We start from the raw sequence: 143,947 nt of genomic DNA on the forward strand, positions 1-143,947 counted from the left end.
ACGATTGGCCCTCTTGAATGTACCACCGGGGTTGCCGGCTGTCCTACATGACCCACCGGGCGTTATGTCTAACCGCCACAGTGACCCGACGACCGCGACCACTGCTTCCCCCCAAATGATAACCCAACACCTTAACCCCTGTTGGGAAGGGTCGTAGCACGGGATAGTGAAAATCCTAATACCGCATGCTCATATATGACAATAGTATGATTGCATAGTGCCTCCGTGTCCCATTCCACGGGCCACCAATGCACTCGTTTCCAAGCCGACTATGGCATCTAGTCTATCAATGCATCATGCACCATGATGTCCACATTAAACATATAAACATCTCATTCAATTGGCATTTAGAAAGTAAACATAGCACATATGCATAACAATGTGAGGAATGACTAATCTACATAGCATATTCATGATGGCATGACTAGACTAGATATAATTAAGTGAATGCCAAACAATGCCTTGAAACAAGGCCAAACATCCTCTCCCCACTTACTTGTAGTGCACAAGGATTCCCGTTCGGTACGGGTGAGATCCGATGCGAATCGGGTAGGATTTGGTAAACCTAACATAATTGAGCGGGGTTAGTACTTCACCATTTTAGAATCAAATTTAACACAATCCGATGACAAAATCATGTTTAGAACCTTAAAATAAGGTCACATGTCCGATTTGGGTTCAATCGGACATAAGGATCACCTTCGGGGCCACACGGTTGGGTCAGACAGGTGGGTTGTCTGGCCCACCGGTCCTACCCACCGGTTTGGACCGACGGGTAGGGGCCCGCCGGTCTAGCCCACCGGTTGGGCCAGGGGCCCCTGCTAGGACCGGCAGGTAGGGTGGCCCACCGATTGGCCCGCCGGTTGGGCCCGCCGGTTGTGCCCGAAGGCCCCTGCCCTCTCAGGTGGGTGCCCACAGGCGGGTAGGGGCCCACCGGTTGCACCCACCGGTCTTGGCGGGAAAGACACTGTTTCTTCCCAACTTCCTCCATTCTTTGGGGGTTCAAATGGGACTTTTCCCAACCCATTCTTCACACCTTCAAGGTCTTATAGGATGGTTCTAACCTAGATCTAGGTTAGATTCAAGGGATGGGAAACCATCTTACCTTCTTTGCTCAAGAACAACTTCAAACCCTCCAAATCGCTTCAAACTCACAATGCTTCTTCCACCTTTTCATATCTCTTCAAATCCTTCAAGATCAACACATAAATCATCTATTAAACCTTAGATTCATCATTTCAAAGGGGATTTACAAGATCTCAAGAAACCCTACTCGAATCAAGGGTTTTAAGCTTGGGTATGGTGAATGTTCAAAGAACCCAACTTTGCTTACCTCTATATGTAGATCTAGAGTTGAAGATCACTCTTCCGGCACCGAAATGGGAAGATCAAGCTTCGGCACCGCTGAAATCCTTCTCTTCTTCCTCTTCCTTCTCTTCCCTTCTTCTTCCCTTTCTTTTCTCTCTCCTCTTTACTCTTCTCACCAACGTACAGGTGTCATAAATGAAAGAAAAGAAAATCATAATGCTATATATATAATTCCTAAATAAGTGAATAGTGCACATGGATGGGTCACTCAGGTGGGTGGGTGCACCCACCTGTCCACCCACCTGAGGGCCAAAACTTGGGATTTTGACAGGGTTCAGGCCTCGGCGCGAACCCCACCCCTGACATACGATGTAGCATACGTATATACCTTAAAATATGGCTATAATACCTGCTTTATCCGTACATGGCCTTATGGTAGGTGCATGTACACGGCTTGGACACTCCCGTCTCTTCTGGCACTGGCTCAGACTTGTCAGGCCAGCCAGTGTTTAAGGTCACCCTTGCCATCATAGCCCATAAGGAACCCGCTCTAACTCCCTCTGGTTTGGTCCCTGCACGGTTAACCGGTTCAACCGTGAAATCAGACCAGGTTTAAGAAGTAGGGTATTACATTACCCCCCTTCTGAAAAATTTCGTCCTCAAAATTGCATACCTTGTTGATCAAAAAGATGAGGGTACTTGGCTTGCATTTCATCCTCTACCTCCCAAGATGCTTCTTCAAGTGAATGATCAGCCCATCGCACCTTCACATAGGAAATGGAGCGGTTGCGAAGGGTTTTCACCTTCCGGTCCAAAATTTCAGCTGGCTGTTCTGTATAGGTCATGTCAGCTTCAAGGTATTCTGGCTCCATAGGTAGCACATGAGATGGATCATGCATGTATCTCTTCAGCATGGATACATGGAATACATTGTGAACATCCCTAAGTGAAGGTGGCAGAACAAGCATGTAGGCTACTGAGCCAACCCGGGATAAGATCTCAAATGGTCCAATGTATCTTGGGCTCAACTTCCCCTTTCTGTGAAACCTTTGCAACCCTTTAGTAGGAGAGATCTTGAGAAATACCTTTTATCCTGGCTGAAATTCAATATCTTTTCTGCGGGTGTCCGCATAGCTCTTTTGACGGGACTGAGCTGTTTAATCCGTTCTCTAATAACGTCGACTTTGTCACAAGTCATCTGTATCATCTCAGGTCCTAACATTCAACGTTCACCTACCTCATCCCAATACAAAGGAGTTCTGCACTTTTTGCCATATAACGCCTCATATGGAGCCATCCCAATTGTACCTTGGTAACTGTTGTTATATGCAAACTCCATAAGAGGTATATATTCTTCCCAACTGCCACTCATCTCCATTGTACATGCCCTGAGCATGTCCTCTAATATCTGTATGGTTCGCTCCGACTGACCATCAGTCTGTGGATGAAAAGCAGTACTCAAATTCAATTGTGATCCCAAGGTGCGCTGTAAGCTTTTCCAAAATCTGGAAGTGAACCTTGGGTCCCTATCTAAAACAATGCTCACTGGCACTCCATGTAAACGCACTATGTTGTCCATGTAAATTTGTGCTAGTTTGGCCACGAAAACTTGGTCTTGATGGGAATGAAATGAGCAGTCTTGGTAAGCCGATCCATGATCACCCATATCGCGTCCATTCCCTTAGGTGTACTTGGTAGTCCGGTGACAAAATCCATTGTGATCCTTTCCCACTTGTATTCTGGTACTGGGAGTGGCTGAAGAGTACCATAAGGTCGATGCCTCTCAGCTTTTACTTTCTGGCAGGTAAGACAAGTCGCCACATACAAAGCTATGGTGACTTTCATGTTTGGCCACCAGTAACTTTGTTTGAGGTCTTTGTACATCTTGGTACTTCCTGGGTGAAGTGAGTACTCGGAGCTATGTGCTTCTCGCACTATCTTGTCTTGTATATCCAAGTCATCGGGTACACACAATCTGTCTCGAAACATCAATGCCCCATCACTGGCTAAAGCAAAATCTGGGTCGTTCATTGTTTGATCTTGAACCTTAACTCTAATCCTCTGCAATTCAGGATCCAAAGGTTGCTTCATTATTACCTCTTGTCTAATTGCAGGATGCACCTGTAGAGCCGTCAAGGATACAGTCAACCATTTAAGGTTTTCTGGTTGAGGTTCAAGCTCTAAGGTTGCCCCTTCATATAAAAGGGTTTCATCCATTAGCATAGCCTCCTGCACGAGTGGTGGGCTGACTGCTAAGTATGAGAGCGACACAATCTGTGTCTTCTGACTCAATGCATCTGCCACTACATTTGCCTTATCGGGATGATACTGAATGTCGCAGTCATAATCCTTCTGAGTTCAAGCCATCTCCTCTGTCTCATGTTTAGATCCTTCTGGGTGAAGAAGTACTTCAGGCTTTTGTGATCGTTGTATATCTCACACTTCTCCCCATACAAATAATGTCGCTAGATCTTAAGGGCAAAAATGACTGCATCTAGTTCCAAGTCATGAGTGGGGTAATTCTTCTCATACTCCTTTAGTTGTCGGGATGCATACGCTATTACCTTACCGCGTTACATGAGAACACAACCCAAACCAACTTTGGAAGCATCGGTATAGACTGTCATTCCACCTGTGCCCTCAAGAATAGTCAGCACAGGGGCAGTCACCAACCTTTCTTTCAATTCCTGGAAGCTCTTCTCACATTCCTCTGCCCAGTCGAATTTCACACCCTTTTTAGTCAACTTGGTCATTGGTGCTGAGATCCGAGCAAAATTCTCAATGAAGCACCGGTAATATCCAGCCAAACCCAAGAAGCTTCTAATTTCAGTAACATTCTTGGGGCTTTCCCATTCCACTACTGCTTTCACCTTTGTAGGATCTACCTCGATTCCGGCTTTAGACACTACGTGCCCCAGGAATCCAACTTACTCAAGTCAGAATTCACACTTGCTGTACTTGGCAAACAACTGTTGATCTCTCAACCTCTGTAATACCATTCTCAAGTGTTGAGTGTGCTCCTCTTCGGTCTTGGAGTAGATCAAGATGTCGTCAATAAAAACAATTACCCATTTATCGAGCACATCCTGAAATACTCGATTCATTAGATCCATGAATGCTGCCGGTGCATTGGTTAACCCGAAAGATAACACTAGGAACTCATAGTGACCGTATCGAGTCCTAAATGCTATTTTGGGTATATCACTGCTCTTTATCTTGAGCTGATAATAGCCTAACCGAAGGTCTATCTTTGAAAATACTCTGGCTCCCTGCAACTGGTCAAATAGATCATCAATGCGTGGCAATGGATACCAGTTCTTAATGGTTAGCTTATTTAACTCCCGGTAATCTATGCACATATGCAAACTGCCATCTTTCTTCTTGACAAACAACACTGGGGCACCCCAAGGTGAAACACTTGGGCGAATAGACCCCTTTTCCAATAGTTGCTGCAACTGCATCTGCAACTCCTTCAATTCAGCTGGTGCCATCCTGTATGGAGCCTTAGATACTAGAGCTGCTCCAGGAGTCAAATCTATGGCAAACTCCAACTCTCTATCAGGTGGTAAATGCATCAGATCATCCGGGAAAACGTCGGGAAACTCTTTAACCACCTTTACCTCTTCTAGAGGTGTAATCCTTGCATCAACATCAAGTACCGATGCCAAGTAACCCTGACATCCACTTTCTAGCAATTTTACCACTTGAAGAGCAGAGACAAGGACCTTCCTCACCCTTTTCATTGTATCTGCTCGATATACCAATTCTTTCCCTTCGTCATCTGCCACCCTAATCAACTTTTCAGCACAGATCACATTAGCTCGATGAGCCGACAACCAATCCATACCCAATATAACATCAAAATTCTGCATATTAAACTTAATGAGTTGTGCATCAAGGTTCTTCCCATTAATTTCCACTGGGCATGGCCCATACACTTCCTTCAACTGTGCAACTTTACCAGTAGGCATACTAACAATCATTCCATGATCTAGGATCCTGGGTGACATCCCAAGTTTCTCTGCGAATCTCTTAGATGCGAATGAATGAGTAGCTCCTGAATCGAATAAAACATAGGCAGGTATGTCTAATATGGGTAGGATACCTAGTGTAACAATGCATATAATTTCAGCAGGTCATCAATATTAATCATAATAAATTTCTTAATTTAAAATGTACCTGCCACTACTTCTGTACTGGCCTCAGCTTCCTCAGCTGACAGAGCATACATCCTTCCCTGCGGTTGATTCCCCTGAGCTAAGGGAGGTCGGTACGCAGAGGGCTGACTGGAGGGCAAGGCTGGTCTGGCCTGACAGTCTTTCGCATAATGTCCATATGAATGGCAGTTGAAGCAACGAATCTGAGATGTCGGAACTGGGGCGGGGCCCCTCTGCACTTGACCCGTTGCAGATGGAGGTCGAGGTGGCCTTGGAGCTGTAGGTGCCACACTAGTGTTCGGGCGAAAAGAGGTGGAACCCGAACCACCAACTGGTCTAGGAGGGTAGCCAGATGGCCTATAGGGCTGCCTATACATAGGCCCAGAACTGTATGATCCGCGGTATGCCTTGGAGGAATTTCCCATATCCGGAAATGGGTTTGTTCTCTTCCACAGTCCAGGGGTGAGGGACTGTTCTCCCTTTTGCTTGTCCTCCATGGTCTTGGCCTTCTGCACAATCTGGCCATATTCGGTCAAATCCAAGACCTCAAGTACAGACCCAATAGATGCTTTTAGGCCTTTTAGGAACCTTGCTGCCTTCTCTTCAGCTGTCCTCATATGCCTTGGGGCAAAATGGAACAAACTCTCGAATTGTTGTTGGTACTCAAGGATAGTCTTACCTCCTTGAGTTAAGGCCATGAACTCAGTCTCTTTGCGATCTCTGAAACTATGCGGATAATGGTTGTCTAAGAACAACTCCTTGAACTGCTCCCAAGTGGGTTCTGGATGGGCAGCCAGCAATATGGGCTTGGAGGCTTGCCACCAAGAATTTGCCTCCTTTTTAAGTTGCAACCCAGCACAAATGATTTTCTGTGCGTCTGTGCACTCAAGCACCTCAAATATCTTCTCTAATTCTTGGATCCATTGGTCCGGTTCCAGAGGATCACTCCCCACCTTAGAGAATACAGGTGGTAAGTTCCTCTTGAATGACTCCACTACCTTTGACGTATTATTCGTCGGTGGGAAGTTAGGAGCATAAGCCGGATAGTAGGAGTATGGAGGAGGCATCCCATACTGAGGAACACCGAATGGTGGGATTGGAGGTGTACCCCCCACTTGTGGTCCCGTTCCCGACCCTACAGGCGGGTCCTGTGGAGTGAGTACCCAAGGAGGTTGACCCGGTTGAGAAAAGTCCAACTGTTGCTGAATAGCAGTCATAAATGCTTGCTGTTGCTGAAGCATTTGTTGCTGAAAAGCCTGTTGTGACTACTGAATTATAGTAGCAACATCTCCCGGTGTGATAACCGGTGGAGGGTCCGGGAGTGTAGTCATAGGTGGGTCCCCATGTGCCCCACCCTGACCAAGGGTCTCTGGAGGTAGTGGAGGTGAGGTATGCCCCACAGAGCGGGACCTCCTGGGATTTTGTGGTCGACCGACCGGACAAGGACCCCGCGAGGTACCTCGGGCATTACTACCGGATCTAGTACGTACCATCGTATTCCTGTACCTGGAACATATCACACACCATATTGGTTAAACACCATAGAATTGATTTCGGCATACAAATATATGCCATCACATAAGGTGCTGTAGTGTATGACAACCTGCAATTTACCGCAACTTAATTTCCGAGATACAGGGCCAATGCCCCAACAAGTGTGTCAATGCTCCCATTTGACCACAAAAACATTAATATAGGAATAATATCAATGATAAGAAGCAATATAATTATGTTAGAAGGAGGAAATGAAAGAAAAAAAAATTTCAAAATTTTTCCCCAATTTTCACAACCGGTGGGCTACACCGGCGGGTAGGGGCCCGCCGGTCGAGCCCGCCGGTCCCAGTACCTCAAACCGACGGGTGGCACCAGCGGGTAGGGGCCCACCAGTCTGGCCCGCCGGTCCTACCCGTGTAAAAACACGAACAGGGCCCTACAGACCCTGTTCTGTCTTGTCTCTTTCCCCAACCTTTTTCTCTTTCTTCCTCTCTTCCTTGGGCGACCTTGGAGGTCTCGTCGGCGCTTCTACTCGCGAGTCTACTTATCAACTCGGCGCTTTTGAGAAGGTTTAACTCTCCCTTTTCCTCAAGTAAGTTTCTTCTTCTCTTTTCTCAGAATTTTCCTTTTGGGGTAAAATGCATGTGTAGGCTTTAATCTAGGCTTTCCTTCCACCTTTCTTTCCATAGAATAGCATTTCCATGTGATTGTGATGTTTCTACTATGGTCATTTGTAGTTTATTAGGATTTTATCTCCTCATTTGGAGAAAACCCCAAATCGTGCCCTAGGTTTCCAAATTTGGGGATTTCTTAAATTTTCGATCCTTTTCTCCAATTGATGATTCCTTTATGATGCATTCCACTTGATTTATGCTTAGCATGCCATAGATTTCATAAAATATCCATTGTGCTTGGAATCCCCATGTATTCCCATGAAAAACCCCTCTTTTGTATTGGTTTCCTTGGTTTTCATCACATACTTGCATCTATGGACCTCCATTGTCTATTTGGGTATGTTCTTGTACATTCATGATCCCGCTACCATGGCATTTTGTTCTAGACCTAGGGTTTCAAGCTTTTTACTCCATTGTGAATGAGTTTGCGCATTGCAATTGAATCCTCCCATGTCATCCTTGCTGTTATTTTACTGTTTTAGCATGTTTCCCCTTTGTCGCTTACCGTGCATCATGTCTATTAGCTCCCTATCATTTCTAGCTTGTCGTCATTCCCATTTTGCGAGTATTTGGGTTTTGGGCTTCCCTTTTTCTGCTGTCATTTTCTTTTCTTTACTTACCCCACTTTCTTTTCTTCTTGCCAGGATGTCATCTCGCACCAGCAAAGGACCATCTTCCTCTGGCATACGACGTAAGATCACCGCTACTAAGCGGAAGAGTGCGGAGACCAGCTCTTCAGCCCCCCGCACAGGGAGACCCGGACCTACCCGGTCTGACCCTACAGATTATGATGAGGAGCACTTCCTTAGTGCAGAGGCAGCAGCCAACTGGCCGATTTTCCTGAAGAGGTCGGTGATGATGGAGAAGACCGTGGTAGTCGACGACTTCCACAAGGCTCGGCTTCAGGAGAGGTTCTCAGCACTGGGCTGGGATTTTATCCTTCACGTAGACCGACCATGCTACGAGCAGCTAGTCCGTCGGTTCTACTGCAACTTGGAGGTGTCTTATCCATACGGGGAGTTCACCATAAGCAGCTTGGTGAAGGGGGTAGACATCCAGTTGACGGTGGGTACCTTGGCCAGCATCCTGGGCATATCAGCAGCTGGACACCGACACTACAGTCCTCCCAGGAGTAAGCCTCTGGGACCATTCATGAGTTTGGAGACGCCGGACTTCATTTACGAGACTATCTACGGCAACAGCACCCGTCCGGAGTCCAAGACATCCTTCTACCCCGAGGTTCGTTTATTTGCTCAGTTGGTCCAGTTCAACCTGCTCCCCAGAGGAGGTCATCGGAACCAGGAGGGTTTCATAGCGGCCTTCATCGCTTTCTGCATCTTCACAACCGCAGAGGGACGCAGCGAGCACTTATGCCTTCCGTACATCATCCTCAGGACGATGGAGCACCACACTTCCCACCCTAAGGATGGAGGATTCCCCTATGGCAGGATCCTCACTGGGATCTTCGAGTTCTTCGGGGTGGAGCTGAGCGGCGAGGAGGGGAAGACTCCGGCTGATAGGTTCGACAGGAGTAACCTCCTGAGGATGGGTCTCCATACCCTCATGGATACACCCCCGAGATCAGGAGCTCAGAGAGGTAGGGGTAAGAGGGCTGCCCCTATGGAGGATGTCCCAATGGAGGAGGAGCCCAGTGGGGAGGATGAGGACTACATTCTTCAAGACGAGGAGGAGGATCTAGTGGGTGGATCCCTGAGGAGGCGCCTCAGGAGTCGAGAGGCCCTGGTCCTAGTTCCTCCAGAGTTGCAGCCTCACCACATAGAGCCCCACCACCTGGGAGTGGTGCATACGACTTCGAGGGCATGATGTCCTCCATGCGGGCCTTGCAGGATGGCCAGGTTCAGCTACTGAGATTGTTGGACAAGAGTGCCTCCAGGGAGGAACGCATTCTGGAGAGGTAGGCCACTTTGGAGAACTCCTTTCTCCAGCTGGGCCAGGACTTGAGCACCACGGCTAACGCCATGTCCGCCGACTTTGGCTGACTATGGAGGGCAGTACAGCTAGTGAACGCGAGGTTCGATTACTACGACCACCGCCTCAACGTTAACTCTAGGCCTCCGGCGAACGTGGTGATCATCGATGACGACGACGATGACCAGTGAGGGCTTAGCTCGCCCACACCAGTTGTTTATCCATTTTCTCTTTTTTTGCAGACCTTATTGTATACTTCATTTATTCTCATTCCTTGGATTTGTACTGTAACTGGAATCATTTGTGGAATAATATATTTTGATAGTGATCATTTTGTGGTGGAATCAGATGTTGAACACTTGTGTAGTTTAGTTATGTATTTTGCTACTTGATCATTGTTATATCATATCATCTGTTGTTTATCAGGTGTTTGTGTGTAAAATTTTTGGAAATCCCATTTTACGCCGTTATGCTGCCAAAATTTCGTCAAACTAGTATTCTATAGGTTACAACATCAATTTAATTACCTTTTATCTACACTCACGTATGCCATGAATGCAATCCCTAAATGCAACTCTTTTTATACTTTCTTTCTTTGGCTTTTAACTCCTTAAAGCTTTTACATTAACCCAACCCCATTTCCCTATTATAGAGTCTACGGGATTCTAATGGTATGCTGTGAGTGGAGCAGAGCAACACGCTCTGATACCACCGTTGTCACACCCCATTCTCACAGAACCGGGCCAGTGACCGGGTTAACACCGGTTAACCCAAACCTGCCAGGATCATCAGATACTGTATTCCACCACAGCATACACACAACTAATATAAGCTCATCAGATCAGCGGAAGACTAAGTTTTACCTGTGAATAATCCCATAGTACTTGATACCCGAATTGTGATACAATAATTATATACATGTGGGCCCGAAGGTATGATAATTACACAATAAAAGTACAATTCATATATCAAGTATGTAAAGGAAATCATCAAAATAATCAAAGTACATAGCTCGGTTCGGCAACAAGGCTAGAGCTCAGCTCGGCATCAAAGGTTGAGCCCAGCTCGGCATCAAAGGTTGAGCCCAGCTCGGCATCACATAGTAGAGCTCAGCTCGGCCTCAGAAGTGGAGCTCAGTATGGCCTCAAAGGTGGAGCTCAGCTCGGCCTCAGAACTGCTGTCCCACAGCACAACTCTCACATGAGAAGTCAGTGTCGTGCTCTAACTCCTCAGGGGTCCACCAGTCCTCTTCAGGAAACTCGACTGTGGGACCCACCCCTTGCTCCTAAAATGTATGACCTGCAAAATCATCTAAAAAGGGGTGTACACGTGGGATGAGCTCACTAGCTCAGTAAGTGGTAAGATGGACCACACAGCAGTCCACACATCAAAACACAATCATATGCACTACATGCCATGCTATACATTTTAAATCACATCCACCTAAGCAACATTACTAAGTCCTTGGTTTTAGTGCTACTACAGCCACAGTGCACGTATACTCCGAGTACGAGCCGCGAACTCCCTCCCGCGATACGCCCATAGGGCTATCGGAGAAGGCCCACCTAAAGTACTCGAAAAAGTAAAGACAATGCCGTCCACCGGCTCTCAACAGAAATGTAAATGACTGAAAATAAAGGTGCTGACTTCAGCAATTTAAAAGCAGTACGATTGGCCCTCTTGATTGTACCACCAGGGTTGCCGGCTGTCCTACATGACCCGCCGGGCGTTATGTCTAACCGCCACAGTGACCCGACGACCGCGACCACTGCTTCCCCCCAAATGATAACCCAACACCTTAACCCCTGTTGGGAAGGGTCGTAGCACGGGATGGTGAAAATCCTAATACCGCATGCTCCTATATGACAATAGTACGATTGCATAGTGCCTCCGTGTCCCATTCCACGGGCCACCAATGCACTCGTTTCCAAGCCGACTACGGCATCTAATCTATCAATGCATCATGCACCATGATGTCCATATTCAACATATAAACATGTCATTCAATTGGCATTTAGAAAGTAAACATAGAACATATGCATAACAATGTGAGGAATGACTAATCTACATAGCATATTCATGATGGCATGACTAGACTAGATATAATTAAATGAATGCCAAACAATACCTTGAAACAAGGCCAAACGTCCTCTCCCTACTTACTTGTAGTGCACAAGGATTCCCGTTCGGTACGGGTGAGATCCGATGCTAATCGGGTAGGATTTGGTGAACCTAACATAATTAAGCGGGGTTAGTACTTCACCATTTTAGAATCAAAATTAACACGATCCGATGAAAAAATCATGTTTAGAACCTTAAAAGAAGGTCACATGTCCGATTTGGGTTCAATCGGACATAAGGATCACCTTCGGGGCCACACGGGTGGGTCAGACAGGTGGGCTGTCTGGCCCACCGGTCCTACCCACCGGTTTGGACCGGCGGGTAGGGGCCCACTGGTAGGGCCCACCGGTTGTGCCCGAAGGCCCCTGCCCTCTCAGGTGGGTGCCCACAGGCGGGTAGGGGCCCACTGGTTGCACCCACTGGTCTTGGCGGGAAAGACACTGTTTCTTCCCAACTTCCTCCATTCTTTGGGGGTTCAAATGGGGCTTTTCCCAACCCATTCTTCACACCTTCAAGGTCTTATAGGATGGTTCTAACCTAGATCTAGGTTAGATTCAAGGGATGGGAAACCATCTTACCTTCTTTGCTCAAGAACAACTTCAAACCCTCCAAATCGCTTCAAACTCACAATGCTTCTTCCACCTTGTCACTACCTCTTCAAATCCTTCAATATCAACACATAAATCATCTGTTAAACCTTAGATTCATCATTTCAAAGTGGATTTACAAGATCTCAAGAAACCCTACTCGAATCAAGGGTTTTAAGCTTGGGTATGGTGAATGTTCAAAGAACCCAACTTTGCTTACCTCTAAATGTAGATCTAGAGTTGAAGATCACTCTTCCGGTGCCGGAATGGGAAGATCAAGCTTCAGCGCCGCTGAAATCCTTCTCTTCTTCCTCTTCCTTCTCTTCCCTTCTTCTTCCCTTTCTTTTCTCTCTCCTCTTTACTCTTCTCACCAACCTACGGGTATCATAAATGAAAGAAAAGAAACTCATAATGCTATATATATAATTCCTAAATAAGTGAATAGTGCACATGGATGGGTCACTCAGGTGGGTGGGTGCACCCATCTATCCGCCCACCTGAGGGCCAAAACTTGGGATTTTGACAGGGTTCGGGCCTCGGCGCGAACCCCACCCCTGGCATACGATGTAGCATACGTATATACCTTAAAATATGGCTATAATACCTGCTTTATCCATACATGGCCTTATGGTAGGTGCATGTACACGGCTTGGGCACTCCCGTATCTTCTGGCACTGGCTCAAACTTGTCGGGCCAGCCGGTGTTTAAGGTCACCCTTGCCATCATAGCCCATAAGGAACCCGCTCTAACTCCCTCTGGTTCGGTCCTTGCACAGTTAACCGGTTGAACCACGAAATCAGACCGGGTTTAAGAAGTAGGGTATTACACCACATGTTGGATCTGGTACCAGGTCATCACTATCAATGGCAAACACTGAGTAACTTCCTAGATCCCTACGGGAATAGTACACAGATTCATCATCTTCATCCTGCTTCGATGGCCCAAGGTAGTTATCCCAGTCCGGATGAGCACTATCACTATCATTGTCATTGTCATCATTGTCAGTGTCTTCTTCCTCAGTGACTTCCTCCTCACTAGGTTCTTCAACTGATTCATCTTCTTCTATGTCACTCCCTATGTGGATTAGGGAGGCATCTTTTTCAATCTGCTTCCCCATTGCTAGTGCTATCACTGTCCTCAGGAGATCATCTAAAACTTCCTCAACTATTTCTAACTTATACTCTAGTGAGGCCATTAACTGAATCAACCCACTCCTAGATCATGGAACCATCAACATGCTGGCAACAATGGATGACTGGAAAAATTGGGATCCTCGATTCTTTGATCCATCCCATTTTATTAGAGATTCTAAGAAGTACCATGAGGAGAGGCATGTTGAGTGGAGAAAGAAGTTCTTGCTTGTGCAAAGATTGTCTCTTCCTCCGAAGATAGTAGGGCACATCAATGGTTTCATTAAAAGGAGTGCAACTCCTTCCAAAGGGTAGTTCACATGTATCAGTCAGATAAGCACTTTTGTTATCCCCTATTCTATGATCATGTGAACAACCTAGACGAAGAGGCAACAGAGTGTGATCCCACTCAGTTGATCACACCCTGAGCTCGGAAGAGTCATATGAACGCCTGTGCTTACAGGAAAGCCATAAGCTAAAGGGCTAAAGTCAGGAAGAATCCCAAAAGAGAAGAATCCCCAGACGAAGAACCAGAAGATCAGATATCTACTATCCCACCTTCATCATCAATGAGGGGATGCACTGTACCATATCTTCAACCTCTGCCATACTATCAACATTTTCCATACCACCAATTTCCTCCATATCACCGACCTTTACCATATCATTAAGGAGAAGGAACCTCCTCATCTTATCACCCCCTATCTTCATCGAAATACCCTATCTCTAATATCACATCACCTTCATATCACCCCACCCCATATCCCTCATCACCCTCATACCAGTCTCATTCTCAAGGTTCGGTAGATAATCTAAGAGAAGAATGGATAGGCGGATAGAACTGAAAGGACATGCTTGCACTACTAAATTCCCTAAAAATAACCTCATCAACAGGTTAGGTAATTGTCTTAAGAGAAAATCAAGATGGTGATCCCACTTCTGTAATTCAGACAACCATACCTTAGGAGGATAACCTGGAGAACATTGAAGAAGTCACAGATGACCTCTTCAGAGCAGTAATGGCATTGGCAGTGGGGGAACAAATCAAAGAGCACACTTCCCTAATCCACATAGGGAGTGATACAGAAGATGAGTCTGGTATGATCCAACTTCTAGCCAATGAGGTCAAGTCTGGCCCTATGGAAATCTTCCGATCCATACGCTTTGAATACTACGAGCATTTGGATGTAGGAGAATTCAATGGTCGGGAGGACTCTGATAAAGAACCAAGTGAGGGAGACATCAGTGAAGAAGAGGATGATGATGATGAAGATGAGGATGAGAGTGAAAATGAGAATGATAGGGATGACTCTAAATCACAAGGTGATAATGAATACCAGGACTAGGATGTCAGTGATTACCAGGGACTTTGGGATAATAACGAAGATGATGAATTTGGATATTATTCACCCAGAGATCCTGGAGGGTATTTTATGTATGTAATTGGCAAAGATGACCCAATGATTGACTCTACTGATGCTATCCAGTCAGCACTATGATTCACATGGAAGGAGATGAGCCGGCATCAGATTTAGAAGATAGTAAAGAATATGAGATCACTTTTGAGGGTGACGTAAATCCTATAGCAGAACACATGAGTAGTGTCTATAGTCATTTGGTTAAGCTAAAAATCGAGGCCGATGAAATTGAACAAATGTTAGGTGAAGTGGCTATCAATGAACACTACTACACCGAGCAATTGAGAAACCTTGAAAAAGTAGGGGGACATGACACACTTGTAGAGATGATAGACACAATAGTTACATGCCTTTCCAATGCAGTCAAGAAAGTGCATGCCAGGGCTCTGGATATTTGTGAAGGACCTCGACTTCCCACCCCTTGCAGGGAAGGAGAGTCCAAAGAAGAAGATGATCCTATGGTCGGGATAATTACCATAACAAACAACGATGATAAAGATTGCTATTCCACAAAGATCATTGTAAAGAAACCTGTCAGTGTGATGGAAACTCAAAGTGGAAGAGAATATAAGGGTAAGGCCCTAGCCGTAGAACAGTCAAGGACTAATGATGCAGGAACAAGCAGCTTGAAGAAAGAACTGGAGAATCCAGTCTTGGCTCAGATCAAGAAGGCCGAGGCCAATATCTCAGTTTGGGGTTATAGATAGCCTCCCCTTCACACCGTGAAGCAATTCTGAAATCCCTCACTATTGTACAATCTGATAATACCAAAATAGAAGTCCTTGGAATCCTCACGCTCACTGTGATAATTTTCCTAGTGAAGTTTGACATTGATTTTCAAGTTATTGACATACCGGCTTCTTTTAACATGCTCCTAGGAAGACCTTGGTTACATCATGCAAGGGTTGTAGCTTCTAGCCTCCATCAAAAGATGAAGTTCATTCAAAAAGGAAAAGTGATTACAATATCCGGAGATATCGAAGTGGTCAACACCCTAGCCAATGTTGAAAAGGGAGAAAAATAAGACCATGAAATCTAACTTAGTGGTTTTGAATAAAAAGTAACTTGTGTGGCCATTGCCAAGGAAGAACTAGAAGAAAAAGTCCCTACTGACTATGAAGCTATCTGGAGCCCGCCAGTGAGTCAAATGATGAAGAACATGTAATACTTTCCTAGAATGGGACTAGGGAAGTATCATCAATGTGTCTCGAGGTTACCCACTTTGGTAGTAAGCAAGGGAAGAAGTGATCTAGGGTACACTCCTCCAACCCTCGGACCAAAAAGCAACAATGTCAGAAAGGGGTAGAAGGTACTAAGAATGGCCAAGAAAATATCCACCTCTTACTACCCCACTCTCAATGGGTATTTTGTAAGGGAAGGAGAAGATTTCCCCTTTTGCAGTAATGTTGAGCCATGGTTTGATGAAATCGTCGCAAAGATGCAACCAGGATTCTTGGTCTTCTGTCAAAATGAGTTTGACTGGGTGACTCAAGAGGTTGAACAACAACAAGGCAAAGAAAGAGAATAGGACATCTACATCATAGGAATAGCAGAAGTAGCATTACTTGAAGATGGGTTCTCCTCTAACAATCCAACGGCATTGATTCGATCAAAGGAAGTACCTAGCCCCCGGGTCCTCTTAAAAAAAGAATGGAAAAAGAAGATAAGACTCATCTGGAGTTTACAACTTCCCATTGATCTAAAGAACCATATATGTTCATTCCTATGGGAACCATGAGCTTGGGAGTTACATGAGCTCAAACCCAGACCCTTTTGAGGAAGGAGTGTATATGCAAAGCAAAGAAGAGCACAAAGAATGATGGTCTGCATGCAATGTGCCTGAATCAATTGCAACAAGAAGACTCGTGATGGTGGTCAAAGGTGCGATCGAGGAGTAGGGATGGCCTCAATTAGTAGGCTTGAAAAGTTGGACTTTATAGAAAGGGGATTATGCAGTCTACAACATTCCTCACCCCTTAAGAAGTTTGGCTTTAGAGAATATGAAACAGATCAACTTGTATTTGTAAGGAAGCAAGAACCTAGACTAAGAAGATCTACACAAAGTTTGGTATCAAAAGGCACCACTCTACCCTTACAGGCCACAGACCAATGGGGCAGTAGAAGTAGCCAACAAGAACATCAAGGTCATCCTATAGAAAATGGCTGAAACACACAAGGATTGGGCAGATAAGTTGACACTTGCTTTGTGGGCATATCGGACCTCTGTACGATCCTCAACAGGGCAACTCCTTTCTTTTTGGTATACAGGGTTGAGGCAGTTCTACTTGTGGAAATCCTAGTACCATCCCTAAGGGTGCTTCTTGATAGTTAATTACCTAAAGGAGAATGGGTGAAGGCCAGACATGACGAGCTCAACTTTCTCGATAAAAGATGTATGAAGGCCATGATAATTTAAAGAAATATCAACTGAGAATTGTAAGGGCCTTCAATAAGAATGTGAAGCCCCATCACATAGAAGAGGTTGAACTTGTTCTTCGAGAACAAAGAGCCCTAATTCATGACCCAAGAGGGAAATTCAGGCCTAACTAGAGTGGCCCATTCACTCTCAATAAAATTCTACTAGGTAAGGATGTAAAACTCATAGACCACAATGGCGAAGAAATACCTAGACTGGTCAACATGGATCAACTCAAGAAATATTATGTCTAACAGGGTGAATAACGTGGACTACGCCAGACTTGATTCCTCTCAAGGAATACGTAGGCAACTTAACATATGCAAGTGCGGTCTCAACCATCTAAAGGTAATAAATTGGTTCTTAGATTAATAATCGAGATATCTAAAAGGATCATTATAGCTTGTGTCCCCCAAGAATCGCCATTTGGTATACAAGACCATTAGGTATCTGTCATTCACCTATGGTCCTCCAAATTCTTATCCAGAATTTCATCCTCCAAAAGTCACCACCCGACACTAGTATATCAAGGCTAATTCATTTCCCATCCTTGATTTGTCCAAAAAAAAAAAAAACAAAAAAAAGAGTTTGATGCAATAGAGGTAAAGGTTTGGTTGTGTGGACAGCTAATGAGTGATACTTTAGCAAATCATCATATCTCTTCTTTGCTTATGATGGTTTCAGGAAAAGTCATGGACTCTTTGGATGAGACATTAAGGAAATGGACCATGGCTTAAATATGATGGCACCAGGACTGCTGGAATCTGTGAGTATGTCAATGCTCAGCCAGATTGGGTACAAAGAGCTACATCACAACTTACTCCAACAAGTGCCTCAACATTGGGACGCCGATCTTCATGTATTTCTATTTGGGTTGGTTGAGACTTGTCCAACTCTCTAAGAATTCTGAGTTTATACGCTATCTCCACCTAAGGGCAAGTTGATTCAACCATCTTTGAAGAAAGATCACTCAGAGGAGATTCAGGACATTTTTAGATAGGAAAAAGAGGAAATGAAGTAGTTAATTAGATATGGGAAGATTGACATTTTGAAGGCGGCCAAGATCTTCATTTGATACCTACCACTGGGGGGAATCCATCAGCAAAGATCACAGGATGCTTACCTTTTGTGCATGATAGCTTGCTATGTTCTCTGAACTCCCAGATGTGGTGCACCACTTGTTCTAATAGAGGTGGTAAGGAAATTGAAGAAAGGAGGAGATATCATTCCTACGGTCCTTACAGAGACATTCAAAGGACTTGATGACATGAGCCATAGTCGTAGATTTGGACATGATCATTACCATGGAAGTCCCACTATATTCCAACTTTGGCTACTTGAGAAACTGAAGTTGATCAGGCCATTGAATGGAGGTCAACTCGGAGACCTTTATTACCAAGAAAGGAGGGAAGCCCCAAAATTCAAGCTCATTGTTGATTGGAAGGAGTACCTACAAGGAAGACCTACAAAGGATATTGTATGGAGATGCCCAAGGAAGCCACAAGAGGATTTTCTGATGAAGACCCCTGGATGCAACTACATCAGGTTGATGGGATTAACTCACACGTCCTTTTATTTGTCTATGTACATCAGCCAACAATATAGACTGAAAGCAAAAGACCCAAAGAAGTTGGTGAACGTTTACCCATCCCAAGAACTGTCCCCCTATATTGTTACCTACCTATCCTGTTTATTGTAGGAAAGTTACTTTCATGTAATTCACTTAGTAATAAAATGAATAGATATTTAGACTTTCGTGTTATCCCGATTATTCTATTGAGTTGTGAAATTGATTATGCCTAAATTTTTTTTTTCAAAACCATAAACAAAGGGATATTTTCTTTGTGCCCAAAGATACGTTTCCATTCATAAAATGCTAAGTTTGGCAAAAGAAAAAAAAATAATAACAAACAACATGGGAAGGGAAGATATGCATATGTTTGTGTCTATAGGAACTGCAGGAACAAATCCCTAGGAGTCAAAATCCTCATCTGAACCATGCTCAATGTCATCCTCATAATGGTCAAAAAGCTAGAAGGTGCTAATCCTGAACTCACCAATCTCTGTGTGAGATCCTCAATTTGTATCTGCTATTGGGCATTCTCTCGTCGATAAGAGCTGACCTTTCTCCTTAAGACGTTGTTCTGCCCTTTCTGGGAAACATAAAGAATGATCAAGAAAAGAAGTGATAAAGAAAAGGGACAAGACTAAGAACAGGATGATACCTTGTCAACCACCACCTTACATGGACTCTGGTGCATTCTCTTGATCTTGGTGTAAGCCTCCGGAGTGAGAAAGGGCATGTCAGTCAAAAGAAGTCAAGAACCAATCAAATGAGAAGTGTTTGAATACTCACAGTCATATGGAATGGGTAGTCCAAGAGAAACATCTTTGTCTAGTCTGCACTCCAGGAGTTGAGGGATGCCAGGATGGGTTGTGTTGGGATAGGACCAGCCTGGGAAACCATGGAAAGGAATGGTAGCCATCCTGAGGGATCCACTCACAACAGTAGAAGACCCAGCTTAGGATGAGGCAATAGCACCTACTTGTGATTGAGTGGGAGAGGGGTCCACATGTCATGTCCTCCATTGAAAGAACATTAATAAGAAAAAAGGAGAAGGATTTGAAATATGAAAATGATGCTCAAGAGGGGAAACATACCAATGGCCTTCTAGGACCGAAAGTAGTGCAGACCATTTCCTCCTCAAGGAAGGCCCCATAATCCCTTCCTGGATCTAAGAAGGAGTCATCCCATACTCCTTCCGCCAATCCCTCAACCTGACCCATAGGGATACTCTCAATATGATGCATAGTAGATGGAGGAAGACAAGGAGGGGACCACATGGCAGGATTGGACCACTCGGGTGTGACATGCTCTCCTAGATACCAAGCATGGCCCCAAATACCCCTAAATAGGACACAATTCTCTGTTAAGTACTTGGTTTGAGCAACTTCGTCAGGGTTAGGGAATTTGAGGTGCTGAAATGGTCTCCAATTAACCTGCAAAGTCAAGAAGAGGTAAGTACAACATAAGGAAAAAGGAAATTTGATACCAAACATGACTTACCTCTGTGCGTCCACTCAGGAGAGAGTGGGTAGTGGTCCCAAGAGGATGGGGTCGATTCCTCATTACCCAACTATCTCCCCATCTTGTAGCTATACGGAAGGGTGATCTTCAAGGATCCTTTAGTAAGGGGGCCAAAATCTCTAGGTGTTCATAACACCAAGGCTGAATTGAAAGATCAAAATAAGGAGGTACAATCAATCAAAAGAAAAAAAAAAAGAGAATAGAAGGAAAATTGTGAAGTCACCTGGAAAATGGAGCCTGCTCCCTTAAGGCCCCAATCTCTATATGATAGCAGGTTCAAGGTCCAAGGTCGGCAGAAGGTATGCCTAGGCGGCCCTACCCCAATCCCAAGAGTCTACCTCCTGAAGGATCCAGAAGAAGGTACTCATGGGAATATCCACTCCACCTTGGGGATCACTAAAGAGACACTGTGCCACAGTAAATAGAAGGAAAGAGTAGGTTATCTGCGTAAAGTTACCTGGATTCACCCTCAGGTCCATTCTCATCCAATGGGCACTGATCGCACCTAAATGAACATTTATCTGATCCTCCTTGATGTCAATACCCATCAAGTTTGTGAAATCTTGTGCTGTCAAAGTCTCAGGAAGGGATAGGGGCCTCCCCCCAAATGGTATGCTCGTCAATGCATAGAAGCATAGGGGTGTGATGGTAATCTCGTCGATTGGGAGAAAAAAGGAATGAGTACTTGGCCACCACTTCTCCATTAAAGCTCTTGCCAATGCTAGGCTAAACTTATTGGTCTCCAGCAAGGCCAATCAGCTCAGGTAAGTTGAATCTACTAGTCTCTTAACCCTATGAGGGAGCACTTGGTACCAGTCTCGAACCAAATTTGGATGACCATATCTAGCAAATATAGGTGGTACTCCCTCATTGAATCTCTAAATAAAATAAAAAAAATGAATAAAAAGTATGATAATAAATGCACAAAAATAATGAATAAATGAAGTAAACTGCAGGACTCACCCATGTGCCCCACACTGAGTTACATATGTGGTCTCGGGTCCTGTGGAGCATTCGCCCGGTGTACCAGTCCGCGGGGCTATCATCCCCTTGGGAAGATGTACCACAAATTTCTGCGCCATCCAGCCGGATTTCACCCCGAATCCTTCCTTTTCTTCTTTCGGCCATATTTTCTAAATTTACAAGGAACCCCAAGAAGTTTCACAATTTGCAAAAGGGCCCGAAAAGACTTCAAATTCTCCAAATGGCACCCTCCTCAAGAACTATAAAGATCTTCAAGAAGAAGATGAAGAACTTCAAGTGAAACTTGAAGATCTTCGGAAAATGTTTGAAGAAACCCAAAAAACTGCAAAAAGCTTTGAATCTTTGAGAAGATTCAAAAACTTGAGCTCACTCACTCACAAATCGTTCCCAACTCAGAAAAATTGAAATAGGGAATGAACAGGAGGGGGGGGGGACCATTTTTATAGTTAAAAAATTCATTTTCTCAAAAAAAAAATTTGAGATTCCAATTCCAAGGTGCAGCTCAAAGATTCTTACCACAAAATACAAAATTCAAAGTAATTTCTTGTGGCAGATAAAAATTATATCACATGAAATTAGAAGGTGAAAATCAAATTCAAGGGGAAGGTAAAATACAAAGCAAATTCAATTGGTAGATAAAAATTATATCACATGAAAAGGGAAGGTGAAAATCAAATTCAAAGAGGTAGATAAAAAATACATCACCTAAAAGCAAAATTCAAGATTCCAAATCAAAAGCCAAAATTCAAGATTCCAAATCAAAAGATGGCATATTAAGATTTCAAATCAAAAGCTAAATTTCAAGATTCAAAGGTCCAAATTCAAGGTTCCAATCCCATGATTCAAATTCAAGAACCCCAATCAATAGAAAAAATCAAGGAAAGAAAGAATCTCATTGAACCAGCCCCAAGTGGCCCAATCTCATTGAACCGACCCTAGGTGGCCCAACTTCTTTAAATAAGCTCCAAGTGACCCACTCTCATTGACCAAATTCCCTAATCTGGCACACGGAAGCCCGACACAGGGAAATTCAAGAATCAAATATTTTTTGCAAGATTGAAAGAGCAATGAATTTCTTTCTTGTAATTGAAGGTCCCAGACAGCCCAGATTGGTTTGAAAGACCCAGCCTGGAGACCAAATTCCCCAAGCCCAACCAAGGAAAATTGAAGAATCAAATATTTTTCCTTTTGCAAGATTGAAAGAGTAGCGAATTTCTTTCTTGTAATCGACGGTCCCAGATAGCCCAGATTGGTTTGAAAGACCTAGCCTGGAGACCCAATTCCCTAGACTGGTACATGAAAGCACAGTCTAGGAAAAGTCAAAGATCAAGTACTAATGTTTTTGTAGGATTGGAAGAGTAGCGAATATCTTTCCTACAATCAGTAGCCCAGATAAGTCCTAAATTTTAATGTATTTAAGAGATATTACCTATTGCATTTTTCAACTCTGTCATTAATGAGCAAGATGATGGTAGTATATGCTTTGGGTGACAAAATGTGGTCTTTCTATTCTTTACCCTTTGGCTGTTGGCACAGGCATCGGCCAAAGAGGAGTATTCTGTAGACACCCAATTTTATCACCCTCCTCTGGCTATGGTGAACTATGGATCTTGGATGCAACTTCCTACTTTCGATCGACAAAGATGAAAATTGATTCAGGTAATCTAGCTCGTAAACATTCCATACTCACCCAAAATCTAGCAAACCTCGTGCAAGAGAAAAGAAGAGTCCAATTATGACATTTCATATAAGAATAAATTTGGTCCTAGGTGATTGTACAGATGCATAGTACTCAGAATTATGATTCCAACGATATATGGTAAGTCAAAATCAGACCATCTGATCTCCAACAATCACTCCTGAAAAATTACATCCTAGTCACGTGCACCCCACTTAATCCACACGTCCATGGCTAGCCTCGCACACACCCCGCCTGCCCCACGCACCCATGGCTACCTTGCATGCACCCCTCCTGCCCTGTGCACCCATGGCCTACCTCGCATACACCATGCTTGCCTTGCATCACCATGGCATGCTTGCTAGTGCCCCTGTTAGCCTCCAGTGCCCCTACCAGCCTCTAGCGCCCCTGCCAGCCTCCAGTGCCCCTACCAGCCTCCAGCGCCCCTACTAGCCACCAGTGCCCCTGCCAGCCTACTATGCCCCTGCTAGCCTCCCATACACCCCTGCCTGACCTTGTGTGCCACCATCGATGGCCGAAATATGTGCTTCCATGAGCGGATTGGTCAAGAGATTTTCTCTTCACCCACTTGTGCACTCTACACTGTCCCGCTAGTGTACCCTACACCGCGAGCTCCTATTGGCCCCAAAAGGCATATTTTTACCTCATTGGCCCAAAAAAAATAACTTTTCACCCATGGGCCAAAGAAATTAACCCTCCACCCCATTGATTTAGAAAAATCATTTATTAACCCCATTGGTTAGAGAAATTCCTCTTTCCTCCCCATTGGTTCAAAAATTCTATTAATACCCCCCTCCCTTTATTTTTTTACACCATAAACACTCAAGCCTCCTAGGAGCATCCATAGTGGAGAAGTTTTACCCTCTCTCCTCCCCTTCCTCCTTGAGGTTTTTCAAGTCTTCGAAGAGATCTTCAAAAGATCCGAAGTGTTCTTCAAATCTTCGAAGTGTTCTTCGGGCCTTCAAAATCCTTTAATCCTTTGCCTTCCTTGAGTGAGCTTTTTGTAGGAAAATTTTCCTCTTAGTCTCCCACCTCCTTTTGAGGGTCATTAAGTCTTCGGAGAGATCTTCATAAGATCCCAAGTTTGGATCTTTGAAGTGTTCTTCAGGCCTTCGAAATTTCTGAATCCTTAGAATTAGCCTATCCCAGCAGAAGCTCTGTCAGACTCTTACCCCAACTTAGCTCTCCCATAGCTTATCCCCAGTAGAAGCTTTGCCGGAGTGCCATCTTAGCCTAGCCCTCCCATAGCCTATCCTCAGTGGAAGCAATGCCAGAGAGCCATCTCAGCCTAGCCCTCCCACAACCTATCCCCAGTGGAAGCTCTGTCAGAGTGCCACCTTAGCCAAAATTCAAAAGTAGTCCATCCCTAATGGAAGCTCTGCCGAATCAATACGACAGTCAAAACCAAAAAGTAATTGCTCCTAGCCAAAACTCTGTCCGAATTTTACCACAGCCAGCAGCTCCCAAAAAATGAAGTTGGAGGTCAAGACCATCTTCCCCTGAGCCAGGAGAATTCATAAGAAAGTTTGTGCTGGCACCAATCGGGATTCCACCTGTCTTGACCTGAAACAAGGGTCAATCTCAGGTATAATTTCTTACCCAATTAGCATAATGTAGACTTTATATTGACCTTGTTTTAGTTTACATATTCATTTAAATTCAGTCAATGTATATATGTGAGATAACTTAGCCATGTATGCGGAATAAGAATAATTATGGAAAATGTTCATTCTTAAGCATCTAGTAAGAAGACTGATTGAACCAGGTAGATTGGGTGCCTAACACCTTCCCAATTCTACAACCTGGCACGTACCCTAAATCTCTAGACTAGACCAACTTTCGGGCCCTTTTCTCAGGCATCGAGCCCACCCCCAAGTCCTAGGCCCAGAACCATAGGTGGCGACTGAAACCCTTTTGTATGATCCCATTCCCCCGTATTGGGCCCTCATCAAATCCCCGTCTCAATGATGAACTTTACACCCTTGCGAAATAGGCCTCCATGTATCTCCGAGCAGCAATACGGCGGTGCAGGGCCCTTAGGAAAGCACGCATGACACACCGTCCCTAAGAAAGGGAAAGAGAGGAGAGAGGACTGAATACATAAAGGCTTCTCTTTTTTCTCCCCCCTCCAAAGGGGGAAGAAGGGAATTCTCTGGCCACTACCCACACAGCGAGACCTTATAGTCTCAATGATGTGATGGCCTACTTGGATAGCTTCACAAACCTGTTGAGGAGGATGGACAGCTGGCTAGAGATTATGGACAGGAATTACTATCTTATAAACAATAGGGTGGCCTCCCTTGAGGCACAGATGCAGATGATGATCTTCCACCTCGCCATTCTGGTGCCACCTTTAGGAGTACAAGGTCAGAACTAGAACTAGATTCAAGGCCAAGGGTAGCATCAACAGTAACAAGATCAGTAGGTGTAGTGGCTTATGTTGCCACTGTGGTTTTAGAAAATTGGTGTAAACTTATGTACTCAGTTCTTGATTATAATGAAATGGCTTTAACACCTATACTTGTCTCCTAATTGTGTAATTTCTATTATTGTTATCTTTAAGATTTTTATTTAAATCCTAAATTCCCAAATTCATGGTTTGGTTGAGATTGTGAGTTAAGGCAGAGCATCGTGCTCTGATACCAAGCTGTCACACCCCACTTCTAGTAGACCCAACTTACCATCTAGGAATACCGGTGGTGTGAATAAGGCGCTTACCCATCTTACGAACCTACCAGGATCTTGGATAGCAGTACCTTAACGATTCACAATCTCACAACACAAACCAACTAATAGTAGTGAAATCATAGTATAATAGTGGAATTATAAGTAAATGGGAAATATCTAATGATAATATACATATCCATAACCAAGTTTATCCATTTACAAGTAGTCATGACTTATAAATAATAAGTCCAAAGTATACCATCCATAGTTCTGTATCAAAATATCTAAAGTACGCTGCACATCTCATGACGCTGCATAAGCACAGACATCACAAGCACAATCCTGGTCATGCTCCTCTACTTCCGGCATCCACCAGTCACTCACTCCTTACTCGGGTCTGCAGGAAAGAGAGTCACAAGCTATAGGCATGACTGTACCTGCATCATCATCTAAATGGGGGCATATACGTGGGGTAAGCTTTCCAACTCACTCAATGAGGGGTGGGGTTTATGCACAACCAAGCAAAATAGTCGCATAAATAATTTATGATGCACGATTATAGAAATTAAACACATAGTCTATGATGCTCGTGATGCAATTCATTTATTTTATTATCCACTAACAATACAACTAAATCTGGTAAATGCTACTATGGCATGTTAGGCTATATCCCTAGTCTCGGAACTGCCATCGACTACACAACAATACAAACCCTAGCCATGATTAGAATCTTGCCGATTGTGATATGTGTCCATCGGTCACCCAGCAAACCCCTGATAACCCCCTCCTGGCAGTCACTGCGCTGGTATGCCCATCGGCTAGGCCGAATAAGTTTCTGCCTCTGGTAACAATCACATCGTACTGCAAGTGTGTGAGTGGGTAGTGGCTAGAGATCTCTCTTCTCTCGCTTGGGGGGAGGAAGAAGACTTTGCATACGGCCCCTTCTCCTCTCTTTCTCTTTTTAAGGGAGGGTTGTGTCATGTGAGCTTAACTGCAGGCGCACCGCCATATAGCCTCTCGGAGATACATGGAGGCCTATTTTGTAGGAGTGTAAAAGTCATCATTAAGATGAGGATTTGATGATGGTCCAATACGGGGGATTGGGACCATGCAAAAGGGTTTGGACTCACCACCTAGGATTATGGGCGTAGGACCTGAGGTGGGCTCAATTCCTAAGAAAGGGCCCAAAAGTTGGTCTAGTCTAGAGATTTGGGGTACGTGTCAAGTTGTAGAATTGGGAAGGTGTTAGGTACCCAATCTACCCGGTTTAACCGGTCTTCCAACTAGATGCTTAAGGACGAATATTTTCCACAATTATTCCTAATCCACATGCATGGCTAAGTTATCACACTTATATACATAAACTGAATTTAAATAATTATGTACACTAAAACAAAGTCAATATAAAGTCCACATTATGCTAATTTGGTTGAGAAATTATACCTGAGCTTGACCCCTATTTTGGGTCAAGAGGGGTGGACCCCTTGATTGGTGCTGGTATGAATTGTCTTGTGGATTCCCCCGATTCAGGAGAAGATGGTCTTGACCTCCAACTTCCATTTTTGAGAGATGTAGACTGTGGTAATATTGAGACAGTGTTTCAGCTAGGAATGGTTACTTTTGGGCTTAGATTGAGGTGTCAATTCCACAGAGCTTCCGCTAGGGATGGGCTACTTCTAGATTTTGGCTAAGGTGTCAATTCGGTAGAGCTTCCACTGGGGATGGGCTACTTCTGGATTTTGGCTGAGGTGGTACTCTAGTAAAGCTTCCACTGGGGATAGGTTATAGGAGAGTTAGGCTGAGGTGGCACTCCGGTAGAGCTTCCGCTGGGGATAGACTATGGGAGAGCTAGGCGGAGGTGACACTCTGATAGAGCTTCCGTTAGGAATAGGTTAAAACCAAAATGGTTGAAGAACTCAAAGGCCTAAAGAACACTTCGAAGATTCGAAGAACACTTTGGATCTTATGAAGATCTCTTCGAAGACTTGAAGAACCTCAAAAAAGGGAAGGAGACTAAGGTAAAGTTTTTCCTACACCAAATGCTCACTCAAAAAAGCAAATGATTGAAGAACTTCGAAGGCCCAAAGAACACTTCGGATTTTATGAAAATCTCTCCGAAGACTTGAAGAACCTCAAGGGGGGAGGGGAGGAGAGAGAGTAGAGCTTCTCTACAAAGGGTACTCACTAGGAGGCTTGAGTGTGAAAAACCAAATGGAGGGTTTAAAAAGTGATTTTTCTAAACCAATGGGGTAACAAAAATGAATTTTTGGACCAATGGAGTTAAGGGTAAATTTCTTTGGCCAATGGGGAGTAGAGATTCTTTATTGGGCCAATGAGATGAAAAGATGTATTTTTGGGCCAATGGGAGGTCACGATGTAGGATACACTAGCGGGGCAGTGTAGAGTGCCCAAGTGGGTGAAGAGGGAATCCCTTCACCAAACTAGTCATCGGAGTGAAGGTTCCAGTAAAAACATCGGGGTTGGGCAGGGGTGATCGAGGCAAGTGGAGGCACGAGAGACAGGGGGTGCGCGTATCACACCCACTTCCAGTAAACCCAACTTACCGTATAGGAATACTGGTGGTGATAGTAAGATGCTTACCTATCTTACGAACCTACTAGGATCTTTGATCACGATACCTTAACGATTTACAATCTCACATCACAAACCAACCAATAGCAACGGAGTCAGAGTAATATAGCGGAATCATAAATAAATGGGGAAAAACATCTAGTGATACTATAAATATCCATAGCCGATTTATCTGTTACAATTATCTAAGACTTATAATTATCAAGTTTAAAAGTATACCATCAAAAATTTGCATCAAAATAAAAAAAATACGCTAAACACCTCATGGTGCTACATATGGACAAAAATCACAAGAATCACAAGCACAATCCTGGCTATACTCCTCCACTTCTGACATCCACCAGTCGCTCACTCTGTACCCAAGTCTGGAGGAAAGAGAATCACTAGCCATAGGCATGACCGTACCTGCATCATCATCTAAAGAGGGGTGTATATGTGGGGTGAGCATTCCAACTCACTCAGTGAGGGGTGGGGTTCATACACATTCAAGCATAGCATTGGCATAAGTAATTATGATGCATGATTATAGAAATTAAACACATAGTCCATGATGCTCGTGATGCAATTCATTTATTTTATTATCCACCTAACAATACAACTAAGTCTGGTAAATGCTACTATGGCACATTAGGCTGTATCCCTCTTCTCAGAACTCCCATCGACTATGCAGGGATACAAACCCTAACTGTGAATAGAAGGTTGTCGATCACCGTATGCGACAATGGGTCACCCAGCAAACCCCTGATAACCCCCTCCTGATTGTCATGACACCGGTACCAATCATCGGCCATATCAGACAAGTTCCCACCTCTGGCAACAATCATATCGCACAATGGGTGTTGCATTTTGAAAAGGCACATCAAACACACCATAAATGGGTTATCCAACACCTTACCCCTTGTTGGCAAGGGTTCGTAACATAGGGAGTGATACTGAACCACAAATATTCTACATGCTTTCATAGTGATACAGATAGTATATATGATACCAATAACACATCGTCCACAAAGTGTAATTCATCTCCAAGTACAGTCCCAGAGTACATGATACCAGTAACACATCGGCCACAAAGTGTAATCCATCTCCAAGTATAATCCTAGGGTACACAAATACTGTGAGGGCAGTGGACGGAAATAGACTTATTCATCGATTCCATCCTCTTCTCCTCATTCTTTCATCTCTTTCATATGAGGGAGGGTGGTGTGTAGTGTGTGCTTACCCTGCAGGCCCCACACCATCGTATCACCACTCCGAGATATGTGGGGGCCTATTTCATAAGAGTGTAAAAATTTGTCATTTCAGACGAGGGTTTGATGATGGTCCAATACGGGGATTGGGATCATACAAATGGGGGTTTGGAGTCGCCACCTAGGATTATGAGCCTAGGTCCCAGGGGTGGGCCCAATTCCTAATAAAAGGGCCTGAAAGTTGGCCTGGTTTAGAGATTTAGGGTAAGTGTCAGGTTGTAGAATTGGGATGGTGTTAGGCACCCAATCTACCTGGTTCGATTGGTCTTCCTACAAGATGCTTAAGAATGAACATTTTCCACAATTATTACTATTCCACATGCATGGCTAAGTTATCATACATATATACATTGATTGAATTTAAACTACTAAGTACACTAAAACAACGTCTATATAAAGTCTACATGATGACAACTTGGTTGAGAAACTGTACCTGAACTTAAACCCTATTTAGGGTCAAGAGGGATGGGCCCCTGATTAGTACCATTCGGACTATCTTTCTTGTTCTCCTGGCTCAGGGGAATATGGTCTTGACCTCCAACTTCCTTTCTTGAGAGATGCTAACTGTGATGGTATTCGGACAGGGTTTCGGCTAGGAACGGTTACTTTCGGATTTGGATTTGGATTCGGATAGAGCGTTGGCTAGGAAAGGCTATTTTTGGACTTAGGATGAGGTGTCACTCTGGCAGAGCTTCCGCTGAGGACAGGCTATGGGAGGGCTAGGCTAAGGTGGCACTTTGGTAGAGCTTCCAATGGGGATAGGCTAGGGGAGGGCTAGGTTGAGGTGGCACTTCGGCAGAGCTTTCGCTGGTAATGGCTAATTTTGAAAAGATTCCCGGGGCACTCAGATAGAGCTTCTGGTATGAATGACTATTTTTAGAAAAAATGGATTGACCTAAAAGTGGATTGAAGATCCCAAAAGCCCCGAAGAACACTTTGAAGATCCGAACAGAACTTCAGATCTTGACTAAGATCTCCAGAACCACAAGGGGGAGGGATTTCTATTTTTGGTAAAGATCAAAAGCACTCAAAGGGGGGAGGCCAAGACCATACTACTTTTGGAAAAAACTGTATTGGACTAAGAACTTGGATTGAAGATCTTCAAAGTCCCAAAGAACACTTCGAAGATCTGAATAAGATTTTGGATCTTGATGAAGATCACTCTGAAGACCCAAAGAAAATCAAGAGAGGGGAGGAGGAGAGAGAGGGATTCACTAATATGGAGTGAGGTGGGGGCCTTTTTTTTGTGTCTAAAATCCAAAGGGGGGTATTTATCGGATTTCTAGATCAATAGGAAGGTGGGAGAATTTTTACCAAATGGACAAAAGAGGGTTCTTGGACTAAAATGGCTAAAGAGAGCTTTTATTCAATGGGTAAAAGGGGTTCTTGGACTAAAATGGGTGAAGCAGGGCTTTTATCCAAAGGGTAAAAAGGGGGTTTTTGGGACAGTGAGTCCTTAGCCAAAAAGTGGGATTTTGGTCTCAAGTGGGTGAAGAGGAAATCTCTTCACCTACCAGGCCAGCAGAAAACCAATCCTGGCTATTGATAGCGGCGTATAAGATTGGGCCAAAGTGCACGGGACATGGCCAGCACAGGAGGGTAGGAAAATGTACAAAGTGTGTGGGCAATGTCATGGGTGTGCGGCGTATGGCACATGGGTATGCGGGGGAGGGGCATGGGTGTGCAGCACTTGGCATGGGTGTGCGGTACTTGGCACACGGGGTAGCATGCACAGGCACAGGCTGCAGCCAACGGGGGTATTGGTAGGCTACAGCCAGTGGGGCCATGGCAAGGTCATGTGAGGGCATGGGCTAGGCCATACGGGGGCATGGGTAATGTTGTGCGGGGGCACGGGCCAGTCTAGGTGGGGTGATTGCACGAGGGCAGCAGCCATGTGCTGGCAGGCATGGGCAATGGTAGGGCTAGCAGGCTTACGCAACAGCAATTGGCAGTAGCCATGGGCAGGCAAGCATGCGCAGCAGGCATGGGTAGTAGCCATGGGCAGCAGCCATGGCCTGGCAGGCATATGCTAGGTAGCAGCCAATGCGCAATATGCATGCGGGTTCGCCTGCTGACCAGTGCATGCGCGATCATGGATTTTTTCACTAATGTTCTAATTTGACATCCCATATATCATCGGAATCATATTTCTGAGCACTATCCATCTGTATGGTCATCTTGACCAAATTTCTTCGTATATAAAAAGTCAAAATTGGACCACACTCTTCTCTCCCGTGTGGGGGTTTTTAGGGTTTTCAAGTAGAGGATGAATTTGGGGTATTTGGGTAGGTAGGGGACTTTTCCAGGTTTCCAGTAGGTTGGCTAGTGTGCATGGCATACGTATAGGAAAATGTAATTTTTTGGGGATGATCGCGGGAGATCCGACAGTCTGATTTTAATGTGCCATATATCGTTGGAATCATATTTCCAAGAACTATCCATTTATACGGTCATCTTAACCAGATTCCTTCGTATATAGAAAAATAAAATTAGACCCTCTTCTCTCCCACACAGGGGTTTCTAGGGTTTCAGGTAGGGGAATGTTTCCATCATCATCTCTACTGATCAGAAGCCGAAAGTCGAGTCCAAGATCCACATTTCATCATAGTCGAAGGAGGATGACAAAATTGGGTGTCTACAGAATACCCCTCTTTGGCCGAGGCTTGTGCTAACGATCGAAGGACAAAGAAAAGAATGAACACATTTTGTCACCCGGAGCATGTATTGCCATCATCTTTCTCATTTATGATGGACTTAAAAAATACAACAGATAATATCTCTCAATTTCTTTAGAGTTTTAGGGCTTACATGGGCTGCCGAAGATAGGAAAGGAATTCGCTACTTTTCCAATCCTGTAAAAATGTTAGTACTTTGATCTTTGACTTTTCTTTAGCTGGGCTTCACATGTGAGTTCAGGGATTGCGTCTCCAGGCTTGGTCTTTCAAACCAATCTGGACTATTTGGGACCGATGGTTACAAGAGAAAAATTTGCCACTCTTCCAATCTTGTAACAAGTAAAAACATTTGATTCTTGGATTTTCCTTAGTTGGGCTTCACATGTGCCATCTCAGGGATTTGGTCTCCAAGATAGGTCTTTCGAATCAATCTGGACTATCTGGGACTGATGGTTATAGGAGAGAAATTTGCTACTCTTCCAATCTTGCAAAAAGTAAAAACATTTGATTCTTGGATTTTCCTTAGCTAAGCTTTGCATGTGCCAGTTCAGGGGTTTGATCTCTAGGCTGGGTCTTTCAAACCAATCTGGACTATCTAGGACCGATGATTGCAAGATTGAAATTCGCTGCTCTTCCAATCTTACAACAAGTAAAAACATTTGATTCTTGGATTTTCCTTAGCTGGGCTTCACATTTGCTAGTTTAGGGATTTGGTCTATGAGATCGGGTCACTAGGAGCCAAACAAACAGAGAAAGGGCCTCTTGGGGTTGGGTAAATGCAATTGGGCCATCTGGGGCTGGGTCAATCAAATTATTTTTGTTCTTGATTTTCCCTTACTTTCTTGATTTTTGGTTCTTTGATTTAGAACCCTGCTTTTACTATTGGTCTTACTTTTAGCTTTTTAGTCTTGATTTGGAATATTTCCTTTATCATTGACTTTGCTTTTACCATTGATTTTGCTTTTACATTGATCTTGTTTCTTTGCTTTTACCATTAATCTTGCTTTTTGCTTTTTACCATTGATTTTGCTTTTTTTCTTTTAACCTTGAATTTTGACCAATAAAATTTTGACCTTTACTTTCCTCTTTCTCATGTGATATAATCTCCACCTACCTTCCTTTTGATTTTCACTTCCCATTTTTCATGTGAATAATTTTCACCTACCACATGAACTTTTACTTTCCCTTTGAACTTTTACTTTCCATGTGACATAATTTGTAGCTACCACCTAAATAAATTTGAATTTGGTATTTGGTAGTAAAAACTTTGATTTTCCCCTTGGGATTGGAATCTCAAAAAAAAAAAAAATTAATTTTTTTAATTTTTATTTTGGGAAAATGAATGTTTTCCTGTAAAATGGCCCCCCTTCCATGTCCATTCCTCATTCTAACTTTTCTGAGTGAAGTGAGTGGGTTTGAGTTTCTACAACCTTTAGGTTTTTCTTGAAGTTCTTCATCTTGTTCTTGAGGGAGGAGTCATTTGCAGAATTTGATGTTTTGTGGGCTTTTATGTAAATTTAGAAAATTTTTAGGGCTTCTTGCAAATTGGGAAACTTTTTGGGGCTTCTTGCAAATTGGGAAACTTCTTGGGCTTTTTATGATTTTTGAAAATATGGCTGAAAGAAGAAAGAGAAAGACTTGTGCAGAAATCGAGCTAGAGAGTTGTAGTAGTTCTTCCCATAGGGATGAGGGCCTGGCTGATTGGTACTCCGGGTAGACCCTTCACAACAGTCGGAACCACACCTGCAACTCCGTATGGGGTTCTTGGGTAAGTCTTTATATTACATTCATTATTTTGATCATCTTTTATTATTGTTTTGTTTTTCTTTTCTTTGTTTTTTTATTATCTTTTATGTTGTTTTTATTTTTTTTTATATATTCTTTATTTCCATTAGCATGAGGGGAGGGAACCACCTACCTTGGCCCTGTATGGTCATCTGAAAATGGTTCAGTCGTGGCACAGGATGCTTCCTCGTAGAGTGAAGGAGATAGTTGATACATCATACCTGTGCCTGTTAGCCCTTGTAGAGAACCAGAAGTTCAATTTTTGGCACTAGTGGGGGCCCTGATGGAGCGGTTGTGGCTGAGTACTCATTCTTTTCATCTCCCTGTTGGCGAGATCACCATCACACCCCTGTGCTTTTATGCCTTGATAGGCATTCCATTTGGGGGTAGACCCATGACCCTACCCAGGATTCCGACTGTGAGGGAGTTTACAGACTGGACAGGCCTTACCATTGCGGCTGACCAAACACAAATCCATCTAAGGGAGATCAGTGCCCGATGGTGGAAGACCAGTCTGTGGGTGAACCCAGACAATATAGCACAGGTGGTCCATTCTTTCTTGTTGTTTGCCACATGTCAATGCCTTTTCAACGACCTCCGAGGGGGAGTAGACATTCACTTGGTGTTCTTCCTCCAGAATCTTGGGGAGGTAGATTCTTGGGACTAGGGTGGAGCTGCCTACGCATATCTCCTATGGACCCTAGACCTGTTGTCATATGGCGACTGAGGTGTCAAGGGAGCAGCTTCATCCTCCAGGTAATTTTCCTTCTTGTACCCATTTCCTTTTATTCATTTGGATTGCACTTTCTTACTTTGATCTCTTGAAACAACCTTGGTGCTTTGAGCACTTGGGGACCATAGCTCCCAGACTGAGTGATCCTCAGGCCTTCTTCTTCCCCATAGCCATGAGGTGGGGAGACAATCAGGTGATTAGGGCTTAGCGCCATCCTCCGGGGACCACCGCTCGTTCTCTTTTGAATGATCTCACTGAGGTATGCTATATTTGACACTGAAATTTATCTTGTGCTGTACTTACTTTTTCTTGGATTTGCAGGTCACTTGGAGACCATTCCAGTACCTCGTATTTCTAGATTCTGAAGGAGTCACTTTGGCTAGACACTTATTTGAGAATCGAGTCCTTTTCTGGGGTATATAGGGCTACATCTAGTATCAGGGAGAGAGAGTAGTACCCCAGTGGTCAGATGTTGAGTCACGCTTCTCTCCTGGTCTTCCTCCACCCACTATGCACTGCCCAGAGATCATCCCTGTGGACGAGATAGAGAGTTTGGCCAACAGAGTATGGGATAACTCATATTTTTGATCGGGATAGAAACTACAGAGCCTTCCTAGAGGAGGAGACAATATGCACCCCTCTTGTTCCTAATGGTCCAGTGGTATGTTACCCTTTCTTGAGTATTTCCTTCCAAATCTTTCTTGTTTTGGTCTTGATAGATGTTCTTTCAGGGGAGAATGCGGCATGTAGACCCTTCTACTATTCAGTTGCATGTCAGTGCCGTTGATCCTTCACAAGCGGGACCCTCTACTAGTGTAAGTGGGTCTCTCAGAGTTGCTAGCATCCCCTTTCATGGCTTCCCTGCTTGGAACTACCCCAACGCGGCCAATCCTAGTCTCCCTCATCTTCTGGAGTGGAAAATAGATGTAAACGCTTCCCTTGGGCTGCCCGTTCCTTTTAACTATGTGAGTATCTGATCATCTTTCAATTAACTCTTGACTTCCTTTGGCTGATATGCTCTTTCTCAGGTGTCCCTGGAGGTCTATTCTAAGATTAGGAGGATGCATTATGGCCTATGCGAGGTGATGGTTGCCAAGGTATTTCATACTTTCCCCTTTTTCCTTTTTACCATTCTTCTTTCATTATTCTTCTGCTTGATCCTTTCCTATATTCCTTAGAATGGGAGGATTGCTGCCTTGAAGAGCCAAGTTAGTTCCTACGAGCAGGAAATTGCATAGTAGGATGCATTGATTTAAGACATGACACAGAGGCTAGAGCAAACTGGACTAGCATCCGTGGGTTCCTCGGTACTCCATGGGGATGATTCAAAGTATGGTTCAGATGATGACTTTTGGCCCATAGGGATTTGTTCCTATATTTCTTATAAACACAAACACATGTATATTTTCCTTTTTCTTTGTCCCTCCCCCTTGTTTGTTCAACATTTTATTTTAGCATCTTATGAATGAAAACATATCTTTGGTACAAAGAAAATCTATCTTTTTTTTTTTTTTTTTTGTGGTTTGCAATGTTTAGGCATAATCAATTCCATAACTCAAGTCATAATTAGAATAATCAAGATAACACGAGAATCCAAATACTTCCTCATTCTATTACCAAGTGAATTACATGAAAATGGGAACAATATTCCTACCATAGACAGGATAGGTGAGTAACAAGGTAGGAAGACAACTCTTGAGGTGGGTGAAAGTTCACTTACTCCTCTGGGTCCATCACCTCAAGCCCATATTGTCAGTTGATGTACATAGGCAAGTAAAAGGATTTGTGAGTCAATCCCATCAACCTGACATAATTGTAGCCAGGGGTCTTCATCAGAGAATCTTCTTGTGGCCTCCCTGGGCACTGCCATGTGATATCTTGCACAGTCCTTTCCTGGAGGTACTTCTCCCAATCAGTGATAAGGTTGAATTCCAGAACTTCCCTCTTGTCTTGGTAGCAAAGAGCTTCGAGTGGGCCTCCTTTAATGGCTTGGTTAACTTCAATTTCTCGAGGAGCCAAATCTAAAAAATAGCAGGACTCACTTGATAATGATCTGTCCGAATCTGTGGCCATGGCTCATGTCATCGAATCCCTTGAATGTTTTTGCACAAACCGTAGGGATGATGTCACCTCCTTTCTTCAACTATTTTACCACGTCAATCAAAATGGATGGTGCACCACGTTCAGGAGTGTGGAGAACATACCGAGCTATCATGTAAATTAAATAAGCATCATGTGATCTCTGTTGATGGATTCCTCCCATTGGTAGATATTGGATGAAGATCTGGGCCACCTTTAGAATGTCAATCTTCCCATACCTGACAAATTGCTTCATTTCCTCTTCTGTCCATCTGAAGAAATCCTGAATTTTCTCTGAATAATATTTCTTCAAAGATGGTTGGAACAAACTGCCTTGGGGTGGAGATAACATACAAACCCTGAATTCTTTGAGAATTGGATAGATCTCAACCAATCCAAACCAAAATACATGTAAATTGGCATCACAATGTTGAGGCACCTGCCGGAGTAATTGGTGATGTAGCTTCACACATCTGATCCGGCAGAGAAATGACACATTCATGGATTCCAGAAATCTTGGTGCCCTTATGTTTATGTCTAAGGTCCATTTCCTCAACGTCTCATCCAACGAGCTCATGACTTTTTCTAAAACCATTACAAACAAAAGAGATATGATGATTTACCAAAGCATTACTCATTAGCTAATACTCAAACAAGCCTTTACCACTGTTACATCAAGCTCTTTTTTTTTTTTTTACTAATTAGGGGTGGGAAATAAACTGGTCTTGATAAACTGGTGTCGGGTGGTGATTTTCTTTTAGGGGATAGAATCCTGGATAAGAGTAGACAAACCATAGGTAAATGACATATACTTAATGGCCTTGCATGCCAAATGGAAATTCTTGGGGGATAGAATCCTGGATAAGAAGTGACGGACCAATGGGTGGATGACAGATACCTAATGGCCTTTCATGCCAAATGACAATTCTTGGGGGACACAAACTATGATGATCTTTTAAGATACTTTGATTATTAATCGAGGAACTAATTTATTGCCTTTAGACGGTTGAGACCACACTTGCACATGACAAGTTGCCTACGTATCCTTCGAAAGGAATCAGATCTGACGTAGTTCAGGCCATTCATCCTTTCAAACATAATATTTCTTGAGTTGATCCATGTTGACCAGTCCAGGTATTTCTTCACCATTGTGGTCTATGAGTTTCACAGCTTTGCTTAGTAGAATTTCTTTGACAGTGAATGGGCCGCTCTAGTTGGGCCTGAATTTCCCTTTTGGGTCATGAATTGGGGCTTTTTGTTCTTGAAGAATGAGTTCACCTTCCTCTATGTGGTGTGGCTTCACATTCTTGTTAAAGGCCTTGGCCATTCTCAATTGATATTTTTTTAAATTATCTATGGCTTTCATGTGCCTTTCATCGAGAAAATTGAGCTTGTCATGTCTGGCCTTCACCCACTCTCCTTCAGGTAGCTGACTATCAAGAATCACCCTTAGGGATGGTACCAGGATCTTCATGGGTAGAACCACCACAACCCCATATACCAAAGAGAAAGGGGTGGCCCCCATCAAGGATCGTATAGAAGTTCGGTATGCCCATAAGGCAAGGGGTAACTTATGAGCCCAATCCTTGAGTGTTTTCACCATTTTCTGCAGGATGACTTTGGTGTTCTTGTTGGCTGTTTCCACTGCCCCATTGGTCTGCGGCCTGTAAGTGGTAGACCGATGCCTTCTGATACCGAACTTTATGTGGACTTTATCGGTCTCATCCCAGAAATGGGATCCTTGATTTGATATCAATTCTTGAGGTACTCCATATTGGGAAATGATATTTTCTTGGAAGAATTTTGCCACCTTAGAAGATGTGAGGACCGCATAGGACTGATATTCTACCCACTTGGTGAAATAATCATTGACTACCAAGATGAACTCGGGACCATTGGATGCCTTGGGGTTGACCTTTCCAATGATATCGATACCCTAAGTGGAGAATGGCCAAGGTGAACTGAGCAAATGCAGCTCGGTTGGCAGGATATGTATGATGTTAGCAAATATCTGACACTTGTGGCATTTCTTGACAAAGTTCACGCAATCTGCTTCCATTTTGTTCCAGTAACATCATAGCCTGAGGATTTTCTTAGATAACATCTTGACATTCATGTGGGGTCCACAACGACCTTGATGAATTTCCACCATGATGGTTGTAGCTTATTCCTCATCTACACACAACAACTACGTTCCGTCATAAGATCTCTTGTATAACAGATCCTCTTGAAAAATAAATTGGGTGGCATATCTTCTCAGAAAATTCTTTTCTCTATTAGTTGCGGGTACTTCCTTTCTCTAATGAAATCCACTATGTGAGCAAACCATGACCGACCATCCATAGTGAGAGAGTTCACTGAATTCGAATAAATGGGCCTGCTTTTTTGTTCCACCAAGAATGGTCAAACCCTAGCCATAGGGTTGAATTCTACCATGAAGTTAAGGTTGCAAGGGCATCAGCAAACCTATTGTTATCTCTCTAGAAGTATTCGAATGAGATCTTCTCAAATTGTCCAATCACCTCTTCCAGATGATGATGGATAAATCACCGTAAACCTTAATCCTTTTCATTCCAATAGTCAAAGCAGTTTCGAGTCCCAAGCACAAGCTTCATATTCAGCAATATTATTAGTATAGGGGAAATCGAGACAGAATGATGAAGGCAAATAAAGGCCATCAGAAGTGATAAGCAATATTCCCGCACCACATCCCTTCTGATTGGCTGCTCCATCAAAGAATAACTGCCATTCATTAACTGTGCCCTCTTCCTCTATTACAGTGATTCCTTCATCGGGAAAGGCATCATCTAAGGATCTTCCATCTTCTGTGGGGTGGGTAGCCAAATGATCGGCTATGGCCTACCCCTTGATAGATTTATGAGTAACATAGGTGATGTCAAACTTTGATAGTAAAAGCAACCAACGGGCCATCCTTCCGGCTAGGGCGGGTTTCTCGAAGAGGTATTTGATGGGATCCATCCTTGAGATCAAGTGCACCGGATAAGAAACCATGTAGTGTCGTAACCTTTTCGTTGCCCAAATCAATGCAGCACAATTTCTTTTCAAAGATGTATACTGTCTCTCATATTCTAGGAACTTCTTGCTTAGGTAATATATGGCATGCTCTACCCCTTCTTTCATCTCCTTCTATGCTAGCAAAGAGTCCATAGAATATTCTCCCACGGATAAGTACAAGAGAAGTGGTTCTCCTCCCATCAGTGGTGTCAATACTAGATAGTTCATGAGGTATCCCTTAATTTTGTTATAAGCTTTTTGGCATTAGTCATTCCATTTCGTGGGCTAATCCTTCTTCAGTAGCTTGAAAATTGGTTCACAGATTGTAGTCAACTGAGCTATGAATCTGCTAATATACTAGATGTGACCCAAAAATCCTCGTATTTGCTTCTCAGTCTGAGGTGTGGACATTTCTTGAATTTTCTTGATCTTGATAGGGTCGACTTCAATGCCTCTCTCACTCACCAAGAAGCCTAACAACTTTCTTACTGTTGCCCCAAATACACACTTTTGAGGATTCAACTTTAGCTGATACTTCTTGATTCTTTCAAAGAATTGCCTTAGCACGGGAATATGCCCCTATCAATCTTTTGACTTCACTATCATGTTATCCACATAGACCTCCACATCTTTGTTCATCATGTTATGCAATACGGCTGTAGTTGCTCTCTGATAAGTTACCCTAGCGTTCTTCAGTCCAAAAAGTATTACCTTGTAACAATAGGTTCCCTATGGAGTGGTGAAGGCTATCTTCTCACGATCCTCTGGATGCATGCTTATTTGGTTGTATTTCAAGAATCCATCCATAAATGATAACAAAGCATGCCTTGCCGTATTATTCACCAATACATTGATGTAAGGTAATGGAAAGTCATCTTTAGGGCTCACTTTATTAAGATCTCGGAAGTCTACGCACATTCGTACCTTGCCATCTTTCTTCGGCACTGGTACAATGTTGGCCAACCATTGGGGTATTTCACCACTTATAGAAACCTTGCATTCCACTGCTTCACAACTTCTTATCTTATCATTTCACTCCATTCTGGATGCATTTGTCGAAGCTTCTTCTTTATTGGCTTTGCCCCAGGGTAAGTTGGCAATCGATGCTGCATGATGTTGGGGTCGATACCAGGCATATTATCATAAGACCAAGCAAAGATATCAATGAATTTCTTCAGAAGACTAATCATCTGTTCTGCTTCTTCGTCATCAAGGGTAGTGCCAATTTTTACCTCTCGAAGTCATTGGTCGGTTCCTAAATTAATAACCCGAGTATCCTCACGGATGGGTTGGGCTTTCTTTAGTTTGCGTTGTTTTATTGATTCTTGATATTTATTAAGATCATCATTAGAAAAAGGAGGCAAGTCATACTCGGAATCAAAAATTTTATTCATGAAAGGAGTGAAGTAACTGGACTCTCCTCAAGAGGAGAGGCGAATACGAAATCATAAACAATAGACTCGACTACAGACTTGATAACTGGCTTGATGCTTTTACTAGGGGTATTCAGGCCAGTTGACTCAATAACATGAGAAAACTTGAAGTTTTCTCCAATGCTTGTCTAGTTTAGGAGTGGGTCAGTGGCTTGATGGATGAGGAGGTGTGGCAAAGGGCCTTCTTCTTTTGAAAATTTTACTGTTATTTCTTCAATGGTGAATACCAGCTGGTCGATCTCATGCTCTTGGAAGCCAAACTTTTTGAAGGGTGAAGATTGGTGGAGACTGCTCAATCCTCTTTCTATAAAGTCCATCTTTTCAAGCCTGTTGAGGGATGCCATCCCAGTACCTCGATCACATCTTTGACCACCTTCACGGGCCTTCCCATTGTAGTTGGTTTAGGCACAGTATATACAAACCATCATTTTCTGTGCTCTTCTTTGTTTCACATATGTCCTTCTTCCACTTAAAGGAAGAGGCTTGAGCTCATGTAGCTCTCAGGTTCTTGGTTCTTGTAGGAGGGAGCAAATGTAGCTTTTCAAATCAATAGGAAGCGACAAACTCCATGTGAGCCTTATCTTCTTTTCCCATTCTCTTTTCAGGAGGACTCGAGGACTCGGTGCCTCCTTTGATTGGATTAATGTTGTAGGGTCACCAGAGGAAGACCCAATCTTGATCACTTTCCTTGGATCAATTAGTGCAATTTTCTACTATCCCGGTGATGCAACTGTCTTGATCACTTTCCTTGACTAGCATTTTCTATTGTTGCACTTCATGAGTCACCCTATCGAACTCGTCTTGGAAAAATACTTCAAATCCTGGTTGCATCTTTGTGGCAATTTCATCAAGCCATAGCTCCATATTACTGTAGAAAGGGAAATCCTCTCCTTCTTATACAAAATACCCATTGAGAGTAGGGTCATAAGAGATGGAGATCTTCCTAGTCATCCTCAATACTTTATGTCCCTTGGTGGTCGAAGGAGTGTACCCAAGACCATTGTTTCCTTTGTTCACTGCCAAACTAGGCTGCTTTGGAATTCCTTGATGATATTTTCCTAGCCCCATGTCAGGAAAATATTGTATATTCTTCATCATCTGATTCACCGACAGACTCCAGATGGCTTCATAGTTAGTCAGGATTTTCTTCTTTGGAACTTCTTTGGCAATAGTTGCATAAGTTGTATCTAATTCAAAACCACTTAGTTGAACTTCCTAGATCTTATTCTTCTCCATTTTCAATATTGGCCAAGGTGTTAACCACTTTAGGGTCCCCGGCTATTGTGATCACCTTTCCATCATGAATGAACTTCATTTTTTGATGGAGACTAGAGGATACTACCTTCATATGATGCAACCAAGGCCTTCCTAAGAGCATATTAAAAGCTGCCGGTATATCAATGACAATGAAATCAATATCAAACTTCACCGGGCCAATCTTTACAGTAAGGGTAAGGATGCCAAGGATTTTCCTTTTGGTGTTGTCATATGCTCATATGGTTTGAGTAGTTGGCCTCTTTTCTTTTAGGTTGACACTGATACTCTTTGCTGATCTCAAGGGTAGAACATTCAAAGCGGAATCGTTGTCAACGAGGACTTGGGGAACCACCTTGTCAAGACATTCTACTGTGATGTGTAGAGCTCTATTGTGCTAGGCTCCTTTGGGGAGTTCAGAATCTGAAAACAACAATGGCTGCACTACAAATATTGCCCCTACTATGTGTGCAAGATGCACTGGATCTATCTCAATTAGTACTTGCACATTAGTGAGGGATTTCAAAACTGCTTCATGGTGTGTGGGGGAAGCCATCAACAATCTCCAAATTGAGATATTAGTCTGGGACTTCTTAATTTGAGTCAAGACTGGATTCTCTGGTTCTTTCTTCAAGCCACTGGTTCCTGCTTCATTAGTCCATGATTGTTCTATGGCTAGGGCCTTGCCCTTGTAATCTCTCCCGCTTCGGGTCTCCATCACATTGACTGGCTTCTTCACAATAATTTTTGTGGGATAGCAATCTTCATCATCACTATTTGTTATGGTAATTATCCCTACCATGGGATCATTCTCTTCTTTTGATTCTCCCTCCCTGCTTGGGGTGGAAAGTTGAGGTCCTCCACAAATGTTGAGGGCCCTGGCTCGTAACTTCTTGACTACATTAGACAAGTTTTCGAATGCAGCGTCTACTGCCTTTGCGAATGTGTCCATCTAGCCCTATTTCCTCCATATCATTCAGCTGCTCACTATAGTAATGATCACTGATAGTTACTTCACCCAACATGCTATCAATTTCTTCTAGTCTCTCTTGCATCCTCAATGTGTTAGAGTACACTTCACATAGCTTTTCTTCCAACTCAAATGTGGAGTACTATTCGTCCATATAAACTTGTGTCGGCTCTTTAGATTCCTCATCATTTTCTAAATCTGATGTAAAATCATCTCCTCCCATGCAAAGGGAAGGGTAAATGCCACCTGTCGGATCAACAATTAGGTCATAACCACCGATAGGATAAACTAACAAACATGTTTGGTGATCTGGTGAGTAATATTCTGACTCATCATCACTATCATTGTACCAAGGCCCTTGGTAATCATCACAGTCTGGATACTCATCATCCTCTTGAGAATCAGAGTCATCTCCATCCTTCTCATCTTCATTCTTGTCCTCATCGTTGTCATCATCATCCTCTTCCTCATTGATTTCCCCTTCACTTGTTTCTTCATCAGATTCCTCTTGACCATCAAATTCTCCTGCATCCAAATGATCGTAGTATTCAGAGCATATGGACAGGAAGATTTCCATAGGGTTGGACTTGACATCATGGGCTCGAAGTTGGATTAGACCTGATTCATCATCCTCTATGTCACTGCCTATGTGGATTAGGGAGATGTACTCTTTGATCTTCTCTCCTACTGACAATGCTATTACTGCCCAGAGGAGGTCATCCGTGACTTCTTCAATGTTCTCCAGATTATCCTCTTAAGGCATGGTGGGTTGAATTAGAGAAGTGGGATCACCTTCCTGGTCTTCTCTTAATGCATTCACTGATCCCGTTGATGAGGTCATGTTTGGGGAGTCTGGTAGTGCAAGCATATCCTTCCAATTGTACCCGTCCATCCATCCTTCTTTTGGGTTATACACCAAACCTTGAGAATGGGATTGGTATGAGGATGATGAGGGATATGAAGCGGGATGGTATAAAGATGATGTACTGTGAGAGGTAGGATATGAAGATTGGGGGTGATAGGATGAGGAAATTCCTTCTTCTTAATGGTGGGGTGAAGGTCGATGGTATGGCGGAGGTTGGTAATATGGTGAAGGTGGATGGTATGGTGGAGGTTGGTAATATGGTATGGCAGATTCTTCTATTGATGAGGAAGGATGAACGGTGGGAGTCCTATCTTTTGATTCTTCTTCTGATGATTCTCTTCTTTTGGGAGTCCTCATGACTCTAGCCCTTTAACTCATGAGTTTCCTATAAGCGCGGGTATTCATATGATTCTTCCGAGCTCTAGGTACAATGAGTTGAGTGGGGTCACTCTCTGTGGCTTCTTCATCTAGATTGTTCACATGATCGAGAAGTGGATTGGTGTTGACATTGGGAGGTTGCTTCACCTTAATCTTAATGGTTCTATTGTCTACCAAGTCCTAAATTGCATGTTGTAAACCCATGCATCTTTCAGTGTTGTACCCCTTTTAAGTGTGGTAAGCACAATATTCATGATCCTTATACTAAGCTGGAAAAGGGTTGCTGATTACTCTTAGAGCCACTGTCCCTAGCAATCCCTGTTTCTTTAACTACTCATACATTGTTGTCACGGGCATTCTCAAATCAGAAAACTGCCTCCTCGGACGAGGGGCCTTCTAGGAGGGTGCATTTTCTTGTATTATGAATGGCTATGAAGAAGTGGCTGGTGAGATTGACTGCTGTACTACACTCACCACATTAGTTTCTAAAACCTTTCCCCGTCCAACTCTAGTGTTCTTGCTTGCATCTTAGGATGATCCTTAATATTGAGCCTCTCTCAGAATTCTATTTTCCATGTGTGTGCCGGTGGCTATTAAGGCATCAAAAGTCTATAGATGTTGGTAGTAAAGGACATCATAATAGGGCTTTGACAAATTCTCTATCAACATTTCCACTTGCTTTGCTTCTGAAGGCCGATCTGCCATCTTGGCGGCCTTATCCCTAAACCTCATCAAGATGGCGATGAATCCTTCTCTAGGTTGTTGCCTTAAAGTCTCAAGCTCTCGTCGCTTCACATCCACTTCAGTGTTGTATGAGTATTGTTTGGTGAAGGCTTTCACCACTGTTGCCCAATTTTAAGTTTGGGGTGACTCCAACTGTGTGAGCCACTGTAGTGCTAGTCCCGATAGGGTTAACATGAAGGCTTGCCCCATCTGGTTATCCGTAAGTTGCCATGACTTGGTGATGCTAATAAAAACTTTGAGTTGAGCCTTTGGGTCTCTCGACCCATCAAATCTGTCAGTCTGCCATTTGAATTTTTTGGGAATTCTTACCCTGGAGAAGAAACTCATTTCCTCTAAATCCGAGATTTTTTCCCGCTCGAATCATGTTCTCCAACTTCTATAATTGCCCTTTGAGTTTCCTTTATTTCTTTGTCTCTGGAGGCTCAATGCAGATATGTGTTGTAAATTCCTCTTCCTCATCTTCAATCATTATCCTAGGAGGACAGACCCTAGAGTAGGTTCCCTATTGACTATTTGGATGGGAAGGTGAGGCTTCTCTCTGGTCGGTTGGCCTAACTTGATTTGGTTCTCTCGAGTCAACTCGTAAAAGGTCCCACGATAACCTGTAGCTCCATTCTGTTCCAAATCTCCCGTAGCTGGTGCTGGTTTAGTTCTGGGATTAGCGCTTGGAGGGTTCTGAAGTGCATGCAATATCTAAGCTATCCCTCTCTTGACTTCAGCCATTTTTGTTTGTAACATCTCTACGGGATGGATCCATGCTTGCTCGGGTGATTTAGGGTATTGGGGATCCATGCTAACTGGACTGCAATCACTCAGTGGTAGACAATCTCGAGGAGATGATGGAGGTGATGCTAGACTTAAGCGAGTCAACTGATTACCCTGATGTGTCCAAAGGGACTGCGGAGAATACTTGAGGTGTGGAATTATGCCTGAATCAAAAGTGGTTTATTTCAGAATTCTTAAATTCCCAACCTCTTGTTCACACATTCACTAGATTAACAACCAATGATCCATCCAAAGTTAGTCCACTTAATGATGGGGGGTGGATAGGGTTTGATGCCCCTAGTCCACCCAATGTCATAAATAGGAGATTCATACAAATGGCTTGTACAGAATATTCCCATAAGATATTCCATATAATAAAGTCATGCTTTCCTTGCACTTTTTCCCACTAGGTGTCTTTCCTCCTGATTTTCTCAGGACTTCTTGGGACTTTACGTGACTCTGACGTGATTGCCCCTGAGTCACGTATTTCTTAAGGAGGAGGGACACCTTCTATCTGAAACCCACTTAGGAAAGTAATTCTTTATGATGGGAATATAATGTAGGAACATTCCTTTCCAAGACAGCAAACAAGTTCTATAGTTAGCTTGTGGCGCTCCTTGCTTCTTCATCTATTTTCTACATGATGCATGCGGTGGATGCAATAGGATCGACAAGGCTTCCTTGACAGGATCTATATACGCAAGGTATGTGATCCTTTTGATATACCTATATGTATGAGATCAAGGGGTTAACTTCCTTGCCCATTACTCGTGACTACACACGAGGTTAAGCAATTGGCCATGGGGTGGTGGAACCGTGAGTGATTGGGTGCAAAAGTGTAATGTAGGGTAACCGTCATTCGATCTCAAAATTCCATAAAGTGCATGGACCTCCCTAAGGGTGTTGGCATAAAGTGTGCGGACCTCCCCGAGGGTGCTGACACAATTACAACATCCTCACCATTTGACGATACCTTCCACTCTTGTATCGGAAGTGGCTATCATTTGCTCTCAGAGTACTTAGTATGTCTTGCACTGACCTCCTCGAGGGTGCAAGCATGACAGGGAGTACCCTCGCTAAATGATTTCACTTCAAGCACGATGCTTGATGTGGTTAGTTAATACAATTACAAACATGGGGTTCGCCAAACATGTTTTCAAACAAATGTGGTGGTGGAAAATTTTCTTGCATTTAATGGTAGAATCTAGTGTCGGAAGCTTGACATTATTTCCCCAGTGAAGTCGCCACTATGAGGGTAGTGGCCGAAAATGGACTTATACATCGCTTCCATCCAGTTCTCCTCTCTCTTTCATCTCTTTCATGTGAGGGAGGGGGTGTGTCGTGTGTGCTTACCCCACGAGCCCCACACCATCATATCGTTGCTCGGAGATATGTGGGGTTCTATTTCGCAAGAGTGTAAAAATTCATCATTTGAGACAGGGGTTTGATGATGGTCCAATACGGGGATTGGGATCATACAAATGGGGGTTTGGAATCACCACCTAGGATTATGGGCCTAGGACCTGGTGGTGGGCCCAGTTCCTGAGAAAAGGGCTTGAAAGTTTGTCTGGTCTAGAGATTTAGGGTAAGTGTCAAGTTATAAAATTGGGAATGTGTTAGGCACCCAATCTACCCGGTTCGACCGGTCTTCCTACTAGATGTTCAAGAAAAAACATTTTCCATAATTATTACTATTCCACAGCATGGCTAAGTTATCACACATATATACATTGATTGAATTTAAACTACTATGTACACTAAAACAAGGTCTATATAAAGTCTGCATGATGATATTTTGGTTGAGAAACTGTACTTGAACTTAACCCCTGTTTCGGGTCAAGGGGGTGGGCCCCTGATTAGCAATCAACTTGGACCGTCTTTCATGTTCTCCTATCTCAGGGGAAGATGGTCTTGACCTCCAACTTCCTTTCTTGAGAGATACTGACTATGATGGTATTCGGATAGGGTTCCGGCTACGAATGGTTACTTTCAGATTTAGATTCAGAGAGTGCTTCGGCTAGGGAAGGCTATTTTTGGGCTTAGGATGAGGTGGCACTCTGAAAGAGCTTTCGCTAGGATAAGCTATGGGAGGGCTAGGCTAAGGTGGCACTCCGACAGAGCTTCCGCTGGGGATAAGCTAGGGGACGGCAAGTCTGAGGTAGCACTTCGGCATAGCTTTCGCTGGGAATGGCTATTTCTGGAAAGATTCCTAAGGCACTCGGATAGGGCTTCCGCTAGGAATGGATGTTTTTATAAAATATGGATTGACCTAAGAATGGATTGAAGATCCCTAAAGCCCTAAAGAACACTTTGAGGATCCGAACAGAATTTTGGATCTTGACAAAGATCTCCTCGTAGACCCGAAGAACCTCAAGGGGGGAGGGATTGCTATTTCTAGTAAAGATCAAGAACATACTACTTTTGGGAAAAACTGGATTGGACTAGGGACTTGGATTGAAGATCTTCAAAGTCCTAAAAAACACTTCGAAGATCTGAATAAGATTTCGGATAGTAATAAAGATTGCTCCGAAGACCCGAAGAAAATCAAGTGGGGGTGGAGGAGAGAGAGGGTTTCACTACTATGGAGTGAGGTGGGGATTTTTTTTTTGGTGTTTAAAATCCAGTGGAACGGGGTATTTATAAGATTTTCGGACCAATGGGAAGGAGGGAGAATTTTTACCCAACGGACAAAAAAGGGTTCAAGGACTAAAATGGGTGAAGAGAGCTTTTATTCAATGCGTAAAAGGGGTTCTTGGACTAAAATGGGTGAAGCATGCTTTTATCCAATGGGTAAAAAGGGGGTTTTTGGGAGAGAGAATCCTGAGCCAAATAATGGGATTTTGGTCTCTAGTGGGTGAAGAGGAAATCTCTTCACCTACCGAGCCAGTGGAAAACCAATCCCGTCCATTAATGGTGGTGCACAACATTGGGCCAAAGTACATGGGACATGGCTAGCACAGGAGAGTAGGCAATATGTACAAAGTGTGCAGGCAATGTCATGGATGTGCGACGTATAGCACGTGGGTATGCGGGGGAGGGGCACGTGTGTGCAGCACTGTGGCATGGGTGTGTGGCACTTGGCACACGGGGCAGCACACATATGGGCACCAATAGGGTAGAAAGCAAGGCTAGCTGGGCACAAGGTAGTAGCCGCACGGGCTGGGCAGCAGCATGCATAGGTGTGGGTTGCAGCCAGTAGGGGCTCAGACATCAGCCTATGGGCTCGTGAGCTCCAGCCAGTGGGGACACTGGCAGAAAACTACGGGCACGCGGGCTGTAGCCCATGGGGCCACAGGCAGGGTCATACGAGGGTGCGAGCCAGGCCATGCGGGGGCACTGGTAGAAACCTGCGAGCGCACATGCTGCAGCCCATGGGGCCCTGGGCAGGGTCATGCGAGTGCACTGGCCAGGCCATACTGGGGCGTGGCCCATATCGTGTGGGGGAATGGGCCAGGCCAGGCGGGGGTGCATACATGAGGGCAGCAGCCATGGGCTAGAAGGCATGGGCAGCAGTAGGGCTAGCAGGCATGCGCAGTAGCCATGGGCAATAGGCATGGGTAGCAGGCATGTGCAGCAGCCATAGGTAGCAGCAATGGGTGGGCAGGCATGTCCTAGGTAGCAGCCAGCGTGCGGTATGCATGTGGGTTAGCCTCTTAGCCAGCGAGCACAGCATGCATATGGGCTGGTCTACTGGCCAGTGCATGTGCGGTCATAGATGTTTTTTGTGACGATTACGAGAGATTTGACAGTCTGATTTTTTAGTGCCATATATCACAGAATCGTATTTCCAAGCACTAACCATTAGTATGGTCATCTTAACCAAATTCCTTCGTTTATAAAAAGTCAAAATTGGACCCTCTTCTCTCACGCGTAAGGGTTTCCAGGGTTTTCAAGTAGGCGATGAATTTGGGTATTTGGGTAGGTAGGGGACTTTTCCAGGTTTCTAGCAGGCTGCCCAGTGTGTGCGGCATATGTACGGGAAAATATAATTTTTTGGGGATGATTATGGGAGATCCGACAGTCTGATTTTGACGTACCATATATCGTCGGAATCGTATTTCTGAGCACTATCCATCTATACGGTCATCTTGACCAGATTCGTTTATATATAGAAATTCAAAATTAGACCCTCTTCTCTCCCACATAGGGGTTTCCAGGGTTTCAAGTAGGGAAATGTTTCCATCATCATCTCTATTGATCGGAAGCCAGAAGTCATGTCCAATATCCACATTTTATCATAACAAGAGGAGGGTAACATAATTGGGTGTCTACAGATACTGGTAACACCTTGGCCACAAAGTGTAACCCACGACCATTAACCTAATCTAGTATGCATATAACAGTTGAGTATGGACTACGTAACACCAGTACTAATCATCGGCCATGAAGCGTATCCATTTCCAAATGCAGTCCCAGAGTACATGATACCGGTAACACGTCGGCCACAAAGTGTAATCCACGACTACAACTATCTCTAATGCACATAATCAATGCATGAATGTAACAGACATACGGCAATCATAGTACTGGTACCACCTCGGTCACACCGAATTTCTGTCATACATACAACAAACACACGGCGATCATAAAATCGGTACCCCCTCGGCCACATCAGATCCCGCCATACATTTGTATAAACATTTCATATCAATCTAATAAAAATGTAATATGTGATAGCATACCATCATCATTTGAGCAATTAGGAAATCATGTAAATATTTATTCATATGAGCAATCTACATAATTAAATATTCTCAAATAAAAGCAATCCATCCCTCACCTTGATGGCCACCAATCATCCGATTCAACTTCGGCCTTGGGGTACGTGAGCATTACTGCCCTAGGGACAAAGGTAACCAAACATCAATACGTGTTGGGAACATCGGTGGGGCCCACATGGGTCACCCCCAAAGGGTACAACAAAGTCCTACAGTGACAGTAATATTACCGAAAACACCCACTAGAAACAGACACTATCCATTAGAAATATCAGTGTTATTTTTGGTGGAGCTGGCATAGAGCTCTTAAGGCTTGGATGTTCACCAGAAATAGCCCATCGAAAGCAGGCCCAGTGTTTTCTGTGGCAGTACAAAATTACACAGGTGAATTGGGGCTTTCCAGCTCGAGCCTGGTCACTGTGATTTATTCCATCGAGTTTATGGGGGATGCTCCTAGCATCATTCTAAGGTAATAAAATCCCGATTCCATTGAGTCATTTGGAAGATATGTCGATCGAACGATCAAAACCCTAGTTGGTCATTTGGCCAATCTTGTTACCGGAGCTCATCGGACTTGGTTTGAGCTCGACAATGGCACCAGGGAGGTGAAACAAGCAACCCCTAAGCTCGATAGGGTTTATGACCCAAGATTAAGCCTATACCTAGCTTAACCTAGGTTAAAATGAAGAGAGAGAGTAGTAGAAGAGGTTACACTTACCTCTAACAGGGATTCCGGTAACTAGGTGACAGCCGACACCAAGGTAAGCTCCCTTCCTTCTTCTTCCTCTTCTTACTCTTCTTCTTTTCTTCTTTTCTTCTTTTCTTTCCTCCTTCTCCTCTCCCACATTTGCACACAAATGAGAAATGAGAAAATGAATCCTCATTTCTCACTTATAAGTTAAGTAGGCCTTAGGGCCTATTTGGCTGAACCCTATTTGGTCCGATCAGATTAATCTGACTTCCGAAACACTAGGACCCAACTACTTTGGTCCGTAAGGTGTTCATGTTATGAGGAAGGTGTGGGGGAGAAATTGGAATCATCCTGGGCTGTCCACAATGTGGGTGATGGGTCCCATGGGTATCGAAGGCCAACCGACAACCTGATTGGTTAGCAGAAAACCCACCGGATTGAGGCCCAGGCTGTTTCTGGTTGCCTATTTCCGGTGGTCAAGATAGTCTACTATCTTGACTACTTGTTGTCTACCAGCTGGTCTTACATGAGTAGTTTCCCTTGGCTATGTTCATGGTATTCTGGAAATTTTTCTACATGCTGGGATTCATGTGTGGGGAGTTGAGTCACTTACCGTATGGAATCAGAAGGTACAAATCCCTTCCAGTTGGACTGGAAAGCGATGCACGAACATATGGGGTCATCCCTTCCCCTTTGGAAATGGGCGACCGTGAGCCAAAACTTAGCCGTACTTTCAATCTCTAGTCCGAGGCCTATCACAACAGTTCAAATTAGACCGGGTCAGGGCATGGGTGTAACATTCCCCCCACCTTTCAAGAATTTTATCCTTAAAATTGAACATACCTGGTAAATCAAACAATCCAGGATACTACCTCATCATCTCATCTTCTCGCTCCCAAGATGCTTCCTATTCGGGGTAGTTCATCCATTTCACTTTGACAAAGGAAACGGTGCGATTACGGAGAACATGGTCCTTTTGGTCAACAATCTTCTCCAGATACTCCATGTGGGCAAAATCCTCATCCAACTCACGGGGTATGTAAGTCAAGATGTGAGTGGGGTTTGGAATGTACTTCCTTAATATGGATATATGAAAGACATCTTACAGTCCCATAAACCTCAGACTAAGCTTTCCCTTCTTGTCGAACCGCATTACCCCTTCAATTGGGGAAATTCATAAGAATACCTTGTCTCCAATTCCAAATTCAATCTGTTTTCTCCTGACATCTGCATAGCTCTTCTATCTGGATTGAGCTGCTTTAATCGTCTCTCTGATCACATTCACCTTCTCATTAGTAGCCTGCATTAAGTCTGGACCCAAAATATGCCGCTCACCAACCTCATACTAATATAGTGGAGTCCGGCACTTTCTATCATATTAAGCTTCAAATGGGGACATTTCAATGGTGGCCTGATAACTATTATTGTAGGAGAACTCAATAAGGGAAATGTGCTCATCCCAATTGTAGCTCATATCTAAGGCACATGCTCGAAGTAGGTCCTCTAATGTCTGGATAGTCCTCTCCAACTGACCATCGGTCTATGGATGAAATGCAGTGCTAAAGTTCAGCTGTGTCCCCATAGCCTTCTGCACATATGTCAAGACTTAGAAGTGAATTTCGGATCTCGATCAGAAATGATGCTAACCGGTACACCATGCAACCGGATGATGTTATCAACATACAACTTAGCCAACTTGTCCATAGAAAATGTGACCTTGGTTGGATAAAGTGAGCTGCCTTGGTCAAGCGGTCCACAACTATCCAAATGGCATCCATACCCTTCTGATTGCAGGGTTGGCCTATGGTGAAGTCCATTGTAATATTCTCCCATTTCCACTCTGGGATAGGTAGTGACTATAATAAACCATAGGGCCTTTGTCTTTTAGCCTTGACTTGCTAGCATGTGAAGCATCTAGACACATGTGTGGCCACATCATTCTTCATTCCCTTCCACCAGAAGGAACCCTTGAGATCCTTATACATTTTGATGCTGCCGGGGTGAATGGAGTATGGAGAGTTGTGTGTCTCTCTCAAAACTGTGTTTCTCAAATCACCATCACTAAGAACGTAATACCTCTCCCTTTGAACTTGAGAATCTCACCTTCATTTACAAAGAAATCCAGGTCCTTTTGGGTTCCTTCCTTGCATTTTGTTATTAGTGTCTGCCACTCTGCATCAGTACCCTGAGCTACAGTGATCCTATCCACCAGACTAGGTTGTACCACCAATGCCGATAGTGATAAGGTGACACCTTCCACTAGTAGCACCAAATCCAGCTTCCTAGCTTCCTCTATGAGATGCTCATTGGTGGTGAGTGATGCAAGAGTCAGGGACTGGGATTTTCAACTAAGTGCATCAGGTACTACATTGGCCTTTCCTAGGTGATAGTGGATTGTACAGTCATAATAGTCCTTCATCAACTCCAACCAATGCCTCTATCTCATGTTGAGCTCCATCTAGGTGAAGAAGTACTTGAGGCTCTTATGGTTACTGTAGATCTCACTCTTCTCACCATACAAGTAATGTCTCCAGATTTTCAGTGCAAAAATCACTACTGCCAACTCCAAGTCATGGGTGGGGTAGTTCTTCTTACAATTCTTCAACTAGCGGGATGCATAAACAATGACCTTCCCGTGCTACATCAATACATAACCCAAACCCAGCTTGGAGGAATCACTATACACAACCATACCACCTGTACCGGTCGGAATAGTTAAAACTGGAGCTAATACCAATCTTTGCCTTAGTTCCTTGAAGCTCTTTTCACAGGCATCAAACCACTCAAATTTCACACCCTTCCGTGTGAGTCGGATCATTGGGGTAGCAATGCGGGAGAAGTTCTCAATAAACCTCCAGTAGTATTCGGCCAATCCCATAAAAACTATATATGTCTGCTACACTCTTGGGAGTCTCCCATTTTAGGACTGCCTTCACCTTACCTGGGTTAACCTCTATACGCTTCTCTAAAACAATGTGGCTTAGGAATGCCACCTGTGACAGCCAAAACTCGCATTTTCTGAACTTGGCATGGAGTTGCTTCTCTCTCAGACGTTGCAATACTAACCTCAAATGAACAACATGCTCCTTTGCACTCTTTGAGTAAACAAAGATGTCATCAATGAATACAATCATAAACTTGTCTAAAACATCTTGGAATACCCAGTTCTTAGATCCATAAATGCAACCAGTGCATTGGTCAACCCAAATGACATCACCAAGAATTTATAATGTCTATACCTTGATCTAGAGGCCGTCTTGTTGACATCACTATCCTTGATCTTGAGCTGGTGGTATCCTAATCTAAAGTCAATCTCGAAGAATACCTTGGCACCCTACAACTAATCAAACAAATCATCTATCCATGGCAAAGGATACCGGTTCTTAATGGTTAGCTTGTTAAGCTCCCGATAATCAATGCATAGCCTCATACTTCTGTCCTTCTTGATGAACAATACTAGTGCTCCCCATGGAGACACACTAGATTTAATGAATCCCTTCTTTAGAAGATCCTAAAGTTGCACCTGCAGTTCTTTCAACTCTGTGGGGGCCATACGGTAAGGGGCTTTTGACACTAGTGCTGAGCCAGGAAGTAGATCTATAGCAACCTTATCTCTCGGTCCGGGGGCAAACCTATCAAGTCATCCAAAAATACATTGAGAAATTCCCTCACCACATCAAGCTCAGTCAATGGCCTAATCTCTATCTCAGTATCCATCATAGATGCTAAGTAGCCTTGACATCCTTTATCTAGCATTTTCTTCATCTGGAGTGCTGATATGATAACCTTCTTGGGTTTCTTGGGCTTATCCCCTTGGAAGATAAACTCATCCTTGTCACGAGGTCTAAAAATGATCAACTTTTCTGTACATAGCACACTGGCTCTATATGCGGACAACCAATCCATTCCTACAATCTCGTCGAAGTCGGTCATATCCAACTCAATCAAGTGAGCATTCAACTCATGTCCACCTATGGTCACTGGATAAGGTTCATACACACAGTTCAAACCTACTACACTTCCTGTAGGGGTATTCACTGCCAAATAGTGAGTCAGTCCTTTAGGTGAAATTCCCATCTTCTTTGCAAATGTGGGTGACACAAACAAATATGAGGCTCTTGAGTCAAATAACACATGTGCAGGAAATAATGATATCAATAATGTACCTATCACTACATTGGGTGCAGCCTCTACATTCTCTGCGGTTATAGCAAACACGCTTACCTGCGGTCTCTGGTCGTATGGGGACTGTGCTGGTCTAGGTGCTACATAGGTCTACTGGGGCCTAGGTGGCATAGTGTATGGTGCATCACTTGGCCTCTGGTGGGGGCATGTCCTTGCTAGATGGCCCAACTGATCACAATGAAAACACCTTGGGCTCAACCCCGCAGACTGAGATATGGCACTAGAACAGGAGGATTGGGAAGTCTAGCTAGCCTCAGGATTCCTGAACTATACTAGAGTTTGGTTGATATAAGGCACTCGGAAGGGCTTACTACCTCCCCTGGAGTTAGTGGACACCATAGGCCTCTTTCCTGTTTCCTGGTGAGCCAAGAAATTATCTCTATGCCAATTTTCAATAGATTTGGCCACTTGGACCACCTTAGCATAAGTCTGTAGTTTCAACCCAACTATGGTTGACCCAATACTGGGCCTCAACCCTTTCTCGAACTTCTTGGCCTTAGCCTTATCCCCTCGGAGATGCTCAGGAGAAAAATAGAATAGCTCCTCAAAGCATTGCTCATACTCGAGCATGGACCAGGACCCTTGCACCAACTGGGAGAACTAACTCTCTTTGAAGCTTTTCGGAAAATAGTTCTCTAAGAAGGCCCCTTTAAAGTTTTCCTAAGTAGGGTTTGGGTTACTCGCCCTCAGAATGGGCTCAATGGCACTCCACCAATCATCGGCCTCATTTTGTAACTGGTGTCCCGCACACTAAATTTTCTACTACTCGGTGCATCGCATTAGCCTAAACACCTTTTCCATTCCACCAATCCATCTTGATGGATGCAACGGATTTTGGCCCACCTTTGAGAAGCATGGAGGCCTAAGCCTCTGAAACTTATCCATCATTTTTGTCAAGTCTGTCCAACTCTCTACTTATTCTTGGGCTTCTTCTAGTGTCGGGTCTTGTACACGCCCATGCCCATGTACTTATGTCCCACCTGATGTTTAAAGGGTAGCTGATCTGGTGGGTATCAGAATGTGTGTCGGTGGAGTAGGAGGTGTGGGTGGTGCATTATCGACTTCCATTGCCTCTTGGATTTGATTGTCGATCTCTTACACCCGTGCCCTAATCTAGTAAAATTTGAACTGTTGTGACAAGACTCAGATCGGAGATAGAAGTACGGTCGGGTTTTGGCTCGCAGCTGCACATTGTCGAAGGGGTAGATATGACCCCACATGATCATGTATCACATTCCTGTCCAACTGGAGAGGACTCATACCTTTCAATCCCAGACAGTAAGTGACCCGACTCCCCACACTTAATTTTCAGCGTGCATCATAATTACTGAAAAGCCTTGGGCATGTCCGAGGGCAACCACCCATATGAGACCAACCCTAGGACAACAAGCTATCAAGACAACTTGCTGTCTTGACCCCCTAAAACAAGCCACCAGAAGCAGCCAAGGTATGAATCCGGTGCGTATTTTTGGTGGGTCCACTGGCTGTTGTAGAGGTTCTAATGCCCATGGATCCTGCCACTTGCATCGTAAATGGTACCGGATGATCCCAAGTCATCCTCCACACCTTCCTCTTGATGTGCACATCTTATGTGTGGGTCCTCATGTCCCGAAACTCATTTTTACCCGATTAGTTCAAAAGAGGCCCAACTTAAGTTATAAGTTGGGAAATGAGGATTCATTTCCTTATTTCCCTTGAGCCCAACTTAGGAGAGGAGAGGAAGAGGAGAGGAAGAAGAAAAAGAGGAAGGAGAAGGGGATTGAAAGCCTACCTTGGTGCTGGCTACCACCTTTTTGTCAGAATTGCTGCCAGAGGTAAGTACAACCTCCCATGCCACTGTCTCTTCATTTTGACCTAGACAAAGCTAGGTATGGATGGAATCTTGGTGTACACACCATGTTAGGGTTGTAGGATGGGTGTTCTACCCTCTTGGTGTTGTTACCGAGCTCGAACCAAGCCCGGTGAGCTCTGGCAACATGTAATGCCAAAAGACCATCTAGGGTTTTGATCGTTTGATCGACATATCTCCCAAATGCCTTGGTAGAATTGGAATCTTTTTAGCTTAAAATGACGCTAGGATATCCCCTACAAACTCTACGAAACAAATCCTGGCTATTGGGCCTGAGCCAGAAAGCCCCAAATTATTGGACTGACTTATATCACCATCGAAAATAGTCCATTAGATCCACTGGGCCTGTTTTTGATGGTATATTTCCAGTGGACTTGGAGCCTTATGTGCTCTCTATCACCTCCATCTAAAATAGTTCTAATATTTTTTGTGGAAATACCCTATTTTCGATGGTTATTTTCGGTGGCATCACTGTCAATAGGAGACAGTCTCTGTACCTTTTGGGGGTGAACTATCTGGGTCCCTCCCAATGTTTATGATGTGTACTGATGTACAATCCCCTTGTATAGGATAGTGATGTGCACAAGCCCCAAATCCAGAATTTAATTGATCGATCAATGGCCATACTTGAACCCAAACACGATCGATCGTGAAATAGGTGAGGGATGGACTGTGTTTATTTTTGAAATGTTTATTATTTATTAAATTGCTCACATGCGTAGAATTATATGAAAATGTCATTTTACGATCATGATATGAATTGTATGGAATGTATGATAGGATCCGGTGTGGCTAAGGTGGTACCGGTACCGTGATCGCCGTGTGTTTGGATGTGTGTGTGTGTGAGATGGAATCCGGTGTGGTCAAGGTGGTACCAGTGCCATGATTACCATATGTATGTTGCATTCATGCATTGATTATGTGCATTAGAATTAGTTGTAGTCTTCAGTTACACTTTATGGCCAAGGTCTCGCTGGTATCATGTACCCTAGGACTGCATTTGGAAATGGATACGCTTCGTGGCCGAGGTCTTACTGATGTTGCGTAGTCTATACTCAATTGCTATTGCATGCTAGATTAGGTAAACGATCTTAGGTTTCACTTTGTGGCCAAGGTCTCTCTGGTATCGTGTACCCGGGACTGTATTTAGAGATGGGTTACACTTTGTGACCAAGGTCTCTCTGGTATCGTGTAATCCATACTAACTGTATCATTATGAAGGCATGTAGTATATATGTGGTTAGGTATCACTCCCTGTGCTATGCACCCTTGCTAACAGGAGTTGAGGTGTTGGATAACCCATTATGGTATGTTTGATGAGCCTTCTTGAAGTGCCACTCCCACGGTACAATGTGATTGTTTTCGGAGGTGGGAACCTGTCCGGGGTGGCTGATGTGTTACCGATGCCATGACTGCTAGGAGGAGGTTATCAGGGGTTTGCTGGGTGACCTATGGATGCATATGGTGATCGACAGGCTTCTAATCACTGCTAGGATTTGTATCGCTGCATAGTCGATGTCATTTTCGAGATAAGGGATACAACCTAATGCGCTGTAGTAGCATTTACCAGACTTAGTTTGTATTGTTAGGTGGATAATAAACAAATAAACTGCATCACGAGCATCATGGACTATGTGTTTAATTTTCGTAATCATGCATCATAAATTATTACTACTATTATCTTGCTTGGATGTGCTTGCCCCACCCCTCACAGAGCGAGTTGGAAAGCTTACCCAATGTATACACCCTTTTTAGATGATGATGCAGGTACGGTGGTGCCGATAGTGGGTGATCTAGTATCTTTTGGGTCAGAGTACGGTGTGAGCGACTGGTGGATGCCAGAAGCGGAGGAGCACGATCAGGACTGTGCTTGCGACCACTGTGCTTATACCGCACCGTGAGATTGTACATCATATTGTGATATTTTTGGGTATAGTTGTGGATTGTATATTTTCTTGAGATTATAGTATATGTCATGGATGAATGTAATAGAATAACTCGGTTACTGCTATTATGTTACCATTAGATGTTTCTCCATTTTATTTATAAATTCCGCTACTATACTCTAATTCCGCTGCTTATACTAGTTTGTGTTGTGAGATTGTGAAAATGTTAAGGTATTGCTATCAGAGATCCTGGTAGGTTATTAAGACAGGTACGTGTCTTACTCACACCGTCGGTATTCCCAACTACCGGGAGTGGGGTGTGATAGCTATGGTATCAGAGCGTGAAGCTTTGCCTTAACTCACAATCTCGACCAAACCACGATTTTGGGGAAATTAGGATTTAATAAAAATCTCAAGACAACAGTAATAGAATTTGTATAATTAAGAGACAAGTATAGGTACTAAAGTCGTTTCATTATAATGAAGAACTTGAATCACAACTTACACTTTTTATGAAAAATTTAAAGTACGGAAAGCAGAAAATCCTAACTAGCCTAAGACTAGGAAATCAAACAACTGACGCATATGACATAATGAAAAAGTTCAACTAAACCTAAAACATCAAACTCAAATAAAAACATGAAAATGAAAATCCTAAAAGCTACAGTGGCAGGCATGCCACTACTCTTGCTGCTGCTGGTTCTATTCTTGGCCCTAAGCCTGGTTCGGACCATACGTTCTTGGAGGAGGCATCGAAATGCCGAGGTGGAAGACCATCGCCTACATCTGTGCCTCTAGGGAGGCCACTCTATTGTCCATAAGACAATAGGTCCTATCCATGCTCTCGAGCCAGCTGTCTATGCTCCTCATCAATGACATAGTGGAATCTAGACAGGCCATAATATCATTGAGACCTTAAGGCCTCGCACCCCTAGTACTCTGGGATGTAGAAGCTACCATCAAACCCATAGCCTAGGGATCAAGTGATGGAGCCCCACCAGCCCCAGTAGCTTCTCCTCGTGCACCACCAACATCACCGGCACCGCCACCCTCTACCTCCATAGGCTGTTGACCCTCTCTTAGGATAGGTGTCACCTCCCTCAGATCTATGGTCATCTTCCTCAGTGAGTCTTGGTTGAAGTCTGTGACCTCTTCACCTAAGCATGCCTCGCCCTCCAAGTCCACCCCAAAGCTGTGGAAGATGTCAGTCAATATCCTCCCGTAGCATAGGTTCCCTACCCAGTGATCTTGCCCTTCAGATCGAGTTACCATGGTCCACATTAGGAGATAAGGCAGACGTATCTATGCCCCCTTGTACATGCAGTATGTCACGTAGGCTTGCAGGGCAGACACCTTATTATAATATCCATAGGTGGGGAGGACATTCAGCTGAATCGCATGACAGACAACCTTTGGAGTGGCAAAGTATTTGGCTGGATGGTTCCATACCTGGGCTTCCTTAGTCAGCATGTCATTGATCTCCTGGAAGGTATTGGGACTCTGAAATTCATATGCCAGAGTCCAAGGTGGGCAGTACACTAGATCACCTGTATTGCTAATCATCAAAATATTTTCCAGCTGCCCCATGTCAAAGGAGATCTCCACCCCTTCACATAGGAGGTGATCCGCATCTCTTCGGTACCCCGGTTCACGCATTCCATGTTGGAATAAAATAGCCTTACCAGGGTGGGGTAGTAGTATTGATTGGGTTTCATCCAATCTCCTCAAACCATTGATGAAGATGGAAAGCATGAAAGTCTTTGGTCCTCTCATAGACTCCTGAGTCGATGTTGTGGCACTCAAAGAACTCCCAATGGTCTCGCTCAACCATAGCGCGAAACAGGATTGGGTTGAACTGCTCAGCAACATCTTGCTCCTCTTGTATAAGAGCACATCGGGTACGTACACAGTGTTTAGACATTGTTACAAGATGATTCCTAAGGATTTGGAATGAAAAAACTAGTTAAATGGCTGCATACAAAACTCACAGAGAAGAAAATCACAAAAACTAGGTTTCAGAGAGAGAGAACATACCTTGGATGCGAATGCGGCACCGATCGATCATGAAATAGCACGAAGATGGTAGGGAATGGGTAGCAAAAGACTCCTTGGCTATTTCCACACCTTTCTCACAAGAGTAAATAGAAATCGGCCACCGAAAATAGCCCTCTGGAAACACTGGGCATGCTTCCGGTGTCTGTTTCCGGTGAAGTGGAAATTAGGTTTTTGACCTCTGTTTTGCCCACCGAAAATACCACTAATATTTTCGATGGATTAATCCATATTTTCGGTGGTTTGACTCCCTGTTTCTGGTGGACTCTTTTGGAAAATAAATCATTTTATTTTTCCAAGTCTAAGGTTTTAATTCGGTTCCTTTGATGGTGTGCCTCTTTGGGATGTGTGCGTGATCAGATATTAATATATGTGGACCCAACTTATGCATGCCCTAACCCTAATTTTTCCGATTGTGTACATGTGGGACCCACTGTGTATGCGTGTGTTCCAATTACATGCAACCTTATTTATGCATGTCTACTAATTGGATTCCTTCATAGGAAGCATGTCATGCCAGAACACCAGATCCCAATCCAATCATGCCCATCACCTCCTTCTTCCCCTACACAAAATCGGGGTAGACCCCGTAATATGCCACCGGCCTCGCCTGTACTTACGGACCAGGATGTGGCATCCATCATGAATAACATGATGCGGGAAGTGGAAGAAAGGCAAAATCAATTTATGGCTGGATCGATAGTAGAATCCAAGTGACAATGGAAGCCCACAATGCACCGCCCGCACCTCCTACTACACCGGCACCCATTCCAATACCCACTGGATTGGTTACCCTTCAAACATCTGGTAGGGCACAAGTGCATGGGCATGTGTAAGACCCAATGCCAGATCAGGCCCAACCCCATGTAGAGGGCTGGACAGACTTGACAAAGATGATGGAGAAGTTTCAATGGCTTAGGTCCCCATGTTTCTCCAAGGTGGGGCAAGACCCGTTGTATCCATCAAGATGGATTGGTGGAATGGAGAAGGTTTTTAGCCTGATGGGCTGCATCAATGAGCAAAAGATTTTGTGTGTGGGCTATCAGTTATAGAATGAAGTAAATGATTGGTGGAGACCACCGAGGCTATTCTGAGGGCTAGTAATCCAAACCCTACTTGGGCAGACTTCAAAGGGGCTTTCTTTGAGAACTATTTTCTAGAAAGCTTTCGGGATAGGAGAGAGAGTGAGTTCTCTTAGTTGATTCAGGGTCCTCGGTAGGTGCTCGAGTATCAGCAGCGCTTTGACGAGCTATTCCATTTTACTCCTGAGCATCTGAGATGTGACAGAGCCAAGGCAAAGAAGTTTGAGTAAGGGTTGAGGCCAGGTATTGGGTCAACCATTGTGGGGTTGAAACTGCAAACCTATGCTGAGGTGGTCCAAGTGGCCAAATCTATTGAAGACCGACATAGGGATAACTACACGGCTCAACAAGGGACGGGAAAGAGGCCAATGGGATCTACTGATTCTAGGGGAGGTAGCAAACCTTTCCGAGTGCCCTACGCCAACCCAACTCTAGTGCAGTTTAGGAGGCCCGATGCTAGTCAGAATTTCTAGTCCTCCTGATCTAGTGTTGTATCTCAGTCTTCAGGATTGGGCTCGAGATGTTTTCATTGTGATCAGTCAGGCCACAATGGCGAGGACATGCCCCCACCGAAGGCTAGATGATGCACCCTACACTATGCCACCTAGGTCCCAGTAGACATATTCGGCCCTTAGGCCAGTACAGCCCCTACAGGGCCAGAGACCATAGGGCATAGTGTTTGCTATGAATGCAAAAGATGCTGATGCTACCCTCGGTGTGGTGATAGGTACATTGTTGATATCATTATTGCCTACACATGTATTATTTGACTCAAGAGCCTCGCATTCATTCTTATCGCTGGCATTTGCGAAGAAGATGAGAATTCTACCTAAGGGACTAACTCAATGTTTAGCTATGAGCACCCCTATAGGAGGTGTAGTGGGTTTGAACTATGTTTATGAGCCTTGCCTAGTGACCATAGGTGATCATTGAATGCTCACTTGATCGAGTTGGATATGATCGACTTCGACGTGATTTTAGGAATGGACTGGTTGTCTGCATACAGAACTAGTGTGCTATGTGTAGAGAAGGCTATCATTTTCAGACCTCGTGATGATGATGAGTTTGTGCTCTAAGGGGATAAGCCCAAGAAACCCAAGAGAGTTATCATATCCATACTCCAGATAAAGAAGCTACTAGATAAGGGATGTCAAAGCTACTTAGCATCTGTGATGGATATTGAGATAGAGATTAGGCCATTGACTAAGCTAGATGTGGTGAGGGAATTTCCTGATGTATTTTTTGATGACTTGACAGGCTTACCACCGGACTGAGAGACAGAATTTGCTATAGACCTACTCCCCAGCTTAGCACCAATGTCAAAAGCCCCTTACCGCATGGCCCCCACGGAATTGAAGGAATTACAGGTGCAACTTTAGGACCTTCTGAAGAAGGGATTCATTAGGCCTAGTGTGTCTCCATGGGGAGCATCGGTATTGTTCATCAAGAAGAAATATGAAAGTATGAGACTGTGCATTGAGTACCGGGAGCTTAATAAGCTAACCATCTAGAACCGGTATCCTTTGCCAAGGATAGATGATTTATTTGATCAGTTGCAGGGGGCCAAGGTGTTCTCCAAGATCGACCTTAGATCAGGCTACCACTAGCTTAGGATCAAGGATAGTGATGTCAGTAAGACAGCCTTTAGATCAAAGTATGGACATTATGAATTCTTGGTGATGTCATTTGGGTTGACCAATGCACCGATTGCATTTATGGATTTGATGAACCGAGTATTCTAGGATGTCTTAGATAGGTTTGTGATAGTATTCATTGATGAAATTTTGGTCTACTCCAAGAGTTCAGAGGAACATGGTGTTCACCTAAGGTTAGTACTGCAACGGCTGAGGGAGAAGCAACCCTATGCCAAATTCAGCAAGTGTGAGTTTTGTCGATCACAAGTGGCATTCCTAGGCCACATTGCTTCGGCCAATGGTATAGAGGTTGACCCAGGCAAGGTGAAGGCAGTTCTAGAATGGGAGACTCCCAAGAGTGTAGTAGACATACGTAGTTTTCTGGGATTGGCTGGATACTACAGGAAGTTTATCGAGAACTTCTCCGTCATTGCTACTCTAATGACCCGACTCACACGGAAGGGTGTCAAATTTGAGTAGTCTGATGCTTGTGAGAGAAGCTTCAAAGAGCTAAGGCAAAGGTTAGTATCGGCTCCATTTTTTACTATTCCGACTGGTATAGGTGGTATGGTTGTGTATAGTGATGCCTTCAAGCTGGGATTGGGTTGTGTATTGATGCAGCATGGGAAAGTCATTGCGTATGCATCCTGTCAATTGAAGGATTATGAGAAGAACTGCCCCACCCATGATTTGGAGTTGGCAACTATGATTTTTGCACTAAAAATCTGGAGACACTACCTGTATGGTAAGAAGAGTGAGATCTTCAGTGACCATAAGAGCCTCAAGTACTTCTTCACCCAAAAGAAGCTCAACATGAGGCAGAGGCATTGGTTAGAGCTGATGAAGGATTATGATTGTACTATCCACTATCACCCTGAAAAGGCTAATGTGGTAGCTAATGCACTCTGTCAGAAATCCCAGTCACTGACTCTTGCATCACTGACCACTAATGGGTATCTCCAAGAGGAGGCTAGGAAACTAAACTTAGAACTATTAGTAGAGAGTGTCACCTTGTCACTATCGGCATTAGTTGTTAAACCTAGTCTAGTGGATAGGATCATTGCAGCTCTGGTTACTGATGCAGAGTTGCAAAATCTAATAGCAGAATGCTAGGAAGGAACCCAAAAGGACCTAGATTTTTCTGTGACTAAAAGCAGGATTCTCAAGTTCAAAGGGAGGTGTGTGCCCAATGATGGTGATTTGAGAGACACGGTTTTGAGAGAGACACATTGCTCTCCATACTCCATTCACCCAGGCAGCTCTAAAATGTACAAGGACCTCAAAGGCTCCTACTGGTGGAAAGGAATGAAGAATGATGTGGCCACGCATGTGTCTAGATGCCTCACATGCCAGCAAGTTAAGACTGAGGGACAGAGGCCCCATGGGTTATTACAGTCCCTACCTATTCCGGAGTGGAAATGGGAGAATATTACCATGGACTTCATCACGGGCCTACCTCGTAAACAAAAGGGTATAGATGCCATTTGGGTAGTTGTGGACCGCTTAACCAAGGCAGCTCACTTTATCCCAATCAAGATTATATTTTCCATGGACAAGTTGGCTAAGTTGTACGTTGACAACATCATCAGGTTGCATGGTGTACTAGTTATCATCTCTAATCGAGATTCCAGGTTCACTTCCAAGTTCTGGACATGTGTGCAGAAGGCTATAGGCATATAGTTGGCTTTCAGCACTGACTTTCACCCTCAGACCGTTGGTTAGTCGGAGAGGACTATTCAGACATTGGAGGACCTACTCCAACCATTTTCCCTAAATATGAGTTATAGTTGGGATGAGCACATTTCCCTTATTAAGTTCTCCTACAACAATAATTATCAGGCCATCATCGGGATGTCCCCATTCGAGGCACAATATGGCAGGAAATGTCGAACTCCACTCTATTGGGATGAGGTTGGTGAGCGGCATATTTTGGGTCCGAACCTAATACAGGCTACTAGTGAGAAGGTGAATGTGATCAGAGAAAGGATCAAGGTAGCTCAGTCTAGGTAGAAAAGCTACATAGATGTTAGGAGGAAACATCTAGAGTTTGGTGTTGAAGACAAGGTCTTTTTATGAATCTACCCAATTAAAGGGGTGATGCAGTTCGGCAAGAAGGGGAAGCTCAGTCCAAGGTTTATGGGACCGTATGATGTACTAGAGAGGATCAGACTGGTGGCTTAGCGGATAGCTATACCACTGGAGCTGGAAGTTACACATGATGTCTTCCACGTATCTATGTTGAGGAAGTACATTCCTGACCCCACTCATCTCTTGACTTACATACCCCATGAGTTGGACAAGGATTTTTCCTACGTGGAGTTTCCGGAGAAGATTGTTGACCAGAAGGAGCATGTTCTTCACAACCACACCGTTTCCTTCGTCAAAGTGAAATGGATGGACCACCCTGAACAGGAAGCATCCTAGGAGCGAGAAGATGAAATGATGAAGCAGTATCCTGGAGTGTTTGATTTTCCAGGTATGTTCAATTTCGAGGACAAAATTCTTGTAAGGTGGGGGGAGTGTTACAGTCGTGCCCTAATCCGATCAAATTTGAACTGTTATGACAGGACTCGAATCAGAGATTGAAAGTATGATAGGGTTTTGGCTCATGGCTGCACATTGCCAAAGGGATAGAGATGACCCCATATGTTCGTGTATCGCGTGCCTATCCGACTGGAGAGCATTCATGCCTTCCGATCCCGACGATAAGTGACCCAACTCCCCACACTTGATTTTGGCATACATCGTAATTGTCAAAAATCCTTGGGCATGTTCGAGGGCAACCACCCATGCGAGAGAAACCCTGGGATAGCAAGCTGTCAAGATAGCAGGCTATCTTGACCACCGAAAACAGGCCACCAGAAGCAGCCGGGGCATGAATCCGATGCCTATTCCTGGTGGGTCCACTGGCTACTGTCTAGGTTTCGATGCCCGTGGGTCCCGCCACTTGCATCATAAATGGTACCGAATGATCCCAAATCATCCTCCACACCTTCCTCTTGATGTGAACACCTTATGGACCTAAATGTGTGGGTCCTCATGTCCCGAAACTCATTTTTACCCGATTGGTTCAAAAGAGGCCCAAGCCAAACAGACCCTTAATCCCAACTTAAGTTATAAGTTGGGAAATGAGGATTCATTTGCTCATTTTCCTTGTGCCCAATGTAGCAGAGTAGAGAAAGAGTATAGGAAGAAGAAGAAGAGGAAGGAGAAGGGGATTGAAGGCCTACCTTGGTGCCAGCTACTGCCTTGTTGCTGAAATCGTTGCCGGAGGTAAGTACAACCTCCCATGCCACTCTCTCTCTTCACTTTAACCTATATAGAGCTAGGTATGGATGAAATCTTGGTGTGCACACCATGTTAGGGTTGTAGGATGGGTATTCTACCCTCCCAGTGTTGTTGCCAAGCTCGAACCAAGCCCGGTGAGCTTCGACAATATTTAATGCTAAAAGACCAACTAGGGTTTCGATCATTTGATCGTCATATCTGTCAAATGGCTAGGTGGAATTGGAATTTTCTTAGCTTAAGATGCTAGGACATCCCCTACAAACTCTATGAAACAAATACTGGCAATCGGGCCTGAGCCAAAAAGTCCCAAATTATTGGACTAACCTGTATCACCACCGAAAACAGTCCACTAGATCCACTGGGTATGTTTTCGATCAAATATTTCTGGTGAACTTGGAGCCTTATCTACTCTCTATCACCTCCATTGGAAATAAGTCTGATATTTTTGGTGAAAATGCCCTGTTTCCGATGGTTGTTTTTGGTGACATCACTATCAATAGGAGACAGTGTCTGTACCTTTTGGGGGTGACCTGTTTGGGTCCCTCCCAATGTTTTCGATGTGTACTAATGTACGATCCCCTTATGTATAGGATAGTGATGCGCATGAGCCCTGAAGCCAGAATTGAATTGATTGATCAGTGGCCGTACTTGAACCTGAACACAACCGATCGTAAAACAGGTAAGGGATGGACTGTGTTTATTTTTTAAATGTTTATTATTTATTAAATTGCTCACATGCTTAGAATTATATAAAATTTTCATTTTACGATCATGATATGAATTTTATGGAATGTATGATGGGATCCGGTGTGGCCGAGGTGGTTCTGGTACCGTGATCGCCTTGTGTTTGGATGTGTGTGTGTGAGAGACAGAATTCGACGTGGCGGAGGTGTTACCGGTGTCATAATTGTCGTATATATATTGTATTCATGCATTGATTATGTGCATTAGAGTTAGTTGTAGTCACGGGTTACACTTTGTGGCCAAGGTCTTACTGGTATCGTGTACCCTGGGACTGCATTTGGAAATGGATACGCTTCGTGGCTGAGGTCTTGTCGGTGTTGCGTAGTCCATACTCAACTGCTATTGCATGCTAGATTAGGTAAATGGTCTCAGGTTTCACTTTGTGACCAAGGTCTCTCTGGTATCATGTACCTGGGACTGTATTTGGAGATAGGTTACACTTTGTGGCCGAGGTCTCTCCAGTATCATGTAATCCATACTAACTGTATCATTATGAAGGCATGTAGTATATATATATGGTTAGGTATCACTCTCTGTGCTATGTACCCTTGCCAACAGGGGTTGAGATGTTGGATAACCCATTGTGGTATGTTTGATGAGCCTTCCCAAAGTGCCACTCCTGTGGTACGATGTGATTGTTGCCGGAGGTGAGAACCTATCCGGTGTGACCGATGTGTTACCAGTGTCGTGACTGCCAAGAGGGGGTTATCAGGGGTTTGTTGGGTGACCCATGGACGCATATAGGGACCGACAGGATTTTAATCATGGCTAAGGTTTGTATTGCTGCGTAGTCGATGTCGTTTTCGAGATGAGGGATATAGCCTAATGCGTCATAATAGCATTTACCAGACTTAGTTTGTATTGTTAGGTGGAAAATAAACAAATGAACTGCATCACGAGTATCATGGACTATGTTTAATTTTTGTAATCATGCATCATAAATTATTACTTCTATTATCTTGCTTGGATGTGCTTGCCCCACCCCTCACTGAGCGAGTTGGAATGCTCACCCCATGTATATACCCTTTTTAGATGATGATGCAAGTACCGTGGTGCCATTGGCAGGTGATCCAATATCTTCTGGTTCGGAGTACGGTGTGAGTGACTGGTGGATGCTAGAAGCGAAGAAGCATGATCTAGGTCTGTAAGACAGGTACATGTCTTTCTCACACCATCGGTATTCCTAATTGTAAGTTGGGACTGCCGTATAATACCCTGCTTCTTAAACCCGGTCTGATTTCGCTGTTGAACAGGTTTAACCATGCAGGAACCGAACCAGAGGGAATTAGAGCGGGTTCCTTATGGGCTATGATGGCAAGGGTGATCTTAAACACCGGTTGGCCCGACAAGTCTGAGCCAGTGCAGAAGAGACGGGAGTGCCCAAGCCGTGTACATGCACCTACCATAAGGCCATATATGGATAAAGTAGGTATTGTAGCCGTATATTAATGTATATATGTATACCACCTTGTATGCCGGGGGTGGGGTTCACGCCGAGGCCCGAACTCTGTCAAAATCCCAAGTTTTGGCCTCAGGTGGGCGGACAGGTGGGTGCACCCACCCACCTGAGTGACCCATCCATGTGCACTATTCATTTATTTAGGAATTATATATATAGCTTTATGATTTTCTTTTCTTTTCATTTATGACACCCGTACGTTGGTGAGGATAGTAAAGAGGAGAGAGAAAAGAAAGGGAAGAAGAAAGGAAGAGAAGGAAGAGGAAGAAAAGAGGGGTTTCAGCGGTGCCGAAGCTTGATCTTCCCATTCCGGCGCCGGAAGAGTGATCTTCAACTCTAGATCTACATTTGGAGGTAAGCAAAGTCGAGTTCTTTGAACATTCACCATACCCAAGCTTAAACCCTTGATTCGAGTAGGGTTTCATGAGATCTTGTAAATCCCCTTTGAAATGATGAATCTAAGCTTTAATGGATGATTTATGTATTGATCTTGAAGGATTTGAAGAGGTATTGACAAGGTGGAAGAAGCATTGTGGGTTTGAAGTGATTTGGAGGGTTTGAAGTTGTTCATGAGCAAAGAAGGTAAGATGGTTTTCATCCCTTGAATCTAACCTAGATCTAGGTTAGAACCATCCTATAAGACCTTGAAGGTGTGAAGAATGGGTTGGGAAAAGCCCCATTTGAATCCCCAAAGAATGGAGGAAGTTGGGAAGAAACAGTGTCTTTCCCGCCAAGACCGGTGGGTGGAACTTGTGGGCCCCTACCCGCCTGTGGGCACCCACTTGAGAGGGCAGGGGCCTTCAGGCCCAACCGGCGGGCCAGACCGGCGGGCCCTATAGGCGGACCCCTACCCACCAGTCCAAACCAGTGGGTAGGACCGGTGGGCCAGACAGCCCACCTGTTTGACCCACCTGTGTGGCCCCGAAGGTGATTCTTACGTCCGATTGGACCCCGGTGATACAAGGCCAATCGTACTGCTTTTAAATTGCTGGAGTCAGCACCTTTAATTTCAGTCATTTACATTTCTGTTGAGAGCCGATGGACGGCATTGTCTTTACTTTTCTGAGTACTCACGGTGGGCCTTCTCCCACAGCCCTATGGGCGTATCGCGGGATGGAGTTCGCGGCTCGTACCCAGAGTATACGCGCACTGTGGCTGTAGTAGCACTAAACCAAAGACTTAGTAATGTTGCTTAGGTGGATGTGATTTAAAATGTATTGCATGGCATGTACTGCATATGATTGTGTTTTGATGTGTGGACTGCTGTGTGGTCCATCTTACCACTTACTGAGCTAGTGAGCTCATCCCACGGGTACCCCCTTTTTAGATGATTTTGCAGGTCATACATCTGAGGAGCATGGGGTGGGTCCCACAGTCGAGTTTCCTGAAGAGGACTGGTGGACCCCTGAGGAGTTAGAGCACGACACTAACTGCTCGTGCGAGAGTTGTGCTATAGGACCGCAGTTCTGAGTCTGTGCTGAGCTCCACTTTTGAGGCTGAGCTGAGCTCTACTATGTGATGCCGAGCTGGGCTCAACCCTTGATGCCGAGCTGAGCTCTACCCTTTGTTGCCGAGCCGAGCTGTGTACTTTGATTATTTTGATGATTTTCTTTACATACTTGATATATGAATTGTACTTTTATTGTGTAAATATCATGCCTTTGGGCCCACATGTATATAATTATTGTATCACAATTCGGGTATCAAGTATTATGGGATTATTCACAGGTAAAACTTAGTCTTCCGGTGATCTGATGAGCTTATATTAGTTGTGTGTATGCTGTGGTGGAATACAGTATATGATGATCCTGGCAGGTTTGGGTTAACCGGTGTTAACCCGGTCATTGGCCCGGTTCTGTGAGAACGGGGTGTGACAAACGGTGGTATCAGAGCGTGATGCTCTGCTCCACTCACAGCATACCATTAGAATCCCGTAGACTCTATAATAGGGAAATGGGGTTGGGTTAATGTAAAAGCTTTAAAGAGTAAAAGTCAAAGAATGAAATATTAAAAAGGGTTGCATTAGATGTTGCATTCATGGCATGCATGAGAGTAGATAAAAGGTAAATAAGTTGGTGATATAACCTATCACGTACTAGTTTGATGAAATTTCAGCAGCATAACGGCGTAAAATGGGATTTCCAAAAATTTTACACACAACACCTAATAAACAACATATTCAATACGACAAAGATAAAAAGTAACAAGAATCATCACAACCAAACTACACAAGAACTCAACAAATAAATGCACCACAGAAAAAAATCACTATCAAATGATATTATTCCACAAATGAATCCAGTTACAGCGCAAATACAAGGAATAAGAATAAATGAAGTATACAATAAGGTCTACAAAAAAAAAAGAGAAAATAGATAAACAGTTGGTGTGGGCGAGCTAAGCCCTCACTGGTCATCGTCGTCGTCATCGATGATCACCCCGTTCGCCGGAGGCCTAGAGTTGACGTAGAGGCGGTGGTCGTAATAGTCAAACCTCGCGTTCACCAGCCGTACCTCCCTCCGAAGTCGGCCAAAATCTGCTGAGATAGCGTTGGTCGTGGTGTCCAAGTCCTAACCCAGCCTGAGGAAGGAATCCTCCAAAGTGGCCTACCTCTCCAGGATGCGTTCCTCCCTAGAGGCACTCTCGTCCAGCCATCTCAGTAGCTGAACCTGGCCTTCCTGCAAGGCCCGCATGGAGGACATCATGCCCTCGAAGTCGTATGCACCACTCCCAGGTGGTGGGGCTCTATGTGGTGAGGCTGCAGCTCTGGAGGAACTGGGACCAGGGCCTCTCGACTCCTGAGGCGCCTCCTCAGGGATGCCATCACCCACCAGCTCATCCCCCTCATCCTGAGGAACGTAGTCCTCATCCTCCTCGCTGGACTCCTCCTCCATGAGGACATCCTCCATAGGGGCAGCCCTCCTACCCCTACCTCTCTGAGCTCCTGCTCTCGAGGGTGTATCCATGAGGGTATGGAGACCCATCCTCAGGAGGTTACTCCTGTCGAACCTATCAGCCGGAGTCTTCCCCTCCTCGCCGCTCAGGTCCACCCTGAAGAACTCAAAGATCCTAGTGAGGATCCTGCCATAAGGGAATCCTCCATCCTCAGGGTGGGAAGTGTGGTGCTCCATCGTCCTGAGAATGATGTACGAGAGGCATAAGTGCTCGACACCTCCCTCTGCGGCCTTGTAGATGCAGAACGCAATGAAGGCTGCTATGAAACCCACCTGGTTCTGGTGACCTCCTCTGGGAAGCAGGTTGAACTGGACCAAATGGGCAAATAAACGAACCTCAGGGTAGAAGGACGTCTCGGACTCCGGACGGGTACTGCTGCGCAGATAGTCTCGTAGATGAAGTCCAGCATCTCCAAGCTCATGAATGGTCCCAGAGGCTTACTCCTAGGAGGACTGTAGTATCGGTGCCCAGCTGTCGATATGCCCAAGATGCTGGCCAAGGTACCCACCGTCAGCTGAATGTCTATCCCCTTCACCAAGCTGCTTATGGTGAACTCCCCGTATGGATAAGACACCTCCAAGTTGCAGTAGAACCGACGGACTAGCTGCTCGTAGCATGGTTGGTCTACGTGAAGGATAGAATCCCAGCCCAGTGCTAAGAACCTCTTCTGAAGCCGAGCCTTGTGGAAGTCGTCGACTACCACGGTCTTCTCCATCATCACTGACTTCTTCAGGAAAATAGGCTAGTTGGCTGCTGCCTCTGCACTTAAGAAGAGCTCCTCATCATAGTCTGTAGGGTCAGACCGGGCAGGTCCGGGTCTCCCTGTGCAGGGGGCTGAAGAGCTGGTTTCCGCACTCTTCCGCTTAGAAGCGGTAGTCTTACGTCTTACACCAGAGGAAGATGGTCCTTTGCCGGTGCGAGATGACATCCTGGCAAGAAGAGAAGAAAGTAGGGTGAGTAAAGAAAGGAAATGACAACAGAAAAAGGGGGAAACCCAAAACCAAAATTCTCACAAAATGAAAATGGCGACGAGCTAGAAATGATAGGGAGCTAATGGATATGATGCACGGTAGGTGACAAAGCGGAGAAACATGCCAAAACAGTAAAATAACAGCAAGGAGCATATGTAACATGAGAGGATTCAATTGCAATGCGCAAACTCATTCACAATGGGGTAAAAGCTTGAAACCCTAGATCTAGAATGAAATGCCATGGTAGCGGGATCATGAAAGTGCAAAAACATACCCAAATAGACTATGGAGTTCCATGAATACAAGTAGGTGATGAAGACCAAGGAAACCAATACAGAAAGAGGGGTTTTTCATGGGAATACATGGGGATTCCAAGCATAATGGACAATTCATGAAATCTATAGCATGTTAAGCACAAATCAAGTGAAATGCATCACAAAGGAATCATCAATTGGAGAAAAGGAGCGAGAATTGAAGAAATCCCCAATTTTGGAAACCTAGGGCACGATTTGGGTTTTTCACCAAATGGGGAGATAAAATCCTAAATAAACTACAAATGACCACCATAGAAACATCACAATCAAATGGAAATGCTATTCTATGGAAAGAAATGTGGAAAGGAAGCCTAGATTAAAGCCTACACATGCATTTCTACCCCCAAATGAAAGTTCTGAGAAAGGAGAAGAAGAAACTTACTTGAAGGAAGGAGAGTTGAACCTTCTCAAAAGCGCCGAGTTGATGAGTAGACTCGCGAGTAGAAGCGCCGAGGAGACCTCCAAGATCGCCCAAGGAAGAGAGGGAGAGAGAGACAGGAGTTGGGGAAGAGACAAGACAGAACAGGGCCTGTAGGGCCCTGTTCGTGTTTTTACTCGGGCAGGATCAGCGGGCCCCTACCCGCCAGTGTAGCCCACCGGTTGTGAAAAGTTAGAAAAATTTTGAAAATTTTTCTTTCCCTCCTCCTAGCATGATTATATTGATTCTTATTATTGATAATGTGTTATGGTCAAGTGGGACCATTGACGTACCCGTTGGGGCGTTGGCTCCGTACCTTGGAATTAAGTTGTGATTTATTGTGGACTATCATACACTACAATACCTTATGTGATGGCAGATAATTGTGTGCCGAAATCAATTCTCCGGTGTTTAACCAATATGGTGTGTGATATGTTCCAGGTACAGGGATACGATGGTACATACTAGATCCGGTAGTAATGCCCGAGGTACCTCACGGGGTCCTCGTCCGGTCGGTCGACCACTGAATTCCAGGAGGTCCCGCTCTGTGGGGCAAACCTCACCTCCACTACCTCCAGAGACCCTTGGTCAGGGTGGGGCACATGGGGACCCACCTATGACTACACTCCCGGACCCTCCACCGGTTATTACACTGGGAGATGTTGCTACTATATATCAGCAGTCACAACAGGCTTTTCAGTAACAAATGCTTCAGCAACAGTAAGCATTTATGACTGCTATTCAGCAACAGTTGGACTTTTCTCAACCGGGTTAACCTCCTCGGATACTCACTCCACAGGACCCGCCTGTAGGGTCGGGAACGGGACCACAAGTGGGAGGTACACCTCCAATCCCACCATTCGGTGTTCCTCAGTATGGGATGCCTCCTCCATACTCTTACTATCCGGCTTATGCTCCTAACTTCCCGCCGACGAATAACACGTCAAAGGTAGTAGAGTCATTCAAGAGGAACTTACCACCTGTATTCTCTAAGGTGGGGAGTGATCCTCTGGAACCGGATCAATGGATCCAAGAACTAGAGAAAATATTTGAGGTGCTTGAGTGCACGGATGCACAGAAACTCATTTGTGCTGGGTTGCAACTTAAGAAGGAGGCAAATTCTTGGTGGCAAGCCTCCAAGCCCACATTGTTGGCTGCCCATCCAGAACCCACTTGGGAGCAGTTCAAGGAGTTGTTCTTGGACAACCATTATCCTCGCAGCTTCAGAGACCGCAAGGAGACTGAGTTCATGGCCTTAACTCAAGGAGGTAAGACTGTCCTTGAGTACCAACAACAATTCAAGAGTTTGTTCCATTTTGCCCCAAGGCATATGAGGACAGCTGAAGAGAAGGCAGCGAGGTTCCTAAAAGGCCTAAAAGCATCTATTGGGTCTGTACTTGAGGTCTTGGATTTGACCGAATATGGCCAGATTGTGCAGAAGGCCAAGACCATGGAGGATAAGCAAAAGGGAGAACAGTCCCTCACCCCTGGACTGTGGAAGAGAACAAACCCATTTCCGGATATAGGAAACTCCTCCAAGGCATACCGCGAATCGTACAGTTCTGGGCCTATGTATAGGCAGCCCTATAGGCCATCTGGCTACCCTCCTAGACCAGTTGGTGGTTCGGGTTCCACCTCTTTTTGCCCGAACACTGGTGCAGCACCTATAGCTCTAAGGCCACCTCGACCTCCATCTGCAACGGGTCAAGTGCAGAGGGGCCCAGCCCCAGTTCCGACGTCTCAGATTCGTTACTTTAACTGCCATTCTTATGGGAATTATGCAAAGGACTGTCGGGCCAGACCAGCCTTGCCCTCCAGTCAGCCCTCTGCGTACCGACCTCCCTTAGGTCGGGGGAATCAACCGCAGGGAAGGATGTATGCTCTGTCAGCTAAGGAAGCTGAGGCCAGTACAGAAGTAGTGGCAGGTACATTTTAAATTAAGAAATTTGTTATGATTAATATTGATGACCTGCTGAAATTATATGCATTGTTACACTAGGTATCCTACCCATATCAGGCATACCAGCCTATGTTTTATTCGATTCAGGAGCTACTCATTCTTTCGCATCTAAGAGATTCGCAGAGAAACTTGGGATGTCACCCAGGATCCTAGATCACGGAATGATTGTTAGTATGCCTACTGGTAAAGTTACACAGTTGAAGGAAGTGTATGGGCCGTGCCCAGTGGAAATTAATGGAAAGAACCTTGATGCACAACTCATTAAGTTCAATATGAAGAATTTTGATGTTATATTGGGTATGGATTAGTTGTCGGCTCATCGAGCTAGTGTGATGTGTACGGAAAAGCTGATTAGGGTGACAGATGACGAAGGAAAAGAATTGGTATACCGAGCAGATACAATGAAAAGGGTGAGGAAGGTCCTTGTCTCTGCTCTTCAAGCGGTAAAATTGCTAGAAAGTGGATGTCAGGGTTACTTAGCATCGGTACTCGATGTTGATGCAAGGATTACACCTCTAGAAGAGGTAAAGGTGGTTAAAGAGTTTCTAGACGTCTTCCTAGATGATCTGATGCATTTACCACCTGATAGAGAGTTGGAGTTTGCCATAGACCTGACTCCTGGAGCAGCTCCAGTATCTAAGGCTCCATACAGGATGGCACCAGCTGAATTGAAGGAGTTGCAGATGCAGTTGTAGGAATTATTAGAAAAGGAGTTCATTCGCCCAAGTGTTTCACCTTGGGGTGCCCCAGTGCTGTTTGTCAAGAAGAAAGATGGCAGCTTGCGTATGTGCATCGATTACCGGGAATTAAATAAGCTAACCATTAAGAACCGGTATCCATTTCCACGCATTGATGATCTATTTGACCAGTTGCAGGGAGCCAGAGTATTTTCAAAGATAGACCTTCAGTCCGGCTATTATCAGCTCAAGATAAAGAGCAGTGATATACCCAAAACAGCATTAAGAACTTGATACGGTCACTATGAGTTCCTAGTGTTATCTTTCGGGTTAACCAATGCACCGGCAGCCTTCATGGATCTAATGAATCGAGTATTTCAGGATGTGCTCGATAAATGGGTAATTGTTTTTATTGACGACATCTTGATCTACTCCAAGATCGAAGAGGACCACACTCAACACTTGAGAATGGTGTTACAGAGGTTGAGAGATCAACAGTTGTTTGCCAAGTATAGCAAGTGTGAATTCTGGCTTGAACAAGTTGGATTCCTGGGGCACGTAGTGTCTAAATCCGGAATCGAAGTAGATCCTGATAAGGTGAAAGCAGTAGTGGAATGGGAAAGCCCCAAGAATGTCAACGAAATCAGAAGCTTCTTGGGTTTGGCTAGATACTACTGGCGTTTCATTGAGAATTTCGCCTGAATCTCAGCACCAATGACCAAGTTGACTAAAAAGGGTGTGAAATTCGACTGGGCAGAGGATTGTGAGAAGAGCTTCCAGGAATTGAAAGAAAGGTTGGTGACGGCCCCTGTGCTGACTATTCCTGAAGGCACAGGTGGAATGACAATCTATACTGATGCTTCCAAAGTTGGTTTGGGTTGTGTTCTCATGCAACGCGGTAAGGTAATAGCGTATGCATCCCGACAACTAAAGGAGTATGAGAAGAATTACCCCACTCATGACTTGGAACTAGCTGCAGTCATTTTGCCCTTAAGATCTGGCGACATTATTTGAATGGGGAGAAGTGTGAGATATACAGTGATCACAAAAGCCTGAAGTACTTCTTCACCCAGAAGGATCTGAACATGAGACAGAGGAGATGGCTTGAACTCATGAGGGATTATGACTGCGATATTCAGTATCATCCCGGTAAGGCTAATGTAGTGGCAGATGCATTGAGTCGGAAGACACAGACTGTGTCGCTCTCATACTTAGCAGTCAGTCCACCACTAGTGCAAGAGGCGATGCTAATGGATGAAACCCTCTTATATGAAGGGGTAACCTTAGAGCTTGAACCTCAACCAGAAAACCTTAAATGGTTGACTGTATCCTTGACGGCTCTACAGGTGCATCCGGTAATTAGGCAAGAGATAATAATGAAGCAACCTTTGGATTCTGAATTGCAGTGGATCAGAGTTAAGGTTCAAGATCAAACAATGAACGACCCAGATTTTGCTTTAGCCAGTGATAGGGCATTGATGTTTCGAGACAGATTGTGTGTACCCGATGATTTGGATATACAAGACAAGATAGTGCGAGAAGTACATAGCTCCGAGTACTCACTTCACCCAAGAAGTACCAAGATGTACAAAGACCTCAAACAAAGTTACTGGTGGCCAAACATGAAAGTCACCATAGTTTTGTATGTGGCGACTTGTCTTACCTGCCAGAAAGTAAAAGCTGAGAGGCATCGACCTTATGGTACTCTTCAGCCACTCCCAGTACCAGAATGGAAGTGGGAAAGGATTACAATGGACTTCGTCACTGGACTACCAAGTACACCTAAGGGAATGGACGCGATATGGGTGATCGTGGATCGGCTTACCAAGACTGCTCATTTCATTCCTATCAAGACCAAGTTCTCCATGGTCAAACTAGCACAACTTTACATGGACAACATAGTGCTCTTACATGGAGTGCCAGTGAGCATTGTTTCAGATAGGGACCCAAGGTTCACTTCCAGATTTTGGAAAAGCTTACAACGTGCCTTGGGATCACAATTGAATTTGAGTACTGCTTTTCACCCACAGATGGATGGTTAGTTGGAGCGAACCATACAGATATTAGAGGACATGCTTAGGGCATGTACAATGGAGATGAGTGGTAGTTGGGAGGAATATATACCTCTTATGGAGTTTGCCTATAACAACAGTTACCAAGCTACAATTGGGATGGCTCCGTATGAGGCATTATATGGCAGAAAGTGCAGAACTCCTTTGTATTGGGATGAGGTAGGTGAACGTCGAATGTTAGGACCTAAGATGATACAGATGACTTGTGACAAGGTCGACGTTATTAGAGAACGGATTAAAGCAGCTCAGTCCCGTCAAAAGAGCTATGTGGACACCTCCTTTAGTGGTCAGGATGCATATGCTATCACCTTACTACGTTGCATGAGAACACAACCCAAGCCGACCTTAGAAGCGTCAGTGTAGACTGTCATTCCACCTGTGCCTTCCCGGATGGTCAACACAAGGGCCGACACTAACCTTTTCTTCAATTCCTAAAAACTCTTCTCACATTCCTCTATCCATTCAAATTTCACACCCTTTTTGGTTAACTTAGTCATTGGTGCTGAGATCCGAGCAAAATTCTCAATGAAGCGCCGATAGTATCCAGCGAAACCCAAGAAACATCTAATTTTAGCAACGTTCTTAGGGCTTTCCCACCCCACTACTGCTTTCACCTTATCCGGATCCACCTCGATTCCGTCCTTACACACTATGTGTCCCAGGAATCCAACTTGCTCAAGCCAAAATTCACATTTACTGTATTTGGGAAACAATTGTTGTTCTCTCAGCCTCTGTAATACCATCCTCAGGTGTTGAGTGTGCTCCTCTTCTGTCTTAGAGTAGATCAAGATGTCATCAATAAAAATAATTACACATTTATCAAGGACATCATGAAATACTCGATTCATTAAATCCATGAATGTTGCCGGTGCATTGGTTAACCCAAAAGATAACACTAGGAACTCATAGTGACCATATCAAGTCCTGAAAGCTGTCTTGGGTATGTCTCCGCTCTTTATCTTGAGTTGATAATAGCCTGATCTACGGTCTATCTTTGAAAATATCTTTACACCCTGTAGTTGGTCAAAAAAATCATCAATGTGTGGCAATGGATACCGGTTCTTAATGGTTAGCTTATTTAGTTTTCGATAATCGATGCACATATGCAAGCTGCCATCCTTCTTCTTGACAAAAAATACTGGGGCACCCCAAGGTGAAACACTTGGGCGAATAAACCCCTTCCCCAACAATTCTTGCAACTGCGTCTGCAACTCCCTTAATTTGGCTGGTGCCATCCTGTATGGAGCTTTAGATACTTGAGCTACTCTAGGAATCAAGTCTATGGCAAATTCCAACTCTCTATCAGGTGGTAGATGCATCAGATCATTTGGAAAGACATCGGGAAATTCTTTAACCACCTCTATCTCTTCTAGAGGTGTAACCTTTGCATCAATATCAAGTACTGATGCTAAGTAACCCTGACATCCACTTTCCAACAACTCTGCCGCTTGAAGAGCAGGGACGAGGACCTTTCTAGCCCATTTCATTTTATCTGCTTGGTATACCAATTCTTTCCCTTCATCATCTGTCACCCTAATTAATTTTTCGGCACACATCACATTTGCTCGATGGGCCGACAACCAATCCATACCCAATATAACATCAAAATTTTGCATATTGAATTTGATGAGTTGCACATCCAATTTCTTTCCATTGATTTAGACTAGGCATGGCCCATACACCTCCTTCCACCATGTAACTTTGCCTATAGGCATACTAACAATCATCTCATGATCTAGTGTCCTGGGTGACATACCAAGTTTCTCAGCAAATCTCTTAGATGTGAATGAGTGTGTGGCTCCTGAATCAAACAAGACATAGGCTGGTATACCCGATATAGGTAGAACACCTAGTGGAACAATGTATATAAGTTTAGCAGGTCATCAAAATTTAGCTTAAGAAAAATCTTAAATTAAAATATACCTGCTACCACTTCTGTGCTGGCCTCAGCTTCCTCAGCTGATAAGGCATACATTCTTCCTTGTGGTTGATTCCCCCGAGTTAAGGGAGGTATGTACACAAAGGGCTGACTGGAGGGTAAGGCTGGTCTGACCCAACAGTCTTTAGCATAAGGCCCATAAGAGTGGAAATTAAAGCAATGGATATGTGACGCCGAAACTGGGGTAGGGCCCCTTTGCACTTGACCTGATGTAGATGGGGGACAAGGTGGCCTTGTGACTATAGGCACCATACTAGTGTTTGGGAGAAAAGATGTAGAGTCTGAACTACCACCTGGTCGAGGAAGGTAGCCAGATGGCCTATAAGGCTGTCCATATGTAGGCCCAGAACTATACGACCCACAGTATACCTTGGATGAGTTGCCCATGTCCGGAAATGGATTACTCCTCTTCCACAATCCAGGTGTGAGGGATTGTTCTCCCTTCTACTTATCTTCCATGGTTTTAGCTTTTTGCACAATCTGGCCATAATCTATCAAATCTAAGACCTCGAGCACTCACCCAATAGATGCCTTTAATCCCTTCAAAAACCTTACAGCCTTTTCTTCAGCTGACCTCATATTCCTAGGGGCAAAATGGAACAAGTTTTCAAATTGCTACTGATACTCAAGGATAGTCTTATTCCCTTGAGTCAAGGCCATGAATTCCGTCTCTTTATGGTCTCTGAAGCTACGAGGGTAATGGTTTGCCAAAAACAACTCCTTGAACTGCTCCCATGTGGGTTCCGGATGTGCGGCCAATAAAATAGGCTTAGAGGCTTGCCACCAAGAGTTGGCTTCATTCTTGAGTTGCAGCCCTGCACAAATAAGCTTTTGTGCCTCATTGCACTCAATTACCTCAAATATCTTTTCCACCTCTTGGATCCATTAGTCCGGCTCTAGACGATCACTCCCCACCTTAGAGAATACATGTGGTAAGTTCCTCTTGAAAGATTCCATTACCCTTGACGTATTATTCGTCGACGAGTAATTGGGTGCATATGCCGGATAGTAAGGGTACAGAGGGGGCACCATATACGGAGGAATGCTGAGTTGCGGAATTGGAGGTGTACCTCCGGCTTGTGGCCCCATACTAGACCCTACAGGTGGGTCTTGTGGAGTAATTATCTGAGGATGTTGACCGGGTTGAGGAAGGTCTAACTATTGTTGTATAGCAGCCATAAATGCCTACTGCTGCTGGAGCATTTGTTGCTGGAAGGCTTGCTGTGACTGCTGAACTATGGTCACAATATCACTCGAGGTGATGATAGGTGGAGGATCCGGAAGTGTGGTTAAAGGTGGGTCCCTTTGTGCCACACCCTGATCATTGGTTTCTTGAGGTTGTGGAAGTGGGGTTTGCACCACAGAATGAGACCTTCGAGGATTTGGTGGTCGACCGATAGGAGGAGGACCACATGAGGTACCTCGCGCATTGCTACCGGATCTAGTGCGTACCATCGTGTCCTTGCACCTGGAACATACCATACACAAACATTGGTTAAGTACCTTAGAATTTACATAGGCACATAATCATATGCCTACACACGGGGTATTGTAGTGTATGATGTCTTGCATCTAGCCACAGCTTAGCCCCAAAGGTACTGTGTTAGCGCTTTGACAAGTAGGACGGTGGTCCCACTCGACTCCCCCTTTTTTTTATTATCATTATTATATATATATATATAATAATCCCCCCCCTTTTTTTCTTTTGTTTTTTCCCAACCAGTGGGCTGCCACCGGCGGGCATCCACCGATGGGCAGCTTGGGTCAGGCCCGCCGGTCCAACCCGAGGCAGAAAGTGTAGAGGGGCTTTTAAGCCCCTTTTTCCTCCTCTTTCTCCCATCCCTTCTCTTGGCTCACTCAGGGCGATTTTTGGAGGTTTCTTGGTGCGTCCACTCACGATTTCACTCAATGATTCCACGGATTTTGGAAGATCTAAGTGTCGTTCACTCTCAAGTAAGTCTCTTCTCCATTTCTCTTCTTGGAATATGTATTTTGGAGGTTGAATCCATTCATACTTCCCAAAACTTGATTTTTTTCATGTTTCTTTCCATAGAATTATCATTCCATGAGATTATGATGCCTCCTTTGTGACTTATTCATAGTTTTGGACTTTACTACCCAATCTATGGGAGGAAATCCCAAATCGTGCCCTAATTTCTCCAATTTGGGGTTTTCTTCTATTTCTTCTCCTTTCTCCCCAACTAACAACTCAAATGGGATTTCTTATCTTTAATTTGCACATACATTGTTGGAAAGATCATGGAAACTTGTATATGCTTACAATTCCATCTCATTTCTATGAAAATCCATCTCTTTTGTGTTAGGTTTCTTGAAAAAAAAATTTTATGGGGTTTCTATGATTCTGTTCACTTCATTCCATACTTGTGAACAACTTTGAATCACTTACCATTAATTGTTGGTGCAATGATGTTTGTCTTACACTTTGAATCCATACTTGTGAACAACTTTGAATCTCTCTCATTCCTTGCACCACAATGTCATAATAAAAAATTTCTTTGTATATTCTTGATTGTATAATGATAGGCATTACTATCATTGATATGTAAGCTTCAAGTTCTACACTATTATAGGATTTTCATTCTCTTAGATTGAACTTGTACATTGAAGGCTTTCCATCATTTGACACCAATTACCCCACTTGAGGAAATTCCTATGAGGCTTTCCATCACTTCTCACTTGCCATGCTTTGTACTCCTTTGTTACTTTTCTATTTTGCAACATGCTAGTGGATTTCGTGTTTTGGGGGTTTCCTCCTATTCATTTCTCCATAGCTTAACCACCCCTCTTTTTATAATGATCCACATTATGTATTTAGGTGCTTTTACATGTGCTTGCTCACCCACCTATTTACTTCCTTTCTTATGCAACATCCTTACTTATCATTATTTCTTCTCTTTTCTTACTAGGATGCCTTCTCGCAAAGGCAAGGAACCCGCATCCTCTTCCAATAAACGTAGGGCCACAACTTCAAAACGGAAGGGTGTAGGGACTAGTTCCCCAGCCCTTCGTACAAGGCAACAAGGACATGCCCCCATCGATCCTTTAGACTACGATGAGGGACTCTTCCGGAGTTTGAGGGCAGAAACTAATTGGCAGACCTTTCTAAAGAAGTCTGTGATGATGGAGAAAACCGTGGTAACTTGTGATTTCAACAAGATTCAACTTCAAGAGAGGTTTACTACACTGGGTTGGCAGTCCATCCTTAACATTGACCGCCCCTGCTATGAACACCTGGTTCGAAGATTTTACTATAATTTGGAGGTCTCTTACCAGTATGGGGAGTACTCAATCACCAGCATGGTGAAGGGAGTGAACATTCGTTTGACTGTGGACACTCTTGCTAGTATTTTAGATATTTCATCAGTTGGGCATCAATTCTATAGCCCCTCAAGGAGTAAGCCCGTGGGCCCATCCTTAAGTTCGGGGATGCAAGACCACATTTACGAGACCATTTGTGGCAGCAAGGTGCATTCGAATTCTGAGACGACATTTCACCCGGAGGCTCGTGTATTTGCTCGCTTGGTTCAGTGTAATTTATTCCCTAGAGGAGGTCATAGGAACTAAGTAGGCTTCATGGCAGCCTATATAGCCTTTTGCATCTATAAGGCCTTGGAGGGAGGTGGCGAGCATTTATGCTTGCCCTACGTTTACTTAAGACTACGGAGCATCATGCCACACATCCAGAGGATGGAGGTTTCCCATATGGTAGAACCCTCACCAAGGTTTTTGAGTTCTTTAGGGTGGATTTGAGTGGTGAGGAGGGAAAGACTCCAGCGGACAAATTTAACAGGGAAAACCTACGTAGGATGGGTCTCCAAGCTCTTATGGATGTACCTCAGAGAGTAGAAGCTCAAGGAGGCAGGGATAGGGGGAATGTCCACAGGGAGGATGTCCACATAGAGGAGGAGGAAAATAGTGAGTAGGATGAGGATTATGTTCCTCAATTCGAGGAGGACTTTCTAGACGAGGATATCCTCGAGGAGGAGCCTCTTGATTCGAGAGATGGTAATTCTAACTTTGCTATGGTTGTAAACCCACAGTATAGAGCCCCACCACCTGAGAGTGGCGCATTTGACTTTGAGAGTATGATGACTAGAATAAGGGCCTTGAAAGATGGGCAAATCAGCTTCTGAGAAGACTAGATGAGATTGCTACTAGAGAGGAAAATATCTTAGAGAGGCAAGCCACATTAGAGAATTCCTTCCTAAGATTGAGCGAGGATTTGGACACAACGGCCAATGCCATTTCAGCGGATTTTACCCGACTCCAGAGGGATGTGCAACTAGTGAATTCAAGGTTTGATTACTACGACCGTCGGCTCAATGTTAGATCGAGGCCTAGGAGGGATGGAGTAGTAGAGCTAGACGATGACGAGGGTCTCTGAGGACTTAGCTTGCCTATCCAAATCAGCTTTTACTTGTCTCTGTTGTTTATGTGTTTATGGTGAACTATATGTATATATATATTTTTTTTTGTACTTTTCTCCATAATTTGGACTTGTTAGTATGGTGTTATGATGTTGTTGGTGACTTGTGGTTAGTTTTGTCTTCTAGATAAACTTATTGTAATTTGGTTGTAACAACGTTAATTAGCCTTTATCGATTATGCTTATTCGTATATATATGTTGTCTATCAAGTGCTTCTATTTAGAAATTTTGGAAAATCTTGTTTTAGCGTTGTTATGCTGCCAAAATTTTGTCAAAGCCATACTCGATGGGTTATGAAATTAAATAACTAATCTTTTATTTATTCCAAGCAAGCTTTCTTTAATGCATGCCATGAAATGCAATAATTAAATGCAACCACTTTTTTTTTTTGCTTTTAATTCTTTAAAGTTTTTACATTTAACCAACCCCATTCCCTATTATAGATTTTTTATGGGGTCTAAATGGTATGCTGTGAGTGGATAGAGCATCACGCTCTGATACCACCGTTGTCACACCGCGTTCACATAGAACGGGACTCGTGATCGGGTTAACTCCAGTTAACCCAAACCTACCAGGATCATCTGATACAGGACCCACCACAGCATACCCACATCTAAAATAAGTATACAAAAGTTCAACGGAAGACTTAAATTACCTATAAATATCCCCAATATACTTGATACCTAAATTGTAGTATATAGCTAAGTACATGGGGGCCCGCAAGCATGATATTTACATAAAAAGAATAACAATTTACGTATCAAGTACACAAAAAGGGGGTCATCAAAAGAATAAAAAAAATAAAATCCTGTATGGCATTATTATTGCAGTCCCGCAGTACAGCCCTCGCACGTGCAATCAACACCATGCTCATACTCCTCGGGACCCACCAATCCTCATCAAGAAACTCAACTGTGGAGCCCGACTCTTGATCTTCAGGCTGGTGACCTGTAAAATCATCTAAAAGTGGTGCGCACGTGGGATGAGCTCACTAGCTCAGTAAGTGAAAAGAAAGACCACACAACAATCACATCTATATGCACTATATGCTATGCAATTCATTTTAAATCTTATCCACCTAAACAACATTCTAAGTCTTTGGTTTTGTGCTACTTACAATCACAGTTTGCGTATGCCTTGGGTACAAGCCGCGAACTCCATCCCGCGATACGCCCATAGGGTAGGTAGGAGAAGGCCCACCGTTAGTACTCGAAAAATTAAAGCACGTCAACTACCTGCCCTCAACATAAAAGTAAATGACAGAAAAGTAAAGGTGTTGACCCCAACAATTTAAAAGCAGTACGATTGACCCTCTTAAATATACCACTGAAGTTGCCGACTGTTCTAATGACCAGCCGGGCGTATGTCTAACCTCCACAGTGACCCGACAACCGCGACCACTGCTTCCCCCCAAGTGATAACCTAACACCTCAACCCCTGTTGGGAAGGGTCGTAGCACGGAAAAATGATAATCCTAAACCGCATGCTCCTATATAACATAGTACGATTGCATAGTCCTATCGCGTCCCATTCCACAGGCCACCAATGCACTCGTTTCCAAGCCAACTATGGCATCTAGTCTACTAATGCATCACGCACCATAATCCCATCACTCATCACATAAGCACATCAATCATTAACATTGAGAATGTAAGGCACAACACACATATCATAAATCATTAATTTAGAATGCACAAGCAAATGCACATGAATGGCATACGAGGATGACTAATCCACACATAATTTGCATGATGACATGGCTAGTCTGATACAATTTAATGATGCAAAAGCAAGCTTAAAATAAAGTCAAATGTCCTCTCCCCACTTACTTGTTGTGCACAAAAACTCAAGCTCGGTACAGGTGAGATCCGGCGTGAGAAACGTAAGTTTCTAGTGAAACCCATCATAAGTAATGGGGCTAGTATTTCCCACTTTGGGGTCAAAAATAGTGAGTTTTGATGTTTAAATCATGTTTAAAATCATAAAAGAAGGTTGCTCGTCCGTTTTGGGTCCATTCGAACACAAGAATCACGTTGGGGGGCCCATGAGTGGGCCAGACAGCCCGCCTGTCTTTGCCCACCGGTCTTCTCAGGTGGGCAGGTTCGCCCACCGGTCTTTGCCCGTCGGTCTTCTTAGGCGGGCAAGGCTTACCCACCAGTTCAACCGACGGGCACCCTTAGGCGGGCGGGTTTGCCCGTCGGTCCTCGCCCACTGGTGGGAACCGAGGGGCTGCCCCCTCTGGCGGGCGGCTTCACCCACCTGTGGGGGCAAAAATTTACCTTCTTCCTTGAAACATTCCCCAACCTTAGGAAAACCAAATGGGGCTATTCCAATCACATTTTCCACACATATAAGGTCTTGTAAGATGATTCTAACCTAGATCTAAGTTAGATTTAAGGATTGAAAAGCCATCTTACCTTCTTTGCTCAAGAACTCTTTCAAAACCCCAAAATCACCTCTTAGCTCAAGAAATCACCAATGCTTCTCAAATCTTATAAACACTTCTTCAACCCTTCAAAATCAACACATAGATCACCTATTAAACCTTAGATTCATCATCTCAAGTGGTATTTACAAGATCTCAAGGAACTCTACCCAAATCAAGGGTTTCACTTGGGGTTTGGTGAAAGTTTGAGAAGCATAGCCTCTACTCACCTCAAATCGTAGATTTCGTGTTGGGGATCACTTTTTCGGCATCAGAATGAGAAGATCAAATCTCGGCGTCGTTTAAAACCATTTCTTCCTCCTCTTTATTTCCCTTTCTTCTTCTTCATTCTCTTTTCTTCCTTTCTTTTCTCTCTCCTCTTTACTCTTCTCACCAACTCCTTAATGCATTAAATAGGAAAAGGAGAAACACAATAAATACTATTTATACTTAGAGAATATTTAGTAACCACATGGGTGGGTCACTCAGGTGGGCAGATTCGCCCGCCTATGACCGCCCACCTGTGGGTCGAAACTTAGCCAACAAGTGAGATTTAGATGGAATTCGACTCTCGGCATGTATCTCACTCTCGGCACAAGGTATATTATACGTATACACTTTAGGATACGGCTACATACCAGCATTACCAGTACATGGCCTTATGATACGTTCATGTACACGGCTTGGGTACACCCGTCTCCTCTGGCACTGACTTAGACTTGTCTGGCTAACCTGTGTTCAAAGTCACCCTTGCCAGCATGGTCCATAAGGAACCCACCTTAAGCCTCTCTGGTTCGGGTCCTGCATGGTTAAACCGGGTCAACCATGTAATTAAACCAGGTTTAAAAAGTAGGGTATCACAGTTGAGGCTCAGTTTTAGGGTGTCGAATCGAGGCTTGAACTTATATGCCTTAGTATGCAAGGGCTTGAGGTGCCAAGCCGAGGCTCAGGCTTTCATGCCTTAGTGCGTAAGGGCTTGAGGTGTTGAGTTGGGGCTCAGGCTTGCGTGCCTTAGTGTGCAAGGGCATAAGGTGTCGAGCCAAGGCTCAAACTTGTGTGACTTAATGCCTAAGGGCTTAAGGTGCTGAACCAGGGCTCAGTCATGCATACCTTTGTTCTTAAGGGCTTGAGATGTCGAGCTATAGCTTGGGCTTGCGTGCCTTAGTGTGTAAGGCCTTGAGGTCCTGAGTCGAGGCTCAAATTTGTGTGCCTTAATGCCTAAGGGGTTGAGGTGCCAAGTTGTGGCTCGGGCTTGCCTGCCTTAGTCCGTAAGGGCATGAGGTGCTGAGCTAGGGGCTCGAGCTTACGTGCCTTAATGCATAAGGTCTTAAGGTGCGGAGCCAGGGCTCGAGCTTGTGTGCCTTAATGCCTAAGGGCTTAAGGTGCTGAGTTGAGGCTCAGGCTTGCTTGCCTTAGTGCGTAAGGGCTTGAGGAGCGGAGCCAGAGCTTAGGCTTGCATGACTTAATGCATAAGGTCTTAAGGTGTCAAGCCCGGGCTTAGGCTTGTGTGCCTTAGTGTGTAGGGCTTGAGGTGCCGAGCCTAGGCTCGAAATTGATTACGTTAATACCAAAAGGCTTCAGGTGCCCCGGCTGAGGTGACAAGCCAGGGCTCGAGCTTACATACCTTCATGCGTAAGGTCTTAAGGTGTCAAGCCAGAGCTTAGGCTTATGGTCCTAAATTCCTAAGGGCTTGAGGAGGCTCAGACTTGTGTACCTTAATGCCTACGGTTTTGAGGTGTTGAGTTGGGGCTCAGGCTTTCATGCCTTAGTGTGTAAGGGCTTGAGGAGCCGAGTTGGAGCTTGGGCTTGCATGCCTTAATGCTTAAGGTCTTGAGTTCCCGATCCTAGGCTTGGGTTTGCATGCCTTAGTGTGCAAGGGCTTAAGGTGTTGAGCCGAGGCTCAGACATGTGTGCCTTAAGGCCTAAGGGATTAAGGTGTCAAACTGGGGCTTGGGCTTGCATGCCTTAGTGCTTAAAGGCTTAAGGTGCCAAGCCGAGACTTGGCCTTGCGTGCCTTAATAAGTAAGGTCTTGAGGTGTTGAGCCAAGGCTCTAGCTTTCATGCCTTAGTGTGTAAGGGCTTGAGTTGCCAAGTCGAGGCTTGGGCTTGCATGCCTTAGTGCTTAAGGGCTTGAGGTGTTGAGCAATGGCTAGATCTTGGATGCCTTAATGCATAAGGTCTTGAGGTGTGAAGTAGTGCCTCGGGCTTATGTTCCTTAATGCCTAAGGGCTTGAGGTGCCAAGCCAGGGCTCGAGCTTGCATGCCTTACTGCGTAAGGGCTTGAGGTGCTGAGATGGAGCTTAGGCTTGTGTGCCTCAATGCTTAAGGTCTTGAGGTGCCGAGCTAGGGCTCAGGCTTGTGTGCCTTAATGCATATGGTCTTGATGTGCTGAGTTGGGGCTCTAGCTTGTGTGCCTTAATGCCTAAAGGCTTGATGTGTCGAGCCGAGGCTCGGACTTGTGTGCCTTAATGCCTAAGGACTTGAGGTGTCGAGTCAGGGCTCAGGCTTGCATGCCTTAGTGATTAAGGGCTTAAGGTGTCGAGTTGAAGCTTAGACTTTCCTCATGAATGAGATATTCTTTCACTGACTAGTTCAAGTCGGCCTTTCTTTCCTCACGAATAAGGTCTGCTTTTGTCGACCATCGAGGCTCGGGCTTGTATGTGTTTAGTGTGTAAGGGCTTGAGGTTCTAAGCCAGAGCTTAGACTTTCATCGTGAATGAGATATTCTTTTACCGACTAGTTCGGGTTGGCCTTTCTTTCCTCACAAATGAGGTCTTCTTTTGTCAACCATCGGGGTTGGCTCATCCTTTCATTGTTGATGAGATCTTCTTTTATCGACTAGTTTTGGTTGGCCTTTCTTCTTCGATGGGATGATTATCCCATTCTGGAATATGATTCTCACATTTGCCCATTTATTTTGCTCGGCTCGGTCTTATTGTTATGGATGGGGTGATCATCATGTCGAAAATCTTGTTCAGATCTTCAGGAATAGGCCACTGTTGATTCTTCGACTACCATCGTAGCTAGTTCTATGGCTTGTTCATCCTCGCTCCATGAGATGTTGGTGTTGTAGCTTGCTAATGTTGTTCCCATAGACAGAGCCAATCTATTGTGGTAAAAATTGATTGGGTGATCTTCCTTACAAGACTTGGTACTCCACGTTAGACCTGCATAGAAGAGCAGACAAAGGAGATCTGGGCTGACCCGACGGGGGACCCTTCAATGCCTAAGTTATTTTTCTTCAAGAGATACTAAGAGAGTTTTTTTATGAAATGATCAATCCCCTTTTTTGGGGGCTTACCTTGATATTTATAGGCAGTGAATGAAGAGAGGCGGTTGAGAAGAGTCCTATTTTGGAAATAGTTCACTCTTTTTAGGATAACTTTTGTAAGAGTCCCATTAGGTAACTATTACCTTATTTGTTAGGATATCTCCTAGCGATAAGATCTGCTGAGTTGGCGATTAGATCTGCTGAGCTGACAATGAGTGATAGTCAGGATTGTCCCTGTAATCGCCAGGATCCGATCATACTTCTCAGGGAGGCAATCTGGTGGGTCGACCATGTAGATAAGTGATCTGAGAGGTCGGCTTGAACATGGATGACGCAAAGGGGTCGGGTTTCATAGGGATGACCTGGATGGTCGGCTCGAACAAGGATGACCTAAAGGGGTCGGGTTTCCTGGGGATGACCTGGATGGTCAACTCAGCCAAGGATGGGCCAAGGGGTCGACTCAACCAAGGATGAGCCAAGGGATCGACTCGGCCAAATATGACCCAAGGGGTCGGCTAGGCCAATGGATGACCCGAGAAAGTGGCATTTTTACCCTCATCACTAACCATTTACAGTTTCTCTTATTTGTCTAAAATAACCCCTCCTTTGGACATGTGTCAAGTGGTTAGGATTAGATGAGATAAATCTATTTTTTCCAACCTAGATTACCCATATATCTTTGGTCTCTATCCCCATTGTTGGACACTTGTTATGTAATATCCCGCTTCTTAAACCCGGTCTGATTTCGCGATTGAACCGGTTTAACCATGCAGGAACCGAGCCAGAGGATGTTAGAGCGGGTTCCCTATGGGCTATGATGGCACGGGTGACCTTAAACACCGGCTGGCCCGACAAGTCCGAGCCAGTGCCAGAAGAGACGGGAGTACCCAAACCGTGTACGTGCACCTACCATAAGGCTATGTACGGATAAAACAGGTATTATATCTGTATTTTAATATATATATGTAGGCTACAATGTATGTCTGGGGTGGGGTTTGAGCCGAGGTCCGAGCCCGGTCAAAATCCCAAGTTTTGACTCTCGGATGGGTATGTCAGGTGGGTACACCCACCCACCTGAGTGACCCATCCAACACTATTCACTTAAGTAGGGGTAGTATATAAAGCTTTATGATTTCTTTTCTTTCCATTTATTACCCTCGTACGTTAGGTGAGAAAAGTAAAGAGGAGAGAGAAAAAGAAAGGGAAGAAGAAAGGAAGAGGAAGAAAGGGAGGATTTTAGTGGCGCCGAAGCTCGATCTTGCCATTCCGGTGCCGGGAGAGTAATCTTCAACTCGAGATCTACAGTTGGAGGTAAGAAAAGTTGGGTTTTATGAACATTCACCATACCCATGCTTTAAACCCTTGATTCGGGTATGGTTTCTTAAGATCTTGTAGACACCCTTTGAAATGATGAATCTAAGGTTTAATAGATGATTTATGTGTTGATCTTGAAGGATTTGAAGAGATATTGACAAGGTAGAAGGAGCATTGTGAGTTGGAAGTGATTTGGAGGGTTTGAAGTCATTCTTGGGCAAAGAAGGTAAGATGGTTCCCCTCACTTGAATCTAACTTAGATCTAAGCTAGAACCATCCTATAGGACTTTAAAGGTGTGAAGAATGGGTTGAGAAAAGCCCTATTTGGGTCCCCAAGGAATGGAGGAAGTTGAGAAGAAACTGGGGTTTTTCCGCCAAAACCGGTGGGTGCAACCGGCGGGTCCCTACCCGCCTGAGTCACCCACCTTAGAGGACCAGGGGGGTTCTGGCCAAACCGACGGGTAGGACCGGCGGGTCCTACCGGTAGGTCCATACCCGCCGGTCCAAAACCGGCGGGTAGGACCGGTGGGTAGACAACCCACCTGAGTGACCCACCTGAGTGGCCAGAATGTGATTTTTGGGTCCGATCGAGCCCAAATCGGACGTGGGACCTTCTTTCGACGTTCTAAACACGATTTTGACGTCGGATTTCATTAATTTTGATTCTAAAATGGTGAAGTACTAACCCCTCTCAATTTTGTTAGGTTCACCAAAGCCTACCCGTTTCGCTCCGGATCTCACCCGTACCGAGCGGGAATCCTTGTACGCTACAGGTAAGTGGAGAGAGGACGTTTGGCCTTGTTTCAAAGCATTTGTTTGGCATTCATATAACTATATCTAATTTAGTCATGTCATCATGAATGTGCTATATAGATTAGTCATTTCACTCATTGATGTGCATATATGCTATGTTTACTTTTCAAATGCAAATTGAATATGATGTTATATGATTGAATGTGGACATCATGTTGCATAATGCATTGATAGACTAGATGCCGTGGTCGGCTTGGAAATGAATGCATTGGTGGCCCGTGGTATGGGACACGGTGGCACTATGCAGTCGTACTACATATAGGAGCATGCGGTATTAGGATTCTCACCATCCCGTGCTACGACCCTTCCCAACAGGGGTTAAGGTGTTGGGTTACCATTTGGGGGGAAGCAGGGGTCGCGGTTGTCGGACACTGTGGCGGTTAGGCATTATGCCCGACGAGTCGTGTAGGACAGCCGGCAACCCCGGTGGTATTTCAAGAGGGCCAATCGTACTGCTTTTAAATTGCTGGAGTCAGCACTGTCATTTACTTTATTTACATTTCTGTTGAGAGCCGGTGGACGGCATTGTCTTTATTTTTTCGAGTACTCACGGTGGGCCTTCTCCAACAGCCCTATGGGCGTATCGCGGGAGGGAGTTCGCGGCTCGTACCCGGAGTATACGCGCACTGTGGTTGTAGTAGCACTAAAACCAAAGACTTAGTAATGTTGATTAGGTGTATGTGATTTAAAATGAATTGCATGACATGTAGTGCATATGATGTGTTGTGATGTGTGGACTGTTGTGTGTGGTCCACCTCTCTACTTACTGAGCTAGTGAGCTCATTCCACGTGTACACCCCTTTTTTAGATGATTTTGCAGGTCATGCATCTGAGGAGCAGGGGGTGGGTCCCACAGTCGAGTTTCCTGAGGAGGACTGGTGGACCCCTGAGGAGTTTGAGCACGGCGTAGACTGCGCGTGTGAGAGCTGTGCTGCGGGCCAGCGGTTCTGAGGCCGAGCTGAGCTCCAGCCTTGATACCGAGCCGAGCTGTGTACTCTGATGATTTTGATGATTTCCTGTATATATTTGATATTCGAACTTTATTCTTTTTGTGTATATATCATGCCTTCGGGCCCAAATGTATATAATGATTGTATCACCATTTGGGTATCAAGTATATGGGAATTATTTACAGGTAAAACTTAGTCTTCCGCTGATATGATGAATTGATGTTAGTGTGTGTATGCTGTGGTGGAATACAGTATCTGATGATCCTGGCAGGTTTGGGTTAACCGGTGTTAACTCGGTCACCGCTCCGGTTCAGGGTGAACGGGGTGTGACAAACGGTGGTATCAGAGCGTGATGCTCTGCTTCACTCACAGCATACCATTAGAATCCCGTAGACTCTATAATAGGAAAATGGGGTTGGGCTAATATAAAAGCTTTAAAGATTTAAAAGTCAAAGAAAGAATGTATAAAATGGAGTTATATTATAAGTTGCATTCATGGCATGCGTGAGTGTAGATAAAAAGGTAATTAGATTGGAACTATAACCTATAAAGTACTACTTCGACGAAATTTCGGCAGCATAACGGCGTAAAGTGGGATTTCCAAAAAAAATTTTACACAAAACCTGATAAACAACAGATAATAATATAACCAAGAGCACAGATAGAAAAATCACATCACCACAAAACCACACAGGTATTCCACATATGAAAACACCACCATAATCCATTATCCAAAGACATTTTATTCCATAAATGAAATCAAGTTACATTGCAATTACAAGGAATGAGATAAATAAATACACAATGTCTACAAAAAGAGAGAAAATGGATAAACAGCTAGTGTGGGCAAGCCAACCCCTCACTGGTCGTCGTCATCGTCGTCGATGATCACCACGTTCGCCGGAGGCCTGGAGTTGACGTTGAAGTGATGATCGTAGTAATCGAACCTCGTGTTCACCAACCGTACCTCCCTCCGAAGCCGGCCATAGTCTGCTGAGATAGCGGTGGCCCTAGTGTCCAAGTCCTGACCCAGCCTACGGAAAGAATCCTCCAAAGTGGTCTGCCTGGAGGCAATCTCGTCCAGCCGCCTCAGTATCTGGACTTGGCCATCCTGCAAGGCCCGCATGGAGGCTGTCCTGTCCTCATAGTCGTAGTCACCACTCCCAGGTGGTGGGGCTCCATATGGTGGGGCTGCAGCTCCGGAAGAACTAGGACCCGGACCTCTCGACTCCTGAGGCACCTCCTCAGGAATGCCACCACCCATCGGCTCCTCCTCGTCCTGAGGAACGTAGTCCTCATCCTCCTCACTGGACTCCTCCTCCATGGGGACATCCACTGCAGGGGCAGCCCTCCTACCCCTACCTCTCCGAGCTCCCGATCTAGGAGGTGAATCCATGAGGGTATGGAGACCCATCTTCAAGAGGTTGCTCCGATCGAACCTATCAGCCGGAGTCTTCCCCTCCCCTCCGCTCAGATTCACCCCGAACTCGAAGATCCTGGTGAGGATCCTGCCGTAGGGGAATCCTCCGTCCTCTGGGTGGGAAGCATGGTGCTCCATCGCTCTGAGGATGATATAGGGAAGGCACAAGTGCTCCCCGCCTCCCTCTGCGGCCGTAAAGATACAAAATGTAATAAAAGCCACCATGAAACCTACCTGGTTCCGATGACCTCCTCTGGGGAGCAGGTTGAACTGGATCAACCGGGCGAAGAGACGGACCTCAGGGAAGAAAGATGTCTCGGACTCCGGGCGACTGCTGCTACCGCAGATGGTCTCGTAGATGAAGTCCGGTGTCTCCATGCTCATGAACGGTCCCTGAGGCCTACTCCTGGGGGACTGTAGTATCGGTGTCCCGCCGCCGATATACCCAATATGCTGGCCAAGGTGCCTACCGTCAGCTGGATATCCACCCCCTTCACCAAGCTGCTGACGGTGAATTCCCCGTACTGATACGATACCTCCAGGTTGCAATAAAATCGACGGACGAGCTGCTCGTAGCACGGTCGGTCTACCTGAAGAATCGAGTCCCAGCCCAATGCTGAGAACCTCTCCTGAAGCCTGGCCTTGTGGAAGTCCTCGACTACCACGGTCTTTTCCATCAACACTGGCCCCTTCAGGAAATTAGGCCAGTTGGCTGCGGCCTCTGCACTAGTGAAGTGCTCCTCATCGTAGTCTGAAGGGTCAGACTGAGCAGGTGCAGGTCTCCCTGTGCGATGAGCTGAAGTGCTGGTCTCCGCACTTTTCCGCTTAGAAGCGGTGGTCTTGCGTCGAACGCCAGAGGAAGATGGTCCTCTGCCGGTGCGTGAAGACATTCTGGCAATAAGGAAAGAAAGATGGGTTAGTACAGCAAGAAAAGACAGCAGCATTAAAGAAGGAAAGCCAAAATCCAAATTATGCAAAACGAGAACGGCAACGATCTAGGAATGATAGAAAACTTATGACATGAAACATGGTAGATGACGACGCATGGAAAAGTGCCAAAACAGTAAAATGACAGCAAATGAGAGAATGAGTATAAATAACATGGAAGGGTTTGGGTTCGATGCACCAACCCATTCATAGGGAAGTAAAGGCTTGAACTCTAGGGTATAGAACGGAATGCCACAGTAGTAAGATGTTGAAAAATGCAAGAACATACCCCAAATAGATTATGGAATTAGAAGAATACAAGTTTGGGATGAAAAATTAGGAAACCAAGACAAAAATAGGAATTTTCATGGGAAATACATGGGGTTTTCAAGCATAATGGATGATTCAATGAAATCTAACTCATATCTAGCGTAAAACAAGCGAAATGCATTACAAAGGAGTCGTCAATTTGAGCAAAATAGCAAGGATTGAAGAAACCCCAAATTTGGGAACCTAGGGCATCAATTTGGGTTTTTCTCCAAATAGAGAGAGATACTTCCCATACACTACAAATGAGCACAGTGGAATCATCACAAACACATGGTCATACTATTCTATGGTGGAAAATATGGAAAGGAAGCTTATAAAGTAAACCTATACAAGCATTTCACCCAAATTGAAATTCTGGGAAAAAGGAGAAGAAGAGGAACTTACTTGGATGAAGACGAGTTGACTCTTCACTAAGGCGCCGTGTGGATGAGTGGAATCGCGAGTAGGATCGCCGAGTAAACTCCCAAAATCGTCCAAGAGGAAAAGGAAGAAAGAGAGGGGAGAGAGTGAGAGTGACAGACAAAACAGGGCCTTTTTGGCCCTGTTCGTGTTTTATCATCGGGCAACACCGGCGGGTCAGACCGGCGGGTCCCTACCCGCCGGTGACACCCGCCGGTTTGGGGTGCTGGGACCGGCGGGTCCCTACCCGCCGGTTCATCCCACCGGTTTGGACAGAAGGGAAGATTGGAAATTTGAAATTTTTTTTCTTTTCCCTTCTCTTCTCCTATTATGATTTCATTGGTTTTATGGTGGAAATTAGTCCTATGATCAATGGGCTATGGTCGAGTGGGACCATTAGCATGCATGATGTGGACTTCGCCCGTATCTTGGAATTAAACTATGACTAATTACAGGCTATCATACACTACAACACCTCATATAATGGCATATGATTGTGTGCCTAAATCAGTTCTATGGTGTTTAATCAATATGGTGTGTGATATGTTCCAGGTACAGGGATACGATGGTACGTACTAGATCCGGTAGTAATGCCCGAGGTACCTCGCGGGGTCCTCGTCGGGTCGGTCGATCGCAAAATCCTAGAGGGTCCCGTTCTGTAGGGCATACCTCACCTCCACTACCTCCGGAGACCCTTGGTCAGGGTGGGGCACATGGGGACCCACCTATGACTGCACTCCCGGACCCTCCACCGGTCATCACACCGGGAGATGTTGCTACAATAATTCAGCAGTCCCAACAAGCTTTCCAGCAACAAATGCTTCAGCAACAGCAAGCATTTATGACTGCCATCCAGCAACAGTTGGAATTTTCTCAACCGGGTCAACCTCCCCGGGTACTCACTCCGCAGGACCCACCTGTAGGGTCGGGAACGGGACCACAAGTGGTGGGTACACCTCCAATCCCACCATTCGGTATTCCTCAGCAGGGGATGCCTCCTCCATACTCCTACTATCCCGTCTATGCTCCTAACTTCCCGGCGACGAGCAACACGTCAAGGGTTGTGGAGTCTTTCAAGAGGAACTTACCACCGGTATTCTCTAAGGTGGGGAGTGATCCTCTGGAACCGGATCAATGGATCCAAGAATTGGAAAAGATATTTGAGGTGCTTGAGTGCACGGATGCCCAGAAGCTCATTTGTGCTGGGTTACAACTCAAGAAAGAGGCAAATTCTTGGTGGCAGGCTTCCAAGCCTATATTGATGGCTGCTCATCCAGAACCTACTTGGGAGCAGTTTAAGGAATTGTTCTTGGATAACCATTATCCGCGCAGTTTCAGGGACCGAAAAGAGACCGAGTTCATGGCCTTAACTCAAGGAGGTAAGACTGTCCTTGAGTATCAGCAACAGTTCGAAAGTTTATTCCATTTTGCCCCAAGGCATATGCGAACAGCTGAAGAGAAGGCAGCAAGGTTCCTAAAGGGCCTAAAAGCGTCTATTGGGTCTGTGCTGGAAGTCTTGGATTTGACCGAATATGGCCAGATTGTACAGAAGGCCAAAACAATGGAAGATAAGCAAAAGGGTGAACAGTCCCTCACTCCTGGACTGTGGAAGAGATCAAATCCATTCCCAGATGTGGGAAATTCCTCCAAGGCATACCGTGGATCATATAGTTCGGGGCCTATGTATAGGCAGCCCTATAGGCCATCTGGCTATCCTCCTAGGCCAGTTGGTGGTTCGGGTTCAACCTCTGTTCGCCCGAACACTAGTGTGGCTCCTACAGCTCCAAGGCCACCTCGACCTTCATCTGCATCGGGTCAAGTGCAGAGGGGCCCCGCTCCAGTTCCGACGTCTCAGATTCGTTGCTTCAACTGCCATTCCTATGGGCATTATGCGAAAGACTGTCGGTCCCGACCAGCCTTGCCCTCCAGTCAGCCCTCTGCGTACCGACCTCCCTTACCTCGAGGCAGTCAACCGCAGGGAAGGATGTATGCCCTATCAGCCGAGGAAGCTGAGGCTAGTACAGAAGTTGTAGCAGGTACATTTTAAATTAAGAAGTTCATTATGATTTATATTGATGACCTGCTGAAATTAGTATACATTGTTATATTAGGTATCCTACCCATATCGGGCATACCAGCCTATGTTTTATTTGATTCAGGAGCTACTCATTCCTTCGCATCTAAGAGATTTGTAAGGAAACTTGGGATGTCACCCAGGATCCTAGACCATGGAATGATTGTTAGTATGCCTACTGGTAAAATTGCACAGTTGAAGGAAGTGTATGGGCCGTGCCCAGTGGAGATTAGTGGGAAGAACTTTGATGCACAACTCATTAAATTCAATATGCAGAATTTTGATGTTATATTGGGTATGGATTGGTTGTCGGCTCATCGAGCTAATGTGATCTGTGCGGAAAGGCTGATTAAGGTAACAGATGTCGAAGGGAAAGAATGGGTATACCGAGCAGATACAGTAAAAAGGATGAGGAAGGTCCTTGTCTCCGCCCTCCAAGCAGTAAAGTTACTAGAAAGTGGATGTCAAGGTTTCTTAGCCTCGGTACTCGATGTTGATGCAAGAGTTACACCTCTAGAAGAAGTAAAGGTGGTTAAAGAGTTTCCCGATGTTTTCCCAGATGATCTGATGCATTTACCACCTGACAGAGAGTTGGAGTTTGCCATAGACTTGACTCCTGGAGGCAGCTCCAGTATCTAAGGCTCCATATAGGATGGCACCAGCTGAATTGAAGGAGTTGCAGATGCATTTGCAGGAACTATTGGAAAAGGGGTTTATTCGCCCAAGTGTTTCACCTTGGGGTGCCCCGGTGTTGTTTGTCAAGAAGAAGGATGGTAGTTTGCGTATGTGCATAGATTACCGGGAGTTGAATAAGCTAACCATTAAGAACCGGTATCCATTGCCACGCATTGATGATTTATTTGATCAGTTGCAGGGAGCCAGAGTATTTTCGAAGATAGACCTTCGGTCCGGCTATTATCAGCTCAAGATAAAGAGTAGTGATATACCCAAAACAGCATTTAGGACTCGATACGGCCATTATGAGTTCCTAGTGTTGTCCTTTGGGTTAACCAATGCACCGGCAGCATTCATGGATCTAATGAATCGAGTATTCCAGGATGTACTCGACAAATGGGTAATTGTTTTTATTGACGATATCTTGATCTACTCCAAGACCGAGGAGGAGCACACTCAACACTTGAGAATGGTGTTACAGAGGTTGAGAGATCAACAGTTGTTTGCCAAGTATAGCAAGTGTGAATTCTGGCTTGAACAAGTTGGATTCCTGGGGCACGTAGTGTCTAAAGCTGGAATCGAAGTAGATCCTGCTAAGGTGAAAGCAGTAGTGGAATGGGAAAGCCCCAAGAATGTTACAGAAATTAGAAGCTTCTTGGGTTTGGCTGGATACTACCGGCGTTTCATCGAGAATTTTGCTCGGATCTCTGCACCAATGACCAAGTTGACTAAAAAGGGTGTGAAATTCGACTGGGCAGCGGAATGTGAGAAGAGCTTCCAAGAATTGAAAGAGAAGTTGGTGACTGCCCCTGTGCTAACTATTCCTGAAGGCACAGGTGGAATGACGGTCTACACCGATGCTTCCAAAGTTGGGTTGGGTTGTGTTCTCATGCAACGCGGAAAGGTAATAGCGTATGCATCCCGACAACTAAAGGAATATGAGAAGAATTACCCCACTCATGACTTGGAACTAGCGGCAGTCATCTTTGCCCTTAAGATCTGGCGACACTATTTGTATGGGGAAAAGTGTGAGATATACAGTGACCACAAGAGCCTCAAATACTTCTTCACCCAGAAGGATTTGAATATGAGACAGAGAAGATGGTTGGAACTCATGAAGGATTATGACTGCGATATTCAGTATCATCCCGGCAAGGCTAATGTAGTGGCAGATGCATTGAGTCGGAAGACACAGACTGTGTCGCTTTCATGCTTAGCAGTCAGCTCACCACTTGTGCAAGAGGCGATGCTAATGGATGAAACCCTCTTGTATGAAGGGGCAACCCTAGAGCTTGAACCTCAACCAGAAAACCTTAAATGGTTGATGGTATCCTTATCGGCTCTACAGGTGCATCCGGCAATTAGGCAAGAGGTGATAATGAAGCAACCTTTGGATCCTGAATTGCAGCGGATCAGAGTTAAGGTTCAAGACCAAACAATGAACGACCCAGATTTTGCTTTAGCCAGTGATGGGGCATTGATGTTTGGAGACAGATTGTGCGTACCCGATGATTTGGATATACAAGATAAGATAGTGAAAGAAGCACATAGCTCCGAGTACTCACTTCACCCAGGAAGTACCAAAATGTACAAAGACCTCAAACAGAGTTACTGGTGGCCAAGCATGAAAGTCACCATAGCCTTGTATGTGGCGACTTGTCTTACCTGCCAGAAGGTGAAAGCTGAGAGGCATCGACCTTATGGTACCCTTCAGCCACTCCCAGTACCAGAATGGAAGTGGGAAAGGATTACAATGGACTTCGTCATCGGACTACCAGGTACACCTAAGGGAATGGATGCGATATGGGTGATTGTGGATCGGCTTACCAAGACTGCTCATTTCATTCCTATCAAGACCAAGTTCTCCATGCTCAAACTAGCACAACTGTACATGGATAACATAGTGCGTTTACATGGAGTGCCAGTGAGCATTGTTTCAGATAGGGACCCAAGGTTCACTTCCAGATTTTGGAAAAGCTTGCAGCGTGCCTTGGGATCACAGCTGAATTTGAGTACAGCTTTTCACCCACAGACGGACGGTCAGTCAGAGCGAACCATACAGATATTAGAAGACATGCTCAGGGCATGTGCAATGGAGATGAGTGGCAGTTGGGAAGAATATATACCTCTTATGGAGTTTGCATATAATAATAGTTACCAAGCTACAATTGGGATGGCTCCATATGAGGCGTTATATGGCAGAAAGTGCAGAACTCCTTTGTATTGGGATGAGGTAGGTGACCGTCGAATGTTAGGACCTGAGATGATCCAAATGACTTGTGACAAGGTCGACGTTATTAGAGAACGGATTAAAGCAGCTCAGTCCCGTCAAAAGAGCTATGCGGACACCCGCAGGAAGGAGATTGAATTTCAGCCAGGGGAAAAGGTATTTCTCAAGATCTCTCCTACTAAAGGTTTGCAAAGGTTTCACAGAAAGGGGAAGTTGAGCCCAAGATACATGGGACCATTTGAGATCTTGTCCCGGGTTGGCTCAGTAGCCTACATGCTTGCTCTGCCACCTTCGCTTGGAAATGTTCACAATGTATTCCATATATCCATGCTGAAGAAGTACGTGCATGATCCATCTCATGTACTACCCGTGGAACCAGGGTACCTAGAAGCTGATATGACCTACACAGAACAGCCAGCTGAAATTTTGGACCGGAAGGTGAAAACCCTTCGCAACCGCTCCATTTCCTATGTAAAGGTGCGATGGGCTGATCATTCACTTGAAGAAGCATCTTGGGAGGTAGAAGAAGAAATGCGAGCCAAGTACCCTCATCTTTTTGATCAACCAGGTACGCAATTTCGAGGACGAAATTTTTCAGAAGGGGGGGGTAATGTAATATCCCGCTTCTTAAACCCGGTCTGATTTCGCCGTTGAACCGGTTTAACCATGCAGGAACCGAGCCAGAGGATGTTAGAGCGGGATCCTTATGGGCTATGATGGCACGGGTGACCTTAAACACCGGCTGGCCCGACAAGTCCGAGCCAGTGCCAGAAGAGACGGGAGTGCCCAAACCGTGTACGTGCACCTACCATAAGGCTATGTACGGATAAAACAGGTATTATATCTGTATTTTAAGATTTATACGTAGGCTACAATGTATGCATGGGGTGGGGTTTGAGCCGAGGTCCGAGCCCGGTCAAAATCCCAAGTTTTGACTCTCGGGTGGGTATGACAGGTGGGTACACCCACCCACCTGAGTGACCCATCCAACACTATTCACTTAATTAGGAATAGTATATAAGGCTTTATGATTTCTTTTCTTTCCATTTATTACCCTCGTACGTTTGGTGAGAAAAGTAAAGAGGAGAGAGAAAAGAAAGGGAAGAAGGAAGGAAGAGGAAGAAAGGAAGGATTTCCGTGGCGCCGAAGCTAGATCTTGCCACTCCGGTGCCGGGAGAGTAATCTTCAACTCGAGATCTACAGTTGGAGGTAAGAAAAGTTGGGTTTTATGAATATTAACCATACCCACGCTTTAAACCCTTGATTCGAGTATGGTTTCTTAAGATCTTGTAAACACCCTTTGAAATGATGAATCTAAGGTTTAATAAATGATTTATGTGTTGATCTTGAAGGATTTGAAGAGGTATTGACAAGGTAGAAGGAGCATTGTGAGTTGGAAGTGATTTGGAAGGTTTGAAGTCATTCTTGGGCAAAGAAGGTAAGACGGCTTCCCTCACTTGAATCTAACTTAGATCTAAGCTAGAACCATCCTATAGGACTTTAGAGGTGTGAAGAATGGGTTGAGAAAAGCCCTATTTGGGTCCCCAAGGAATGGAGGAAGTTGTGAAGAAACTGGGGTTTTTCTGCCAAAACCGGCGGGTACAACCGGCGGGTCCCTACCCGCCTGAGAGCACCCACCTGAGAGGACAGGGGGTCCCTGGCCAAACCGGCGGGTAGGACCGGCGGGTCCTACCGGCGGGTCCATACCCGTCGGTCCAAACCGGCGGGTAGGACCGGTGGGTAGACAGCCCACCTGTCTGACCCACCTGAGTGGCCCCGAAGGTGATCCGTTGGTCCGATCGAGCCCAAATCGGACGTGTGACCTTCTTTCGACGTTCTAAACACGATTTTGACATCGGATTTCATTAATTTTGATTCTAAAATGGTGAAGTACTAAACCCGCTCAATTTTGTTAGGTTCACCAAAGCCTACCCGATTCGCTCCGGATCTCACCCGTACCGAGCGGAACTCCTTGTATGCTACAAGTAAGTGGAGAGAGGACGTTTGGCCTATTTCAAGGCATTTGTTTGGCATTCATATAACTATATCTAATTTAGTCATGTCATCATGAATATGCTAGTGAGCTCATTCCACGTGTACACCCCTTTTTAGATGATTTTGCAGGTCATGCATCTGAGGAGCATGGGGTGGGTCCCACAGTCGAGTTTCCTGAGGAGGACTGGTGGACCCCTGAGGAGTTTGAGCACGGCGTAGACTGCGCGTGTGAGAGCTGTGCTGCGGGACAGCGGTTCTGAGGCCGAGCTGAGCTCCAGCCTTAATACCGAGCCGAGCTGTGTACTCTGATGATTTGATGATTTCCTGTATATATTTGATATTGAACTTCATTCTTTTTGTGTATATATCATGCCTACGGGCCCAAATGTATATAATTATTGTATCACCATTTGGGTATCAAGTATATGGGAATTATTTACAGGTAAAACTTAGTCTTCCGCTGATACGATGAATTGATGTTAGTGTGTGTATGCTGTGGTGGAATACAGTATCTGATGATCCTGGCAGGTTTGGGTTAACCGGTGTTAACTCGGTCACCGCTCCGGTTCAGGGTGAACGGGGTGTGACACCTGAGTTATACCCTTTACCAACAAATATATTGTTTTTGGAGACAATAGCTTTATCAGCCTTAAATGATAACTTAAACCCTGCCTTGATGAGAAGAGCACCAGATACAAAATTCCGCTGAATGTCGGGCACATGCAACACATCCTTGAGAACAAGGGTTTTTCCTGAAGTTAACTTCAATTGAACTTGCCCCTTGCTATAGACCTGAAATGACTGGGAATTTCCCATATATACTTGTTCACCTGATCCAACTGTTGAATAGTTGAAAAAGGCATTCCGATCCACATAGATGTGCTTGGTAGCACCTGTGTCTATGATCCATTCTTTTGATTTTTCAACCAAGTTTACCTCGGTCACCATGGCAGTGAAGACATCAGCCTCAGTGAGGTTGACCATAGTTTTGTTCTTCCCTTTTCGGCATTCTTTCTTGTGGTGCCCGTGTTTGCCACATATGAAACAATTTCCCTTCTTTTTCTTGAAAGAAGTCCACTTCTTGGTATTTAGACCTTTCTTAAATTGTTCGTGTTTTTTTGACTCAACCAAATTCACTTTAGATTGGAATTCTTTAGCCTTTTTGGTTTTGTCCTTTTCTCGGTTCTTCTCTTCAATTTTAATCCGGACAAAGATTTGATCCAAAGTCCAGTCCTTCCTTTTGTGCTTCATATTCATTTTGATGTGACTCCAGGATGATGGAAATTTCTCTAATAGAGAACCAACAATAAATTCCTCTGGCATTACCATCCCTTCTTTAGCCAATTTTGCCACTAGGACTTGGAATTCATCAACTTGGGTAGATATGTTCTTGTCATCTTTTATCAAAAATTCTAAATAATTTGCAACAATATATTTTTTGTTTCCAACATCCTCTAGGGTATACTTTTTATCCAATGCAGTCCAAATCGACTGAGCCAAATCATAGGATGCATAGACATGGTAAAGTTCATTGGATAAAGAATTCAAAAGGCGGTTTTTGCACTGATAATCAACTTGGATCCATGCTTTCCTATGAGCTTTGAGGATAGGATCATCACTTTCAGCAGGTAAGGGTGAGGTCAGAGCAAATGACACATTTAATTGTTCTAGGGCAAACAACAATCTCTGTTTCCACCTCTTGTAATTTGAACCATCAAATGCTTCTACTTTGTCAAGGTCAGAAATGATCCTCAGGTTCTCCATTGCTGACACAATATTATTAGCCATATCAAATATTTGATCTCTCAATAAACTGGTTCTACGATCTTAAGAGTTGTAGGGAAGGTTGTGTCAGATTATTGAGAGAGCAAACCTCAGTGTTGCCTTCTTGATAGGAGAACTTTCAATCTATCACCTGTATGAAATATTCCTGATACCTGAAACAAAGATTATAAGAAAAACTGGTGGGCTGAGTCGTGTCACTTGACACTGTCCTTAAGACCGTAGATGCCCCCTATGGTGCAACCGAGAATATTACAAATCGGCCTCTAAGATAAAACAGCCCGATGGCTCCCCCAGTAATCGTGCACTCGACTACTGGACCCCTTCGAATGCTATAGGGCTGTGCTCAAACTAGAAAACAAAACACTTACACAATGGACATGTTAAAATCCAACAAAACCCAAGAGAAGCAAAATTAAGAACACACTTGAATAACTCAAATGACTTGTTCCGTGTTTTACAAATGCTAAATCTCCCTCTATTTATAAGACAAGTGAGATGAGGAGTAAAGGAGAAGGAATTAAATTGAGACTTGATTGAGACATTATACATCTCCCAAAATTGAAGAATTGATGCCTCAAGAGGCTTCTCATGTAGAGACATAAAGTGACTCAAACGATTAAAAGAGAATTTCCTTAAGGAGCTTTTAGCAAACTGTAGAGATTAATAACCATTATGTGGAGAGACTTAAAGAATTTCCAAAACTGAAGGAATTAAGGAGGGATGTAAATAATCTTAAAAAACAGAAGGGGCAAGTATTTTGAATCTTAATTTGTTTTTAAAAACTTGCATTAAAAACAACAATTTTATTATTATCCATCTAGTATAAAAATATGTTTAATATAATGTTACTGGAACACACTAGGAGATATCCCTGGTCTTAGAATCACCATCGGTCATCCAGTGATATAAACCCTAGCTGCAATTAGGAGGATGTCGGTCCCAAAATGTGTCCTTGGTCACCAAGAAAGCTCTAATAACCCCATCTTGGCAACCATGGTACCAGAATCATACATCGGTCACAATAGGCTAGATTTTGTCTTTGGTAATAATCACATCGTATCACGGAAGTGCCATCCCAAAAAGTTTTATTGAACCTGCAACAGTGGGTTATCCAACACCTCACCCCCTGTTGGCAAGGGGTCATAGCATAGATAATTATTCCTAACCACAAGAATAGACATATCTTTCATAATGATACAATTAGTATGGCTAATGTGGTATCGGAATCACAATCGGCCACACTGCATCCCATATACAAGCCTACGATTTAATATTGCGTATACGATACTAAATTCATACATCGGCTACACCGCAACCCATATCGAAGTGTAGCTCTAATACACACACAATGCATGATGATGCAACAATGGGGCGATCATGATACCAAAATTTTTCTCTGCCACACCGAATCCCACTCATACACAACTGCATTTACATTAGCAATTTCATATATAAGCATTTGATATAATTCAAATATTACTACCACCTTGTCTACTGACTTGGTGAAGAAATTCCTGTGGAAGAAGAATGCCAAAAAAATGTCCTCTAGGCCTCACCGAAAAGTGATCATCTCTGTCTAATAACAAGTTTAGTTGATGTTAAAAAGTGTCCAAAAGAGTCCCCTAGAAGGTCTTTTAAAAATCTCCAAAACTACTTTAAGGACAATTCAGTAGGGTCCACACCAGTAGATGTCTAATCAACTTGTGGGTTTTGTTGGTGACATAAATAGCTAGGGAGAAAAAAATCCATTTTTCCATCTTATATATTTCTCTAGTAGATGTCGCTTCTAATCTACCGGTGGGGATCTACCAATGACATAACAGAGGCTGAAATTCATCAAACCATCCACTGGTAAATGGGCATCGGTTGATAGTTTATCAACTGATGACAGCGTAGAAAGTGCTATTCACTTCGGGGCTAAGTCACTTTGGGTCCGATGGCTGTGTTTGGTTCGATGGTTTGTAGAGGGTCTTCTCACCTTTCATTTAAGTTTGAATGAACGTGTTTTTGCAAGGTTAATAGGGAGCTACATCAATTCTTCAACTGAAACCATAAATCCACTTCGAGCTAAAAATGTTCCCAGAGCTTTTGGAAACACTTTTGAAGCTAGGGGAGGATACAGGGGAGTACAATTACACTACTCTAGCTAGCCAAGGTCATAGGGGTCAAGGTGTGGCTCTCCAACCCGGCAAAACCCTGAACCTAACCTACCCAAACCCAAAAATGGAGAGGAAAAAGGCGTATAGAAGAGCTTCCTTACGTTTGGAAGTACCGACAACTACCTGGGGTGGCCAATATTCTCTCCTTCCTTCTTCTTCTTCTCTTTATTTTTCTCCTTCTTTTCTCCCTCTTCTATAGTTTTAGGGATTTTTGAAATGAGTTCACAAGCTCTATTTATAGTCAAGTCTTATAGGGGCTATTTTCCTTCCCAAGGAGTTTTGCACAAATGACTTAACCTGTTGGTCATATGAGACCCAAGAATATGGCAAGTGCCGGATCCACCTGGGAGATTAGTGAAGTGTCTCCACCAAGAATACGATAAGTATTAGGGGGTTTGGGAGATTGGTGAGGGTATGCAAACTTTAGTCCTACATTGCCTAGAGAGAGATTCTTAGACTAGTTAATAACCTCTAGCCTCCTTAATATGGCACAACGCTTTTTAAAGCCTTAAGGCCCATGGGCCAAAAAGGACAATATTGTAAAAAGTTAATGGGGTCAGGGCGTTACAAATGGTATTAGAGTAGACCTCGATAGTGTGTGGGGTCACAACGGGGATGTTGTATCGAAAGGGAGGAAGTTTGTGAGACCTAAGAATACACTAGTACCAGACCCAAAAATACACAAGTATTGGACCCGCCTGAAAGATTAGTGAGGTGTCCCCACCAAGAATACAACAAGTACCAGGGGGTTTGGGAGATCGGTGAGAGTGTACAAACTTTAGTCCCACATCGCATAGGGAGAGATTCTTGAACTAGTTAATAACCTCTAGCCTCCTTAACATGGCACAATGCGTTTTAAATTCTTGAGTCCCATGGGCCAAAGAGGATAATATTGTAAAAAGTTAATGGGGCCGGGACTTTGCAGGTCAGCTCACGAAGATCCACCACATTAGGTGTATCAGTGGAGTAGGTGGGTCCAATGTTGTGTGGGGACAAGAGTAGGATAGTCACTTCTCGTATGGCAGGTTCCACAAGAAAATAATGTGATTCGGGCCAGTAAGACCCACCAGTTGATGTTTACCAATAGATCACTGACCAACTAAAGGCCAATTTTTGCTATTGTACTTAGTTAATTTCTAACCCCTTTTGGCTAGAATTAGGTTGGTTCCCTAGGGGTTTGTGTATGACTATATAATGATATTCCACTATGCAATCAAGATCAAGTGGAAGGGTGTTTAATCACTTACCACCAAGGTTTAGGAGGTCTGAAATCCTTCAAATTCGATTGGCAACATCTGCACTAGCATAAGAGTCATTCTGTCTCACCAAGCAATAAACTGAGGTTGTCCACAGGTCAACGGTACTGATCATTTCCAGTGCATCACCAATTATAAAAGGTTTAAATTAGCCAAATTTAGGTACATGTATAAGTGCTCCTGGACAAAGAACCACTTCCCTATGTTATATAAGTTTAATTATAGATTGAAAATGATGAGTCATGTTAAAATGCATTAAAAAAACCAACCAAACTCTTAATGGATGAAATAGTTTGTTTATCATGTGAGAGTGGAGGAGAAAAAAATGGAAAAACAAGAATATGAAGGAAAAGGACGGGCGGAAATGGGGAGGTAGAAAAAGTGGAAGAGGGATACCAGGAGAGAGTGGGGAAACACGGGAATATAGTTTAAAAAATTGAGGATGTCTTATTTACCGGTTCTCCATAGCTGGCACTACAAACATGTGAATGGGATAATGAAATCAAATAGAAACCAATAAAATCAGACTGAATATTACACAAATTCAGATTTTTTGGCTAATTCCTATACGATTTGATTTTGATTTCACTTTGTCAAAATTATGAACCACATAAAAATCGGATCAAATAACCAGAACCCAAACGATTGACACCCTTAACTGGAGGATAGCGGAATTCACTATCTTTTTTTCCAAGCAAGTCATCAAGGATTTTCTTCCTTCTACCAAAAAAAAAAAAATACAAAAAAAGACAAAGATCATTTTTTTGTTCTCCATTTCCGAAAGGTTTTAAGACCAATATTGTAGACCAGATGAGAAACTGCAATCCCTAGACAGATCAATCGATCTTGGCTAGTATTGCACCGGACTTCGGTGATCTCAACTAATCATATCAATGAAATGAAATACACTTAGCTTGATCTTCAAAAGAAAGAATAGCTCCTGGCTGGTATTGCACAAGATTTTTGTGATGTCAGCTTAGATTTCTTATAAATAAAAAAAAAAAAATTGAGATTAGCTAATTAAAAGATTCTTAGGTAATTAATTACCTTATTGAAAATAATCCAGCAGATCAAATCCCTTCTCATTGTCCTTTTTTTTTTTGGTAAAAGATCCCCTCCATTTATTTTCTGATAACTATTTCCTCTATTTTGCGGTAAAAGATCTCCTCCATTTCATTCCTTATAAGTCACCTAATCAAACAATCTGGAAGATCTTTGGTGCATAATTTATATATATATATGTATATATATATTTTTTTGTATGTGATAAACAATCTGGAAGATCTTTGGTGCATAATTTCTATTCTTAATTTTTTTGGATGCGATAATACTATGATCTACTACCTAAAAAGGAAAATCTTTGGAGCTCTTGGGATCCACTGAAACATTATACAAGAGCTTGGTTACTTCATTGTTAATTTAGTCAGAAGTTCGAAGACATATTAGATTTATAGAATGGCAAAGCTTTCTGTAACCTTTTTCATTCTTGTTTTACTTATGCTCGTCTCAGGTTTTGTTTCTTTCAACCTTAATTGTTGGATATTCCATTGAGGCCTTCCTTTTTCTTTTTTTTTGAATTCAATTTTTAAATGTAAAGGAGGAATTCTACCTAAATCCTAACAAGTGGTATTAGAGTTGGGGCGTGGCCTGTGTAATGATCCAAGAATACGGTAAGTACTAGATCCGCTTGAGAAATCGGTGAGGGTGTGCAAACTTTAGTCCCACTTCTAACCTCTTTAACATGACACAATGTATTTTAAAACCTTGAGGCCCATATGTCAAAGAAAACAATATTATACAACGGTTATTGGAGCCCGGGTTAACACCCTCTCCAAGCCTGAGCTTAATTTTAACTAAGAAAATAAGAAGAAGCACAAGGATGGCGAGGGTACGTGTAATACAGTGATTTATCCCAAGACTCAATGCCAATGTCTTTACAATTGTTGACATCATCTCACCCTGGCTCAAAAGGGAAAATTAAAAGAGATTATGTCATCATAATAATGAATAAATGAATAAAGAGATTCTGCATATTTTGAGTACTATTATAATGAATATGTGATTGGGAGTTTTATGGAAAAGAAAAATGAAAAATAATATGTAATTAGGGAATCACAGATCCATTAATAGCACCACAATAAAAAGCGCTCAGAAACCACACTTGGGCGGAGGTCTACGGCCGCGGTCCTCGGCAACCGCGGCTAAAGAAGCCCTGTCGCCACGCTTTTTAGAAACTGTGAGTACATGTTAACAGTCATCGTGGTTTTAGAAAAGTGTGGTTATTGATATACATATAGTCGCAGTTTTCTATAACTTGCCACGATTGCATATAATCGTGGCCATACACACACACACATTGAAGATGCAGGGGCAGTTAAGTTAGCTCATTTTAAGCTTTTTCATTTTATTTTTATTTTTATTTTGTAACATACTCTCTTTCTTTCTCACACATTGAAGATGCAGGGGCCGGTTAAGTTGGCTCATGGTAAGCTTTTTCATTTTATTTTTAATTTCTAACCTGATCTCTCTACCTCTCTCATTCTCTAACAAATCAAAAAAAAAAAAAAAAAAAAAAAAAAAAAAAAAAAAAAAAAAGTTGCAGGGGCGATTGGGTTTGTGTAGCAGGCTACGGTCGGGAGTCTACAGTAGGACGGAGGCATGCAATGAGGCAGCTGCTGTGTGGAGGGTGGCATTTTGCAGAACAAGAACGATGGAAGAAATCTTGTGTGTTGTGCAGCAGCCGCAGTCTTGCTCACAGTGCAAGGTGGGAGGGTGCTGTAGTGAGGTTAGGGGTGGAGCTAACCGTGAAGAAACCTGCTCCTATCGGAGCTGGTAGGGGTGGGAGGTTTTTTTTTTTGCCGGGATTTTCATAAACCGTGGTTGTATGTATATTTGTATTAAATCAAATAAACACATTTGTCCACAGTTTTTTAAGTCAAAGATAGATATTTAGCCACGGTCAGTACTAGAAATATGGATTTTCAATTACCACGGTCGCTTCGGCCGCGGTTATAAAGCCGCGGGGAATGATCATTTGCCACGGTTTTAGGAACAATGACCGCGGAAAAAACCACGGCTAAAGAGGGTTTATTTTGTAGTGTAGATTGATGTTACTCGTCATTTGCAATATCAAACATAATAATTTGGTTCTAATGTGGTTGCCTAATCTATATCATAAGGGATGTATATTTCTTGCTGTTGAGGGTCAAATTCATGTTCAGAGTGGAAACTCTTAAGAAGCTTGGAACTTGGGTGGTTTGGAGTTTTGCGCGGCCTCGGAGATAACCGGTTCAAATCTGAATTAAATCACAAAGTCTATCCTTGGACTCAGTGTAAGCTCCACATTTTATCACCATTAGAATGATTATGCAATGATGAGTTGAGAACCCCTAAGACGGGGACGGACCATGCATTTATGGTCGAGATCTTCTCTCACATCTAGGCATTGTGTTTTTGCTTCCATGTTGGCATAGGATGGTTAAAAAAATGACCAAAATTTTCAAAATTGGTTAATGGTTTCGACATGCTTAGAATTGATCAATACCACACAAGAAACCATAGACCGGCCCCAATCTGAGTCACAAAACCCAATTAGGCTAGAACCCTTGAGTCAATTTGAGCCAAAGTTGCACCAACTCATGCCGATGTCATGTCTGGTACTCTCTGACTGAAGCCATTTGCACACAGTGGCCAAATGTCAACTATGTTGGCCAAAATGCAACTTTTGTCTAGTGCTGTGATTTTGTAGGGATTTAGAGAATCTTCCATCATATCTCTACCAAATCTTATACTTGACATGCACCAAGACCCTAATAATAATAAGGATGTTTGTATACGAAAACCTTAATAATAATAATATACAATCAGAGTTATTTATTTATTTATTTTTGTTTAAGACTAAAAGAATGTGCAATCAAAGTCAAGGTCATGGAACTCACAATTAGGTGGGGCACAAGGTTTTGAAAACCAAACTTGGGGATGGAAATCGGTATCAGAGTAGGCCAGAATCAGCCAGATCAGTCACGGCCGATTCAACCAATCTGATTTCTATTCACGACACCTTGGTTGGGCATGTTGGTCTATCAGTCTCAGGACCAGATAAACATCATCCATTTAAAATTGGCTGATATCATTTGAAAATTGAAAATTTATTTTTGAGGTGACTCGACCAAGGTTTTAAAACACGGGACTGGTCTCAACTGATATCAATCTCGGATCATTTGGGATTGAATTGGATCTGACAAATTTATCTTTTTTTTTTTTTTAATCATTTTTTTGGACCTTTTTACCCTTAGATCATACCATTGGATCAATATTAGATTAATCAAGATCGATATTGATGTGGAGATTTTTTTATTTTTGGGTGAATGATAAATTTATTAGCAAGAGAAAGAAAAAAGAGGGAATATACTATCTCCAGGGGCAAGATATAAAACAAGGGAAGGATGGTACAAACCCATTTGGGGTTGGGGTTGGGGGTGAACCAGGAGGCTACAATCAGTCAATTCCTAGGGAAATCACAGGGTTGTCGAAACAGACGTGATCAGGACTTAGAGCTGACATCAAAGAAGATGGCGTTCCAAATCATGTCAAAAAATCAAGAGTTGGAGCTCCGTCTTCTTAGACTTCACTCCATCTAAAGGTGGACGATGGCAACACAGAAAGCATACTTTCCCACAGTGTCACAGCTAGAAGAACCTTCAAAGGTCATGTCAATTTAGATCCATTCCCTCTTGAAAAGGAGAATTCCTCTCTCACTAGGCCAGTATTTACAAAGAATCAACAATGGAAGAGAAGGGACAATCAAAGAAGATGTGATCAAAGTCTTTGATCTAGGCGATTTTGATCGATCTAATCTGATTTGATTTTAAAACTATAGACACGAATTTGATCAAGTCAAGTCTTTGCTTTTTTTGGATCAAATATCTTGATAATTCAATCTAGATGAATCGATCAGCAAATACAATTTGATCTCAACATATGAAATACAAAATTCCATCCATATTAATACCCCACACATTCCCATTCTTATTGGCATTGGTGTATGGGCCACGCGACCAAAGAATGATCTCTTGCCCAATAATTAATTTAGCAAAATGAACTCTACTCAGGAGCATGAAGTGCCCCAACCAATGACAACACACGAGTGAGCATCAATTAGGAGTGTGCAGAGGTCCAAGTTATTGTGAATGTGTAGTTGAGAAGATGGTGCCTCAAACTGAAGTAGAAAAATGCATATAATCCTTTGGGTAATTGATGACAGATGCAAATTTAAATGCGTGACAAAACATCTCTGTGGAGTGGGATACTGCAGAATTGATGTTTATCCTTTAAATCTTTGTTGGGGTTGAACAAATTAAACAATGTAATATGTAGGAGGTCTTCATGACTAACGACAAGGGGTCTGAATGCAATTTGATATTAAACAGGGGGTATTTCTATAATAGTGGCATTCTCTAGGGGGTAGCACTATAAATTATCCAATAATTAAATGTCAGTCAAGAATGAAAAAACCCTAAAGTGTACAAAATCTACAAACAATTTATGTACCATATGAGAATTAAGAATTCATGATGAACAGGATTATTCATAGTTTTCTGAAATTGATCAGAGGAAAACACAAGAAAATTGAAAAATCACCAAACAATACTTCGAAGGATCTAATTTGTTGCCAGATCACATAAGACCATGCATTTTGAAAATTATGCTCAGTAATGGAAGAGAAGGAAATTAATTTGAAGAAAGAAACCAAGATGAGGAGTAAATTTCCAGCAGAATGTGGAGAGAAATGGTTCTAAACTGAACATATTGAGAAGGAAAAAAAATCTTATCAATTATCAAACTCGACAACTAATGCTTAATGCAAAATGGTTAGCCTATCTAGGAAAAACTTCTTAAGTAGAGGGATGACATAATCCTTAATCTAAGTTAGAGCTTACCTGTATTATCCTTAACATCGATGAATCCATCTATCTTGATTCTTTGCAAGAAATGTTTACCCAGATGGCTCTCATTACCTTTCTCCATATTAAACCGCCCACAAGCATTGACAGCTATGCAAACATCAGAGTAGGTAGAAGCATATGAGTACTACATCTCCTACAATAACCATTTTCAGAAACTAAGAGAATGAATCAGGATTAACCATTAATAAATTTGTTATTGCAATCATAATTCTCAAGGCGACACCGAGAAGGCACTTAGGCGAAGAATTGACCACTGGTATTGAAATACTTTCAAAACTAGCTACCATATTGAGGGACAAGCTGGACAACTAAAAATAGTTGCCCGACAAAAAAAGATTGATGGGATCACATCTATTCAATATGAAATGAAACTATTAAAATGAACAAATGGGAAGGAAATCTGCCCTCTCCAATTGAGAAGTTGTACATAGAGTCCATATCACATGACCAATGATAAGTCTCTCAATTCACGAAGAAGAGAATTTTAATGTAAGGAGAGATGATTACATCAACCGTTGTGCCCCAAACAGGGGCAAAATAACTGGCCCACCCCCATGAAATGGAAAATGAAGGCTCCATGGACCATGGAGGTTTTTTAATGTGCTCTCATTAACCGTTGGGCATGTATAGGAACCAGTACCACACTCTCTTACAAGAAACACTTCCTCAATCTTATAATTTTTCTCCCTTACCTCTTCGTGAAAGCGGCTGAAGTCCTGAAAAGATTTACAAAAATAATAATAATAATAATAATAATAATAAATAAATCTTGGAAAGATTATTTCATTTATTGACGTTTTTTAGGTAAACTATTTAATGACCAATAAAAGGAAAATAAATTCTCGACAAGGCACAAGCCATATGAAGATCTTGAGTATGAAGGGTTTTTCTTTTGTGATACTAGTACTTTATTGGTGGAATTTGTACTGGATATTGTATTAGGCTTCCAAGATGACAAAGCTCCCTACCTTTTACATCCTCCTTTTGCCCCGCTCTTTGTCATTTCAGGTTTGATTCTCAAAAAAAACCTAATTCTGGTCATATGTTTGTACCTTTGTATGCGGAAACCCTAAAAAAAAAAATTGATCCACTTTTGTTGCTGAATTTTGGCAAGGAGATGCGGACAAGTAAACTTTTACTTGATTTACTCCATGTGAATTTTAGTCTGCAATTTGGTGTATTTCTTTCTTTCTTTTCTTTCTTTTTCTTTTTGGTTTTTTTGGTGAAAGACAAAAGAATGTGCAATCAGAGTCAAAGTCATAGAACTCACGATTAGGTGGGGCATAAGGTTTTGAAAACCAAAATTGGGGATGAAAATTGGTCAATACTGATTCCCACCGGAGTAGGCCAAAATCAACTAGATTAGTCATGGTCGATTCAACCGATTTGATTCCGATTCACGGAACCATGGTCGGGCATGTTGGTCTATCAGTCTCAAGACCAGATAACATCATCCATTCAATCTTTGCTGATAAAATTTGAAAATTGAAAATAGGCTTTTGAGGTGACTCGACATAGGTTTTAAAACACACTGCTCTCAATTGAAATCAATCAGGATCTTTGGGATTGGAGTGGATCAAACGGATTTATCTTTTTTCGGACCTTTTTACCCTTAGATCGTACCATTGGATCAATATTGGATTAGTTGTGACCAATATTGATCCAATCTAGGTTTTTTTTTTTTTGGTGAATAATAAATTCATACTATATGAAAGAAAAAAAGAGGGAATATACAACCTCTAGGGGCAAGAAACAGAACAAGGGAAAGATGATACAAACTCATTAAAGGGTGGGTGGTGGGGACCCCAGGAGGCTACACTCAACCAATTGCTAGAGGAGTCACGGGGCTACCGAGAAGGACGTGATTGGGCCTTAGAGCTAACGTAAAAAAAGATGGCATTCCAAATCATGTCAAAAAATCAAGATTTGGAAGTCCATCTTCTTAGATTATGCTCCATCCGAAGGTGGATGATGACAACACAGAAAGCAAGCTTTCCCACAATGTCACAACTAGAAGAACCTACAAAGGTCATATCAATCTATCCATTCCCTCCTAAAAGGGAGAATTCTCTCTTACCAGGCCAGCATTTAGAAAGAATCGATAATGGAAGATAAGGGTCAATCAAAGAAGATGTGATCGGAGTCTTTGATCAGCGATTTTGATCGATCTAATCTGATTTGATTTTTGAAACTATGGACTCGACCGCTTTGGTCAAGTTAAGTCTTTGCTTCAGTTGGATCAAGTAACTTGATGATTCAATCTAGATGAATTTATTAGCAAATACAATTTGATTTCAACATATGAAATACAAAATTCCATCCATATTAATGTTCCTGCACATTCTCACTCTTATTGGCACTAGTGTATGGACCGTACAACTTGTTTTTGTATGGTTGTCCTCATTGGCAACCGGCCATGGGTAGTGATGATGTGGTCAGTTTGGGCGATGTGGTCAAAAGTGATGACATGATAGCATTGAGTGTCACTGATGAGATAATATAGCCACATTGTGTGCATTGAGTGATTTGATTCATCGATGGTAGGTGGTGCGGATTTTCATGTAAAAACTGATATATTTGGCCTATTTACGCTTGGGGGCATTTTTGACAGTAAAAAATATATTTTTGAAAGACCTTTTCTTCATGAAAATGATAGATTGTAATTTATCTAGCAGTGCATTTGATTTCATCACGTTCCGATACCATATGATAAAGTTACAACATTTATGGCATTCGGGGGTAGTTTCGGTATTGAAGATGAATATTTTAACAGAAGTTTTCTCCATGTAACGATACGAAAAAAATCTTATCTTTCCAACGGTTTTGATTTCATTGTATTTCAATTTTGTATGAGGAAAATGCATTATTGGAAAGATCTAGGGGCATTTTCATCTTTTACATGACTAAGCCAGATGATCAAGTCAGATGGAAAGTCATAGAGCGTCCAATCACGGTTCCAATGCACTTCGTTTCATCTTGATCAAATATCGTATGAAAAAATTACATGTGTTTCCGTAAAACCAATTCGAAAATCCGAACAAAAAAACCAACAGTAGCTCTCGGCCAGTGGGGGTTCTTTTAGAATTTTGGTTGAATTTTTGAAGGGTTTTTTTGTAATTATAAGAAGTCAGGGGTGTTGTATGGTTGTCCTTGTTGGCAACCCGGCCATGTGGCAGTGATGATGTGGTCAGTTTGGGTTATGTGGCCTAAAATGATGACATGGTAGCGTTGAGTGTCACTGATGAGATAACATAGGCACATTGTGTGCATGGAGTAGTTTAATTCATCTATGGTAAGTGGTGCGGGTTTCTGGGTCAAAACTGGTAAAATTGACCTATTTATGCTCTAAGGAATTTTCGATAGTGAAAATGACATTTGGAAGATCGTTCCTTCATGAAAAAAATAGATTGTAATTTCTCTAGTCCACTGCATCTGATTTTTCAAGCTCTACACCATGGCAGCAAGGAAAATGAGTTTTGAGTGAAAGAAGGCTACGATTTTTGTATGAAAAGTTTTCCTCTTGATGGTTGATCATCGAATGAGGTTTATTGCATGATGAAAAGTATCTTTACTCCATTAAAATGGGCTTGAGAAGGTAGTTGAGTGTTCTTGATGTTTTATTAATCAAAAGCCAAGAGAAAAGAAGAGAGCGTTTTACTATTTGTGCTTTACAGTGTAAGAGGACAAGGGAGAAGACTGGTGAGATGCCATGGTCATGTTGAACTTACTTGAAGATTAAAGTCTCCTACTCTAGAGGGGAGTTGAGGATTCCAGTGTGTAGAGACTATGCTCTGAGACAACTCTGCTAACAACAGACAAAGGCTTCCCTATGAGAGGTTGAGTGTGCATACGACTGTGTGCAAACAAGAACAGGTATATCAGGTTTTTCTTGGCCAGACATCGGACAAATTTTTTGGGATCGGAATTAGACTCACTGATTCACCCCCCTCTCAGTGACTGTAGGGTTACAACAAGGGGCTGGTGCGTGATTTAAAGAAGTGGGTCTAGATCAAGTGCAGCGCATGTGCATAGAAACTATATAGAGATTCTTATATCTTGATCTGAAACAATCATGTCAGATCGGTTCCGATCTAACAATCAAGATCAATGGACCTTTATTAAAGTCAACCGACAACGTATGGTGAAAAGCGTTGCACCAATCAATGGCACGTCGACAATGCTTCTGACCACTGACACAAGCATTGACTGCCTACGACATCATGACATCATCTGATCCTAGATCTACGATTCATGTTACTATCTGTTATCGGAATCTGATGGCTCAGATTATTAGATGCTCTTTGATGAGATCTTTAGCCAGATTTGCACCCCTGCTGCGTGCGCCACCGGTGTAGCCTACGCCACTTCTACAAAGATTCTATTTTAGGCTATCTCATTGCTCTAACTTCAAATGGTCATATCTCCCTCATTTTAACTCTGATTTGGGTGAACCAAATTGCAGATTCTTCACCTCTCCGAGACCTACACAGTGGAAGAGAGAAATAAGGGTTTTAGACACTATAAGACTACAATTTTGGTGTGTGAATATCCTCCCTCCATTGTTGACCATTAAAAAGCTTAAAGGCTTCATGTGAGTTATTTTACATTCCATTAATGGTGGTTTAGAAAGGTAGTTGGGTAGTATTGATGGCATCTTGTTTCTAAGCCAAGGGAAGAAGAAAAATGAAGAGAGAAGCTTCTTCCTTTGTTGGCAGAACCATGAATGGGTTTTTTTACTCAATGGGAGTTTTGTTTACTCCATTAATGAGGGTTTGAGGAGGTGGTTAATGTGTGTTGATGATGCATTGATTCAAAGCCAAACAGGAAGAGAAAAACACGAAATGAGGGTTTGCTTGTGGTTACTTTGAAGAGCAAGAAGCCAAAGGGGAGAGGTGTGAACACTAAGCATTTCAGTGCAAATTTTCAGTCATCCCAGGCAACCGGTTGTGAAATTCCCTAACCTTTGATTTCTATTATATGCATGTATATATGGTAGGATTAGTTGTGGATGAATGTATACATGTTAAGTTAGTTGTGAATGAACTATAAGCATGCTAGCTAGTTGTAGATGTATATGCTAGACAGAGCTTGACTGTAGGGCATTGATATAAGCCAAATTTAAATGTATTCTTTATTGAGTGCTTAGTGGGTGATCCCGTGTAGTGAGTGCTACACATTGTACCGAAACTGCTAGTGTCATCTCAGCTTTGGCTTGAGAAAATTAGGTGTTAGTGCTCCCGACTGTGGGTGCAGTTAAAAGTAGTGTATTGAGTAGGAACGAAACATTTACAGACACTACTCCGGAGATGTAGGCAAATTGCCAAACCTCATAAAAACCCTATGTTGTGGGTGCTTGTTATTTGCATTTTATATTGAAGTGCGTGGAATGCGGAATGGGTGTGCACACTTGGAAGTGCTTATAAGAGACTGAGTGTGCATACGACTGTATGCAAACAAGGACAGATGTATCAGGTTTTTCTTGGACAGACATTGGATAGGTTTTTGGGGATCGAAATTGGACTCACTAATTCATCCCCCTCTCAATGGCTACCGGGTTATAACACAATCAAGCAATGATCTCTTACCCAATAATTAATTAGAGAAAATGAACTCTGTCCATGGGCATGGCCATGCAATATGCCATACAGTAGTGTCTTAACAATGAAAGCACACATGTGGTCATCAATCAGGATGTTGCAGTGGTCCAAATTTATTGTGAATGTGCAATTGAGAAGATGGTCCTCACACTGAAGTGGAAAAATGCAGAGAATCCTTTGGGTACTGTGATGCCAGATGCAATTAAATGCGTGATAAAACATCCAAGTGAAGTGGGATACTACAGAATTGATGTTTATCCTTTAAATCTTTGTTGGTGTCAATATGATTGTTGAACAAATTAAACATATGTAGGTGCTCATGGCTTTCTAACAAATTAAATGAATGAATTATAATGGCTTGGATCTTGAGCATTAGGCATTGGTACGTATGTAAATTGATCGAATTCAAATCGAATATAACACCATTTATATCCACATTTGATTAATTTTCACATGGATTATAATAATTTTCAAAGTTCGATTATCAAATACTAGTTCCCTTAAATGGATATGAATACAAATCGAATATGGATTGTTGATGTAGTTTCCGACTCAATTCGAACCTACACAATGTAAATTAGAAACTAGCACAGAGGGAACTCGGGGATAGAGGCTTCGATTACTAAGTCAGGTCTCAGATGAGTAAGTGAGAAAAGGAATATAGAGTTCTAAGTGTGTTAAGAGTCTTACCTTGTAAATCCGTTAAGTATATAGAGGTCGACGGATCCTTCTATTGGCTAGTCGGTTACTTTACTTGCTGATGTGGGCCTGCTTACTATTGGTAGATCAGTTACGAACTAGGTTGAGGTGGCAGATCTTACCTTATAAATCCGTTAAGTATATAGAGGTCGATAGCTCCTTCTATTGGCTAGTTGCTTACATTCTTTGCTGATGTGGGCTTGCTTACTGTTGGTAGATCAGTCACCAACTAGGTTGAGGTGGCAGATCTTGTAATGATTAACTTTAGTCGATCCATGGTAAGATAATTGCTTAACCAAACCTTGGTCAGGCTTGTTAGCCATAGTTAGGTCTAGAAACGGTTATAGGATCTAGGTCTCACATGGATGATTGGTACTACATGTGGAGTAGAGTGTATGGTTTGTTTAGACCATAGCTCCTTATGGGATAAGTCAGTCTTGTCAAAGACGATCATGCATGGTTGGGGTGTTTTCGACTATGGATAAGGCATGGTTTGAGGTTCGATAGTGAGTACCGACCAAGGCTTTTACTGGTTGATGTCTTGATGACCTATTATCCTGGACCATGGTCTGGGTATTGAGAACCAATCAGGGCTATTATTGGTCGATGCTATAATGGTATATCATGGATTGTTGACTATCCATTTACATACACAGGCAGCATTTATACCAAAGGTGACACCAGGACCCTTAGAATTTATATAATAATTTGATCCTTAGAACCATGAATAGTCAAGACCCTGTAGATGTCATAAGTGAAGTTAAAATACATCCCACCCAGCCCATCCAAATATAGAATGAAATTAAAATACAAGATAATCTCTTTGATAATCTCTTTGATAATTTCTTTGTTGAAATTAGTGCAAGTAACCAGCTCCATTTCCAGTATGAGAACTTCTGTCCTCAAATATTCTAAGCTGAGGATGTTTCTTGTAAATTCTAAATTGCATTTGTTGTTCTTCCACTAATGTACAAGACACAAGAGTGATAACATTCCTTGTACATGATTAATCTCATGGTGACGCTTAGCAGTTCCTTATGGGAGGTGTTTAGAAAGTAAAATCAAGCTTAGCAGTTTCCTATGGGAGGACATTTTTTTTTTTAAGGGAAAGAACTTTATCACTGTATGATTTGTTAGGAATTTGCTTCTCTCTCTTACAAAGTTTTCAATGGAAATAAATTTGGCTTCTGTCACACGGTACTCAAATTTCCCTATCAAATAATTAAATGTAAGTCAAGAATGAAAAGAACCTTAGGCTCTCTTTGGTATGATTCATATTTGTATTTATGTGAATGATTATAAACTGAACATATTGAGAAGGAAAAAATATTATCAATTATCAAACTCGCTTCAACTAATGTTCAATGAAAAATGGTTAGCCTATCTAGGAAAAACTTTTAAAGTATAGGGATGACATAATCCATAATCTAAGTTAGAGCTTACCTGTATTATCCTTAACATCGATGAATCCATCTATCTTGATTCTATGCAAGAAATCTTTACCCAGATGACTCATTACCTCTCTCCAGATTAAACCACCTAGAAGCATCAACAACTATACGAACATCGTAGTAGGTAGAAGCATATAGTAGTACTACATCTCCTCCTACAATAACCATTTTCAGAAACAAAGAGAATGAATCAAGATTAACCATTAGTAAATTTGTTATTGCAATCATAGTTGTCAAGGCGACACCAAGAAGGCATTTAGGCAAAAGAATTGACAACTAGTATTGAAATACTTCCAAAACTAGCTACCATACTAAGGGACAAGCTGGACAACTATCGGACAAAAAAAGATTGATGGGATCACATCTATTCAATATGAAATGAAAATATTAAAATGAACAAATAAGAAGGAAATCTGCCCTCTCCAATTGAGAAGCTGTACACAAAGTCCATATCATATGACCAATGATAAATCTTTCGACTCATGAAAAAGGGAATTTTAATGTAAGGAGAGATGATTAACCCTAATTTTTTTTTAAAGGACAAAAAATTTCTCTATCGGAGGCTGGAGCATAAACCCCATATCTAACGTGCATTAGAGAGAGATTAAGTAGAGTCTAAGAGTGGATCAAACACTGCACGAGAATGATTCTCATACAAGGACTTGATCTGCACTAAAAAATATAGGACTACAGCATGCAAGTCCTCAGCTTCTCTGCGATAGTTACCATACTAAAATGAGCCTTCACTTTCCCTGAAAAGGGGGGATAATTAGTTACTGTACTCTATGTTCACCAATTTCATTAACATGTAGATGATACCTGAGAGCATATTTACTGGATAACTTGCACAGAATAACAACACCAAAAAAAATTCATTCCATGAAACAGAATTGCTTAGTTTCTCTTGCCCTATAAATTATTACATGGTTAGGAAACCACTAGGCACTAGATCAGTATATGAGTAATGCAGCAGAAATCATGCAAGAACAAGCACAAAAACTACCTCTTTAACTTTAATATCGGTTTTGTTTCCCTTTTGTATTTATTTTTAAATTTCATTTTGGACTGTCAAACATGGTTAGGAACTCGAAGAAAATTGCGTAGACACACGGTTCACCAGAAGAGTCATTTCCATACCATTCAAAAGCTTGCATTGCACTCCGATAGAACAGGTCTGTTTCACTTGACAAGTCGATGTACGATGCATACCAATTTTTCTCCCCACCCCACCCCCAACCTGTTAAGGACTAGTGTTCACCTTAGCGTACGTTAGTATATTCTTATGTAACAACCCATGTGAGGTCAGCTAGGTTGTTAGAGTGTTCTTGACACTTGTATATATAGATATATATATATATATATATTAGTAAGAAAAAAAACGTGCAAGTGCACGTGTGGCCAAACATTTTTATACCCTAAAAAAATGCAGCCATTGTATTTTCATTTATTTCCTATAATCAACATTCTATATCCATTGAAGCAATTAGTAATTTAAGATGATTATTAAATACTAATTTTTTTAATTTCAAATAATGATAGACAATTAGAGCTCTTTTTTGTGGACAATCAATGGTTAAATGTATTTCTAATGCAAGGGAGAGAGAGAGAGAGAGAGAGAGAGAAACCTAATGTAGAAAACTTAGGAAGAAACATTTTTGAGACATTTAAATGTTTTTCCAAATATAAAAGGCTCCTCTCTCTCTCTCTCTCTCTCTCTCTCTCAAAGTCATTTAGTTACTATTTACATGGAAGACTCGACCCAAACTCAATATTATTCCAACTAAACTTTGTCAACCACTTCCCTTCCTACAGAATTTCAAAAAATCGACTATTTCCTCTCCTATAGAATTCATTTAAAAAAAATGTTTCGTTTTTCCTATTTAAAGCCCAAGAAACTCTCACGATATTACTATTGAAGTTAAAACGAAAACATAGTTAAGGAACTTGGTGGATTCGAATCACCATCTTCTTGAGGTATGGAACAATTTCCCACACCACAAGCATTCTACCAATTGATTTAAAGACCCATATTTAAATTATAAAATCTGTGATCAAAGAAAGAAAAGACCAAGTATGATACTCACAAGAAAATGATCAAGCAAATGCACCCAATTAAGAAAAAAATAAGCTAATCCTAAGAAACTACTACTTAAATCCAAACCCACATCTATCACCATCTAAAATCATTGATTGGTATTTAATAAGCAATAGTATAAGAAAAGTTATTAGCCAAATTGACTTTACAACAAGAATTGAAGGGTTTGAGTCTTCTCCATTCTCATAGGGAGTAACACTAGAGTCGACATATCAGAAAGCATTTCACATGACATGCTTTCATTTCATCAACAACTTATACATCCAAGGAAAAATAAAAAGTGAAATATCAACTCCCATAACACTACTACTGGAGTTAAACTGAAAATATAGATAAGAGACTTGTTGGATTCGAATGACCATCGTTTTAAGGCATAAAATAATTTCCACACCCAAAGTACTCTACCAATTGAGCTAAAGACCCATATTTAAATTTCAAAAATTATGATGAAAGAAAGAAGAAATCAAAATTGAAATATAATATTTCAAGTCTAATAAAAATCATGCTTTTTTTTTTTGAGTTTAAAGAGGTGCTAGCATATGTTCCATTTAAGAAAATAATTGTTGTCCATCCAGCCATGCAAGATGAGTCATCAAAACACCCATCACAAACTATTACGTAAGATGTTTTAGGTAACCACCCTTGGTATTCTGGCCTGGGAATCAAATCACTAATTGGTTGGTAATTATCAAGGCTGATAGGTTGGATAAGACTAAGGTCATTCACCCATCTGTTAATGTTAGTTAAAATAGAAGAATACTTGCTCATGATCAATAACAAACAGTCAGAATACCCTCAGATCTCTTAAGAGTCAATCAAAAACATAGTATGCTAAGTAGAAGAAAAAAAATCTATAATAGAAATATGGAAAGCTTCATCTAAATCAATAAAGAAGATTGATCATCCATCTCTACTCTGTAACTCGAAAAACTATGAAGTGTGGCAAATAGAAGAAAAAATCCATGCAATAACTAAAACATGAAATAGTAGAAAAGTACTAAATCTTCAACTAACCTCTTTAGTTTTTTCTTAGATATCAATAATTTTACATCCCAAGTGCTGCACTATGTCCTTCGCGTGGTGTTGGTCCTTCCCCACGTACTCTTGGATACATCCATGTGTTGGTCGCTACAAGCATGCTTCAATTCATTAACATAAACAATGTTTTTAAAAAGTTTTTCAATGCATGACAGTCAAAGGGACCCTCAGGCGTCCTCAGTATCCCAACCCAACCAGACCCCTTTTGGAAGAAAATGCCCAAAATCCATGGGATGGTATCAGGTGTCCATCCCAACATCCCATTTAGACACCGAACATACAAAACTGAGGGAAAAAAAATAGATGGTGGAGATTTTTATCTAATAAATAACAAAACGAACACAATTTGTCCCTCATATATAAATCACAAGGATTGCACTATTTAAAGCTCGTAGAAACATGACATATTAGCTGCATAAAAAAATTTCACAGACTTCTCCAGTCAATCTATCTATGTCTTTTTCTATTTTGGTCAATCATAGACTGTCCTAGACCTATCAAAACCATTTAATTAGGGTTAGGCCAATCACCGAAGATGAACACAGAGAAGAACAAAATGTTTATCATCAAGCACAATCTTAATAGATTTATAATAAAAGAACTGATTTTAGAGAATGAGATTACATGTATCTAGGATGACTAAATCCTTGAGTGGATTCTTCCCATCCGTACCCCTAAACACAAACAAGTTTTTTCCCAACGGTGGTACAACCATGACAATCCCTTGGAGATGGGGCAATGCTTCTCATCGTAGGCCTAATCCATTCCTGCTTAACTGCACACCATCCAGAGGCAGAAGTTAGAATGGAAAATAACGAGACTAAAAGATTTATTGGCAAGGAAACTAATAAGATTTTGGTAGAAAGTAAAAAAAATTCGAATAGAGGTTGCAACCAAATACTCAGCAAAATCGACAGATCTGAAGAGCGAAATCTCTACCTATGGGGAGAGAAAAGCAAGAAAATTGGGTTACCTTTGTGACCCAGAGGCTACAACCAAATACTCCGCAAAATCGACAGATCTAAACAGCAAAATCGCTGCCTATGGAGAGGGAAAGAAAACAAGAAAATTGAGTTACCTTCGTGACATAGAGGCTACAACCAAATACTGTGCAAAATCAAACCTCAACCTCGCCGGAAGAAAAAAAATCTACAAAATGAGAGGAAAAACGGTTCAGAGAGAGAGAGAGAGAGATCGCCTCCTACCTCCTACCTCTTACCTTTGGCCGTCCCAAGAGAAAAGAAGGCTTCTTCAACCAAAAAAAAAAGATGAATTTCCTATGCTGGATATAATTTCCTTCCTCATCTTAGGACTATAGATGTGCATTCATTTAAAAAGGGGGAGAAAAAAAGGAAAAGAAAAAACAGAGAGATAGAGATTGGGAAATGAAATTGAATAAGAAATAGATTGGTTCAATTTTTAATCGATAAATTGCTAGATCCAAATTGATAAAACCGATAAATTGTTAAATTATTTAAACCGATTAAAAACAAACTTTTGCTTGGCTTGATCCAAAATTGAGAACATTAAAAAAATCGTGCTTCTAAGATTGTTTTCTTTCCTTCTGTTTTTTGGTTGCTTAAATTTTTTTTTTTTTAATTAAAACAGAGAGAGAGAGAGAGAGAGAGAGAGAGAGAGAGAGAGAGGGGTTACTTATGCATTGGGGATGTATGCTAGAGCTTCAAGGATGTCAACAGGAGTGTCTGTCCATTCTAGAGAGAAACCAAGTTGAAATAAAACCATCTCTTTTTGGTCTTCCCAGGAAATTTAAAAAAAAAAATGAAAATGAGATCATTAAAAATTTAAGTAACCATAAGTCTATAGAGTCTAGGTAATCATAATAATAATCAATTATGTCAAGAGATCCATCCATGTGGATTAAAGATACTCTTATTCTAGACTCTCTAGGATGAGAAAAACAAATCAATAGTCTAAAACTTCTCACTGTCAATGTCTAACGCAAGAATGTATTCATTGTTGTAGTAAAAAGAAGAATATTCAATCAGTCAATAGAGGGTTCCATCCAAAAGTGCCAGATGTGTTTCATATGGATCTCGTACTAATCTAATTGGGAAGTGATCTAACCATCTCCATGAATGAGAAAGAGAATGAGAGAGAGAGAGAGAGAGAGAGAGAGAGAGAGAGAGAGAACATGAGAAGTAATACCCAAATCTGTCGAGGCTTTGGGAATGTATGCTTCCATCCAACAAAGAAATCTGAAACTAAAATCGAAAATAGAAATCTTTAATTACTGAATAGATAAGAAAGGAAGGGGACATCCTAAGAACTAACACAGAATCTAGAATATCGATTCTTTAGATGCTGGTTATGGTGTCCCATTATAATGGAACCTAAATGAATTATTTGAAGGAACAATTTTGCGATACTATTCCATTCTATCATATTAGAATTCCATTTATTGTTGCCCGTTGGTATTTCAGATTAAGCAAACACAAAATAAAAACCTTCGTTGGGGCCAAATGAAACTAATAATAAAAAAATATATATATCGAAAAAGAATATACGATTGAAATTTTGCAGGATAAAAGTAGAAAACTCTACCGTCCATAAAATCCAAGCAAGAAGAAACAACTGAAGCAAGACCAGCCATCCCTAGCCCAAAACAACATTGATTTCAAATAAAGGATTTAAACTCATAAAGGTCATCAACTTGTAGAATGAACCCTCCTTTGTAAATCAAGTATACTTGGAATGTGAACCAATCGGTATTTGAAACTCGGCCCTGACTGTGAGTCGCCAATTTACAATGAAGTGAAGACAATTACAGTCATTAAACAACTCAAATTTCACACACTAACTTGAAACGACGATGGAATGCGGGAAAGAAATCATAGAAGCTACCTGTGATTTCTCCAGTGATGTAGAGTGATGGCCAAGAAGGGATGGAGGCATGAAGCAAAAGGGAACTCATGCTAGGGGTGTCAATTCGTGGCCCGACCCAACTAAACCGATCGGGACCGACCGTTTATAGACCGGCCTGGCCCGGACCATTTATTAAACGTGTCAGGCTTGAGCCCAGCCCGTTTATAAATGGTCGGTCTCGATTTTTCTACTTGGACCATCGGGCGCCTGACCGAGACTGACCGAATAACGTCCGACCGAGACCGGCCTATTGTGCACCGACTTGGCCCAACCCTTTAATGATTGTAGAATACCTATTTTAGCCCCCAAATTAAATAATAAAAACTAAAAAGTAAAGACATGTTCACATTTTAAATAATGGTTATATTTGGTATCATTTATTGATTTATTGTCATTTTTTTGGGTTTGCATGAGTGGGCCGGAATATAAGAGCACATTTTAAAAAGGGCCCGTTTAAAAACCGGTTAAAGCCCGTTTAACATTAAACATGTCCGTAGCCCGGTTAAAGCCCGACTAAAGCCCGATTAAGGTAACCCGATTAGTTAAATGGGTGGACACGGTGTAGCCTTTGAAAGTCTTCAAGCCCGATTAAGCCCGACCAAAACCAGACCGACCCAACCGGTTGACACCCCTAACTCATGCGGTGGGATTTCCAACCCCCAACGTTAGAGTGGGGAGAAAACAGAGACGGGATGCAGGAGGAGAGTCAAGAGGGTTGAGAAGAGAAAACAAAAGGTTTATGGGAGAGTGTTCAAAAAGAGAGAGAGAGAGAGAGAGAGAGAGAGAGAGAGAGAGAGAGAGAGAGAGAGAAAGGTAAGGGTAACGTGGAATTGAAAAAACACTTAAAGAAGAGATATTTTGAGAAGAGGGTCTATTTGTCATAAAAAAAATTTGCCACTTCGTGCTTTTATATAATAGTATAGTATGAAGTATGACTAGGCCATCTCCTATTTTTTATGACAAAATACACATCACGTGTTCTTAGTGCTCTTGACAACTTTGAGTTTCTTAGGAGCTTTGAGGAAGAGAGAGAGGGAGAGAGAGGTGCAAAAAAAAAAAAACAAAGAGTGGGAAAAACGTGTGAGTGGAGGGGGGGGAGAGAAAGAGTCTTAGTAAGAAAAGGAAAAAAAAGTTTTAATTAAAAAAGGAAAGTGGATAAAATCTTAAAAGAGTGGGAGGGAGGGACAGAGTTCAAGGAAAAAGAAGGAAAGAGAGAGTTTTAGTAAAAAAAGGAAAGTGGATAATGGACAAAATCATGTGAAAATAGGAGAGAGCAAGAGATAAATAGTATTTAAGTATTGTAAAAATATAATAATATAAAATGTACGAACAATTTAAGAGAATAAAAACATAATCTGAAAATAAAAATATGGAAATAAAATCCATAATTTAAACCTCATTATTGGGTTGCTTATGGGTTTGGTCCTATATTTCTTTTTTTTTTTTTTTTTTTTTTTAGTTGAGGGGGGATATAATGAGAACGAACAAAACTTGTATTTCTTAAAATCCCAAACCCAAACTGAACCAAGAACATAAATTAAAAATTTTTTTCCCGTTTTCAAAATAAAAAATACCATCTTCATCTTTAGGACTCTATTGTCTAATGTCAGGTCCCTTCTCTCATCTTCTCTCCTCCTTTCTCTATTCTCTATCTCTTCTACTTTCCTTTTGTTTTAAAACTCTTACCTCTCTCTCTCTCTCCTCCTTTCTCTACTCTCTTAGTCTCCGTCTCTTTCCCGTCTACTTTCCTCTTTGTTATAAAGGCCATTGTGAGTGGGAGAAAAATGAATATTGAGAAAAGCTTATCCAACCACAGAAAGCGTTTAATGGCATTGAACAGTGAGAGCCCTTGAGGTTGAAATATCTTCCCTCCCTTTTTCTTTCAGTGTATGGTATTGTCCTTATCACTATCAGGCTTAGTGGTTTGTTTAATGCGTTGGTATTCAGCAGCAGATGTCTTTCTAGTGGGTGCAAAACCAGTCACCTATCATTTGAGTGAGGCCCCAGCAATAGGAAATCATGAATGCCAGAAAAAGACTTCCAAGCTATCTTTTAAAGTCCACAAATTTTGGAAATCAGCTTTAGACACACAGACATGCAAACAGTAATGAAATTTTGGCAGTTACAATACAATGGGATATTATAACACAATCTTCTAGAACTCCTCGGATGAGATGCAAAGAGCATCGGCCATTTTTTAATTCAAATTTAAAGTCTTTGATGGAAAAAGCATCTTTTTCCTCCAATAGGAGTAAAGAATGATGTTTGACAATTAGCATGAAAGCAGGATGCGAGGTAAAGAGGAAGGAATCTGAAATTTTACAATTTGGAAATGAAACTCAGGAGCATTACCAAGACAAAATTTCCAAATAATTAATAATAACAACAATTGAGTGACCTTGAGCACAAAAAAATGTGCCAATCACAAAGATAAGAACAATTTATTTTTTTTCCCTTTTCTCAGAGTAGGTGAGGTTAGATTCATTTGAAAAGAAAAAAGAAAGAAAGAAAGATACTTAGGAAGGTGAAGCTCAAGAGAAATAGAAGTCTTAACTAATCAGATATACAAAGGATAAGCAGCACAGACTATAACGGTGAAGTGCAAGAGATAGAAGTGCCTTTCATTCTCATGGAGCTTATCCTACACTTATCCTACAAGAAGAATAAGGCAAAACACGTTTCGGCAATCTGCTACATTGTGTATTCTCTATCTAATATTAAGAGAAGAAATAGGGACAATTTTCATTCTTAGAAGACAAATAATCAAGAAAGAACTCGATCGGAGTAAAGTAAGAGTGAAAGAAGTCATAGAACTTACTATTGCTTTCGTTCTCATCCTCCTGGAGTCAGCAACATACCCTAAATCGATTCTGAAGTTTCACAATAATCCGTGTTGTCTGAAAGTTGCAACTTTTAACTACAATATTGTTGCCATCAACACCTTGTGTCCAAATTGCATCACACCTTATCAAGATTACCATCACCATCAACTGCTATTACATGTATAACATCAAAGAAAGCACAATTTCAATTCATAAAATCAAGTGCGATTGATTCTCCTTTGGTATAAAATAAATTCACACTCAATAGATAGGGTGAGAAGCATTATCTTACCTGTAAATAGTCATTTGTACAAGATCCAAATTAAGAACATGCCTTAGAAGCAATCCCAAGAAGTGAACTTGAGTGGCACACAACTCTTAAGAATTTAAAATCCCAATTCTTCTAGATTTGGATAACCGATTCCGATTACTCAGACCTTGCTTCTTTTTCGTTAGAAAGAATTGAGTTGATGATCAAGAATAAGAGAACATAAAATTTTCAGTACAAATGACAATGAAGGACAAAAAAAATTTCCTCGATGTAAATAAGCACGTATATGCCCCAAATCTTCTTATTGATCTTTGAGTTTCTTGAGCTTTGAGAGAGAGAGAGAGAGAGAGAGAGAGAGAGAGAGAGAGGTGAATAAAAAGAAATGGGTAAAAAAAGAAAGAGTGAGTGGATAAAATCTTGTGAGAGTGAGAGGGAGAGAAAGAGTTTTGGTAAAAATAGAAAAGTGGATAATAGGAAAAATCGTGTGAAAATAGGAGAGAGAGAGAGAGATAAATAGTATTTAAGTAATATAAAAATATAATAATATAAAGGGTACTAGTAATTTAAGAAAATAAAAAAAGAATGGAAAAAAAGATAATGAAAAAGAAAGAATAAAATTGAGGATAAAATTGTCTAGTGAAAGATTTGCCACTTCGTGCTTTTATATAATAGTATAGTATGAATAAATATATATATATATATATATATGATAATAATAAGAAATATTCAATTCTTACATGCTATCAAAGCAGGTTCATACTCATACGAGTCTTTGTTCCTTCCTATCTCGTTCTAATGGCGTCTCCGTGGAAACCAACTTCGTCTTTGACAGTAAAATGTCTTCCGCTCCAATTGTTTCCGTTAATGTTTCCCCACAACTTCCGATCAAGCTCACTTCCTCAAATTATTTACTCTGGCGAGCATAGCTTTTACCACTTCTCCGAGTGTATAATCTCCTCTGTTTGGTTGACTGAAGGTTTCCGCGACCTTCTATCTCTGATTTTGATCCTTCGTCGGCAACCATGGCGGCAATTACCTCTGCTACTATTCTCTGGGAATGGAAAGATCAGCTCATCCTGAGTTGGATCATTTCTTCCCTATCCGAGGCAGTGGTTCCTTATGTTGTTTCTGCTACCATAGCATATGAAGCGTGGATGATTCTTTCAAGAATCTTTGCTCCCTCATCGTGCACACGCATGTTAGATCTCAAAGATAGACTCTCTCTCATGTGCAAAAATCCTTTGATTCTGTTGCTAAATACATCCTATCCATTCGACCTATTGCTGACACTCTCGCAGTGATCGCTCAGCCTGTGGGTGATGAAGATTTGGTGCTAGCCACTCTTCGAGGCCTTGGTGCTGACTACAGGGACTTCGCAACCACAATTCGGCTTCGTGTAGAACCTGTAATGTTTGTTGAACTTACTGGACTCCTTCTGAGTCATGAGAGCTATCATTTTTCAACTCATAGTGATGTTGCTTCTCCCTATCAACTGCAAATGTTACGTCTGTTGGATCTGCTTCTTCTGATATGAAGCGATAGAATTCTTGGACTGCAAATCATCGCGGTTCTCTCTCTCGTGGCCATCACAGCAAAAATTACAGAGGAAACTATAATCAAAATTCTCAGCAACGACAGCATTTCAACTCTGGCTCCTCTCAACATCATGTGGTTTGTTTACTCAACGATCTCACTATGATTACAATTCTCAGGGATCTTGTTCCCAAACTCCAGGTGAATGTTCTTCTTCTCCTTCCTTTCAAAATCACCCTTGTTCTACTTGTCAAATCTGTAATATTGCTGGCCACACAGCCTCTCACCATCCATAGTGATTCAACCATGCTTTTCTTGGTATGGCTGCATTCTTTGCAATCCCATCTACCTCCTCAGTCTGGCTTCTTGATACTAGTTCTAATAACCATTTGACTGCAGATATCTCAAATCTGGCAATCAACTCTCTTTACCATGGTCCAGATCAAATAATAGTTGGGAATGGCCAAGGTTTGACCATCACTCATGTTGTTTCTTCTGATTTCAAACTGGATAACTGTGACTTTCATTTGTCTAATATATAATGTGTTCCTCACATTCATCGCAACTTATTATTTGTTAATAAGTTTGCCTGAGAAAATCAGGTTTTCTTTGAGTTTTACTCCAATTTCTTCTTGATTAAGGACCAGGTGATGAAGAAACTACTTTACTGTGGCTAGAGTGAAAATGGTTTATACCATATGCGGCTCCTTTGCTCCAATCTTCCTATGTTTCTCTCTATGGTCAGTGTTCGGCCACCCATTTTGAATTGGCATACTCGTCTAGGACATCTTCCATACAAGGTTGTGCACCATCTCTTACAATAGTATAATCTTCCTGTGTCACATATGAAGCCTACTATGTGTCAAGCATGTCAACAATCTAAGAGTCACAGACTTCCCTTTCAAATTTCAACTTCTATTCGTTCAGCTCCCCTTGAATTGCTACGTTGTGATCTTTATGGTCTTGCTCCAACTGTTTCAGTAGATAATTTTCGATTCGAGTACTGTTTGTTGATGACTTTAGTACAAATACTTGGCTTTTTCCGATAACCTTGAAATCTGTTGTACTCTCTATCTTCACTTCCTTTAAAGCAATAGTGGAGAACTATTTTACTTGTTCCATTAAGTCTATCCAAACAGATGGGGGAGGGGAATTTCAGAAACTTGTTCTTTTCCTTAGCTCTCATGGAATATCTCATTGCATCTCATGTCCTCATACTAAGGCCCAGAATGGGGCTGCTGAGCGAAAACATCGACATGTGATCGAAACAGGTCTTGTCTTGATGTTTCATGCCTCAGTTCCTACATGATATTGGTCCTATGCCTTCTTAGCAGTAGCGTACCTTATAAACCGAATGCCAACACCCTTACTTGGAAATGAAAGTCCTCTTCAACGAATGTTTAAAATTGCTCTTGACTACACTTCACTTCAAACATTTGGGTGCCTGTGTTACCCATGGCTACGCCCTTACTCATCTCACAAGCTTGAGCCCCGCTCCATGCCCTACGTTTTTCTTGGCTATTCACTCTCTCATAGGCGATTCTCTCATAGGCGATACAAATGTTATGTTTCCACCTCAAATCATGTTTTCATTTCAAGACATGTAACATTTGATGAGACAATGTTTCCTTTTGTCTCCTTCCCAAGCTCTCCTGCAACTCTGAGTCCAACGTCTATGCCTGGTATGATATTTGTCCACCTATTCTCTATCCCTGTACATCATGCCTTGACCTCCCATCTAATGCACCCTTCCAATCCCAACGGCCAAACCCATCTAATCCTCCAAGTTCAACAACTTTTAATGGCCCAACTCAGACTATCTTATTACAGCCCATTAACTCATAATAGCTCATCATTCCAATGTCTACTACTTCAAATCCGTCTAATTACTCACAACCTATTTCCTAACCCATCCCATTAATTCAGCTTCCTCTTCTGGGCCTTACTTCATTCTCCAATGCCTGCTTCTTCAGGCCCATCTACCCTCTTAGGTCCATGTCCTATACCATCAAATTTTAATCTAGATCTAGACCCGCCAAACCTGTCTTCTTCACCCGATATCGATGATGTTCCTCCAATACATCATATGGTAACACGTTCCCACACTAGTTCCCTTAAGCCACCACCTGCACGGCTCAATCTCACTGCTACTAAGCACCCAATTCTTGATCCAATGGAACCAATATGTTACATACAGGCTACGAAGTCTGTACCTTGGCGAGCTGCAATGAACGATGAGTTTCATGCTCTTATTCGTAATAAAACATGGGTTTTTGTTCCTCCATCTTCTTCCCACAATATTGTTGGTTGTAAGTGGGGTATTCTGCTTGAAGTGAAAATCTGACGGATCTATTGAGCGCTATAAGGCCCGCCTCATGGTAAAAGGGTTTCACCAGTGGCCTGCTCTTGACTTCCATGAGGCATTTAGTCCTGTAATCAAACCAGCTACAGTTCGAACTATACCATCTCTGGTGGTTGTGCATAATTGGCCTCTACGGCAATTGGATGTCCAAAATGCATTTTTACATGGGCATCTCACAGAGGATGTTTATGTCTCAACCACCAGGCTTTGTGGATGCTTTCCATCCTGATTTTGTATGCAAACTTCAAAGGTCCTTATACGATCTTCGACAGGCTCCATGGGCTTGGTATAACAGGTTAGCACCATCCTTATCTCTCATGGTTTTATTGCATCTAAAACCGATACCAATCTCTTCATTTACAGAGAGAAGGAAATTACTATATATTTTCTTGTCTATGTGGACGACTTAATTCTCTCTCTCTCTCTCTCTCTCTCTCTCTCTCTGATTTGCTGTTAAAGATCTGGGTGATCATTGGTATTGATGTTACTCGCACAACCACTGGACTCTTCCTAAGTCAGCGCAAATATACTTTAGACTTGCTTACTAGTACCAATGTGACTAGAGCTTCTCCACCCAATTACTTCAACTTTGCTTACTGCCACTATTAGAGTTCATCTCGCTAATGGGTCAGAATTTCGTCATGTTGTTGGGGCGCTACAATACCTGACGATGACACGCCTAGATATTGGCTTTGCCATAAATAAAGTGGCTCAATTTATGCATTGTCATAGGATGTTGGCAAGACTAGGAGAGATAGGGTAACAAATGAGCGTATTAGAAATAACTTGGGGGTTGCACCAATTCAAGACAAACTCCGTGATAGCCGATTAAGGTGGTATGATCATGTGCAACAGAGACCTATGGAGGCCCCAGTAAGAAAGAGTGATCAAATTCATTTGGAAGGAACTAGAAAATATAGGGGAATGCCAAAGATGACTATTAACGAAGTGGTGCGAAACGATATGAAAACCGTAGGGTTTGACTCTAGTATGACTTTGAATAGAGTTACGTGGAGGACAAGGACTTGTGTTGCCAACCCCCTATAGGGGATGATCCCATGATGCGTCTTTATATACTGTTGTACTTCTTCTTTTATCCCCAAATCTCTTTAGCCGCTCCTTTTACTTATTGGATCCATGTAGCCGACCCCATTCAGTTGGGATAAGGTTATGATTGTTGTTGTTGTTGTATAGGATGTTCATTGGACAACAGTAAAATGCATATTGCACTATGTGAAGCACACTTTGATGGATGGACTTCATTTTCGAACCTGTTCTTCAACTTCTCTCACACTTACAGCCTTTTTTGGTGTGGATTGGGTTGGCTGTCCTGATTATTGTCGCTCCACAACAGGGTACTATGTTTTTCTTGGTTCCCATTTAGTTACATGGTGTTCCCGCAAGCAAAAGATAGTATCTTGGTCATTGACTAAGGCCGAGTATCGGGCAGTGGCCACTGTTGCAACTGAATTGATCTGGTTGCAATCTCTTCTTCAAGAGCTTGGCATATATCTTCCCACTGCTCTAGTTATCTGGTATAATAACATTGGAGCGACATACCTATCAGTTAATCCTATTTTTCACACTTGAACGAAACATATTGAAATAGATTTCCATTTCGTTCGAGAAATGGTGGCTTGCAAACAATTAGTGGTTCACTATATCTCCACATTGAATCTAGTGGCTGATGCTCTAACTAAAGGTCTGTCTCGTGTATGATTTCAATATCTTAAAGGCAAGCTCAGTGTTGGATCCCCTCCGGTGAGCTTGAGGGGGCATGTTAAGGACTAGTGTTCACCTTAGCGTATGTTAGTGTATTCTATTGTAACTACCCATGTGAGGTCAGTTATGTTGTTAGTGTTCTTGCCACTTGCATATATATATATATATATAATGACATTTAATGATAATAATAATAATAATAAATACTCAGTTCTTACACACCCCTGGTAGAAGGCATGAAAAAGCTATAATGCAGATGGTTGTTCATTAGGAAATACAAGACCTTTCAGAATTAGGGTTGTAATTAGATGAGTTGTAGGGGCTCTGGGCCAATTGGCAAGGGAGATTCTACAATTTTAAATTAAACACATTCAGAACAGGCATGGAATTGTTGGAATCATGCAATCATTGAAGCATAGTTGTCATGGCGTAGCCTACACATCACATAGGCGTCCATGCAGCATTTGCTAGAAGGGCGCCTTGTTGATGTCGCCTTGTTTTTTTCCCTCTTCTTATACGCCGTGACAACTATGCACAACTAATGTAATTAGGTGGACGAGGGACTTTCTGGAAAGTGGCATTACCCTCAGCTTATTTGGGCCATTAGGGACTAGAAATTTGATAGCCCAGTTGGATATCTCCTTCCATTGGCATCCAAGAAATGCAAATAATGTGGCATACAATTTGGCAGAGGAAGGGGTTGTGAGACCTAGGCTTTGCTTTGGGGATGATATTCCTTTGCCTAATCTGCAAAATATGTTGAATTAGGGAGGAAGCTTTCTGCTTTGACTCATATTTAGATTGTTCATCTGACCTCGGGTTCAATAACGTTGATCAAGGGTAGTTATGAGCCCACCCAAATGATAAACAACTCAAATAGCAATGATGGTGGAAATTTCATCATGTTCGTACTTGGATATAGGTAAGCAATGTCGCCAATGGTATTTCGATAATATGTATCTCATACTAAACTATATGGATGGTAAATAGGCATGGACATGGATACAGTGTGGTCAATGAGAATTCTAATACTATACTCCATAATACCCATATCACTATGAAAGGTATGTAGATTATCGTGGTTAGGTATACATCTCTAGGTCTCACATGGATGATTGGTATTACATGTGGGGTAGGGTGTCTGATTTGTTTAGACCATAGCTCCTTATGGGATAGAAGGTCGGTCTCGTCAAAGACGATCACGCATCGTTAGGATGTTGACTTGGATAAGGCATGATTTGAGGTCGTGGTAATGAGTGCCAACCAAGGCTTTTACCGGTTGATGTCTTGATGACCCATTATCCTAGACCATGGTCTGCGTATTGAGAACCAAATAGGGCTATCATTAATTAGTGCTATAATGGTATATCATGGATTATTGACTATCCATTTACATTCATAAGCAGTATTTTATACCAAAGGTGACACCAGGACCTTTAGAATTCATATAATTGTGTAAGAGAGAAAGGGATCAATTATTTTTAATCAAAAGCAATAAATTTTCCTCAAATGTATTGGGGGGGAAATGTGCAATTTCGTACTTCACTAACCAATCATTTAGCAAAAAAAAAAAAAAAAAAAAATAAGTAACCAATTAAACCACCTTCCAGGTCATTAACTACCCAATAAAATTATGATACCCAAGGAATGCCAGAAAAAATTTAATTAATTCATTATGATGTGATGGATCATACTTATTCGAAGCTGACATTTCTCAACAAGTCCATACCACAAGACCTAATCCATAATAATAATAATGTTCAATACAGTGTAGGATTTTCAATACCCATCCTACCAGGAGGTCTTGGGTTCAAGCCTTTTGGTTCACATCTTCCCTCGCCCTATAGAATAGAATAGGGTAGAACCTATCAAAAAAAAAAAATATATATATATATATATATTGTACGCATTTTCACATTGCTTTGGTCCCTGGTTTCATAATTCTAATAAATTGAAGCTAGATCTAAACCATGAATGGATAACATTATCTGCTCTTGGAAATGATGATACCTAGTTAGACTTACTCTTCTCCTGCTGGATCCCAGCCTTTATGAACTCCAACACAATTGAAGTTAAGTCAGCTTGATGTGCTGTATATCCATGATCAGCTCCTTCTACAATGTGCAGTTTGTGGTTGGGTATAACCTTGGCAAACTCCAGAGCATCTTCAACTGGAATAATTTGATCCTTAGAACCATGAACAGTCAAGACCCTGCAGATGTCATAACTGAAGTTAAAAAAATCCCACCCACCCCATCCAAATATAGATTGAAACAGAGGGGAAAAAAATAATAGTAACAATTAAAATACAAGATCATCTCTTTGATAATTTCTTTGTTCGAAATTGATGCAAGTAACCAGCTCCATTTCCAGTATGAGAACTTCTGTCCTCAAATATTCTAAGCTGAGCATGCTTCTTGTAAAATCCAAATTAGGTTTGTTGTTCTTCCACTAATGTACAAGACACAAGAGTGATAACATTCCTCGTACATGATTAATCTCATGGTGAAGCTTAGCAGTTTCTTATGGGAGGTGTTCACAAAGTAAAATCAAGTTTACAGAAAAACTAAATCATAAATGAGAACAAAGGAATTTTTTTTTTTCAAGGAAAGAGCTTGAACACTGCATGATTTGTTAGAAAATTGCTTCTCTGGTACAAAGTTTCCCATGGAAATAAATTTACAATAGTATCAATTGTTAACACAAGCTACACTTAGTCAAACAACATCAGCACTTCCAAATGAAGTGTACTTAACCTGCAGTCTTTTGGAATTGAAAGGCATGCTGCACGCATATCAATGTTCAGGCGATCCATCAGACTTTCTTCTGTCACACGGTACTCAAATTTCCCTACCAAATAATTATGTCAGTCAAGAATGAAAAGAACCTTAGGCTCCCTGTGGTATGTATGATGCTTATTTCTATTTATAACAAATTGAAATAAATTAAAAATCACAAATAACTCATGATTTGTGGCCACAAATCATTTATTTTGATTTATCGTTGCTTTTTAATAAGCATGTGCTGTAATTGATTCAAAACTAAGGGTAACTAGGAAAATTTAATCAATTTTTGATTTTTCAAATGAAAATCTCTCTCTACCCCCACGCGTCTCTATCTCTCGCTCTCTTGTGTGAACCTTTACTGAATCCCTGTTCTCTGCCTTCTTCCAGGTGTGAATGAATCTCCTGAAGCCAAAGCCGTGTTCTCAAGTAAGCAAACAGTTGAGGTGCAAATGTGATAGAACCGCCGGATCCTGCAATCTCTAACAAGGTTTTGTGGGTTCTTCTCATCGTCCTCCCATTCTAGATAAATCGTCCAACGGACATCTGAAATCTGAATCATGACGCAGCATTGGCCCTCAAGAAATTGATGATACCCAGTTTGAGGATCTTGAAGAAATCCGAGAAGAGGATCGATCCAGAGAGGGATGGACCATTGATCTGCCGTAGTGGCTGCATTGCTACTACCGGTGAAAATATCCAATTGGTCGAATAGACGAGGGAGAACTGGGTCCTTATGAAGCTTGTAACTGGTTGATCAAATAAGCCAGTTGGACTGAAAGGCCTTTTAAGGCAATACATTAAACCCTTAGCTCTTACTGTTCTGAAACAAAGAAACAGAGAGAGCAAAGTAGGAAATGATGATGTTTGTGTGAAAGACCAAAAAATAGATGGCATCACTTTCTTTGTATTCTCTCTGTTTCAGAGCGTGTGAGAGCAACTGTAAAAATAGAACATCATAAGTGGTAGCAGCGGGTGGGCTTGCACTTAAAAAGCTGGTGTAAAGAATTTGGAGTGCATCTCACGTGTTTGATAAAATTACTGAAAAAGAGTTAGTGAAAAGAAGTTGAGGAATTTATTCTAGAAAATACACGTACCAAACTTAAATTTCATTATGTAATTTATTATATAAATAGTAACCAAATTATTATTTTTGGTCCATAATTTATTGTCACAAATGATTTCTCAAAAATAGGTCATAAATACAAATATAAACTAAACCAAAGAGAGCTTAAGTGTACAAAATCTACAAACAATTTATGTACCATATGAGAATTAAGGATTCATGATGAACAGGATCATCATAGTTTTCTAAAATTGATGAGAGGAAAACACAAGAAAATTGAAAAATCATCAAACAATATTTTGAAGGATCTACAACTCCATTCCCTCAGCACTCTTTACCCAAAAAAACGTACCACATATTGCATCTAATTTGTTGCTAGATCACATAAGACCATGCATGTTGAAAATTATGCTCAGTAATGGGAGAAAAGGAAATTAATTTGAAGAAAGAAGAAACCAAGACAAGGAGTAAATATCCAGCAGGATGTGGAGAGAAATGATTCTAAACTGAACATATTGAGAAGGAAAAAAAATCTTATCAATTATCAAACTCGACAACTAATGTTCAATGAAAACTGGTTAGCCTATCTAGGAAAAACTTACAAGAATAGGGATGACATAACCCATAATCTAAGTTAGAGCTTACCTGTATCATCCTTAACATCGATGATTCCGTCTATCCTGATTCTTTGCAAGAAATCTGTACCCAAGTGACTCTCATTACCTCTCTCCAGATTGAACCGCCCAGAAGCATTGATAACTGTATGAACATCAGAGTAGGTAGAAGCATATAGAAGTACGACATTTCCTCCTACAATAACCATTTTCAGAAACAGAGAGAACGAATTAGGATTAACCATTAATAAATTTGCTATTGCAATCATAGTTGTCATAGCATTCTAGGCAATCCAAGCCGTTGAAGGGCACTGGATGTCAAGGCGACACCAAGAAGACACTTAGGCGATGAATTGACAACTGTTATTGAAATATGATGAGCACAATAATGTGTGAAATCTTAGGGATATAAGTGTACATTTTGCCCCACTTTGGATAGTACTACTTTTATTTTTCTTGTTTTTTTTTTCAGTTTCCAAGTCTACAAGAGAAAGTGCTTAAAGTGAATCAAGAACCAGTCCAAAGGTGGGACCCACTCATTGGTACCACATCCTCTCTCCTACAAAATCCTGGAGATTATTCTCTCTCCTTGCCAGCTCACAAGATCTTGAAGATGCTATGCAGAGATTCCTTTCTGATTTAATCAAGATTGCAAGATATTGGTTAATATTGCAAGGAAGGAATAGAATTTGTTAATTTTGGAAACAGATTCTCTCTTTCCTCACACAATATCTCAGAGAATGAGGATTTTTACCAAGATTTAATTTTACTTTATTTTCTTTCTTTTCTTAAAGAAGACTTGTAGAAGGAAGGAGGAAAGACAAAAGCCCTATAAAAGCCCCTTCCTCCCCCCTCCTATTTATTATTATTCCCCTTAGTTTATTTTCTAGTTTATGCTTAGTTTTCTTCTCTCTCTCTCTCCCTCTCTCACTCTCTTTAGTTTTAGTTCTTCTTTATTTTTGCTTTAATCACTTTTGTAATAGTTTTTTATATCAATTAATGCAAGCACTCTTTTATTCTAAAAATAAATAAATAAATAAAGTGGTTGCTCTCCCTGTGTTCGACCCGTAGCTACACTGATCCGTACGCTTGCGGTTACATTTAAAATCTCAAACAAAACACTTCCAAAACTAGCAACCATACTGAGGGACAGCTGGACAACTAAAAATAATTGTCTGACAAAAAAAAAGATTGATGGGATCACATCTATTCAATATGAAATGAAAAGATTAAAATGAACAAATAGGAAGGAAGCCCTCTCCAATTGAGAAGCTGTACACAAAGTCCCTATCACATGACCAAATGATAAGTCTCTCGATTCATGAAGGGAACTGTAATGTACAGGAGAGATGATTAACCCTAATTTTTATTTTAAGGGCAAAAAATTTCTCTCTTGGAAGTTGGAGCATAAACCCCATATCTGACTGACATGCATAAGAATAATACAAGAGGTTTTTTTTTTTTTTTTGGTTG

At 42.6% G+C, this 143,947-nt stretch overlaps 1 protein-coding gene, 1 long non-coding RNA gene and 1 pseudogene across 8 annotated transcripts in view; 1 reads left to right on the plus strand and 2 right to left on the minus strand.

The window, feature by feature from the left end:
* The first annotated feature begins 14,904 nt into the window (after positions 1 to 14,904).
* LOC122072919 lies at positions 14,905 to 102,659 on the plus strand (annotated as a pseudogene).
* A 20,415-nt stretch (positions 102,660 to 123,074) lies between these two features.
* On the minus strand, positions 123,075 to 128,090 carry LOC122074830. 6 transcript variants are annotated; one of them, XR_006139071.1, is made up of 5 exons: positions 128,072 to 128,090; positions 127,392 to 127,459; positions 127,043 to 127,193; positions 126,395 to 126,508; positions 123,075 to 123,440 (listed from the first exon to the last, which is right to left on the minus strand). It is a non-coding gene; the product is annotated as an uncharacterized LOC122074830 (long non-coding RNA). The 6 variants fall into 6 exon arrangements; XR_006139067.1 differs by having other exon boundaries at positions 127,392 to 127,567; positions 128,072 to 128,086; XR_006139063.1 differs by lacking the exon at positions 128,072 to 128,090 and adding an exon at positions 127,638 to 127,985 and having other exon boundaries at positions 127,392 to 127,567.
* Positions 128,091 to 139,737: 11,647 nt separating this feature from the next.
* LOC122082737 (uncharacterized protein YfhR-like) overlaps positions 139,738 to 143,947 on the minus strand; it is a 13,010-nt gene continuing 8,800 nt past the window's right edge. Inside the window, exons 5-8 of one of the 2 annotated variants that reach the window (XM_042650487.1) lie at positions 142,506 to 142,670; positions 140,768 to 140,861; positions 140,036 to 140,223; positions 139,738 to 139,852 (exon numbers count right to left, since the gene is read on the minus strand). In XM_042650487.1, coding sequence (XP_042506421.1) covers positions 139,836 to 139,852; positions 140,036 to 140,223; positions 140,768 to 140,861; positions 142,506 to 142,670 — 464 coding nt within the window. In that variant the 3' untranslated portion in view covers positions 139,738 to 139,835. Of the gene's footprint in view, positions 139,853 to 140,035; positions 140,224 to 140,767; positions 140,862 to 140,984; positions 141,544 to 142,505; positions 142,671 to 143,947 lie in introns of those variants that run through there. The other variant, XM_042650495.1, reaches the window with a different exon arrangement.

Source organism: Macadamia integrifolia, chromosome 1 (genome assembly GCF_013358625.1).
Source record: "Macadamia integrifolia cultivar HAES 741 chromosome 1, SCU_Mint_v3, whole genome shotgun sequence".
NCBI lineage: Eukaryota > Viridiplantae > Streptophyta > Magnoliopsida > Proteales > Proteaceae > Macadamia > Macadamia integrifolia.